Source organism: Notothenia rossii (genome assembly GCF_949606895.1).
Source record: "Notothenia rossii genome assembly, chromosome: 4".
In the NCBI taxonomy this organism is placed as follows: domain Eukaryota; kingdom Metazoa; phylum Chordata; class Actinopteri; order Perciformes; family Nototheniidae; genus Notothenia; species Notothenia rossii.
This window is the reverse complement of record NC_136902.1, coordinates 43,507,869-43,646,677: the sequence shown is the minus strand read 5'-3', so window position 1 is coordinate 43,646,677 and position 138,809 is coordinate 43,507,869. Positions and strand designations below refer to the sequence as shown.

General features: G+C 42.5%; 3 protein-coding genes and 2 long non-coding RNA genes across 8 annotated transcripts; 3 read left to right on the top strand and 2 right to left on the bottom strand.

Moving 5' to 3' along the window:
* The first annotated feature begins 25,251 nt into the window (after nt 1-25,251).
* LOC307036454 lies at nt 25,252-123,314 on the top strand. 2 transcript variants are annotated; one of them, XR_013807357.1, is made up of 5 exons: nt 25,252-25,686; nt 26,422-26,490; nt 26,688-26,753; nt 122,294-122,643; nt 123,176-123,314. It is a non-coding gene; the product is annotated as an uncharacterized lncRNA (long non-coding RNA). The 2 variants fall into 2 exon arrangements; XR_013807358.1 differs by lacking the exons at nt 122,294-122,643; nt 123,176-123,314 and adding an exon at nt 78,087-78,388 and having other exon boundaries at nt 25,257-25,686.
* Nucleotides 35,038-39,536, top strand: LOC307037212 (uncharacterized protein; the record flags this gene model as incomplete). Its single annotated transcript, XM_079677989.1, has 3 exons — nt 35,038-35,119; nt 37,934-38,600; nt 39,197-39,536. The coding sequence occupies 2 exons, from the start codon at nt 35,038-35,040 to the stop codon at nt 38,578-38,580; spliced, it is 729 nt and encodes a 242-aa protein (XP_079534115.1). The 3' UTR covers nt 38,581-38,600; nt 39,197-39,536.
* LOC307036451 (uncharacterized protein) lies at nt 46,478-55,222 on the bottom strand. The gene is made up of 19 exons (XM_079676801.1): nt 54,162-55,222; nt 53,851-53,971; nt 53,396-53,470; nt 52,707-53,096; nt 52,382-52,480; nt 51,917-52,149; nt 51,612-51,760; nt 51,354-51,447; nt 51,149-51,258; nt 50,751-50,876; nt 50,522-50,636; nt 50,346-50,408; nt 49,993-50,047; nt 49,677-49,768; nt 49,320-49,437; nt 49,077-49,178; nt 48,811-48,981; nt 48,488-48,637; nt 46,478-48,124 (listed from the first exon to the last, which is right to left on the bottom strand). Exons 1-19 carry the CDS (start codon nt 54,258-54,260, stop codon nt 47,814-47,816), a joined length of 2,673 nt encoding a protein of 890 aa, XP_079532927.1. The 5' UTR covers nt 54,261-55,222; the 3' UTR covers nt 46,478-47,813.
* Nucleotides 122,827-125,027, bottom strand: LOC307036453. Of its 3 annotated transcripts, none has more exons than XR_013807354.1 (4): nt 125,013-125,027; nt 124,563-124,623; nt 123,906-124,462; nt 123,112-123,726 (listed from the first exon to the last, which is right to left on the bottom strand). It is a non-coding gene; the product is annotated as an uncharacterized lncRNA (long non-coding RNA). The 3 variants fall into 3 exon arrangements; XR_013807355.1 differs by having other exon boundaries at nt 123,113-123,726; nt 123,906-124,480; XR_013807356.1 differs by lacking the exons at nt 124,563-124,623; nt 125,013-125,027 and adding an exon at nt 122,827-122,841 and having other exon boundaries at nt 123,250-123,726; nt 123,906-124,519.
* Nucleotides 125,028-125,930: 903 nt separating this feature from the next.
* On the top strand, nt 125,931-128,284 carry LOC307036452 (uncharacterized protein). Its single transcript, XM_079676802.1, has 2 exons — nt 125,931-126,160; nt 126,864-128,284. The coding sequence occupies exons 1-2, from the start codon at nt 126,048-126,050 to the stop codon at nt 128,104-128,106; spliced, it is 1,356 nt and encodes a 451-aa protein (XP_079532928.1). The 5' UTR covers nt 125,931-126,047; the 3' UTR covers nt 128,107-128,284.
* The last annotated feature ends 10,525 nt before the right edge of the window (nt 128,285-138,809 follow it).

The following is a 138,809-nucleotide window of genomic DNA, read 5'->3' as shown; positions in this document are numbered from 1 at the left end:
AAATATATTTTTCTCCCAGTTTGTCATGGGACTTATTTTTACCCTCTCAAAGAACCGGAATCGAGAACCGAAAATAACTGGAATCGAAAAGCAGAACCGGAATCGTTAAAATCTAAACGATACCCAGCCCTATGTGTGATGCAGTAAAATCTTACGTAAAAACCGTGGGAAAATGTGAAATACAATGGCGAAGAAGAAGATTCCAGTGGCCCCAATTTGTGTCCATTCTGGACAAGTGAAAATGTATTCGGACAAGTAAATTGCCAAACTCACTTGTCCATGGACAAGTACTCTCTAAAAACTTTTTCTCACACTGATACCTGATTTCTAGTGTATATTTGTGTGTGCTCATTGTGTATAAAACGCTCGTACAGCCGATTCATGGTATTGCAGTTTCATACACATTTCCCTCTCATTTTACAGAAAATACGTGCTTTTCATTGGCTGGACACACCTGCTCACTGATTGGGCGGCTAAAGACTCAATCAAGCAGGTTCTCATCCGGGATTGGCCAGTAGTCATCAGGCGAGCAGGTTCTCATCAGGGATTGGTCTTTCAGTTTTCGGTGAATGTCTCACCAAGAAACAGTAGCAGACAGTAGTACATGGCTGAGGAGATGGCTGAGGAGATCGTTGACGGCAATTCGGACTTGTAACCAAAACTGTAAAGTGATATTTGTTATCATGTATTTGAAACAAAACATAAGGATTTAAATGTTTGTTTGGTGGCCAGCTACAACCTGGCATCAAAACTGCAGCTGTTTGTTTATTACTTTGTTTGTCCGGCTCAGTGTACGCCAAGGGGCATGCTCCTGTGTGTGCGTGTGTGTGTGTGTGTGTGTGTGTGTGTGTGTGTGTGTGTGTGTGTGTGTGTGTGTGTGTGTGTGTGTGTGTGTGTGTGTGTGTGTGTGTCTGTGTGTGTGTGTGTGTGTGTGTGTGTGTGTGTGTGTGTGTGTGTTTGTTTGAGAGAGTGTATGTGTGTGTGTGTGTGTGTGTGTGTGTGTGTGTGTGTGTTCGTGTGTGTGTGTGAGAGAGAGAGAGTTTGTGTGTGTGTGTCTGTGTGTGTGTGTGTGTGTGAGAGAGAGAGAGAGAGTGTGTGGGTGTATGTGTGTGTGTGTGTTTGTGTGTGTGTGTGTGTGTGTGTGTGTGTGTGTGTGTGTGTGTGTGTGTGTGTGTGTGTGTGTGTGTGTGTGTGTGTGTGTGTGTGTGTGTGTGTGTGTGTGTGTGTGTATGTGTGTATGGTGACGAGTTATGACGATTTCAAAGACTATGGCTCCGATCAAAAAAAATGACATCAAAAAAACATCAGGGAACCCCAATGAACTGGGAGTTTTGGGCCTAAAATGTGTGTGTGTGAGTGTGTGTGTGTGTGTGTGTGTGTGTGTGTGTGTGTGTGTGTGTGTGTGTGTGTGTGTGTGTGTGTGTGTGTGTGTGTGTGTGTGTGTGTGTGTGTGTGTGTGTGTGTGTGTGTGTGTGTCTGTGTTTGAGAGTGTGTGTGTGTGTGTGTGTGTATGTGTGTGTGTGTGTGTGTGTGTGTGTGTGTGTGTGTGGGTTTGCCTTGCTATTCTTGTGTGGACCAACCCCTGACATACAACCTTACTTGTGAGGACATTTCTTTTTGTGAGGACCTTTTGGCCGGTCCACACAAGCAAATTGCTTGAAAATTTTAGGATGAGCTTATTTGGTTTAATTGAATGCTCTCTGTGAATTTCAGAAATTGTCCTCATAGACATAGAAAACTCAGAAAAGTGTGTGAAAGTGTGTGTCGGGGGCGGTCCTCATAGACATAGAAAACTCAGAAAAGTGTGTGTCGGCCAGCGCTCTTGGGCTCCCCCTACAGGTGGATGGCAGGTGGAATTTTCTGATTGGCTAAGGCAGCTGAATTGTTTGATTGGCTAAGGCAGCTGAATTTTTTGATTGGCTAATTTCAGTCATGTGAGACAATGATAGTGAGGCTGCAGAGGAACAAACTATACACTAGAGACATGCAGTACATTTAAACTAGAACAAAACTGAAAATATATCTTTTAAGAAAAGATTAAGTTTATTTTTTCTACAAATTAAATTATAAGGTATTATTAAAATGAAACAGTGAACAAAAAATTCCAGTGCAACTGTATAATTAGAACTACAATAACAATTACTAATACTAAAAACACTGATATAATTGGTTGAGTAGTTGGAATATAACTAAGTAAAAAATGTCTATATTCGTTTAAATTGAAATAAAATGACCTAAATTCTAAACAATTGATTGGAGAAATTAATTTGCTGAAATAACTTAAAATTCTCTAGTTGCAGTCCTATACAAAACAGTTAAAATGAGCTTTGCCTCATAATCTTTTTTCTGGAACCTGGATACTGATTGCTCCCAATATAACAATATTAGTTTGTTTTTTTAATTGGATTGAAATAAGAATTAGATAATTATTTATCAAATTGAGGTATTTAAAAAAAAAAAAAAAAGTCCCAACCAGGATTAGAACCAGTCATCTATTGTGTCAAAGTCCGCTTCTTTATCCACTGTACTAAGCAGTTATTTTTGCATTTATATACATTTATATTAATATATACATACATATAGGCTTTATTTGTCATGTGCACATAAACTACTAAATACAATGTAGAAATGGAAATTAAATGATTATGTCCCCGACTCCTCCAACAATGCAACATGAATATATATATATATGATTTTAAAAAGAAAGAAAATAGAAGCAATTATAAAATAAAGTGATGCAGTAAGGAAGTCTAGTGTGCAATATAATGCAACAGAAAAAGAGGTAAAATGGTAAAAAGAGGTAAAATGTCAAATAAACGTGATTGAGCTCAGGAGTTAAGCAGTCTTATGGCAAAAAACTGTGCACTGTGTTGTAATACAATGTATTATAGCCAAACATATATACAGAGTGTATAATTGGGATTTTATATGTGGGGGGGGGCTCTGTTTGAAGGTGCGAGGGGGGGGGGGGTTGTCTCATTATTTGACCTTAAGGGCTATACTTTATATGAGGCCCTAAAGCAGGGGTCTCAGACTCCATTTACCTGGGGGCCGCTGCACAGTAAAACCAGATTAGTTAGGAGTACTCAACTTTTGTGGAAACTGATTACTACCAAAGTTTTAAATAAACTAACTTTAAGGAGGGGTAGGTAAGTTTGAGAAACCGGCTCGAGTGCACAAAAATTCCAAAGTACACAACCGAAAAGAATCCGCCCCTTCCTTCAGACTTCCTACAGAGCACCTCCTCCAACACACATGAACGTGCACATGACCTCAGTGAAGACTTGAAAACATCATGGCTCAATCAGATGTAAGGAAACAACACCTAAGATCATGATCATGAATGTGAAACAAATGTATAACAAAGTTATTGTCAGTGCTTATATGTTTGAAGCTAGCATGTTTGTTTTGTGAAAATGTATTACAAATGTTACGTCTGGCTAGCTGGCGGGCGCAGGCTGCGGTAACGTTACATATCAGCTCGGTGTGCTCCATAAGTAGTCGCCATCGTTGAAAAGCAACTCCGATATTGACTCTGGTTAGACTTATCCTAGTTTCCACTTTCATAATTTTCTCCATTACAGTTTTTCTTTTGCAACCGGTAGACGATGTTGAAGCAAACTCTGCCATGGTGAAAGTAGGCTTGTTTGAGACAAGCGAGACCTGCGCAGTTGCGATCAACATATTGCTAGTGCGTTGCATGATGGTTAGTCATTTTGTCCGACTAGCTCTGGAGGCTCGACTGCATGAGACGTTGAAATCTCGCGGGACAAAGACGCCCGCAGACTTGAGAGCGAGGCGCGGCGAGGCGGCGCAGTTCCTCTCCACGGGCTGCGGAAGTTAAATGCTTGATGGGAAACGACTCGCTGGTATCTCGAGCTGAGCGCTCATTGGTTACCACGTGCTGCTGATGAAACTCTCCAATTGGCTCTGCAAAAGTTTGTTGTTGTTTTGTGTCAGTTTTACGTCGCCCCTTCCATTAACATTTTTCATCATTGTTCCACAATGTTTATCATCATGAAATTAATATCTATATATGTTATACTCAGTGGCGAAACTACCAGGGTGGCATGGGGTGGCAGCCGCCACCCCTGAAAAGGGGTCTGCCACCCCACCTGCCACCCCAGTCAAAAAATACCAACTGATGATTTATTGGATAATTATTATTAATATCGTTTTAGGATCAAAACAAATTCAAAACAATCCAAAATCGGTGTCAAACTGCAGAATGTCACATTTGAAAAAGAAACTTGTTGGTGCACACTTTTATTTTCTTTATGTTACAAAAAAGCTGGCTAACTATTAAGGTGGCATAGCAGAGGTTGCTTATTTAAAGGAGTAAAGCATTTCGGTAATGCAAAATATGCATTAGGTAGGTAATTTCATTGATGCAGAGAGAAACCTTTTATTTGAAATATTTTATTTGACTGTAATTTCATTTAATATTTACATAGTAAACACTTTCTACTTTTATATAAAAGGGGGATATTTGTGATTTCATTGCATTTACTATAAGAGTAATGAAAGGTATTTTAAATTTGCTTAATTTAGGTTAAAATAAGGGATACACTACTACACTACAAAACTTAACATACAATCGTATAGATTACCACATAGTTTGTGTGGTCAGTTAAAAGAACTTAGGAAGTGTCCCAGTTAACAATTTAGTTAATTACATTGCTACATTATTTCTATTTTCAGGATTTCCACTTTTTGTCACAGCCCAGTAAATGTGATCTTATATTTCAATATACCACCACAAGTAGTGATATTTTAAACGAAGCTACAGTGCAGTAACATTAGGGCTAATGTATTATGTTAATGGCCTACTTTTTGTGTAAAATAGGCTACAGATCAGAAAAGAGCAGGAGAGAGCGAGCCCGAGGCAGAATCTGCCAATGCAGAGAGCCAGTTCATTGAGATGGAGGTGGAAAAGATCTGCGTAGCTGGTCAGTATGTTTTTGTTGTTGTGTTATGGTCCAGTTGTGTTCACTCCTTACGTTTGAGAAACTCCACTGCCGTTGGTGTGTGAATGGGTAAATGAGAAGCCATTGTAAAGTGATTTGGGTACTGTTAAATGCAAATAAAGTGCTATAAGTGTGACATTGACCATCAGGGTTATTATTATTATTATTATTATTATTATTATTGCTACCTATAGTATCTTATTTTATTTTATTTTTCTCCTACACAACAAAAAAATACCCCAACAGAGACCTTGGAGTGCCTTGATCCAGAGCCAGAGCCTGAGCCAGAGCCAGAAAGTGTCAATGATGACTGTGCAGAGAGACAGTCTGAGACAGAAGTGGAAGATTGTGCAGCTACAGCTGGTCCTCATGGTATGTTTTTTGGTGGGTGGGGGGTTCCATTCAAGTGTTAGCTCCTTACGTTTGAAAAAAAGCTACCACAATTGGTGTGAATGTGTGTGAGAATGGCTTAATGAGAGGCCATTGTAAAGTGTGTTGGGTACCGTTAGTTGCAAATGAAGTCCCATATGTGCAGTCCATTTACCATTTGGATCAAATACATATATCAGCACAGAATTAGTGCCATTTTATCAAAGCCACAGTACAGTAAATGCCATGTATGATTTGAGTCAATGTAGATCAATCAATGTATCAATGAATCAATGTAGTTAATCAATGTATCAATGAATCAATGTAGTTAAATACATCTTGGGGCTTATCAGGGTAGTTATTATAGAGTAACTTTCCCTCCTTATTTTATCTTTTTCCAGACATTTCCAAACACAGAGGGGATGGGCCGACACAACCATCGCTGGAGAGCTTTCCCAAGACGATGCAAGGTTGTGCAAGGAGAAGTTTCCATGCTGACTGGTACAAAATGCATAACTGGGTGGAATACTCACAGTCAAAAGACGCAGCATATTGCTTTGCTTGTAGACACTTTTCTTTACCTAATGCCTCTAGGACTGTGTTTACCTCTATGAATGGTTATTCTAACTGGAAGAAAGCTACATTTAATAAGGACAGTGGATTTTGTTCACATGCTAAATCAGAGAGCCATGTTAATGCTATGTTTGCATGGACAGAGAATAAGAAAATGCTAGACAGAAACTCATCAATGTTAGGAATGATGGAAGAGGAGTCAAGTAAAAAAGTAATCGAAAACCAGAAATATATACGCACACTTGGTGAAGTCCTGTTGTTAACTGCCACTCAAAACATTTCCCAGCGTGGTCACCGGGAATCATCCGAGGCGGACAATAGAGGAAATTTCCTAGAATTGTTGGATCTCCTGAGCAAGCATGATCCGTTTTTAAAAAAACGAATGGAAAATCAAGCAAAAAATGCAAAATACACAAGTAGCCTGATACAAAATGAAATACTGCAGTGTTTAGCAGATATGGTTAAAGAGGAGATTATCAAAGAGGTTAAAGAGAGTGCACAATTTTCTGTTCTTGTTGATGAAACAAAAGATGTAAAGAAAATGGAGCAGATGTCTTTTGTTCTTCGGTACTATTATAATGGTGTAGTTCAGGAGAGTTTTCTAGAGTTTCAAGAGGCAGATAAACTGGATGCTGCCAGTTTAACAGAGAAGATCATTGGCTGTTTAGAGAAGTATGGGCTGGAATATAAAAAAAACCTAGTTGGGCATGGCTATGATGGTGCTTCAACTATGAGTGGGAAGCATGCTGGTGTCCAAGCCAGAATAAGAGAAGTAGCCAAGCATGCATTCTACGTTCATTGCAGTGCCCACTGCTTAAACCTAGTGATGGTAGACAGTGTGAAATCTGTTCCTGATGCAAGAAATTTCTTTTCATTGTTAGAGCGACTGTATATTTTTATGTCAGGATCTTATGTCCATCCTAAATGGTTGGATGTGCAGAGAGAGATGTATGATGGTCAAGTAAGGGAACTCTCACGTCTCAGCGAGACTCGATGGGCCAGCAGACATACAGCTTGTCGCAATGTCATGGATAGGTTGCCTGCTGTAATGCAAGTACTGGAAGATATTTCAGAGGAGGACAATCCGGACAGAGCGGTTGAAGCAAGAGGTCTACTAGTTCAGATCGATCTAAATTTTATTGGATGTCTTGTACTATTTAGAAAGGTACTAAAGGACACACACTTTTTGTCAGAGATGCTTCAGTCAACACAGATTGACCTTTCTAAAGCTGTAGAGTTAATTGCGACCCTCAGACAGACTCTGGAAGACTATCGCAGTGAGACATACTTTGATGAGCTGTGGAATGAGGTACTAGCCACCTGTGAAAAGTCTGACATTTCAACGACTCACACCTTTAAAAGGGTTAGGGAATGTTCCGGTATTTGGACAACATTAACATGGGATCACTCCGGTCAATGTACGTACTTCGTCTCACTGGAATATTAATGGCCAGATTGAATACAAAATCGACCCAAATTCTCCGGTCAATGACAGGAGAGTTTTGAAAGTGACAAAACACTGTTCCACACATTTAAAAACACTTAATCAATGTTTACCCAGGATCCATGCACCTTTCCTGGCTTGTAAAATGTGGTGATGCGCCCTGGAGGTAGCGGGTAGGCTCTGTGCGTGGTGCTGAACCCCAGCCTGTCTATGTGGAATACAAAAACAAACAAAGACAAACACCTTTAAGGTCACCAGGGTCGTGAGGTTCTGGTTCTGGCGGTGTGCATGGAGGGGTTTAGTCCGAGTGAGGAGTGCTCGAGCGTGGGAGGATGTGTAAGGCAGAGGAGGGGAACAAAAGGTGTGTGCAGGAGCAGGGAGAAAAGAGAAAATAAAAAGACTCAAAGTGTTCCACCTTCCAGCAGCAGCAGCAGCAGCAGCGGGCCCGCGGTGCTGAACACCTGCCTGTCTATGTGGAGTACAAAAACAAACAAAGACAAACACCTTTAAGGTCACCAGGGTCGTGAGGTTCTGGTTCTGGCGGTGTGCATGGAGGGGTTTGACCTGGCTCCCCGACACAATGCACATAGTCTGGAGCAGCGGAGCAGCGGCTGGGCCGTGTTCCCCCTTCTGTCCATTTGCCTATCAGTTTGTTAACGAAGTGGACAGAGGCTGTTTTTCGCCCCTAAAAGTGACTTTTAATGGTGTTTTTTGTATTTAAATGATGGGTTTTATCTTTCTCCAGGGTCCCCGACACAATGAAACTAGTCTGGAGATCGCTGGGGTCCCGCAAAATGCTTTAATCACGATTTTGTCCTTTTCCCCATCACTTTGTTAACGAAGTGGACAGAGGCTGTTTTTTGCCCCTAAAAGTGACTTTTAATGGTGTTTTTGGCATTTAAATGATGGGTCTTATCATTATCCAGGGTCCCCGACACAATGAAACTAGTCTGGAGCTCGCTGGGGTCCCGCAAAATGCTTTAATCACGATTTTGTCCTTTTCCCCATCACTTTGTTAACGAAGTGGACAGAGGCTGTTTTTTGCCCCTAAAAGTGACTTTTAATGGTGTTTTTGGCATTTAAATGATGGGTTTTATCTTTCTCCAGGGTCCCCGACACAATGAAACTAGTCTGGAGCTCGCTGGGGTCCCGCAAAATGCTTTAATCACGATTTGGTCCTTTTCCCCATCAGTTTGTTAACGAAGTGGACAGAGGCTGTTTTTTGCCCCTAAAAGTGACTTTTAATGGTGTTTTTGGCATTTAAATGATGGGTTTTATCTTTCTCCAGGGTCCCCGACACAATGAAACTAGTCTGGAGCTCGCTGGGGTCCCGCAAAATGCTTTAATCACGATTTGGTCCTTTTCCCCATCAGTTTGTTAACGAAGTGGACAGAGGCTGTTTTTTGCCCCTAAAAGTGACTTTTAATGGTGTTTTTGGCATTTAAATGATGGGTTTTATCTTTATCCAGGGTCCCCGACACAATGAAACTAGTCTGGAGCTCGCTGGGGTCCCGCAAAATGCTTTAATCACGATTTTGTCCTTTTCCCCATCACTTTGTTAACGAAGTGGACAGAGGCTGTTTTTTGCCCCTAAAAGTGACTTTTAATGGTGTTTTTGGCATTTAAATGATGGGTTTTATCTTTCTCCAGGGTCCCCGACACAATGAAACTAGTCTGGAGCTCGCTGGGGTCCCGCAAATGCTTTAATCAGGCGTTTTAACACTTTTCCCCACGAAAATGATTTTTAATTATTTTTTGGGGGCTATATAAATCAAATTCCGGTTAATGCCGAGCACAATCGTACCTTTTACTATTTTAATGTATTTGCATGATATATCTTTGGGCGATAAAAGCGACATATTTGGATGACTTTGTCAGTTTATGGAGCTTATCCCACAAATCCCGGATGATCCGGGCCAAATTTGGGAGCTCATAGGCAGCCTGCCATAGGCCCCCACCCGTGGAATGAAAAAAAAATGAAAGAAAACGGTCAATTATATGTTAAAATAATCAAAAAATGAACTTTTAAAATTACATGGGAGAGGGGATCTGAAAAATTGGAGAAGGGGAAAAGTGTTCGGCGCTTCGGGACGAAGCGCCGAACACTTTTCCCCTACCCCGTTGCAAGGTACAACGGAGAGGGGAATCCAGACTTCCCCTCCTCCGTTGTAAAAAACCGTTCATGTTTTACAAGCTACCTTCTGCACGAAATCGGAAACCCGGTTTTTGAGAGGACTCAGAAAAAAAACGGCTGTGTAACTTCATGGAGGAATTCATCCGCTGTATGTGCACTTTGGCTCGGATACATTTTGTTGCCTGGAGACCCCCCAGCATGGTTCTTACCAAACTTAAAGTTTTTGAACTGGGCTCTGGAGGAAGGTAAGGGGAGTTGACAGGGGACTCAATCCGCCTCATGAGGCACTATTTTCGGATACATTTCAACACTTTTAGCCCTTTTTGATGGTTCTCCAAAAAATAACTCTGACTTTTTCAGAGTGTGGAGGAAGGTGAGGGGAGTTGACAGGGGACTTTATCCGCCTTATGGGGCACTATTCTCGGATACATTTCAACACTTTTAGCCCTTTTTGATGGTTCTCCAAAAAATAACTCTGACTTTTTCAGAGTGTGGAGGAAGGTAAGGGGAGTTGACAGGGGACTCAATCCGCCTTATGGGGCACTATTCTCGGATACATTTCAACACTTTTAGCCCTTTTTGATGGTTCTCCAAAAAATAACTCTGACTTTTTCAGAGTGTGGAGGAAGGTGAGGGGAGTTGACAGGGGACTTTACCCGCCTTATGGGGCACTATTCTCGGATACATTTCAACACTTTTAGCCCTTTTTGATGGTTCTCCAAAAAATAACTGACTTTTTCAGAGTGTGGAGGAAGGTGAGGGGAGTTGACAGGGGACTTTACCCGCCTTATGGGGCACTATTCTCGGATACATTTCAACACTTTTAGCCCTTTTTGATGGTTCTCCAAAAAATAACTCTGACTTTTTCAGAGTGTGGAGGAAGGTGAGGGGAGTTGACAGGGGACTTTACCCGCCTTATGGGGCACTATTCTCGGATACATTTCAACACTTTTAGCCCTTTTTGATGGTTCTCCAAAAAATAACTCTGACTTTTTCAGAGTGTGGAGGAAGGTGAGGGGAGTTGACAGGGGACTTTACCCGCCTTATGGGGCACTATTCTCGGATACATTTCAACACTTTTAGCCCTTTTTGATGGTTCTCCAAAAAATAACTCTGACTTTTTCAGAGTGTGGAGGAAGGTGAGGGGAGTTGACAGGGGACTTTACCCGCCTTATGGGGCACTATTCTCGGATACATTTCAACACTTTTAGCCCTTTTTGATGGTTCTCCAAAAAATAACTCTGACTTTTTCAGAGTGTGGAGGAAGGTGAGGGGAGTTGACAGGGGACTTTACCCGCCTTATGGGGCACTATTCTCGGATACATTTCAACACTTTTAGCCCTTTTTGATGGTTCTCCAAAAAATAACTCTGACTTTTTCAGAGTGTGGAGGAAGGTGAGGGGAGTTGACAGGGGACTTTACCCGCCTTATGGGGCACTATTCTCGGATACATTTCAACACTTTTAGCCCTTTTTGATGGTTCTCCAAAAAATAACTCTGACTTTTTCAGAGTGTGGAGGAAGGTGAGGGGAGTTGACAGGGGACTTTACCCGCCTTATGGGGCACTATTCTCGGATACATTTCAACACTTTTAGCCCTTTTTGATGGTTCTCCAAAAAATAACTCTGACTTTTTCAGAGTGTGGAGGAAGGTGAGGGGAGTTGACAGGGGACTTTACCCGCCTTATGGGGCACTATTCTCGGATACATTTTTTCATTTTCACCCATTTTTGATGGTTCTCCAAAAAGACAAGTTAGTCTTTTTTCTTCCCCCTTCCTCTTCTGATTTCTCACTGATCGAATGGCAAACGCGACCCGCCATCGGAGGGCCTCCGCCGGCCCGGCCTCGTGCCGGTGCTCTGGCGGTCGGTTCCTCCGAACTGCGGGTTCGACTCTGATGGCCGGGAGGGACGAGGGAAACGTCGGGGGGGTCTGCTGGAGGCTCCGGGCACAGGACCCTACTTCATCAAACTACCTATTTGATCCTGCGTAACAACCACATATATGCTTGTCTGCAAAGACATTGATCGAATGGCAAACGTGACCCGCCATCGGAGGGCCTCTGCCGGCCCGGCCTCGTGCCGGTGCTCTGGCGGTCGGTTCCTCCGAACTGCGGGTTCGACTCTGATGGCCGGGAGGGACGAGGGAAACGTCGGGGGGGTCTGCTGGAGGCTCCTGCTGGAGTCTTGCGTTCACTGGGACCTGGCTCGAAAAACTCGAAACCCTGACTCCAGTGCGGTGTTGCGGCCATGCGCCTCCGGGTACCAGACTCCCCTGCCTCCTCCGTGTTGCGTGGGCTGCGTGGGGGTAACCCTGCGTGTCCGTTACCCTGCGTGTCTCTTACCTCCCAGGCCGACCGATATGAAGCGTTTCCAAGACGAACCGTCTGACTCAGGGGTCCCACCACAGGTTCCGTAGCGGGGTGGAAGTTCCACCTCCCCTCTTTGCCGCGGAATGCAAAACAAACACCTGTTTCTCTCATCCTCCACTGTGGCATAGCGGCCTTAGTCGGCTGTGGCATTCAGCAATTGGCCTTGCTCCGGGCACAGGACCCTACTTCATCAAACTACCTATTTGATCCTGCGTAACAACCACATATATGCTTGTCTGCAAAGACATTGATCGAATGGCAAACGCGACCCGCCATCGGAGGGCCTCCGCCGGCCCGGCCTCGTGCCGGTGCTCTGGCGGTCGGTTCCTCCGAACTGCGGGTTCGACTCTGATGGCCGGGAGGGACGAGGGAAACGTCGGGGGGGTCTGCTGGAGGCTCCGGGCACAGGACCCTACTTCATCAAACTACCTATTTGATCCTGCGTAACAACCACATATATGCTTGTCTGCAAAGACATTGATCGAATGGCAAACGTGACCCGCCATCGGAGGGCCTCCGCCGGCCCGGCCTCGTGCCGGTGCTCTGGCGGTCGGTTCCTCCGAACTGCGGGTTCGACTCTGATGGCCGGGAGGGACGAGGGAAACGTCGGGGGGGTCTGCTGGAGGCTCCTGCTGGAGTCTTGCGTTCACTGGGACCTGGCTCGAAAAACTCGAAACCCTGACTCCAGTGCGGTGTTGCGGCCATGCGCCTCCGGGTACCAGACTCCCCTGCCTCCTCCGTGTTGCGTGGGCTGCGTGGGGGTAACCCTGCGTGTCCGTTACCCTGCGTGTCTCTTACCTCCCAGGCCGACCGATATGAAGCGTTTCCAAGACGAACCGTCTGACTCAGGGGTCCCACCACAGGTTCCGTAGCGGGGTGGAAGTTCCACCTCCCCTCTTTGCCGCGGAATGCAAAACAAACACCTGTTTCTCTCATCCTCCACTGTGGCATAGCGGCCTTAGTCGGCTGCGGCATTCAGCAATTGGCCTTGCTCCGGGCACAGGACCCTACTTCATCAAACTACCTATTTGATCCTGCGTAACAACCACATATATGCTTGTCTGCAAAGACATTGATCGAATGGCAAACGTGACCCGCCATCGGAAGGCCTCCGCCGGCCCGGCTTCGTGCCGGTGCTCTGGCGGTCGGTTCTTCCAAACTGCGGGTTTGACTCTGCTCCTGGGAGCACATATGCTTGTCTGCAAAGAGGGACATGCCTGGTCCCGCCCAGGTGTTCTTCTACGGCTAGTGTCCAGCCAGCTGCGGTATCATCAACTTTGACCCGCCATCGGAGGGCCTCCTCCCCGGGTCCAGCTTCCGGTGCTTGGCGGTCGGTTCCTCCAAACTGTGGGTTTGACTCTGCTCCTGGGAGCACATATGCTTGTCTGCAAAGAGGGACATGCCTGGTCCCGCCCAGGTGTTCTTCTACGGCTAGTGTCCAGCCAGCTGCGGTATCATCAACTTTGACCCGCCATCGGAGGGCCTCCTCCCCGGGTCCAGCTTCCGGTGCTAGGCGGTCGGTTCCTCCAAACTGTGTGATTGACTCTGCTCCTGGGAGCACATATGCTTGTCTGCAAAGAGGGACATGCCTGGTCCCGCCCAGGTGTTCTTCTACGGCTAGTGTCCAGCCAGCTGCGGTATCATCAACTTTGACCCGCCATCGGAGGGCCTCCTCCCCGGGTCCAGCTTCCGGTGCTAGGCGGTCGGTTCCTCCAAACTGTGTGATTGACTCTGCTCCTGGGAGCACATATGCTTGTCTGCAAAGAGGGACATGCCTGGTCCCGCCCAGGTGTTCTTCTACGGCTAGTGTCCAGCCAGCTGCGGTATCATCAACTTTGACCCGCCATCGGAGGGCCTCCTCCCCGGGTCCAGCTTCCGGTGCTTGGCGGTCGGTTCATCCAAACTACGGGTAATCCTGGAGCGGACATAAACAAAGAATGATATTTTACAGGACATGATGGATATGTGTTTTTTCCAGGCTTTTTGGAAATAAACCAAATGTGATTTTGCAGTGCATGATATAGCTCATTTTACCCATGTGATGTTGTGCAGTACATTACTGAGCTCATTTAACGATATTGGTCTACCAGGTGAAGTGGGATGCTGCCATTTCCCAACTGGTCTCCGGAGGAATATAAGGAGAGTTGACAGGGGACTCTGCCCAGTGCTCATGAACCAAATGAGGGGTGTGTTAGAGGGGAAAGGCTCTGGCTGTTTCTGCAGCCTCTGCATCTACCTTCTCTCCCCACCCCGATACCAGCGCGTGCCTGCTGTAAAAGGCAGGTGCACGGGCTCTCACTTCCACTAACTCTGAGCCTGGCTCCCGAGCAGCACGTTCTCCCCGGCAGTCCGCCAGCAGATGAAAAACACCCACCTCTCCGCCTCTTCCGAGGGACGAGGGAACCGCGCGGGGGGGTCTGCTGGAGGTTCCTGCCGGGTGCTCCGTACTGCGTTTCACCGGGACCTGGCTCGAAAAACTCGGAACTCTGACTCCAGTGCGGTGTGGCGGTCTCGCCCTGGCCGTCCACCGTGCGCCTCCGGGTACCTGACTCCCCTGCCTCCTCCGGGGGCAGGTGCGAGGGGTTCAATGCCTCCTCCCCCCGCTGCGGCGAAAGCCGGAGCGGGACGGAGCGCCCGGAGGTACTGTTACCCCCACGTTTTGTACCCAAAACTGTCTTGTGAGTTCGTGGCAGAACCATGAAACAAAAAACAATCAATGTATCGGACCCATCGCCAGTCGCGTTGGTGCGGAGGTGGGACCATTTTAACCAGGTGGTAACCCAAGTCCTCCCCTTGGTCCGTGTTCCCTGCATTGAAGCATCGGACCCATGGTTGCAATCAGCAGTTGGCTAACGCATATAAACGGAGAAACAGAAAACCATTTAAATATAATTCATTGTGTGTGTTTTTGGAAGGATGTTGACCGAATGCCCGGTGTGCAGCCTCCGCTATCTGGCTTTGAATAAGCACCTTAAGCACAAACATGCAGTGCGGAACCTGGATGAAAGAGGCATCATTCTTAAAATGGCCAGTGGTAGAATAAATGTTCGGACCAAACCCTGTCCCATCACAGGGTGTTCGTATGCTGGGAGGAAACTACACCGTCATGTAACTCGTGACCACCCTGAGTTCTCCCGAGATGAGGCACATCAGGTCATGGCAAGGCTGAAGCATAGTGTGGCCCTGCAGTTGCTCCATGACCTCCGAGAGACTAATCCCATCATTGGAATGGCTACATCATTGGATATAGACAATGAGGAGGAATACCCGGTGCACCCTCCACCCTTCTCCCCACATACCGAGTGTGACGAAGAGGACTGCATGCAGGTGAGGCTGGACAATGTGGCATTGAGGGCTCAGAAGGATGCCCTCATTGATGAGGTGAAGACCCTGCGCTCCAGGCTAAAACAGGGTCTAAAACCCAGGAAGCAGAATGCCACTGCTGCTCTGCTTGAGGAAGACGAAGAATGTATACGATTTAAGGGCGTAGCAATCCCAAGTACCCCCGACATGAACTCAGTAGCCTCCGGCAGCAATACCCCTCTCAAGACCCCGGTGAAGACTGTCATGCGGTCCATAGAAGCCTCTGCGAGTGAGACCCCCCTCAAGTCTGTGATGCGGTCCCCAGAAGCCTCCGGAAGCAAGACCCCGGTGAAGACTGTCATGCGGTCCGACAAAGCCTCCGGTAGTGAGACCCCGGTGAACACTGTCATGCGGTCCCCAGAAGCCTCCGGAAGCAAGACCCCGGTGAAGACTGTCATGCGGTCCAACAAAGCCTCCGGTAGAGAGACCCCTCTCAAGTCTGTGATGCGGTCCCCAGAAGCCTCCGGAAGCAAGACCCCAGTGAAGACTGTCATGTGGTCCCCAGAAGCCTCCGGTAGTGAGACCCCAGTGAAGACTGTCATGCGGTCCATAGAAGCCTCTGCGAGTGAGATCCCTCTCAAGTCTGTGATGCGGTCCCCAGAAGCCTCCGGAAGCAAGACCCCGATGCAGACTGTCATGCGGTCCGTAGAAGCCTCCTGTAGTGAGACCCCTGTATGCCAGAAGACCCGTGCGTCTGTCTCCAATAAGCTGAAAGCTAATCTGGCTAAGGACTGGCCCTCTTCCCAAAATCAATGGTGCACTGGGAAGGGACTGCGGAATACCATGCGTGAAATCACGTTGCCTAAAAGCATGGAGACGTACATTCAGACATACAGAGGTCATTGTGAGGGTCTTGCACCGACAGTAAAACGGAAAGAGAATTGTATGTCCAATGTCAGCCGGATAAAGAACTTCATAGTATTCATGGCCCATGGTTTTGACCGGCTGTCAGACTGGCTGTTTCTAAAAGACACAAAGAGGGTCCGTGGCTGGAGCAAGTATATTTCAGAGTCGGGCCGGACAGTCACAACATCGCTGTTGTTCCTGAAGACTGTGAACCATTTCCTGAGGTACTTGTCTGCATCAAAGCTCCGGGGGTGCAGGCTCACCCAGTCTGATATGACCAACATCATCAGAGAGGTGAAAGCCAACATTAACGATTTGAAAAAGTCTGTCACTCTCCACCAGTTTAAGGTGAAGAGGGACAAGCTGGATCGTCTGCCGAGCCAGGCGGAGCTTCTCGCCGCCATGGCGGCCGCTGAGAAGCGCATCCCTGATCTCCTTGACCTGATGGCTAGCAATCCGACCACAATCACCCAGTACCTGCTATATGGCTATCTAACCCTCCATTGGAGCCTCCTGTATGGCCACCGTCCGGGTGTGTATGCAAACATGACCAACACGGAGGTCTTTGAGGCGGACAGAAGGGGCACTGCTGAGGGCTACATCATCCACGTGCAGGATCACAAGACTGCCAAGACATTTGGTGAAGCACAGCTGGTGCTTACAATAAAGGAGTTTAGCTGGGTCATGCGGTGGATGGGGATAAAAGAGGGCTTGTCGGGTCCTCAGAATGAATTCTTCCTTTTCACATCGGGGAAGCAGGCTTCCAAGAACCTGAACGCTCACTTGAAGAGGGCTTGGGCTGATGCTGGGCTAGAAACAGCCGTCACCTTCACCATCTTGCGCACTGCCCTGGCTGACAATATCAAGCATCACCAAGATCCAGAAAGCAGGTCGATTCTGGCTAGGTTTATGTGCCACGACGTAAGCACTGCAGACCGGTTCTACGCGAATACGCCTGGAATAAAGGAGGCATTGAAGATCCGCTCCATGTTCAGGGCGGCGGCAGCAGCTGCAGCAGCATCATCATCAGAAGGAGGTCTACCACCGTCAGCTACCTCCGAAGAGGATTCAGGGGCGGAGAGCAGCGATACCTCTTCTTCAGGACCGATTGGTACTCCTGATGAGGGGAAAGGGGCCGTGGACTCAACCTTTTTTCCCCGGTGCACTGTACAAGTTAGACGGCTAATATGGCCCCCAGGCCCCTGTTAATCATGTTGTTATTATGTTTATTTTGTATACTGTTTTTGTAAAAGTGGTGTGATAATTAAATAAAAAATAAAAAAAAAACATTAGTATAACCTTGAAGGTTCCCAGGGGCAAATACAGTGCCTGTCATTTTGCAGGATATAATTTAACATGTAACCTCTCCTGGAAATGGACATACTCTGTGCATTTCCAGGAGAGGTTCCATGTTAAATTATATCCAACAATATCCTCCAAAGAAGGGGTGGTAGTGTCATGAATAAGGCCGAATATGTATGCCGATGTGCGGACGGTAAAGCACCGCAAAATCCACCCCTTTAGGGTAACCAGGGGCATGAAGTTCTGTAGGGTGTGAACATCTGGGTTTAGTCCGAGTGAGGAGTGCTCGAGCGTGGGAGGATGTGTAAGGCAGAGGAGGGTAACAAAAGGTGTGTGCAGGAGCAGGGAGAAAAGAGAAAATAAAAAGACTCAAAGTGTTCCACCTTCCAGCAGCAGCAGCAGCGGGCCCGCTCTGTCCGTGGTGCTGAACACCTGCCTGTCTATGTGGAGTACAAAAACAAACAAAGACAAACACCTTTAAGGTCACCAGGGGCGTGAGGTTCTGGTTCTGGCGGTGTGCATGGAGGGGTTTAGTCCGAGTGAGGAGTGCTCGAGCGTGGGAGGATGTGTAAGGCAGAGGAGGGGAACAAAAAAAAACGAATACAAATAAGTTAAAGTGTGAACCTCCAGCAGGGCAGGTGCTGCTGCTGCTGCTGCTGCTGCTGCTGCTGCTGCTGCTGTGAAGGAGGACGAATATTGATGTTTGTGTTCGGACGGTAAAGCACCGCAAAATCCACCCCCCCTTAAAGGTGACCAGGGGCATGAGATTCTGCAGGGTGTGAACATCTGGGTTTAGTCCGTGGGGGAGTGCTTAAGTCCGGGGGCCCGGGGTCTCACGGTGCACGAGGTTATGGAAGTGCAGCAGGGCAGGTGCTGCTGCTGCTGCTGCTGCTGCTGCTGCTGCTGCTGCTGCTGCTGCTGCTGCTGCTGCTGCTGCTGCTGCTGCTGCTGCTGTGAAGGAGGACGAATATTGATGCTTGTGTTCGGACGGTAAAGCACCGCAAAATCCACCCCCCCTTAAAGGTGACCAGGGGCATGAGATTCTGCAGGGTGTGAACATCTGGGTTTAGTCCGTGGGGGAGTGCTTAAGTCCGGGGGCCCGGGGTCTCACGGTGCACGAGGTTATGGAAGTGCAGCAGGGCAGGTGCTGCTGCTGCTGCTGCTGCTGCTGCTGCTGCTGCTGCTGCTGCTGCTGCTGCTGCTGCTGTGAAGGAGGACGAATATTGATGCTTGTGTTCGGACGGTAAAGCACCGCAAAATCCACCCCCCCTTAAAGGTGACCAGGGGCATGAGATTCTGCAGGGTGTGAACATCTGGGTTTAGTCCGTGGGGGAGTGCTTAAGTCCGGGGGCCCGGGGTCTCACGGTGCACGAGGTTATGGAAGTGCCACTGTTGCCGGAGGTCCTTAGTCCGTCCTTTGGGGCTCTGTCAGGGGCTACAGAGAGGTGGTTTTCCCGGTCCCTCTCCTGGAGGTATGAAATAACCTGAGCTCCATGTGAGGGAGCCGTGCTGGAGCTGCTTAGTCCGTCCTTTGGTGGTCTTTGAGGGGCTAATGAGAGGTGTTTTCCCCGGTCTATTTGATGGAAGTCTGACACGAGCAGAGTGTGCATGCTTTGAAACTAATCCACCCACACTTAGCATGCTATTTTAGGGTATAAATCGTACCTTGTCACCATGTACTGTGCTCCCTGGGACGACGCGCCCTCCTGTGGGGACACATGAGAACTGCACTCAAATCACTTTGTGCTTTTTAAACAGTTTAACATATTTTTTTCCACATTTAAAAAACGCTTTCTGCCCTGGAAATCATTTCTAATCATTATTACCGTTATGGAGGGGCTGCAGGAACACTTTCCCCGCCTTGCAAACATTTATTCCTGGTTCAAATAATCAATTTGTTCCGCCTGCTTTGCGTCAGCACCTCTGCGGCTGTCGGATTAACACAGATGAATGCACTTTTAACACTCACGCAGCCAGAATTCCTGCTCTTTTCCTGGGTTACAAAGTGAGGTGACGCAGCCTGTCCTCTGAGTCTCCCCGCCTCTCATAGACTTATCTCTGGGTAAAAAAAGCCATGTGCTCCGCCCCCTGGATCTCTGCATGTGTGTGTGTGCCTGTGAGTCTGTGGCTACTGTCCACATGCCCGCATTAGGAGGCACTATTTTCGGATACATTTTCTCATTTTCACCACTTTTCATGTTTTTATTATGTATATTGTTATATTATTATTATTATTATTATTGTATATATGTATACTGTGTATACTGTTTTTGTAAAAATCATGTGATTATTAAATAAATAATAAAACATGAATATAACCTTGAAGTTTCCCAGGGGCAAATACAGTGCCAGGTGTCAGACTATTTAAACAATGTTTACCCAGGATTCCGACACCTTCCCTGGCTTGTAAAATGCGGTGATGCGCCCTGGAGGTATCAGAGTATTTTAAACAACTTTTCCCCGCCTTTCAAACACTTTTTCCTGGCTTATAGCCTGTCATTTTGCAGGATATAATTTAACATGGAACCTCTCCCAGGGGCAAATACAGTGCCAGGTGTCAGACTATTTAAACAATGTTTACCCAGGATTCCGACACCTTCCCTGGCTTGTAAAATGCGGTGATGCGCCCTGGAGGTATCAGAGTATTTTAAACAACTTTTCCCCGCCTTTCAAACACTTTTTCCTGGCTTATAGCCTGTCATTTTGCAGGATATAATTTAACATGGAACCTCTCCCAGGGGCAAATACAGTGCCAGGTGTCAGACTATTTAAACAATGTTTACCCAGGATTCCGACACCTTCCCTGGCTTGTAAAATGCGGTGATGCGCCCTGGAGGTATCAGAGTATTTTAAACAACTTTTCCCCGCCTTTCAAACACTTTTTCCTGGCTTATAGCCTGTCATTTTGCAGGATATAATTTAACATGGAACCTCTCCTGGAAATGGACATACTCTGCGCATTTCCAGGAGAGGTTCCATGTTAAATTATATCCTGCAAAATGACAGGCAACAACTCTCTTCCAGACGTTTAAAAACACTTTCCCGACTATTTTAAACAACTTTTCCCCGCCTTTCAAACACTTTTTCCTGGCTTATAGCCTGTCATTTTGCAGGATATAATTTAACATGGAACCTCTCCTGGAAATGGACATATTCTGTGCATTTCCAGGAGAGGTTACATGTTAAATGATATCCTGCAAAATGACAGGCTACAACTCTCTTCCAGACGTTTAAAAACACTTTCCCCGACCATTTAAACATTATTTATGGCTTGTAAAGTGCGGTGATGAGCCCTGACAGTATCAGACTATTTAAAGGGTTACCAGGAGCATGAGAATATCCTCCACAGAAGGGGTGGTGGTGCCGTGAATAAGGCCGAATATGGATACCGATGTGCCGACGGTAAAGCACCGCAAAATCCACCCCCTTTAGGTTAACCAGGGGCATGGAGTTCTGTAGGGTGTGAACATCTGGGTTTAGTCCGTGGGGGAGTGCTTAAGTCCGGGAGTCCGGGGACTCACGGTGTGCAAGGTTATGGAGGTGCCCATGTCAGGGACACATGCTGGAGGTCTGTGGTCCGTCCTTTGGGGGTCTTGGAGGGGCCACAGAGAGGAGATTTCCCCGGTCTCTGTCCTGGATGAGTGAAATAAACAGAGTCTCCATGTCAGGGACACATGCTGGAGGTCTCTCTCCCGAGAGTGGACGTCCATTGCCTGTAAATTGGTCTAACATTAGGTCTGTCACTTTGGCTAACCGCACCACTGTCTGTCGTCTCCCGCAAGTGGACATCCATTGTCACTTTGGCTAACCGCACCACTGTCTGTCGTCTCCCGCAAGTGGACATCCATTGCCCCTAAATAGGGCTAGAGGGGGCGACTTCAAGGCCGGGGACCTGGTGTGGGTGTATAGTCCAAGAAGAAAGAAGGGCCGGTGCCCTAAGTTGGACTGTCACTGGGTGGGCCCTTGTGAGGTGCTGGAAAAGCTGGGAGAGGTGGTCTATAGGGTCCAGCTGCCGCCTAGAGGGAGACGGGTGGCCCTCCACAGGGACCGGCTGGCCCCATACAGAGGCGATGCACATCCGCGGCCTAGACCCCCAGCATCGTCTAGGAGAAACCAGACAGTCACTTCCCCCGATTCACTGACTGTGTCCCCTGCTGACCCCCCACATTCACCCCCACCCCCAAACTCACCCCCTGTTCCGGGACAGGATGTTCCAAGCCGGCAAGCGCAGCCGCCTGTGTTCACTCCAAGGCGGCCTCAGAGACCAAGAAGAGCCCCGGGCCACCTCAGAGACTTTTTATGCATTCCCTCGGGGCGAGGGACTTAGTAAGGGGGGGGGCAATGTAGCGATCTGCATTTATTGTTCAAGTGTTCTGTTAACTGTTTGTGTCAGGCTTCTGTGAGGAGAGCAGGTAGGGGCGGGGTTGGGGAGCAGAGGGTTTGGTGTGTGTGTGTCTGTGTGGGCGCGTGCAGGTGAGTGAGAGGTTGGCGCGAGAGGAGAGAGAGTGAGAAAGGACGGATGAGAGCCGTTGGTTGTTAATAAACCTGTTTAACTTGAGAACGCTTCACTCGTCATTCCGACACGTCCGGGTGGACGTTACAGTACTACAAATTAATTAAATTACATCTTAAATTATTAATATATACACAACATGTTTTTTTACATATATCCAACCTTCAAATTTATATTTTATCAACATTGCTCTGCACACTTGCTAAAGAACATGTGTGTGGTAATCTCAGTTTATTTGTAGGGCTGCACGAGTATGGCCAAAAGTGTTGCTGTACAGCAGCATGCACTTTGCAGGTGCAGAGGGGGGAGCAGCCCCTCCCCTTGATGGGCCATCAAAAAGCCCGGGAAAGTCTCCAACAGACACCACAATATTCTGCTGCTCAAAAACTCTGATAATCAGGGATAAACTGGAATGATTACAAAAACACACATTCACTGTGTAGGAAAATACAGAAATATGCACACATGTTCTCTATTGTCAAAATACACATGATATTTTATATTAATTTCTCATATTTGTGTCACTGAAAAATGACCATGCCTCACAGTAAGATCATTATTCTGTTACAGACACACCAGATAAGTAGTTAACATCTACTGAAATGCTAAGTATTCCCTTTTATGAGAAATATTAAAACCACCCTCAGTACTTCTTAAGCACTGCAATAGCTCCTATATATACTGCTAGTGTTTAGGAGTTGCACATTCCAGGGGCTTTTGTTAAGGATTAGCCAGATGTTTAGAGGTGCTGCCACCTTTGCCATCAGTTGCAGCAAATGTTTTTGTGCAACTTGTTTTGCCCATTTGGACTAAAGAAGAGCAAGGACAGCCAGTGTTAAATAACAACAGACAGCTGTTATCAATCCTTAGGCTAAACATGTTGTGATATCAGGCAATCACAAGTTAGATCAGAGTGAAAAATACGCCGGTAAAAAACGGTAGATGCAACAGTGTTCTTGATTAGAGAGACCTACTGCGGTGGCTATCGCTATCCAGAAACCCTTTTCGGCACTATGTTTCCAAATCCTACATTTAAACTGAACAATAATATGAATTTATTGGGAATATGTGTGACAGTCAGAGAGTGAATTATTACTTCCAGCAGCAGCTCCCGTTAGTAAACGGTAGGCTAAAACGCTGCTGTGACACGAGCGGCGTACCACTGCTGTTGTCGGCAAATGCTGCTAAAACTGTGGCTAAAAGTTTACTACGTCACTCTGGATAACAGTAATAAGGCATAAACTGTGTGTCAGGTCTGGAGTTGTACATTGTTGATTTTTGTCTTTATTATACACCATGGACTACAAATGATTACGGAATCTTACATGGAACGCGTCACAGCAAAGAGTAGACTTTAGCCTCTGTTAAATATGTTCTTTATTCTCGCGTCCAGGAGAGAAGCTTTAAAATGAGACTAAATGGAGTCTCTGAAAAGATTCAAATGGGATACTTTAATTAAAAAAGGCGCGGTAGTGTTACAGACAGAATATTGTTCCGTCAGACAAACAGCTGTGATCTGGTTCTCCTGAGCAAGAAGACAGCGGATCTCTCCCCCGGCGCTGCTATATATATCCTCTGCTGGCTCCTCCCCGCCAGCCGGCTCACCTCGTCTCCAATGTCCGTTATTGCATTTAAACAGAGGATAGGTTCTTTTCACATTCAATATATGCTTAACACGCCGTTTCTCCTCATATTCTCTTTCATCACTTTTCATTTAACACATTCTAAACGCTGTAATCAATACTCTAAACAATACTTCTCGGCTCGTTTGGTTGCCGGTCATTCCGGATGTTGTCACATGCTACTCTCGTCTGTAAACAATAATGTATTCAAATAAACTGTACTTTCATTTAATATTCAACATGGTAGTATCTCGACATCTATCGTTGTAGTGTTAAATCAGTAGGTTCCGGTTTTCACCACACCAAGTCATTTCGCTCCTCAATTCACCTCTTTAGGAAATCGTATATTAGCCACATGCTACATGCTAACCGGAGATGTAGGATTTTCAGAATAAAAGCTTAACTGCTTGTGCACAAGAATTTCTGGTTTTTCAGTATAAAAGAGCGTTTAAACTGACGGTATGTTTAAGCTACATTATACCATCAAAACATTGATTTTAATTTCTAACACCTCTCAGCGGCTAACTCATAGGGAGTTTTTGCCGCTACAGGTGGTTCTTCAATTTGGCTTCGTAAGTATAGGAGGAACACTAAGTTCAGTCCGTCAGCTCCTAGTAGGCCGCCATTGTTGATGATATGTACAACATACGTAGCGGCTTAAACGTCGACGTCATGAATGTAGCTCCTTAATTGTAATACATGTTTAAAATGATGCCGAAGTAACAACATACTGATACCGGTTCGTAAAAACCACAAATGAATGCTTTGACAAGTCTGCAGACAGACGGCAGGCGAAAAACCTTTTAAAATGCATGTTTTCTGAATGGAAATCGGCTAAGCCAACGTTATATATGCTCCGACCGTCCACACTCACAACAACGGCCTACAGACATAAATAAACCAGCGACTGTATTCGCCATGACACAGACAGTCTGTGGTTTGTACTTGTTTAACTTTTGTCTAGTTTCTGAACAGATACGAGGAGCTGTGAGCTCTGAGGGCTAACAGCTAATGGCTGATCTTGGTTTTGTGGTTCGCATTGAAGATGACGTCACGGCACCGCCTACACTGCGTTACTATAGTTACTGCCCCAGCTACTAAACTGTAATGGAAACGCAGCATAAAGTGAGCCTGGCCTACCAAGGCCTAACTATACCGTACTAAGCCGTGCGAGGCCCTGCAGTGTAAATGCGCCATCATAGGTACCCAACTGCGACGGGCTCCGAGCCAACCAAGCACCAGCACGGAGCCAGAACCGAACTGGTTTTTGGTGTGAAAGGGGCATATGTTCCTCTGACACTTTTCTTATTTTGGATTTATCCATGGTTAACACACTGAGAATAGGATTATCTATCTTCAGGGATATGCACAGAGCCGGAGACCGGTGATACATAATAATAGAGGCCTAATGATAAAACCATTTTTGATTCACTATGTTGAAAATGTTCACTTTGAAAGATTGTTAACTGTCCTAAACGTGATGCTATAGGAATAGCATCACATTGCAATGGGTTTTCATTTTAATATATTTAATATTAATATTGTATAATTCATATTTAAAAATGAAAAGTAGAATCAAATAGTTGTTTTCTTCTACTTTATCAGTTATATGGGTGTACAGTTACATTGTTCAAATAAATGTATTTATATATATATCTATATATAGATATATATATCTATATATTGTGTATATATATATACAGTTACATTGCTCAAATATATGCTCTGCTCTAGTGCAGAGAGAGTTCACAGCTTGTACAGAGTGGGGGAGGGGGAGGTGCTGCAGCTGCAAGTTGCAAGTTTAGTTTGCACCATGCTTTGCACACTTTGCAAACAGTATTATTAATGTTGCATTCATGGGGAATGGGAATTACACTTTCACTGTTTCTAGTTCAACATGAATGTGCAAGACTGCTAGAGTGCCTCGTGTTGGAGTCATTATTTCAAGATTAAACATAGTTTTAAAATGTCTAAATACAGTCAAGATTTTTATTAAGAGCGACTTCCTCCTCGTGTGGCATTTTTGAATAACTTCAAGTTTTACAATGGATATTTGTCGCTCAGTTTTGTACTCTCGTATTGATATTGAACGCATCATCGGACCAGTCTCCCGAAACACGCATGAGGTCAGGAGGACGAGAGAAAACCGGAGAGAGAATTACACAGTTTTACAAATATTTAAGGTAAGACCATTTTCATGTTTTAAGCTAGTCTAAAGAAAAGTGTTTGGTAAATTAAGTGTGGCCGTCTGGTATATTTACTGAATTACGCTGTTTAGCTAACTACATTCAATGACTATGCTAGTTGCTAAGCTAACCTCTGAAACACGGGGCTTATTTCAAGGTAAAGTGTTTGTCCATCTCTCAATAAGTTAAACCAGACGTGTGTAGGTTTCAAGTTACACTGATATGGATGGAGATTTGCCTTAAAAGTATTTCTCTGACCAGATAAATAATGTGTGTAAATGTTTAATGTAAATATAAGAAATGCAACTCTCAAAACTATTTTGCAAGTATAAAACACCTACAAAATGGTTGCTTTTCTGCGAATTTTGATTTCAAAATATGTAATTCACCTTAATCGTGTATATCAGATTAGTTATTATTTTTGAGGGGTGGGGGGTGAATGCAGTCAGCTGTCTGTCTGTTCCGGAGCAAAGCAAACTGCAGACATGACATTCGTGTTCATCACGAATATTACCGGCTAACGGAGAACACCCTTCAGCTCGCCAAGATGAGCAAACTCCTCATGGCAGTTGAACTTGTAACTGATGTCTACAGAGGAAAATCACTCGATTGAATAGATTTAGACTTAGAAAGTAAGTGAAAGAATGAGATTCCTATTAAAACTAAAGCTACGTTTGTGGCAGCATGAGGTGATTAACTTAACAATGTTATTATAATTTGTTTTGTCAACAGTGGCCATTCCTTCAAAAGAAGGAGCTCAACAGGTGGCACAACATAGTGAAAGTGATGTCCAGGTCTCTGGTAAGATAACTTTTTTACCACCTCAAGACTGGATTTTTAACATTATTGTTTAATCTGCGAAGTACTTTCTAAATTCATCTGACATACTGTCTCCAAATACCTGAAAAGAATCATGGTTAAGCCTTTACCTGTTTTGTTGACAGTGGAACTGTCAGATAATGAATCATAGTTCCTGCTGATTTGTTCTTTCCTTGCAGAAGAATCTGATGTTCTGAAATCACTGCAGAAACGCTCAGATGAGCCGAAAAGCCCTAAGACACCAGGTACATTCTTTCTCATTTTTGTTTTCTTCTGCTTTTGTTTAGCAACTGTGCACATCAGTTACATTAAACAAAATAATTGTATTGCGATTATATTTCAAATAGCTCAATTGGCATGGCCAGTATAGTAATGCCAAAACATTTAAAAAATATAACAAGCATCTGTACATATATACATTTATATTTTGAACAAAAGCAGAACAACACGTTTTCTTTTCAAGGAAAACAATCTACTGTTTTGAAAATGAACAAGCACATTTCCTTTACATTATAAAGACTAAAATAAAAGATGGGAGATTTAGGCCCAATCGCAAATCACCCCCTACACACTCCCCCTCCGTTTGCGCGTTCACGCGGAGGGTCCGCCATATTGAGGGCTGTTCCAAAGAAACGAGTGTGGAGCGGTGTGGAGGGGGAGTGGGCTATCAAGCCCTCAAACAGCGAGTCTGCAGCGGTGCTGCCTTGAGACCGGTCTCTATCTGATCGGAGTCACGCTGTGTGTGTCCCTCAGGAAACAAGCTGTTAGCAAGTAGTTCCAGCAAACATCCACTGATAAACTGCGATGTTAACAACCTCATGATAACCTCATATGTTTTAACTTAGGATCATACTGTGTTTAGTCTAGAAACAGGTAAATGTGTGCATTTTATTATAAAGTTGTGTATATTTACAGACTGTCGCAAAAGCTAAGAAGCTTATAAACATCAGGTTTAAAACTAAAATAATTTTACAAAAAAGTAACACAATGAAAGATGTTTGGAGTTTTATTTGAGTTATTAATTTAAACTTTTTGTCAAAGAGATGCTGATTTGAAACCGTTGTACATACAGTTACGGCATTTCCTGTTTCTGCCGGAGAGAGGGGAGGCCGTCCCAAAGCTTGCTGCTGTATTTATACCCTTAACCTAGGGTGACCATATTTTGATTTCCAAAAAAGAGGACATGCTGCCCCCAGCCTCGAGATACTTAATGATACACAACGTTTACTCAAAGATGCCTTATTGTTTTAAAGTATGCCTCCTCTGTGTGGATATACAATTATTATTTATATTATTTTACTGTATATAACACAATAATATCTCTCTATAACCAAAGACACACCAAACCAAGGTTACTCAACAATCAACATGCTTTATTGTACCAAAAATCATCTCTGACAAATCTCAAATGCACAAGAATAACTTAAACATCAATCTGTAACAAAATAATAGCTCTCTTTTCAAGTCTTACTGGACAAAAATAAATAACAAAATATATGAAATAGTAGAAAATAGAAAATCCAGCTTTAACAAATAATCTCTTTGTATCTTGTCAATGTAAACAATAAAACAGTAACCTCCCAAAGATACTAATGTAATTATTTGAAAAGTGCACTATGCAGTTTTGGATTTTACATTTGCATAATTTCCATTAGTGAACATAACCTAACATAACATTTGATTACCTAAATCAAACCAAACACATTTTGAGGCACCATGAACCAAATATAAGCCTACTTTAAATGTTTGTAAACACAATTCCAGGCCCTGTCATTGTAAACAACCACAGTGAAACGACAACTTTTCACATATTTCTAGCTTCAAACTGTTTTCTAGGGTCCCAATTTAAAATTAAAAGTTTAAAGTTTCTCTCCCACAGCTACATAGCTTTCTCTCTCTGCATAGCTGCATACTTCAATCTTCTTCATCCTGCTTTTGTTCTTCATCCTCCTTGTCTGCCCATCGATATTTAGCTGTGGAGCTGATCTTTCCCAGCAGGTTTCGGTTGCTCAACAAATAAGCATGAAAGTCTTTGCAAGACATGTCTTTCAAATTGTATTGCACAAATAGAATCCCCTTCAGTAACTCAACAGACAGCTGGTTCCTCTCCTTGGTCCACTGGCTCTGCGTCAGTGAGAAAACCCTCTCAACATTTGCATTGTGAGAGGAAAGTGCAAAGACAAACTGTGCAATCTTCAGTAGTTCTGAGTAACATGCAATGCTTTTGGCCTTCTCAAAATATTTGGTCCACTTCTGGTGCCCCTGCAGGCCACTGAACTCCTCATCACGGTTGCACCTTTCTGTGAATCTCTTCAGATTGGTGACCTGGTCAAAACACTTGACATAATCAATTACCACCCCCTTCTCTACTAGGAACTTGATGCAGGCCTCCACATCATTCCACTCTGGTGGCTCACTCAGATCCATCCACGTGAATGTGGAGAACTCTTCCATGGGAGTCATCCACTTCTCCAGATACTCCAGACATGTACTGTACAGGCCTTGCACATCAGCACAGAACTGGTCATATTCCTTACCAAGTCCATCACTACGCTTTTGTGCCAGTAGTCCCTTAACTTTAAGGGACATGCAGTTGTTGCTCTTGCGTTCAAGAAGAATGGTGTGGATGCTGTTCATTGTTTTCTTTACCTCCATAGTGGAGTTCTTCTCCTTTTCCATGTCTTGAATGTGGGTGTGGAACGCAGACATGAGTGAGTGCATGTGCCAGAGGTAGATCTCACTGAATTCATTTACAAAAAACTTCTTGATCACTGTGGGTGGTTTTTGCTGAGACAGAAAGAATGTCTTTAAGGCTGGAAACATCTGTATCATCCTCTCAATGCCTGGGAACAATGACAGCCACCTTGTCTTGCTGTGAGAAAGCATCCTTCTGTATTCAATGTCAACAAAATCACAGTACTCCTTCAGGCTCTCAGTGCGCACAGTGTAAATGTGGAAGAACTGGTAGATTTTGAACATGATATTCTCAAGGTCAATATCTATTTTGTCTGCCCCATGATGAACACAATTATTCAATATGTGTGCTGGGCAACCCACACCGATCACAGTGGTCTTCAGCAGCAACCTCTTCAAATTTGCAAACACATTCTTTCCCCCTTCATCACGTCGGATTCCTCCAAAGTTTGTGTTGCAATTGTCGCCAGTAAATGCAATGCATTTTTCAGACAAATTGTTTTTTGCCAATGTTTCAATGAGATATTGTGCAATGGTTTCTGCTGTCTCATTTGGTGTGTCTTTAAACTCGATTAATTTTGTTTGCATGCCACCCCTCTTCCAGTCAAAGTACTGGATTATGATTGGGAATATTTTCACTGCTCCGTGGTTACTCCCGTCTGTAGAAACACCACAGTACTGGATTTCTTTGAGTGCTTCATGTGCGACATCAATCGAGTGGGGCGCTATAACACCATTGACAATGGCTTCGGTTTTAGTGCGCGCACTACTGAATGTTTTAGCAGTGTCAGAGTCTGGAAATGCTTTTTTTAGCAAGGCACTTGTGCAATCCATAGATCTGTAGCTGTTGTGATGTTTCACAGTGTGAAATGCAAACGCACCCTCCGCTGCATTTACAGCATCCTCTGTTTTGCCTGGTCTAACAAAGAAGTCTGTCAACTTTGCCGACAAACTCTCACCTTGCACAGCTTTTCCTATTCTCCTATTTTTTCCATGTGCGCTTTAAGATCGCCTGCACCTTTATTGGACACACACACGTATGTGCAAGCTTTGCACACGGTGCACTCCGCCTCCCATTTGTTCCGACTGGGCCGGTACATTTGGAATTTCTTCTGCAATTCATCTGTAAAAGTACATTTGCGCTTTGGCATTGTGAATGTGAGCGGCGATCCGCTCTGTCCCCTTCCTCTGTTTGTGTGTCAGCGTAGTTGTAGAGCCGCCCACAAAGCTTCAGACTCAGGGATTACGTCACACACGCAACAGAGTACCGTAGTATTCTGTGCAATTCGCCAGTCAATTTAAGTACATGCAAACGATCCGCGAAACCCGGACATTTTCATGAATTTATAAACCCCCCCCGGACGACCCGGACAGGGCGTGAAAAGAGGACATGTCCGGGCAAAAGAGGACGTTTGGTCACCCTACTATAAACCTATTATTTTTGCCATACCATACGCTTAAACTGAGAACGGGGAGCTGTTGCAGCGTCCATAGCAACCACCTTAGCAACCATGAATGTGTACACATTCATGAAGTAATCTTCGTCATAACTAGCAAACTAAACATCATGTACATCTACTGCACAAATAATCAGAAATAACAACTCATATTAATCGCATAAAATGACATCAAAACGCATTTTAATGGCCAAATGAACCTTAAAATAGGCATTTTCCACCGAGAATAACACGAAGGTCGGCCATTGTTGTTGATCACGTGGTCTATGAAGGTCTATGAAAGTCTATGGGACACCTTGCCCGTAGAAGCATGACGTTCAAGGGGTCCGCTGTACGCAATGAAGGTCTATGGGACACTCTGCCCGTAGAAGCCTGACGGTCAAGGGGTACCTTGTCCGTCATAGGGTGACGGGGAGGGGCCCTGACCGTCCGTCAACATGTGACGGGTTGGGAGTGAGAACGTGTTGCGCGCGCGCGCGCACACACACACACACACACACACACACACCTTCTCCTCTGCAGAACACACAGAACAAAGTGCAAACTTTGCAGAACTCTGCAGCTGATCTGATCTCTCTCACGTCCGGTTACACTTCATTCGCGTTTATGTCCATATCGATCAGATCCAGATCTCCTGATTGGCCTTTATAGAGAGCACAGATCAAACTATTAAGAGTGAATATCGGCCGATAATGATCAGTGTCCAATCGATCGGAGCATCGGACATTTTGACCGGCAGGTCTAGAATTTACCGGTTTTTATAAAATGTTACCAGCTAAAAACCGGTAATTACCGGCTAACGGAAACCCTGATAAAGGCATACATAGTGTGGTTAATCCATGTTTACTAGCTATAATATTAATGTTACATCACTATTTTTCACTTCATACTCAGTCAGCCAGAGTGCAGATATCACCATTTGCCTGTTATTCACTTTAATGTTAGAAAACCAGCAAAGTAACATTTCAAATACAACCTGATCTCAACAGAATGCGTGACTCCTCCACGACTCCTTAACACCGCATTGCGTGGTGGAGTCACGGAATCTTATATATTTGCGTGTCGGCACCACGCAAACAACCCCAATGTAAAGTGAATGAGGCTCCTTTGTCGTGGTGCACACACGCATTTCTAAACGTCCTGCAGTGAGCTTTTTATTCTATAAAACGTTTTAAAAACTTTATAGCTTGTAGTAACTCACGGGAGACTTCTTTTATTTTATTTGTATTCATAATCATTTTTATTTTTCGTCAGAATGTATTATGGTGCATTATTTACCAATGTTTGTTCTCAAAAAAAGGTGCATTTTTATTAAAATTGTTATTTTTTAAGGAAGGCCAGAGCTTCAGCTGTGTCAAATAGATTGTTCCCTTTAATTTACGTTATTTAAAAGACAATTACATTCAAATTTGATCATTAATAGTAATAATAATCGTTTTTTTTATAACAACGATAAACCAGAAGAACATGCCGTCGTTACCACGGCAACGTTATGTCGCGCTTGACGGCAGTGACGTGACGTGCCACGTGACGTTGCCCACGATCACGTCACTTTCATTCATTTCATCTCACAAGTGACTACGGTAAGTATCTAAAATCAAGGGGAGTTTATTTCTTTAAAACACGAAATGATATTGCTTTTATTTATTCCACTGTAGCACAGTCTCTATAGCGTTTCATTCCTGGATATTATGTTGAGTTTTGTAGTGTGTTTAGCTTTTACAATAGGCTACGCGCAAGCTAACGGCCACGTTCAGCTAGCCTCCGGCTTTCCGTTCAAAGTTTGTAGCTGGATAACATTTATAGTTTACACAGCTAAATAACATTAGCTGTCCCCGGCACAGTTGGATAGTGGAGGTGCCTGCTCGAAAAATATGTTTAAATGCTTGTATTTGCCCATGTGTTGTAAAGACAGCTTTCAACACAGAGTTGTAATAGTGGAATCGGCAATGGAGTGGAACAAAAATGTGGACCTGGAGTTTTTCCAGAGGATTTGACTGGCCAGTGTGGACATTGGGATTGTTACATTGTAGAATTAAAATATATAGTAGAAGATATAAGATATATAAATTATACTAAACTATTATAGAGTAATGCACCGATTAATTATTATTGCACTCTCTTCATTTTGTGTATTGTTTGTATATTGTGTCTGTATTGTTTGTATGCCATGTCCCTCATAATATAACAATATGGACAGTATGAATTATACTAAATTATTATTGCATAATAGAGTAATGCACAGATGTAACTGTTATTCTAAATAATCCTAATCATGTTTTTATTTTTCCTGTTTTACAGCTTCTTTACAACTCTATATCACCAACACACACATATCCACACACACACACACATATACAACCAACGGCACTTTTAAGAGCCACTCTCACTGTCTCTCTTTCTATCACTCTCTCACTTTCTCTTTCAATAACTCTCTCACCTTCTCTTTTTCAATCACTCTCTCACTTTCTCTTTTAATCACTCACTCTCTCACTCCTATAAATGGCTGGAGGGTCCCAAAGAAGACCTGCCCAAGCTGTAGGCAAAGTATTTACTATGGTAATAAAATCTGCCCAGTATGTAACCATACACAGTCCAAAAATGTGAGACTGAAAAAGAAAATAGACAAATTCCAAAGCCAGCAGCAGCAGTGGTTGTCATCAATGACAAAAAACCGAATCAAGTCCCACGTTATTGATGACGCCGCCATTCTGGTATGTAGTTTACAGAATTATCTCATTCACCAAAAGTGTGAAAAGTATTTGTATTACTTTGTCAGAGGATTATAAATTCACATCCACAGTATTAATTGTATCATTAAAGGTAGGGTATGTGAATTTGAGAAACCAGCTCGAGTGCGCTAGGATTTGAAAATACACAGCCGTAAAAAATCTGCCACTTCCTTACAGAGCTCCTCCTTGAACACACACGAACGCGCACATGACCAATGAGGGCACGAGATAAGTTTGTGCACAGATGGAAGGCTGACAGGCACGTAGTCCGTCCAGTTATACAGCCGGGCCGGCTAAAATAATTAGGGATGCACCGAATATTCGGCCACCGAAAATTATCGGCCGAAAATTGTTAAAAAGACCCTTTCGGCTATAAAATATATCACCGAATGTCCGAGAACAGGGTTACGTTGATCATACTCCGCATATTTGTCCGGGTGTTTTGATTTCAAGTGGTGGAGTAATCCCGAAGTGGTGAAAGTCTTTGCAGTTACACCCCCTCGAGAAATGTCAGCTGAACACGTTTTACAAATCGCAATCCGCGCCTCTCACTCTGATAAATTTGAAATATCTCCAAGCGGCAGACATGTTGGCTGTGAGCCAGCCGCGAGCATGGTCGCGTGCCGTGCTTGTCGCCGCGTTTTGATTACGTCATCACAACAACACGTTAGGTTACCAAACTTATAGGTGCATTTCTTGTTGTTGAAGGCCTGGCAGTCTTTATTTACACTATTTTGTTGTAGGCCTACTGGCCTAGATGTTTATGCAGTTTTAAAGCACCGTGGCTTTGTTCTGAATGCACTTTGTTGTAGTTATCCTACAGAGAAAAGAAAATGCACTTGACTTGGAATTAATGTACTGTGTGCATTCAAAAGTGCTGAATAAATGTTTTATGGACCCATAATAGTGATTATTATTTAAGTTAAGTTTTGCCATAATCATGTCTTTTTCCATAATCAGGTAGCTGAACAACATTGGTAACAAAAAAAAAAAAATATATATATATATATTTCTATTAATCATTTTCGGCCTTTCGGCATTCGGTTTTCGGCCAACTGTTTCCTATTTTCGGTATCGGTTTCGGCCAAGAATTACCCATTCGGTGCACCCCTAAAAATAATTGGTCGTGCTCTTTACAGTACTACGGCTTCCACAGATGAATTTTTTTATATGGATTTTTTGTCAATACACTTCAGATATTCATAGCTATCGGGATGTTAAGAGCATTCCATGGAATATAACAAAAAGTGTATCTCGAGCCGGTTTCTCAAACTTACATACCCTACCTTTAATGAGAATATAATTCATGATTAATGATTTTCAAACAGAATTAACTATTATGTGTAGGAAGTTTAGGAAATGTCTCATAAGTTAAAAATCCCAAATGTATTCAACAAAACATTATGAACAAATCATTGTTTTTATTATGATGCCAGGATATTAGTGTAGATGATTTATTTTGATGCTACTTCAGGGCAAGCTTGCAGATAAATTCAAATGTAAACAACAGTTTTGTGTATTTATCTAATTTATCTCTCTACCTCTCAACAATTACTTTCCCAGCTGGAGAAGTTGCATGCTTGAAGTCCCTGCTGCTGTTGGCGTATCCCCCTACCAAGAGGGTGGCATCTAAAACAAAGGTGTTGATGCCCACGCATGCCCAGCTGACCACATACACCAAGACATTCCTCGAAAATGGGGAGGTCATATACAATCTGATGGTTGCAGGTGAGATTGCATTTATTTAATAACCATCTGCACGAGTCACTCATGCATATATTGACTATCTGTGATACAATGTGTGGTGTTGATTTGTCCTGTTTATTTCAAAGCAACAAAGAGAGTCATTTTAAAGAGCTGGGGTCTCAATAACGGTTATGTATGCACAAAACAGGGCTTGAAAGAGGTGTATGCCATTTCCCATGCAAAAGTTGTAATCTATATATTTTTTTTAATTGACAGAAGATTATGGTGACAGGGGAAATTGTCTATGCAGATGGTGAGGTGGTGGATTGAAGCCAGATTGTATAAATACATGTTATAAGCATCATTATACATATAACCTCTCACATATTTAATTTCAGTTAATATCACACGTTTCTTAAAGATCCTACATTCAAACCATCAGTGTTATTTGTGCATATGCTTGTGAGCCATAACTAATACCATAAGCATCTTTCAATTGTAAAAGAAGTAAGCCAACTCAAATCTCAAATCAAATTCCACTTAATATTTCATCAGCACTGTCTCGCCATCACATTCCCCACCATCGGAGCGCAGAGGAGATGGTTGAAACAGGATAGTACTGACACTCGTGGTCAGTTGTGGAGCGCACCACAGCTGATGAAAAAAATCCAAGATAACATGAAATAGCAGTAAACAATAGCAGAACAGATGCAAGTACCAGACTGTGTCTCCAATGCGTTCTGTGGTGCACAAAGAGCGCACTGAAGACACTCCGGCCCCCACACACGTCTTCTCAAGTGACCTCACCCAGCACATCTTTCCCTCCTACACATAAGATAGCAAAGTCTAGAAATAAAGCCAGTGACAGCTCTCGCACAATCTCACATATGAGCCCTAATTATATTGCAGGCCAAAACTTAAATAAATACATTTTGTTCACTTATCAAACATCCATTTTCCAATGATAACCCAGTGTGGGGGATACCATTGACTTTTGCAAATATTGAAGCGATCAGTTTGATTGCTGTAAACATTTATAAACATTTATAAACATACTCAATCAATTTGAGTCTTTTTACAGTTTAGGTAGATTAGGGTTGCCTTTTTTTGCATGTTTTGCACATTGGCCTAATTTCATATTTTATAATGTATGTGTGTGTATTCCATGTTCCTGTTTTCAAACATTCAATATTCAAAGGTGTTATTGTCATATGCACAGCAACAGCGTAGTTGTTGCCAATGACAATCTTAACTCCCAGGCTCCTCCAACAATGCAGCATACAAACAGTACAAGAGGAAATAAAATAGTGCAAGAAGAAACTAGTCCAACAACATAGGTACAAAACTAACATGCAGGAATAAGTCAAATATATACATCTAAAATAGAATAAGATGAAACAGAAAGTAAAATGAAATACTAATATGGGGAGTAGGGATGTGCATCTCCATCACTGAGGCCGATGCGATGCGCATCTCGATACGTTGCCAACGATACGATACATTAACGATACATTTGAAACACCAAGCGATGCGATACGATACGATTCACCCCTGTTGCGATACAGTTCGATACGATTTGATTCAACATTATGCGATAAGGGGCGATACGATGCGATTCAACACGATGCAAAATAATGATACTTCAATATGGTACGACAGAGGATTTTTGTTTTATTCCTTATATTAAGCAAATCATACATTAACAAAAAAGTGCTTTACATATTTGGTTCTCTCTACTAGCACTGCACATCCCATCATGCTGTTTCTTTTTTACCTTTTTGACCTTAAAAAACTCTCCAGAGTACAATTCTATAACACCTCACAGTTAAACAATGTAAGGATGCATTGCTCATGATTAACAATGTGCAGATAACAACTATCATAGTGCAATGCCCATACAGCTGCCAGCCTGATGTGCTTAACACTCATAGGCCAACTCACCAGTGAGCAGAAAGCAGTGGTTTCTATATGAACAATAAAGAATACAAATAACCTTTCACAAACAGCTCTATCATAACTGCTTACAGTAAGGAAGACATTTAAACTATTATTGGCAGTCACAGGCTGCTGCAAACTAAACACCACTCTCTCTGACAGAACACATCACTGAGTGATTTAACTCATATGTCTAACTTTCAGGTTTCTCTTTTCAGACGCAGCCATGTCGCCTCTTTGTGTGCGTCGCTAAATTCTTCGTACTACTTAAGCGGCACGGCATCGTTTACAATTTGCGAGCAATTTTTCAAGTTGACCGTCTTTCTTGAAAAATCCGAAGTTTTGCCAAACGTTTGATTTGTAGGTATTTTTCGGTACGCTGTATTTCTCTTTCTCTTCGACTTCCATGTGTATTGATAACTGAGACTCTCGGCCTCCATAGTGCGAAGCAAAAATCAAAGATCGTCTCTACTGAGTGCTGACAGGATGAGGGGATATTATATGAATGAATAGTTTTTTTACCGATGCAAAGATGCTACAATCGATGCATCGCGAGTTCAACCCAAACTGTAGCCGATGTGCAGTCTTTCAACCGGTGCATCTTGAACGTTTATGCTGGTGCACCGATGCGAATCGGTGAATCTTAACATCCCTAATGGGGAGGCAGGAATGAAATGGTTGTATAAACAGATGTGGATATGTATAAATATATATGAACAGATAACTAACCAATGCAACATTTTGGTATTATAGATAATAAATAAATAAATATGTTGGCTTTTAAACAGATTTGTACTGCAAACCCTTTGTAGGTTGGACAACACTCAACCCAGATCAAGAAGAGACCCCACACCAACACCACCCCAAGACCCACCCAACCCAACCGATAGCTATATCTTACATTTGGTGCCATGTGATCAGCAACCAGGGGAAACAGCAGACCCACCACCACACCAGGCTCCCATCACCCACCCACCACCACACCAGGCTCCCATCACCCACCCACCATCACACCGGGCTCCCATCACCCACCCACCACCACACCAGGCTCCCATCACCCACCCACCATCACACCAGGCGCCCATTACCCACCCACCATCACACCAGGCTCCCATCACCCACCCACCATCACACCAGGCTCCCATCACCCACCCACCACCACACCAGGCTCCCATCACCCACCCACCATCACACCAGGCTCCCATCACCCACCCACCATCACACCAGGCTCCCATCACCCACCCAGCACCACACCAGGCTCCCATCACCCGCCCACCACCACACCAGGCTCCCATCACCCACCCACCATCACACCAGGCTCCCATCACCCACCCACCACCACACCAGGCTCCCATCATCCACCCACCATCACACCAGGCTCCCATCACCCACCCACCATCACACCAGGCTCCCATCACCCACCCACCACCACACCAGGCTCCCATCACCCACCCACCATCACACCAGGCTCCCATCACCCAGCCACCACCACACCAGGCTCCCATCACCCACCCACCATCACACCAGGAACCATCACACCAAATCCCACCAAAGCGGCAGCCACGTAAAAGAACCATCCAAATGAAAGGTATGTTTAGCTTGTATTCTACTAATTGAGATGCCACATAAGCATCAGTAAGTTAATGTTGCGATTTTTGTAGACGTTCCAAACATTGATTTATTAAAGGCCGGACTCATATTTGCCTTCAAATGTTATGCATGGAAGCTATATTAATGTTTAGCACACATGCACATTTTGGAGTTAAAACAAAGACACAACAGAGTAACCTGTATGTATGTTGTCTGATAAGCTGAAGTCACATTCATTAAAACCTTTCTATACTTTATAATTGAATGAAAAGCTTGCACATCATTGCTTAATGTAAAATAGTGCTACAGAGCGCAAGTCCCAGTGTAATGAATATAAGACTAAAACATATCCACTCAGTAGCAAGCAATGTAAGATGTAATCAGTCCATTAGCAGACACAGCAGCATCCCGAAGGAATGGCAGAGAAGCTAAGATTTTGAATAAAACCATGTGTCGACTCTTAAACTTCTGTGATTTCTCAGTAGGAAACACTAAATGTGCTTATGTCACACAGTGGAAATGTTTGTGCATTCTGAGTTGAGCCCTATACAAAACGTACTTTACCTGTTAATAATGTATTCCATACAATTACAGATTGCTCTCACAACCATCTCGAGGTGTTCCCTGTCCGCAAAATAATAAAGACAAGGAATATAGGATAATGATTACCTTGATGACAGTGTTTGCTGTTGCATAACTTTTCTGAATGTGTATAGCAATTACTTTATCTTACCTTGAAGGAATGCTGTTGTCCAATTCACAATACTAAGCTATTTGTGTAAACATCCTGTAAATCCCTCTAGTCTGTCAGATGTCTGTTTTCATGACTATTTTTTTTTAAATATGCAAACTATTTGAACAATACATATATCATAAGTACTTGTGAAAGTACAACGTTCAAATAACATACAGATGTACAATGTCTTTGTCTGCCTGCCACAGAGGGGGACGGAGCACCTTTACCAGTGGGAGCCCTGCACCATTTGGTATGTTAATTTGCTTTTATACAATTAAATCTATGTGTGCTGTTAACATTTGTGGTAATTGTTGTCACGCCATTATCTTAGGTGGCATTTGTTAAAGAAAAATGCAAAAAGTTCTGCTGTCTGTAGCACCAGCTATACACAAGTTCATTAATCTACAGATAGTGAAAATTAACAACAGTGACAATCAAGTGGTGAAACCGTAAACTACAACAAAGGGTAATATATCAGTACCCTATTATTGGGCAGATCAAATTGTAACGTAACAAACGCATCATGATATCATTTCCCCAAGGGGATCTATAGACTGTTTGTTATCTATCAAATGCTCTGTGATCCCTTATCTTGGAATACAATATGCCTGTTGGAGTAGTTATTATTCATTTGAAATGTTCTCCTGTAAGGCTCTAGGGATGCAATGATTTTACATTTTGATGTTATGATAATAGTCTGAGGAAACATCACATTTGTCAGGGTTTTACAATTATTACACTAAGGATGGATGAATGTGTTCTTATAATTCGAGGTTTTATAGGATTTTTCCACAACATTTTTGGCATTTTCAGCTGCTGTGCCTATTTACCTTTGTTAACACGATTAACCCGTTTTCCATATTTGTCAATGAGCAACAGTTGCTGTAAGGAACCTTAACGTACCATAATGTAGTTGTTTAGAAAGTGAGAACAAAAACACTCAGTGTAGCTGAACTGTTAAAAGTGACATTGGTTAAAGGTGGGGTATGTAAGTTTGAGAAACCGGCTTGAGATACACTTTTTGTTATATTCCATGGAATGCTCTTAATATCCCGATAGCAATGAGTGCTTTGACAAAAAATCCATACAAAAATATCATCTGTGGAAGCCGTAGTACTGTAAAAAGCACGACCAATCATCTAAGCCGGCCCGGCTAAAATAACTGGATGTCAGCCTTCCATCTGTGCACAAACTTATCTCGTGCCCTCATTGGTCATGTGCGTGTTCGTGTGTGTTGGAGGAGGGGCTCTGTAAGGAAGTGGCAGATTTTTTCCTGCTGTGTGTTTTCAAATCCTAGCGCACTCGAGCCGGTTTCTCAAACTTACATGCCCTACCTTTAATCGCTGCATCCATACACTGGAATACCAAATACTTCCTACAACACTGCATTTGTCTTCAAACGTTTATAAAACAGTATAAAAATGTTACAGTAGCCTAATGAAAATCGATTGAATGTGTATTACCGCTCACTAATTCTTCTTCACCCTCCCTTTATTTTATTTTTTTCTCAGTGGTATGTCCTGGCCTCCATCCTGGCAAGTAGCCTGATTCCCACCCCATGCAAATCCCAATGCAATGCAAATAAAAATGATTTGGTGTTTGTATGTAATTAAAGTGCGACAGTTTAACAACTGCAACAGACTTACATTTTTTTTTAACTTGAAGGATCCCTGTATGCATTGTTTTATGGCCACTGGCAATTAATTTCACAGGTGAATTGCATATTGATGTAAAATGATGCTCAGCGCAAGTTCTTTCAGGAAGACTCGGTATATATATATATATATACATTCACTCCGCAGCTGCATATAATCAGCTCATCACAGTCGTTCTCTTTAACATATTACATTTCACCTCATTCTCCAGCAGCCAATCACCGTGCTACAGCCAAACTTTAAAATGGCAGTCAGCTGTTATTTCAGGTGTTCATGCTGCCGCCCGCCTCCACACCATCCACCTCCTCTCATCACATCCAGTGCCAGGAGAGCTAATCCAAAGACCTCATCGCATCCCCTCTTCATCCCATCACCTCATCAAATCCAGATCTTCAGCATCATCACCAGTGTCTAGACCCCGGGGGGTTCCCTATACAGTATGCTCACGGCTGCATTTCCCCCTTTAGATATACCATTTCAGGATCGGGGTCTAATTGCCAAAGACTTAACATTTATCTTATGGCATATGTCAATAAATGTTCTTTAAACAAAATGAAGTCTCTCCTGATTGAAATACACAGAAGCAGCACACAAGGGGTCCTTGAGATGATAGTACATGATTGAAAACATTAATAACAGAATGCTTAATGCAAAAAAAAAAAGAAATAAGTAGCCAATGCTTCAATCCTTTGAGAATACACTGTTTGTAGTCTATTTTAATTTAATAATAGATTACATTTATAAAGCGCTTTTCCTGTTGCTCAAAGCGCTTATAAGCAAGTAAAACAAAATAACAACAAAAGTAGAAAGTGCTAAGCTAGGTGGAATAAAGGCAAGGGGTTATTGATTAGGAGTTGAAGGCAAGAGTGAAAAGGTGAGTTTTGAGTGAATGTGTGTAATCGGATCTATGGGAGTCCGGCTGTTTCCGCACGGACATTTTAGTTAGCCGGACTCCCTGTTTCCTGTGAAATCCGGAAAAGTTTTTTAAAAATAAAAGAATACTTTATTTCGAGTTTGCTTGCTTTTCTCTTTGGAGGTCATGACATAACGGCATTATAATATATATAACATCTGCCGTAGTTCTGTATTTATAGAGCCCTGATGAGAAGGCTTCTGGACAAACAGGAAGAACTGCCCCCAAAACTGAAAACGTGACCTGAATCATAAATATGTCAGCAATTAAACAACATCTTAGATTTCTTTTCACACAATACGTCTCCTTTCAGTATCAACACTAATTCAGCTGACTTTTATATTTGATCCAATTGGTAGATAGGCGATATTTACACCATAGCGGTGCACAGCTGATAGAAAGCAACCCTAGTGGTTGAAGCACGTTATTGAATTTTAATATTTGTATTATTATATATGAATAGGAGAGACAGACAGACAAACTAATAAGTGAAAATGTGTTGGTTTGTTCCAATCAGAGGCACATTTAGCAAATATGGCAGTAGCCATCGATCATCATAAGATAAGATATACTTTATTGATCCCAAGTTGGACATTTTTTCGTTACAGCAGCATGTGTAACAGTTGTAAATACGCAGTGGTGTTTATTTGTAAATCATTTAGTATAATCACACAAATTCTGTGTTTTATATTTAATAATTCTGTGTTCTTTATTTATTGAATGTTCAATACCTGACAGTATAATACATATGTATAATATCAGTTAAAATAAGTGCTTAAACATAGCCTACAGTAGTTAACATGGCAGGAAAGCAATATATCAATACTTTGTCAGGCTCAGATATTAATAGGAGACACAGACAGACAAACTAATGGTCTAAAGGCCTCTTTTGAATAAGAAAAAAACTATCTGCTATACTACTATCATATATCAAAAGATTCAAAGGAACAGTTCAGTGCCCCACAACTTCATTGCAAACAGTTACAACCTTGACTTTACATCAGAAAGAACAAACATTAAAGAAGTGACTCACTGCATCAATTAGGGTTAAACGTGTATTCAGCTAAAACATATACATCGCTGCAGTTATTATCCAGTGGAAAGCCCTTACCTACTGGCCTAGTTGAATGAAAGTGGTTACTTTTTTTACTTTTTTCTGGCAGACAAAGCTATGATAGTAGGAACCTGCGACCCAAGTTTTCCATCTCCGACCTTTTTCATCTCTGACCTTGTTAAACATTCAATAAATGAGGAACAGAGAATTATTAAATATAAAACACAGAATTTGTGTGATTATACTAAATTATTTACAAATAAACACCACCGCATATTTACAACTGTTACACATGCTGATGTAACGAAAAGATGTCCAACTTGGGATCAATAAAGTATATCTTATCTTAAGATGATCGATGGCTACTGCCATATTTGCTAAATGTGCCTCTTAACCTTGACAAGTGCATGTTTCTGTCACGATTCTCATGTTATGTCACGTTTATGGTTTTGTAGGGTTGGGTGTTTTTGCTGTTTTCCATGTCATGTTTTCCTCTGGGTTATTGTCTGGTCCCTCTCCCTGTGTTTTTCCTCTTGTCAATAGTTTCCCTGGTGTGTCTAATTGTCTGATTATGTTCACCTGGGCCCCTGTGTTTTCTCCTCCCTCCTCACCTGTGTCTTGTTGTGTGATTGAGTCTTGTGTGTATTTAAGTTCTGGGTTGTCTGTCTGTCTTGGTGGGTTCGTCTTGTTCCCTGACTAGTTCTGCGGTGAGTGTTCTGTTTTTGTCATTGTACATATATCTCATAGCCTTGAAATAAAGGAAGTTCAGTTTATATCTGCATTTGGGTCCTGCTTGTTTCACAAACCGTGACAGTACGAACCGACCTGAAAAATGGGCCCAGCAGATCCGTTCGAGTCGGAATTATTAAATGTTTCCTTTTTTTGGCTAACTGCTCGGATCAATGGAAGAGAGCACCCGGAGTTCAGCAGCGGGAGGCTGCGTTGTCGGAGGCGCGCCAGATGGCTAGAGAGAAACCAGGTATGGTGAAGTTCTTACCTGGCTGGATTTCAAAGATCCTCCCTGTGTGTGATTCCCGGCCTGTTAGCCCCAGGCATGCTAGCTCCCGGCCTCCCAATTCCCAACCTGGCACAATACGCCTCGGTGGGTTCCGTCTGCAGTAAACCCATGCTTCTGCCCCAGTTCCTGCTCCTGTCCAGGAGTCATATTCTGGAACTCGTCTGGCTTATGGAGGTCCACGGAGTATTCAGGCGGCTGCTAAGAGGAGTCGCCGCAAGGCCAAGCTAGCAGCTCAAGCCCCAAGAGCCATGGTTCCGGCTCCAGAACCGGACCTTACAGCCATGTTTCCGGCTCCAGAACCGGACCTTACAGCCATGTATCCGGCCCCAGAACCGGACCTTACAGCCATGTTCCCGGCTTCAGTGCCGGCTTCAGTAACCATGTTCCCGACTCCGGCCCCTCGTCACCTGCTGACTCATCGGCCGACGCCAGCTCCTCGAGTCCTGTCGGCGTACCGGCCGGCTCCAGCACCTCGTCTCCGGTTGGCTGTCTGTCCGACGCCAGCTCCCCGAGTCCTGTCGGTGTACCGGCCGACTCCAGCACCTCGTCTCGGGTTGGCTGTCCGTCCGACGCCAGCTCCCCGTGTCCTGATGGCTGTCTGTCCGACGCCAGCTCCCCGTGTCCTGATGGCTGTCCGCCCGACGCCAACTCCATGTCTTGTCACGTTGGAGGTCCCGCAGACTACTCTTCTGCCGGGGGTCCTGCCAACCCCATGTCCTGTGCCATTGGAGGTCCCGCAGACTGCTCTTCTGCCGGGGGTCCTGCCAACTCCATGTCTTGTCACGTTGGAGGTCCCGCAGACTACTCTTCTGCCGAGGGTCCTGCCAACTCCATGTCTGGTGCCGTTGGAGGTCCCGCAGACTACTCTTCTGCCGGGGGTCCTGCCAACCCCATGTCCTGTGCCGTTGGAGGTCCCGCAGACTGCTCTTCTGCCGGGGGTCCTGCCAACTCCATGTCTTGTCACGTTGGAGGTCCCGCAGACTTCTCTTCTGCCGAGGTTCCTGCCAACTCCATGTCTGGTCCCGTTGGAGGTCCCGCAGACTACTCTTCTGCCGGGGGTCCTGCCAACCCCATGTCCTGTGACGTTGGAGGTCCCGCAGACTACTCTTCTGCCGGGGGTCCTGCCAACTCCATGTCTGGTCCCGTTGGAGGTCCCGCAGACTACTCTTCTGCCGGGGGTCCTGCCAACTCCATGTCGTGTCCCGTTGGAGGTCCCGCAGACTACTCTTCTGCCGGGGGTCCTGCCAACCCCATGTCCTGAGCCTTTGGAGGTCCCGCAGACTGCTTTTCTGCCGGGGGTCCTGCCAACTCCATGTCTTGCCACGTTGGAGGTCCCGCCGACTCCATGTCCTGTCGCGTTGGGGATTCCGCCGACTGCTCTCCTGCCAGGGGTCCTGCCGGTCCTGTGTCCTCTTCCATGGGGGATCTTGCCGACAACGGCTCCTGACCGGCCTCCGGAGCTGTCTGGTCTTCACCCCTCCTCGGAATCTGCCTTGCCCCCGGGCCGTCCGCCCGAGATTCCCTCCATGGACTCTGCCTTGCCCCCGGGCCGTCCGCCCAAATTCCCCTTTTTGAACTCTGCTTTGCCCCCGGCCGTCCGCCCGAATTCCCCTTTTTTGAACTCTGCCTTGCCCCCGGGCCGTTCGCCCTCCACCCGTTCTCCAGACCCCCTCCACCCACCCTGCTGGATTTTTGTTTTTTTGGGACGTCTGGAATCCGTCCCTTGAGGGGGGGGTTATGTCACGATTCTCATGTTATGTCACGTTTATGGTTTTGTAGGGTTGGGTGTTTTTGCTGTTTTCCATGTCATGTTTTCCTCTGGGTTATTGTCTGGTCCTTTTCCCTGCGTTTGTCCTCTTGTCATTAGTTTTCCTGGTGTGTCTAATTGTCTGATTATGTTCACCTGGGCCCCTGTGTTTTCTCCTCCCTCCTCACCTGTGTCTTGTTGTGTGATTGAGTCTTGTGTGTATTTAAGTTCTGGGTTGTCTGTCTGTCTTGGTGGGTTCGTCTTGTTCCCTGACTAGTTCTGCGGTGAGTGTTCTGTTTTTGTCATTGTACATATCTCATAGCCTTGAAATAAAGGAAGTTCAGTTTATATCTGCATTTGGGTCCTGCTTGTTTCACAAACCGTGACAGTTTCAGGCTTATCAATTAACAACAGGAGGGGTCACAGACATAAGACCAGCTGTTAAATAAAGCTCTTCTGACCTTAGCTGTCATGTGGGTATATATTAATGATGCCCATTATGGACACAAGCAATTTTCACCCATGTATTAATTATATGTTTTACATTTGAGTGTTTCCTATCCCCTAAACCTCCAGGGATGTACACAGTTTAATACTGGCAACTTCTAATTATGGGAAATACGAAAACGTCTTATAAAACTACAATTCCCAGTAGAGACGTGCCATAGAACATGTTGCAAAACACACAATAGCCAGCATGTGTAGTTCTGGGGACGGGGTGGGGGAGTGAGGGGTGGACCCGTCCGAGTCCGGTTTTGGATAGTCTGCCGTGGTTCTATCCCATTTCAAAGTGCTGTTTGACACTCGGCGTAACGGGCGTAACCCTCGGCGCATTCCAACATCCAATCACAGCTTGAGGACTAATCACGGGGGTGGTCAAACATAGCGGAGAGAATACTTACTTCCGGGTGTAAAATTCTCTAAAGCAACTTCTATGAGCTGCTCCGACCCTCGGTCCTGACGGAGTCCAAATGTCCGACATTATACAATCAAACAAATAAATAAACACAAGGATAATTGTGTCTTGTTGAGTAAATAACACTGTGTGGTTTAGGAAATAATACAAAATTAGAAGTACGAGTTGGGAGTGAGAATGTGTTGGTATTTACCCTGCATTATGCACATGTTACTAATAAAGGATTATGTTATTGTATGGACTCTATTTACAATGTATTCACATTAATAGTTCATAATCAACGAATGAAAAAATGCAGTGACAAGAAAACGACCATTGTATAGCATTTGTTTGAGTAATAAGAGGCAGTTAAATATAAAGGCAAGGCAATTTATTTTCATACACGTCAAGTCAAAGCGCTTTAAATAAACGGAAGTACAAAATATAAACACATCTTCACATTACTATGAACTCAGTCGGGCGAAACAAGTGCATAGTTTCATATCGTTCTCATATATAGTGTTTTATAATGTTACATTGCATTTAGCTGACGTTTTTATCCAAAGCGACTTACAATAAGTGCATTCGACCAGGAAGATACAAACTTGAAGAAAGCAGAATCATATAAGTACATCAGGTTTCATAGAGCCAAAACATTTAAAGTGCTACTCAACTGGCTTTAGATAAGCCAGTCCTTTGTTAGTATATAAGTGCTTTGTTAGTACTTTGTTACTAGTTCTTTGTTAGTAATTCTTTGTTAATAATTCTATCGCTCGAAGTGGAGTCTAAAGAGATGAGTTTTCAGTCTGCGCCGGAAGATGTGTAAGCTTTTTGCTGTCCTGATTTCAATGGGGAGCTCATTCCACCGTTTGGAGCCAGGATAGCAAACCCACGTGTTTTTGCTGATGGGGACTTGGGTCCCCCTCGCAGTGCGGGTGCAGCGAGCTGTTTGGCTGATGCAGCGCGGAGTGCACGTGCTGGGGTGTACAGTTTAACCATGTCCTGGATGTAGGAAGGGCCAGATCCATTCACAGCATGGTACGCAAGTACCACTGTCTTGAAGTGGATTCTAGCAGTTACTGGAAGCCAGTGAAGGGAGCGGAGGAGCGGCGTGGTGTGGGAATGTTTTGGAAGGTTGAAGACCAGACGAGCCGCTGCATTCTGTCTTTATTTTGTATGGCTTTAAGTGTGTTTTAAATGTGTTTTGTCATTATTATGGCGTGCACCAGCATGTGGACGTGACACGTCGCTTGTGAAAGAGCTCTCCAGTGCCTCTGTGTTGCTTGGCAGAAACCTTTACAGGTCTTCTTCCTCAGACTCAGGGCTAGTGTAGTCATTGTCATCCGACTCCTCAATGTCCTGCTGTAATTGAAGATCATGGCATTAGCGGCTACACCGCTGTACACATGTACAGCCTGTTTGTGTTGGCTTTTGAGGAAGTGCCACCTCCGACTGAGGACACTTTTGAGCCCATGTGCAGCATCCTCTGTCAGGTCACCGAAATCTGTAGAGGAATAATCACACAGCAAAAGGGCTGAATGTAAACAAACCATGACAATTGCAAATCTCTTTGCATTGTGCAATGCTGCATATGTAAAAATACTACAAAATAGGTAAATCCATCTTAAACTGAAGGATGTTACTATATATTGGGTGCCAAATGGGATATGTTGATTAATGTTTGATAGTGCTTAACAAATAGTCAATAGACAGAAAATAATCAATTATGATCTTGATAATGAATAGTTTCAGTAATTTACTATTTTACTTCGGCCTGACACAGTGACAGATGTGTTCTACTTATGTAAGAAATGCAATGAGTTGAAGAGGTGATGAAAATATTCAAATGTTAAGATCTCAGACATACTGCTGGTTTTGATGCCCTCCAAAGTCTGTCCTCTGAGTGCTTCCACTTCTTGCACTTCCTTCAGAAGGAACATGATGCTCTGCTCCTCCTCCAAACGTCTGACCAGCATTACCTGGTCAAAGACAGACCTCTTCAACCTGAAGGTGTTGCCTTTAGGTTGAGGAAAGGAATGGAGTAGTGGACAAGGAATATTTATTCATATATTATATTATTACAGAATGATTTTCATTTCTGAGACACAAATCTTTGTAGCGATAGCATTGGTTCTTTCATATTTTGGTATAGACTAAAAAAACAACAAGCCAAACTAGCAATTATCCTACCATTCGCATGCCTCTCCCATGGTAGGATGTAGCCCTCTGTCAGACTGCAAGCCAACTCCTCGTCGATCTGTTCTTTCTGCACTCCGGTGTTGTATTGCACAACTTTTTCGCGAAGCTTCTTCTTCAGCTCTCTCATTCTCTTCCTCTTTCTTTGCCTTGCCTGGTTGCTGTCTGCAAAGTGAAACGGACACAAAACTGTGTCATGGTGCCAGAATGTTTTTGTTGTTTTTGAAAGGTAATTTCAATAACTACGTTTGACAACAAACCATGCTGACGATACAGATCTTGCTTCCTGCGCAAAAGAGTGACGGTGATGTTCTCAATATCCACCCTCAGTCCTTCAGTACACCCTGGGGCGTAGACTCTCTCTAAATAGTTGCAAAAAAACAATTGGAGAAGAGATACAATCAGTGACAGTCTCAGTTTCAACATATGGCCAACTTATATTGTGTGTCTAAACTTACAGTAATGAACAGATGTATATATGGAAAACCTGTGGTATGTCTTACCTGTGACTGCCCATTGCCTGACATCAAACACCCACTGCTGTATGGTCTCCTGATCAAGGTTGTGCTCCTTTTTGAAGTCGCTGAAGCTGGCAGCTTCCACCTTTGCCTTCTCTGTGATCTTTACAAAAAAAAGAAAATGTTAGCGAAAAGCACCATGCAACACCATAATGCAAAGAACACCAGTTTTCAGCACAAGACCTTCAGAAGAACAGTTGAAACATTCCATGACACCATCTGACTTGCAAGAGGAAGTCTGGATAAGGGAGAACATAATGTATATAGCCATGAGGTTACATTGCAGACATCCTTCATAAATATGTAATGTCAGATGAGAAGACAATTGTAATTTGCCCTTACTTTGACATATCTGTGGGCTAAAATTTGATGAAGGTTGTCCCTCTTCCTTCTGTTCCAACCCATGGCCTGTTGAGTGAGCACGTTCACTCTTCCTAAAAAAGAAACAAATATATCCACAAACAAAAAAGTAAGTATTCACATCAAAAAGGCAATACTGAGTGAGAAACCTGATAGACATGACTAAACCCAATCGTTGAAAGGTTGTTGAACTGGTAATTACAGTAAAGTAATACACCAATAATGTTTTTAAGGAGGGAACTCTCTGTAAAATACTTATCAGGGCTGCCTTATCACAGTGTGTAGTGTTAATACCAACCTGCTTTTGTCATGTATTTTGTGACCAGAGCTGCCCTGGAGAAAAAGCTGTTCACCTATGATGAAAGTTACAATTAATGTTCGGTAACCATTACATAACAATATTACCTACACATCATAGATCTTGAACTGGATGGTTTAAGAGAAAACTTGTTTACTGACTTCCTACAATATGCATGCATTTAGTGTTGCTGAACATATGAGCTGCCTATCTTTCATTTGAACTCAGACATAAAGGATATGCTTTAAACTAATCAACAGGCTTGTCACTGAGATGACACATACATATTTGTACTGCTTTCTATTAAGACTTCTTGTATCCATACAGTTACAATAATGCCATTAATAACATACCTGCTCTACTTCCTCTCCCACTGTGTTTCGTGCTACGTCCTGACTTCTGCCACCCCATCTCACCTGCATCACAGCGCAAGTATTGTTATGTAGCATTTCTTTAGAAGTGTTTGATATCCAATAAGGCATGCCATGCACAACATTTAAAAATCCTTTGCATTAAAGATGTTATGTACCTCGCATTTTGCTGTATGGACTTTAGCATGCATCACGCTAAGAAATGGCCTCATTTCGGTCAACGGCAGAAGCTCTGGTAATCCCCCGGCTATTTTGTTAAGGTATGGCCAGTACCTAAGAAGCAGGAGCAGCATTTTGTGACAATATCAATTTTCATCTAAAATGACTGCTGAAGCATGGGCCATTTTAAACATTGTTGTGGATGTGCAATATGACAGTGAGGATTACCTGCATGTTACATCCATACAGAAGAAGTCAACATTTGCCTTCTTGGACATCTCTTTTTGGAGAAACATTGGGTACGCGTATATTTCTCCACGGAAGTGGTTCAGTCCTCGTAAGAGAAACCCATGTCTGATTAATCAGAAGAAAATCTAGTTGTTAATAATAAACTGACACAGCAAGGCCTGGCTTAAGCACTCATCTCTGTCATCTAGGTGGCTATAACAACAAATATCACTTGGATGCTACGAATGATGGATACATTCCGCTTCACCATCAAAAGTGTTTAATGCTTCCAATTCTTACAAAGACTTAGACTTTGATTGCTATTAAAACTGAAATAATGAGACCAGACTCAAGAACCAAACACATATACACACACAGACACAATTACAAATACATACCTGCAAACTGCCACTTGAATGCCCTCCTCGTCTATCTGGGCACCAGACTTTTTTGACATCTCTCTGCCAGCGGTGAATTTGGCAGTACCACATACGGCACTGTCATTTCCCTATAAAGTCAGTTTATTACACACAAGTTTTGACATATATAAAAAAGAACACCACAGGTTTAACTGCAACTATCATAATAAGAAAAAAAACGTACACTTTTCATGTTGCCTCTGACAAGGTCAACAAATGTTGCGACTTCCTCGTCCTTGGCCAGGAACAAGCCCTCATAGATTGGCGGCTCCTCAGTCCTGTCCATGATAAGTTAACATACAAGTCAATAATAAAAATCACAAAGCACTTCATAACTATGATTTGTTTTAATGTCTGTTATGGCTACTCAAACACAACCCCAAGGGCTACTATTTGTATTAGCGGTGTGTTCTTTATCATTTTCATTAATACCTATACCTACCCTTTTGACTTGGAAAAGCGGTAATGCTTGTGGTTTCCATCACAGCAGACAGCCAACATGTCTGGAGAACATGCTGGACAAACAAAGTGATGGACCTGGCACATATCCTCTTGTTTGTACTGACAGAAGCAAAACTCGAAGAAGATTCGCTGAAATGTATCAGCACAGATACTACCTGTCTGTATATTGATTTTAAAAAAGTGGATTAGTAATTGTTTTGAAAGCAATGCCAACAATTAATGATATGGTATACAGTAATATGATATTGTTTTTTGTATGTTTCTGTGTGATTCAGGCAGATTTACCCGTCCAGCTTGAACAGATCTGTGCTCCAACATTTTCAGAAATGCCTGCCTGGACATGGCTGGTGCTGTCACCTTCATGTGCTCGAATGAGGTGAACACATCATATTTGTAAAGCGTCTGGCAGCTGGTGCTAGCTGGCCAGTACCGATACAAAAGCAGGTCTTTAACCTCAGGAGTCCATTCTGCAGAGCAGGATGGACAGGATTTCCGAGGCAAGCAGACATTGTATCGTCCTGTGAACAAATGGACAAAGTAAAGGTATTTCGGTAATCAAACTGTGAGTTTGCCTTAAAATTTTGGATTTTATACATAGATGTGCATATATGATATATTAGCTATTTGACATGGCATTTGGGTGTTGTCTGAAAATGACCAGGTGATAAAAATCTTTGCGTTGCGCAAAGTGGTAAAATTCTGCCGTACAATACTACTTGTACAAAAAGAAGGGCTTTCAGAACAACTTACCGTTGATGGTGACCACAGAAATATGCTTCCAAGGAGTAACTGTGACGTCATCAGAGCATTCACAGATTGACCTTGGAGTAGGAACAGGCAGTTGATATACTGCAATATAGAAAATAAGTTAGGAAGGGTGTATTTACAGTTTTTCCTTAATTCTCCAGATTATCAAGATATTCAATAACATTTTGCATAATTTCCACATATCTTGCAGCCCTAGTCAGAACCAATCATACTTTTTTCAATCAGCTATGTACACTTCCCATTCACACTTAATGTTGGGAACTACACTATAATGGGACATTGTAATGTAATGTTAATCTTTACATACTTTGTTCACAAAACTGAGGCTGGCCATTTTCATCCACCACCACAGCAGTTGTAGGGGGAATGGCCTCCAGAAATCCATTGAACACAGCCTCTCTGTCATGGAAGATATTCCTCTTGTGGGCCTCCATGTCACAGGTTGCACAGAGGAACTCCATGTCCAGTGGAACACAGTCCAGGCACCTAATAGCCGCTTTGTCTGCACAGCATCTGTGGCACTTCTGAATGGCTATTCTCTCAGCTGAGAGATTTGCATTAAAAAGCATTGGCCTAGCCGTTTTCATTCTCACATCTGTGAGAAGCTGCCTTTGTGCCCAGGCAGAAACCGTTCCGTCTGTTGCCCCCAGAACCTGGACTGCAGTTAGGGTGTCCCTTAACTCTTGGAGATGTGTTTCTAAAAAATAAAACAGCTGTTAAGATACCCTAAAACTGGTACGATGGATATTAAGGTAGTATACTGAAACACTTTTGAGTTGGAAAAATATATGCGGACTAATAATAGCAACATGCTATGAATCATCATATGCATCCAAAGCAATATTAGCACGTGATACTTATACCAAATATGCATTCACTTGTCATGAAACAGTCAACACTAAATACTTTATTATGATTAATTAGATGAGTATAAAAATGGAAAAATTGGGGACAACTGTAGTGCCAGTCAACTGCTGTTATAATCAATATACTCACCAAGACTACCAAACTCTTGATGTTCTAGCTGAAGGCCTTCCTCATGCACAGGATCGTCTCTTCTGGCTTGTGAAGCTGCAGAGACAGTCATTTTTGCTTAACCATTCAATCAATCTAAAATTACACCAATGAATTGGAATAGGAAAATGCTCTGTAAGGACTGCAGGTAATGAAACTAAGAACATATTACCACAGCATCACAATGAAAATTTACATTTGGTATACTTTTATCCAAATCGAGGTACACATGTTCAAAAATACAACACAAGCAAGGATTATCAGTCACAGGCTCTTAAAATATCTTGATTTAATTTGAAAATGTGTTAAACATTGAAACAGATTTGTCAAGAGGTATCTTTACATTACATAATTTCATACTGTGTACACCAAAATAACTTTGTTATGAATTATCTTTATTCTTAGATTTAGAAATAATGATATAGTAAAGAACAAACCTGATGCGGAGCGTTGAGTTTCCCGTTGTCTCTCACGTCTGCGTGTGACCACTGGATTAGAAAGGGGTCTCTTCCTGCTTTTTCTTTTCTTTTTCGGAGGGATGGCAGGGGTTTCAGTAGCCTATATTTTTTCAGAGGTTGAGATCAACAACAAAGTTGTAATACAACATAAGACAGCAGCACTTATATTTGAGCAATTATTTAACGGTTGCATAAAAAGGTCTAACGGACCCTTTACATTACATCAATAAAAAGCAATAGCAATGATTATATTACAGACTTGGGTATTTGCTTATCATGAAAAGACTCACCCTGGCCTCATGGACAAGAGCCTCGCTAATCAATGCTGCCATGTGCATCCTGGCCTCATTGGGATCCTCAAAGATCCACACTTCACGGTTGAGGGACATGGCATACAAAGAGAGAGTGAGTGATTAAAAGAGAAAGTGAGAGAGAGCGATTGAAAAAAGAAGGTGAGAGAGTGATTGAAAGAGAAAGTGAGAGAGTGATAGAAAGAGAGACAGTGAGAGTGGCTCTTAAAAGTGCCGTTGGTTTTATATGTGTGTGTGTGTGTGGATATGTGTGTGTTGGTGATATAGAGTTGTAAAGAAGCTGTAAAACAGGAAAAATAAAAACATGATTAGGATTATTTAGAATAACAGTAACATCTGTGCATTACTCTATTATGCAATAATAATTTAGTATAATTTATACTGTGCATATTGTTATATTATGAGGGACATGGCATACAAACAATACAGACACAATATACAAACAATACACAAAATGAAGAGAGTGCAATAATAATTAATCGGTGCATTACTCTATAATAATTTAGTATAATGTATTTATCTTATATCTTCTACTATATATTTTAATTCTACAATGTAACAATCCCAATGTCCACACTGGCCAGTCAAATCCTCTGGAAAAACTCCAGGTCCACATTTTTGTTCCACTCCATCGCCGATTCCACTATTACAACTCTGTGTTGAAAGCTGTCTTTACAACACATGGGCAAATACAAGCATTTAAACATATTTTTCGAGCAGGCACCTCCACTATCCAACTGTGCCGGGGACAGCTAATGTAATTTAGCTGTATAAACTATAAATGCTATCCAGCTACAAACTTTGACCGGAAAGCCGGAGGCTAGCTGAACGTGGCCGTTAGCTTGCGCGTAGCCTATTGTAAAAGCTAAACACACTACAAAACTCAACATAATATCCAGGAATGAAACGCTATAGAGACTGTGCTACAGTGGAATAAATAAAAGCAATATCATTTCGTGTTTTAAAGAAATAAACTCCCCTTGATTTTAGATACTTACTGTAGTCACTTGTGAGATGAAATGAATGAAAGTGACGTGATCGTGGGCAACGTCACGTGGCTACGTCACTGCCGTCAAGCGCGACATAACGTTGCCGTGGTAACGACGGCATCTTCTTCTGGTTTATCGTTGTTATAAAAAAAACAATTATTATTACTATTAATGATCAAATATGAATGTAATTGTCTTTTAAATAACGTAAATTAAAGGGAACAATCTATTTGCCGCAGCTGAAGCTCTGGCCTTCCTTAAAAAATAACTAATTTAATAAAAATGCACCGTTTTTTGAGAACAAACATTGGTAAATAATGCAACTTAATACATTCTGACGAAAAATAAAAATGATTATGAATACAAATAAAATAAAAGAAGCCTCCCGTGAGTTACTACAAGCTATAAAGTAGATTTTTAAAACGTTTTATAGAATAAAAAGCTCACTGCAGAACGTTTAGAAATGCGTGTGTGCACCACGACAAAGGAGCCTCATTCACTTTACATTGGGGTTGTTTGCGTTGTGCCGACACGCAAATATAAAAGATTCCGTGACTCCACCACGCAATGCGGTGTTAAGGAGTCGTGGAGGAGTCACGCATTCTGGTGAGATCAGGTTGTTCAAATAAGATTCAAAAACCTGAAACATAATCCATTTCTTCACTGCTGATGCTGGTGATAACATTGTTGTCAGCTGCTGATACTGCAGCTTGTGGGACCTGCTTTGATGACAATAACTTTCTAATATCTATAACAGTGGCGTTTTCTCCTGGAGGCCAAGGGAAGCCAGGCTTCCCCTGTTTATTCGGATTGTAGTTATAATTTTAATAAATAAATAAAAACACTTTGTTTAGTTTCGGAAATTCTTTGTTGTGTGTTGCTGCCGGCCCGTCTCTCCCCCATTCTCATTGAGTATTTTACAAAGAGTGAAACAGCGCCCCTCTAGATGTTATGGTGAAACAGTAGATTGCACTCTCTGTTGCGAGAGGAGGCCAGCCGAAATGTTCTTCCCTTGGTGAAACAAAATGGAGGGATTGACCAATCAGATGAGGCTCACGTCATGCCCCTGCTAACCTGTGATTGGTTAGGGCCATGCCAAGGGAAGCCAGAGGCTGCTGGCTTCCCTTGCCTCACAATCCAATCAAATCGCATCAACTTAGTGGTGCAGTAATGCGTCCCAAAAAGCGGAAGTAAGCTGCGCTCGGTGTCGGTACCAGATGTGTTCGGGGTACCATATGTGTTCGGGGTCCGTCTCCTACCAGTGACGTCACGACGTAATGACGTCAATGACGTCACGCTTTGTGATTGGCTGTATGGTAATTTACCCACGCTGTCTAGAGTATAGAGAACCGCAGTGACGCGTCGTAAAACCCGGAAGTAAGTTAGCATTTTTAGCACTTCCGGTTCCTTCCTCAAAAAGCAATGCATTTTTTCCATAGGTTTTGGAAAATAGCTCGAAATAAGGTCTGTGGTTGACACAAATTTAAGAGATAAATTACGTTTTGTTCTACGACATTAAATACATCAGCAGTGACCCCACTGGGGATTTTTGAAGAGTTTACGTGTCTGAAAAACGATGGTTGTTACCGAGTGGCTGAATAGGACTACAGAAATTGTCGAGGCCGTTTTACGTCATTACGCCGAACACGTAAACACTCCCGCTAAGTTTGTTTTCCCCTGAGTTCTTCTTGAAAGCAAGTACCTGCCTATCTTTAGTATCTGTATATCTATATCTGACCATTAGAATCTGCATTTTTGAAATTGTCGTTTTTAACACCGTAGTTTTACAAATTATAGAATAATTAATTACCAGTGTTTTCCAATTTTACTCGGCAGTTAGTTTCGTTAGCTAACGTTAGCTAAAGCTAGCGCTACTAGTTAGCTACGCAATGGTTTGTTGCTTTGCTCCGGGTTGCAGTCACAGGTCTTCGCATGAAACGTGCTTGTTCTATCGTTTCCCGGCCGATGTTTTCCAAAGGAGAGTCTGGATTCGTGTCATGAGGTAAGCTGACGTTACATTTTTGTCCATGTCAAGGTGAAATGTAAATGATGGGTAGTGACTGAATCGCCGTTTTAGAGATGGCGCTGCTGAAAAGACTGCAACATAAGTAAAGATAATGAATACATCCTATTAAAACCTGCGTGGCTTATATGATAAATCTAATTAGTACAAGCAGCATAACGTGTCACTATGTAACTAAAGATTGTAGTCAGGGAAATCAGTTTGACATATTGAACTAATAACAAATCACCTCTAGCTGGCAGAGAACTCTCTGCTCCATAGCTTCTCTTGGACGTAAAATCACATGTACATTTTCCATTTATATTCAATTTAATATTCCATCCCTCACATACTTTTGTATATATAATAACTTATATTTAGTTTTTCTTGTTATGCTGCTGCAACACAAACATTTCCCAAATTGGGATCAATACAGTAATATCTTATCTTAATTAATTAAGAAATATAACTATTATAATTAGTGTAGCAGCTGACACCTATTTTCAATATGGATTAATCTACCATTTATTTCTTTAGTTCAATTTTCATCTATAAAAATGTCAAAATAGTGAAAATGTTCCCGAGACTGATCGAAGTGCAAGGTTATATCTTTAGATGTTTTGTTTTAGCCTATGTACTGTATGTCTTAATGCTCTTATATGAAACGGTGTGACTTCCATGAAACTAATATTTTATATCTTCCCAACAGACGAGCTGACAGGAAACCTAACAACCACAACATTGCAAAGGCAAGTAAATGTAAATTTAAAAAAAATCACAATTTTTTTATTTCTTCTTCTTTCTTGCAGTGAGGTGAAGCTGACCTTGCACTTGGTGCCAGTAAGGATGTTCCTCACGCAGGCTGAATGTTTCTCCTTCCTTACTGACACAGAAGCCCTTGATTTGCAATGCTTCACTAATTGTCATTTCCCTGGCTCCGTAGGGACACTTTACCTCCAGCACAGCGGAAGACCCTACCAGACCATCTGGAGATGCCCCAATATTCCTGATTGGGAGAGCCACAAACCTGACTCATGGACCTGCATCTGGGTTGCAGTGGTGAATGCCCTGACGCTCTCACATTCACTCATAGTCCCCCACTGTACAGACAAAACACCATCAAGGGCCTGTTGTTGCCCTAGCACCCTGGCAATAAAGGAAGCAGTCACACGCTTTGACCTCAGGACAGCTCCAAAGTTGCTGGCAGTCAACCTTCCTTTCCTGAACAAATGCCAGTTTGGGTTGGTTCGCTGACCAGTGGTAGCCACCTGAATTGCCCTCTGTGGCTCCTCAGACAATGCCATGCTTGCCACAATTGCCTCAGGTCCCTGATGCCCAACAGATTTGATAATTTCAGGAACAGTAAGTGTTTCCAAGCTGCAGTGTCCCTCTTCTGGCTCGGGGGAGAGAAGCCAAGAAATTCCTGAAAACCTGCCCCCGAGTCTGTCCCTCAGCCAGTCGCGATCTTCGGAGGTGGGCTCTCTTGTGAGCGGGTTAAATTAGTTATTGGTTTCAACAGTCACATTAAAACAGTTACTAAATCAGCCTATTATCACCTAAAGAACATATCTAGGATTAAAAGACTAATGTCACAGCAGGATTTGGAAAAACTTGTCCATGCTTTTATCTTCAGTAGACTGGACTACTGCAATGGTGTTTTCACAGGTCTCACTAAAAAATCTATTAGAAAGCTGCAGCTGATTCAGAACACCGCTGCTCGAGTCCTCACTAACACTAAGAAAGAGGATCACATCACTCCTGTTCTGAAGTCTTTACTCTGGTTCCTCACTAACACTAAGAAAGTGGATCACATCACTCCTGTTCTGAAGTCTTTACACTGGCTTCCTGTGTGTCAAAGAATAGATTTCAAAATACTGCTGCTGGTTTATAAAGCACTGAGTGGTTTAGGCCCAAAATACATTTCTGACCTCCTGCTAAATTATGAACCATCCAAGTCTCTCAGGTCTTCAGGGACGGGTCAGCTTTCTGTCCCCAGAGTCAGAACTAAACATGGTAAAAGCAGCGTTCAGTTATTATGCTGCAAATATCTGGAACAAACTCCCAGAAACTTGCAGGTCCGCTAAAACTCTTACTACTTTTAAATCCAGGCTGAGAACTTTTCTTTTTGTCTCTGCTTTTAATTGAACTATTCATATCTTAGACTGCAATGTAACTTTTATCCATGTATTTTTTCTTTTAATGTTTATTTTATGAGCTTTTCTTTTTAATGACTGATTTTAAATGCCATTTTCTTAATGTCTTTCATTTTTTGTAAAGCACTTTGAATTGCCTTGTGTTGAAAAGTGCTATATAAATAAACTTGCCTTGCCTTGCCTAATAAAGATTTCATGTGACACATACAATTGATTTGTTGATGGGAATTAATGTGAATAAATTAACTCTAGGTTAACGGTACTCTTGCTATCACTACTCACCGACACTATAAACCTTGTCCCTCATGCTAGCCCTGACAACACCGGTAAGCACACCTTCATCTAGGCTGCACTGTTACTTGTCCTGACTTGTAGTGGTTCTCTCCTCTGTCTACACTCTTCTTGTCATCTTTTTAAAACGATATCAGACTGGTAATTGACACAGCCATGACTTCTAGTTAAATTCAGTGTGGCTAAAATGAAAAGCTTTGTTAAAATATGCAAGCACGCGAAAGTCTAATTCAGCTTTATTGTCAAAAATTCGACATGTGTTATACATCCAGAAATCTGGAAATATTGTTTCCCACAGTGTGACATGTATACATAAAACAAAACAAAAAGGGCCTAGATAAACGTGGTACACATTAAACAAAACAAAAAGGGCCTAGATGTGCAGGGAGAGGACGCTGGCGCTTGTATGTTCGCCGCTTCTCCTACGCCTCAGAGTTTTTATCTGCTTTTAAGCTATTTTATCTGCTTTTAAGCTATTTTATCTGTTTTTAAGCTATAGTTACATGGCTAAACTTTTAGTCTGTTTTACAAGTGCTTTTATATCTTAAACCTTGTGATCATTGACGGTTTTGGACCCGACGGCTGTCGGGACGCACCTGTTGTACCGCCCAAACTCACCTGCTGTATCGCCCAAACTCGCTGACTATCTCCGGCTGACTTCTTGCCTCTCTCCCGCTACTACTGTGATAGCAGGCGGACTCCCAAGCCTCTGTTTCTTTCCCGGACATGAGGTATACCAACGGGATAGCCTTCTAGCTGTCTCGTTGCTGTTAGCCCTCGCTGCTAAACACCGCTACCAAACTTCTTCGGCGCCCGACCTGTTGCTATGTTGAAGTTTTCCATTCCCCAACTCCTGAGTCTCAACCACTCCAACGCTCCAACCTGCACCTCAGTCATTAAACAACTTGGACTTCTTCGTCGGCACCACTATATCCACCGAAGCCAAAGAAGAAGACAAATTGTATATTCCCAGCACGGAGATGCAGAAATTCCATCCATCCACTCTGTCTGCCGTCGTGTCGCACATCTGACGCGTCATCAGAGCCCGGTTACAGCGGGGTCAAATCGCGCCAGAAACATCGCGAGACCGCTGCATGATTACACGGAGAGCATCGCGAGACCACCACACACGAAGGAGTCTGGAAAACGTGGAGTGGATTACAGCCTACTCCGGCCCCTACAGAGATTCACCACATCTTCTAAAGCTAAAATATAACTTTTGAATACACAATCTCTCAGCAATAAAGCATCCTTCATTCAAGACCACATCACTGATGAGAAATTGGACTTCATGTTCCTCACGGAAACCTGGCATCAGCCAGAGGTTTACTCCACACTCAATGAAGCCTGCCCTCCTGGCTACAGCTACTTGGAGAAAGCCCGCAACACTGGTCGTGGTGGAGGCCTAGCTGTTATCTACCGAAAGGAATTGGAACTGTCACTCCTGCCCCTGCCTGTATTGTCCTCTTTTGAATGCCTTGCATTTAAATGTAAACCCCCCTTCGCTCTGACAATACTTCTGATCTACCGGCCACCCAAACCCAATTCTGCTTTCATTCCAGAGATACAAGACCTTCTCACTACGCTATGCACATCCTCTGCCAATATTATCATACTTGGAGATTTGAATATTCACGTCGACTCCCCCTCCTGCCATTTTGCCATGGAGTTTCTGCTGCTCCTGGACTGTCTCAATCTCACACAGCATGTTGATGTCCCCACACACTCCAAGGGCCATACGCTGGACCTAGTCATCACAAACTCCGCCCCCATCAGCAATCTGCTAGTGTATGACCTGGGGGTGTCTGACCACAAGACCATCTCTTTGGAGCTGTTTTTCCAGTCTCCACTCAGCAAGCCCAAACGCCAAATCCGCTTCAGGAACCTGAGGATCATCAACCCGGACATCATGACCCTGGACCTCCAGCATATTTCCTCCGCCAACTTCTCATCAGTAAATGAGTCAGTGGCATATTACAACCAGTCCCTTAACAGTCTCCTTGATCTACACGCCCCCCTCAAAACCAGGATGGTCACCTTCTCGCGCTCAGCCCCATGGTACACCGGCGAGCTGCGGAGAATGAAGACAGCTGGGCGTGTCCTTGAGCGGCGGCTCAAGGCCTCAGGACTCACTGTTCACCTGTTAACCTATCGTGAACACCAGAAGGCCTACGCACAGTCCCTCAGAGATGCACGATCCCAGTACTACTCCATCATCATCAACAACAGTACTGGAAACTCCAAGCAACTCTTCTCCACAATAAACCACCTCCTCAAACCCCAAAGTCCTCTACACTCCGACTCCAATTAGAAGCAGTGTAGAAACTTCGCCGCCTTCTTCAAAAATAAAGTTGACACCATCCGCTCCATCCTCTCTAGCCCCTCTGCACCTCCAGTTCCAACTGCTGACCCACGGCCTGGGACAACCCAGCCTCTTCGCTGTTTCACGGTCATCTCTCAGCAAGAGGTTGAGGGCATCGTTAGGAGGATGAAGCCCTCCACCTGTGTCCTGGATCCCCTTCCGTCAGCTCTGGTGAAATTGTACATCTGCACCCTGAGCCCCATGATCACTAAGATCGCAAACCTCTCTCTCCAGTCTGGCCATGTCCCCTCTGCCCTAAAAACCGCTGTCATCAAACCTAGTCTTAAAAAACCCTCCCTTGACCCGGGAGTCCTGGCCAACTATAGACCCATTTCCAACCTTCCATTTCTGTCAAAGGTGCTGGAAAAAATAGTTGCTGCTCAGCTCCAGGACCACCTAAACTCCAACAACCTATTTGAGAAGTTCCAGTCTGGTTTCAGCTCAGGCCACAGCACAGAAACTGCCCTGGTCAGGGTCACCAACGACCTGCTGATGACGGCTGATGCTGGCTCTCCCTCTCTCCTCATCCTCCTTGATCTCCCTGCAGCTTTCGACACCGTCGATCACGGCATCCTCCTCCATCGTCTGCACTCCACCATCGGACTCTCTGACTCTCCCCTTGACTGGTTCACATCATACCTCACCGGGAGAACAGAGTACGTCTCCTTGGGTGAGGCAGAGTCGGGTACCCACAACGTCACCTGTGGTGTCCCTCAAGGATCAGTTCTCGGCCCCACCCTTTTCACACTCTATATGCTCCCCCTTGGCTCTATCATCAGCCGACATGGAGTATCATTCCATTGTTACGCTGATGACACCCAATTGTACCTCAGGATCAACCCTACCTCCTCTGCAGCCCTGCATTCACCCACACTCACTACCTGCCTGGAGGAGATACAGGCGTGGATGAAGCTAAACTTCCTGAAACTCAACAGCTCCAAGACCGAAGCCATTATAGTTGGCACCCCACATCAGGTTCGGTCATCCACCATCACGACCATCACCTTCTCCGGCCAGGACATTACCCTCTCCTCAACAGTCACCAACTTGGGTGTGAAAATGGACGCCCATCTGACCTTTGAGGCCCACATTAAACAGAAATGATGCAATAATGCAAAAACTCCTATCACCTCAGGAACATCGCCAAACTCCGCCCCTCACTCACTCTGTTTGACGCGGAAAAGCTAGTCCACGCCTTTGTCTCCTCAAGGCTGGACTATTGCAATGCACTCCTCATCGGGATCCCTAAGAAAAGCATCCAGAGGCTCCAGAACATCCAGAACAGCGCTGCTAGGATCCTGATGAGGGTGCGCAAATATGATCATATCACCCCCATCCTGAAGTCACTACACTGGCTCCCCGTGGAATTGAGGATCGAATTCAAGGTCTCCGTCCTCACACACCAGTGTATCTATGGAACAGCCCCTCCATACCTCAAGGAACTCCTCACCCCCCTTACCTCCGTGCGGACCACCCGCTCCAGCAACTCAAACCTCCTCAAACCCCCGAGGACTAAGCTCCGTACCATGGGAGACCGGGCCTTCTGCTCGGCTGCCCCCAGTCTGTGGAACGCTCTCCCCGACCACATGAGAGCATCACAGACCGTGGAGGTTTTTAAAAAAGGCCTCAAAATCCACCTCTTCAATAGAGCCTTTCCCTAGACCTTTTATTTATTTATTATCACCCTTTTATCTTATTTTATTCTTTTTACTTATTTATTTTTATTTATTGCTTTTTATTCTTTTTACGATGTTAGCACTTCGGGATTTGAATGCAAATATGAAGTGCTTTATAAATTAAAGCCATTATTATTATTATTATTAGATAACCGGGGTATACAGTTTAAAATGTTAATATATTTAAAGTGTTCAAAGTGCAGTTTCAGTGCAAGTCAGTTGAAACGATCTTAAGTTGGCGTGACGTTGAAGTCGTGCGACCCTGCTGCTGTACTGGCTTGTAGTTCGTTTATAGCATAACGTTAGCATTTTGCTTCTGGCGACTAGATTTATGATTCAAAAATGATAAAAGTAGGGTTGACATGTGGAGATTATCCGGCTGAACAAAACGTGATCCCTCTCTTAAATGTGTGTCAACCACAGACCTTATTTCGAGCTATTTTCCAAAATCCTATGGAGAATTTGCATTGGTTTTTGACAAAGGAACCGGAAGAAGTTTACTTCCGGGTTTTACGACGCGTCACTGCGGTTCTCTATAGAGGGGTATTTTGATCATTACATTACATTGCATTTAGCTGATGCTTAAGTGCATTCGACCAACAAGATCAAAACTTGAAGAAATACAATACAAACTTGAAGAAAAACAAAGACGAATGAGGAGAAGAATAAGAGAAATCGAAGGTAAGAAGTATATAACGTAATATGGTAGGTCCATCCATCCATCTTCTCCCGCTTATCCGTGGTCGGGTCGCGGAGGTAGCAGTTCCAGCAGAGAGCCCCAAACTTTCTTTTCCCTGGCCACATCAACCAGCTCTGACTGGGGGATCCCAAGGCGCTCCCAGGCCAGAGAAGAGATATAATCCCTCCATCTGGTTCTAGGTCTACCCCTTGGTCTCTTCCCAGCTGGACGTGCCTGGAACACCTCCCTAGGGAGGCGCCCAGGTGGCATCCTAACTAGGTGCCCGAACCACCTCAACTGGCTCCTTTCGACGCGAAGGAGGAGCGGTTCAACTCCGAGTCCCTCCCGGATGACCGAACTTCTCACCTTATCCCTAAGGGAGACACCAGCCACCCTGCGGAGAAAACCCATCTCGGCCGCTTGTACCCGCGATCTCGTTCTTTCGGTCATGACCCATCCTTCATGACCATAGGTGAGGGTAGGAACGAAAATGGCCCGGTAGACAGAGAGCTTTGCCTTCTGGCTCAGCTCCCTTTTCGTCACAACGGTGCGGTAAAGAGACTGCAGTACCGCTCCCGCTGCTCCGATTCTCCGACCCATCTCACGCTCCATTGTTCCCTCACTCGAGAACAAGACCCCGAGATACTTGAACTCCTTCACTTGGGGTAAGGACTCATTCCCTACTTGGAGTGGACAGTCCATCGGTTTCCTGCTGAGAACCATGGCCTCAGATTTGGAGGTGCTGATCCTCATCCCAGCCGCTTCACACTCGGTTGCGAACCGATCCAGTGAGTGCTGAAGGTCGCAGACCGATGAAGCCATCAGAACCACATCATCTGCAAAAAGCAGTGGTGCAATCCTTAGTCCACCAAACTGCAGACCCCCTCCCCCACGACTACGCCTCGAAATCCGATCCATGTATATTACAAACAGGATTGGTGACAAAGCGCAGCCCTGGCGGAGGCCAACCCTCACCTGAAATGGGTCCGACTTACTGCCGAGGACACGGACACAGCTCTCGCTTTGGGAGTACAGAGATTGGATGGCCCTGAGTAGAGACCCCCTCACCCCATACTCCCGCAGCACCTCCCACAGTGACTCCCTGGGAACCCGGTCATACGCCTTCTCCAAGTCTACAAAACACATGTAGACTGGATAAGCATACTCCCAGGCCCCCTCCAGGATCCTTGCGAGAGTAAAAAGCTGATCCGTCGTTCCACGACCAGGACGGAATCCGCATTGTTCCTCCTCAATCTGAGGTTCGACAATCGGCCTGACCCTCCTTTCGAGTACCTTAGAGTAAACTTTCCCGGGGAGGCTGAGTAGTGTGATGCCTCGGTAATTGGCACACACCCTCTGATCCCCCTTTTTGAAAAGGGGAACCACCACTCCGGTCTGCCACTCCTTCGGTACTGTTTCCGACTTCCACGCAACGTTGATGAGACGTGTCAACCATGACAGTCCCTCAACACCCAGAGCCTTCAGCATTTCTGGGCGGATCTCATCCACCCCCGGGGCTTTGCCACTGTGAAGTTGTTTGACGACCTCAGTGACCTCCCCCCGGGAGATTGGTGTCGATCCCCCTTCATACTCCAGCTCTGCCTCTAACATAGAGGGCGGAGTTGTCGGGTTCAGGAGTTCCTCAAAGTGCTCCTTCCAACGCCCTAACACTCCATCAGTTGAGGTCAACAACGTCCCATCCTTACTGTACACAGCTTGGATGGTTCCCTGCTTCCCCCTCCTGAGGTGTCGGACAGTTTTCCAGAACAACTTTGGTGCCGCCCGAAAGTCTTTTTCCATGTCTTCTCCGAACTTCTCCCACACCCGCTGCTTTGCCTCGGCCACAGCTGAGGCTGCTGCCCTTCGGGCCTGTCGGTACCTTGCAACTGCCTCGGGAGTCCCCCGAGATAACAAATCCCTGAAGGCCTCCTTCTTCAGTCGGACGGCTTCCCTGACCACCGGTGTCCACCAGGAGGTTCGAGGGTTACCGCCCCTTGAGGCACCTAGGACCTTGAGACCACAGCTCCCCGCCGCGGCTTCGGCAATAGAGGCTTTGAACACCGACCACTCTGGTTCAATGTCCCCAACCTCCACAGGAATGCCCGAAAAGCTCCGCCGGAGGTGTGAGTTGAAGGCCTCCTGAACTTGGGCCTCCTCCAGACGTTCCCAGTTCACCCGAACTACACGTTTGGGCTTACCAGGTCTATCCAGAGGCTTCCCCCGCCACTCGACCCAACTCACCACCAGATGGTGATCAGTTGACAACTCCGCCCCTCTCTTTACCCGAGTGTCCAAAACATACGGCCTCAGGTCCGATGATACGATAACCAAATCGATCATGGACCTTCTGCCTAGGGTGCTCTGGTACCACGTACACTTATGAGCATCCTTATGTTCGAACATGGTGTTTGTTATGGCCAATCCATGACTAGCACAGAAGTCCAGTAACAAACCACCACTCCGGTTCAGATCAGGGGGGCCGTTCCTCCCAATCACTCCCCTCCAAGTGTCTCCATCATTGCCCACATGTGCGTTGAAGTCTCCCAGCAAGATTAAAGAGTCCCCTTCAGGAGCCCCATACAGGACTCTTTCCAGGGTCTCCAAGAAGGCCGTATACTCTGAACTGCTGTTGGGTGCATAAGCACACACAACAGTCAGAGTTTTCCCCCCCATAACCCGCAGGCGTAGGGAGGCAACCCTCTCGTCCACTGGGGTAGACTCCAACAACGAAGCACCCAACCGGGGACTTGTGAGTATCCCCACACCCGCCCGGCGCCTCACACCTTGAGCAACTCCGGAGAAGAATAGAGTCCAACCCCTATCCAGAAGTAAGGTTCCAGAGCCGACGCTGTGCGTAGAGGTGAGCCCAACCAGATCCAACTGGTAACGCTCCACCTCCCGCACAAGCTCCGACTCCTTCCCCCCCAGAGAGGTGACGTTCCACGTCCCCAAAGCCAGCTTCTGTCGCCCGGGTCTGGTCCGTCGAGACCCTCTGCCTTCACTGCCACCCTTCTGGCAGCGCACCCGACCCCATCGCTGTTTCCCGTAGGTGGTGGGCCCGCGGGACGGAGAAGCGGAGGTGTTGCCCACGTCGCCTTTTCGGGCTGTGCCCGGCCGGGCTCCGTGGCAAGCCCGGCCACCAGACGCTCGCCGACGAGTCCTCCTTCTGGGCCTGGCTCCAGAAGGGGACCCCGGGCTTCCTCCGGGCCGGGTATCCTCACTTCGTGTGTCGTCTTTCATGAGGTCTTTTGAACCAATCTTAGTCTGGCCCCTTGCCTGAGACCAATTTGCCATGGGAGACCCTACCAGGAACACAAGGTTCCAGACAACACAGCCCCCAGGTTCATCAGGGGGCTATGGTAGGTAATACATGTAATATGTTCAGTGCCTTTGGTACGTTAGTTCAAACAGTAACAACGGACTATTTTTCTTAGCGGATGCATGTCAATTTAAATCAATACATACAACTATTTCACATGTAAAATATTTTCTTAGCCCTAATACTTAATACTACTTATTTCGTTTTGATTGTTATATTTGATTATATTATATATTATCAATAAATTATATATTATATATCAATATGATATACTTTTCTATATAATAGATTATCAAAAAAAGTATTTATTAAGTAAGGGATAATGTGCAGCAATCACAATCAAGTCCACAATCGAATCCATAAAGACAAAGTAAATCTGTTTACAGTTGTTTCATATGGATGTTGAGAGGTATCCATATATCTCTTAATTTTGCTCTCAAAGTGCACCAGATTGATGCATTTAACTTCAATATTTTAAAAAAATCACTCCAAAGGGAGTGCTTGTTCTTCCTTCTGTCCGTCTGTATCTGTGTATTCTCATGTTCCGATTAACCCAGCCAAATCTTTCTTCTTTTGTGTCTATATCGACGCCGGGATCTTGAGTCGAGGCTGATCCTCTTGCTGTGGTCCCGTATCCTGGATCCTCTATCCTGAGTTCTGGATTAAGTCGTGGACTTCGGGTCGTGGCTGAACCTGTCTCTACGGTCCTGCCTGGGTCTCGTCGTGCTGCCTCCCTGAAGGCTCCCACAGGATTGTTGACATCTTAGTGGATTCATCCTCTTATTATAGACACATGCATTTCCTAACATTCGGTCTACCTATGTTGCAAAATGTATTATCTCTTCGATTTACACACGGCATCTATTGCACGTCTGTCCGTCCTGGGAGAGGGATCCCTCCTCTGTTGCTCTCCCTGTGGTTTCTCCCATTTTTCCCTTTTAAACTGTGGGTTTGCTCTGGAAGTTTTTCCTTGTAAAATGTGAGGGTCTAAGGACAGAGGGTGTCGTTTTCTTCTCATACTGATATTCTGAACAAACTGCTGTTGTATTAGCTGTAACATTTCTTTACTGTAGGGTATTTGTACAGCACTTTGGCTCGACCAAAAATTGTTTATAAATGTGCTATATAAATAAAACTTGATTTTATTGATTTTATTTGAAAGGGTGTGCGCCAAGGTTCCATATTAGGACCAATAATTTCACCATATACTGTATGTAAATAATCTCTAATAATTTTTCAAATGCTGCTTTCCATTTGTATGCAGATGATACTGTTATTTATTGTTCATCCTCTTCTATAGAGCAAAGTCTTGATTTCCTCCAGTCTGCCTTTGATGTTATTCCATCCCATTTATCTCAACTCAAGTTAGTATTAAATGCAGACAACTCCAAACTCATGATATTCTCAAATGGCAAAAAGTTAACTTATTTTCTCCCCAACATTTGTGATGTTCAAGGGACTGACATTGACATTGAAAGGGTCACTACATACACATATCTAAGTTTTATTATTGATCAGAACTTATCTTTCAAGTCACACACTGAAAATGTTGTTTTAAAATTAGGTTTCTCCTTTCAGACAAGGAAACATTTGATCTCTGCAACGTTTTTACCAGTATTCAATCAATCAATCAATCAATGTTTATTTATATAGCCCAATATCACAAATGTTACATTTGTCTCAGTGGACTTCACAGTTTGTACAGAATATCAGTATGACAATACGACACCCTCTGTCCTTAGACCCTCACATCGTACAAGGAAAAACTTCCAGAGAAAACCCCACAGTTTAAAGGGAAAAATGGGAGAAACCTCAGGGAGAGCAACAGAGGAGGGATCCCTCTCCCAGGACGGACAGACGTGCAATAGATGCCGTGTGTAAATTGAAAAGATAATACATTTGCAACATAGGTAGTCCAAATGTTTTGAAATGCATGTGTGTATAATAAGAAGATGAATCCACGAGGATATCCATCCAGGACTTATGATCCAGGACCACAGCCACGACTCAAGATCCAGGACTCGCAATCCATGACACAGGACCGCAGGATCATCCATGACTCCGGATCCCGGCGTATATAGACACCAAAAAGAAAGAAATTTGGGGAAGCTGGGTTAATCGGAACATGAGAGTACACAGGTATAGACAGAGAGAAGGAAGAAGTAAGATGTCCCCCGACAAACTAAGCCTATATCAGCAAAACTAGGGGCTGAATCTAATCAGCCCTAACTATAAGCTTTATCAAAAAGGAAAGTCTTAAGCGCACTCTTAAAAACGGATAGGGTGTCTGCCGTCCGAACACAAACTGGAAGCTGATTCCACAAAAGTGGAGCTTGATAAGAAAAGGCTCTGGCTCCCATTGTACTTTTAGAGACTCTAGGAACAACCAACAACCCTGCATTCTTGGAACGCAATGCCCTAGTAGGACAATAGGGTATAATGAGTTCTTTAAGGTAAGATGGCGCCTGCCCATTAAGGGCTTTGTAGGCGAGAAGAAGAATTTTAAATTCTATCCTGTGTTCTATAGGGAGCCAGTGTAAGGCAGCCAGAACAGGAGTAATGTGGTCCCTTTTCCTAACTCTGGTTAGTACACGAGCTGCAGCATTTTGAATCAGCTGAAGCGACTTGACTGACTTCTTGGTACACCCTGATAATAAGGAGTTACAATAATCCAGCCTTGAAGTAACAAATGCATGGACTAGTTTCTCTGCATCGTTTTGAGGCAAGATATGCCTGATTTTTGCAATGTTACGTAGATGGAAGTAGGCGGTCCTTGAAATTGATTTTATGTGGGCGTTAAAGGATAAATCCTGATCAAATATAACACCAAGATTCCTTACAGTCTCACTGGAGGCCAAATTAATGCCATCCATAGTTAATATATCTTTAGATAATTTGTTTCGTAGATTCTTCGGGCCAAGTACAATAACTTCAGTTTTGGTCGTGTTTAACATCAAAAAATTTAAGGTCATCCACGTTTTTAAGTCCTTGAGGCAGTCTTGAATTTTATTTAGATGATTAATTTCATCAGGCTTGATTGATAAATATAGTTGAGTATCATCCGCATAACAATGAAAGTTTACAGAATGATTCCTTATAATATTGCCTAACGGAAGCATATATAGGGTGAACAAAATAGGTCCAAGCACTGAGCCCTGTGGCACTCCATGGCTAACTTTGGTTTGCATGGAAGATTCATCGTTGACACGTACAAACTGAGAGCGTTCAGATAGATAAGACCTAAACCAGCCTAAAGCAGTTCCCTGTATGCCAACTAAGTGCTCTAGTCTTTGCAATAGGATATCATGGTCGATAGTATCAAATGCAGCACTAAGATCGAGTAAGACAAGAATAGAAACAAGTCCCTTGTCAGAGGCTATTAGAATGTCATTTGTGACTTTAACCAGAGCTGTCTCTGTGCTATGTTGTGTTCTAAAGCCAGACTGAAAATCTTCAAATAAATCATAGTTTCTTAAGTAATCACACAGCTGTTTTGCGACTGCTTTCTCAAGAATTTTTGAGAGGAACGGAAGATTAGAAATAGGTCTATAGTTGGCTAAAACCTCTGGATCGAGGTTGTGCTTTTTAAGAAGCGGTTTTATCACTGCTACTTTGAATGATTTTGGAACATAGCCTGATAATAAAGACATATTCATAATATTTAATAAAGAAGTGCTAATTAATGGAAAAACTTCTTTTAACAGCTTAGTTGGAATCGGGTCTAAGATACACGTTGATGGTTTAGAAGAGAGAATCATTGAATTTAATTGTTCAAGGTTTATGGCTGAAAAGCATTCTAGTTTACTATCTAGTGTAATATTATTAGAACTTACGTTTCCGGGAGCTGTTGATAACACTATACTGGTCAAAGGCAAGAGGTCATTGATTTTGTTTCTAAGAGTAACAATTTTATCGTTAAAAAAGCACATAAAATCATTACTACTGAGTGCTATGGGAATAGAAGGCTCAGTCGAGCTGTGGCTCTCTGTCAGCCTGGCTACAGTGCTGAAAAGAAATCTTGCATTATTCTTATTCTCATCTATTAATGAAGAGTAGTATGCTGCTCTCGCTTTACGCAGTGCTTTCTTATATTCATTGAGAGTAATATGCCAAATTAAACGAGATTCTTCAAGTTTAGTGGAACGCCATATCCTTTCAAGTTGTCTCGACTTTTGCTTTATTTTGCGGGTTTCGGCATTATGCCATGGAGCTAATCTATGTTGTTTTATTTTCTTCTTTTTCAAAGGAGCAACAGAGTCTAATTTTATTCGCAGCGCATCTGTAGCACTATCAACAACATGATCAATTTGGGGTGGTGTACATTTTGTATAAGTATTCAGTATTGGATTCTGGTGATCTGCTTTACATGAATGCCTCTGACCAGTGCCTAAAGAGTTTGGATACTGTGTACCATTGTGCATTATTATATATATATATAGTGATTTTGGAATAAATATGCACTTTATGAAAATTATTAGTTGGTTACTGTTAGTAAAAAAACAGTAAGGTTAATACTGGATGTTTGTTACACTTGGATATGTTTTCTGTAACACTTGTAACATAATTATTCTCCAGTTTATGCATTTGAGTGACTTGCAGTTGCAGCTCGACATTCAATTCAAAACCTTTATTTATCCAGGTAAAATCTCATTGAGATCAATGATCTATTTTTCAAGGGAGACCTGCAGCACTAGGTTCCACATGAAGACATAAAAACATAAACAACAGAACAACAAAAGGACATCATACAGCACAAATTACAGGGATTACAATTTACATATCTATCCACATGTACAGGTACCAACAGCATCTGACTGTGGAGCATCCAACCAAGCTTTAAAAACATGTAGTGGTACCAGCTTGGTAATTTTACATTATTTTTGCAGACTGTTCCAAGTTAGTGGAGCTGGACATCTAAAAGCTTTCTTCCCTAAGACAGTCCTAGCACTTGGCACATTTACTAAAACCACAGCATGAGATCTCAGGCAATAAGTACTTTCAATTTGCCGAGAGATCAGGGAGCAGATATAAGATGGTACTTTATCCAACATGGCTTTGTAAATGAAAATGTACCAGTGACTGAGCCTCAGTACAGTAAGTGATGGCAAAACCGCCTTGCTTTACAGTCACAAATCTCAGTGCACTGTGATAGTAAAACCTTATTGTGGTGTAATTATATATCCAAAGCAGTCAGAAGTCAGAAAATCATTGATGTTTAACCACTCAGAAGACAGCCCATCAAAATGAACACATTGGGACCTTTCAGAGAGGTAGTTCATCTTCTACATATAATAACGGACAAAGTAAAGAATGAAGTGTAGGTTATGTTTAAATGTTCGGAATTTGACCGTGTATGATGGTCCTCTTGAGTTGCCGTACAGCCATTGCTCCGTTTTCATGTTTTTTTAACATGTTTTTCACAAACATTTTCACACGCTAGGAGCATAGGAATAATTCAATTCGGTTCGTCATGATCTGTAGATGTGATTTGCCCCCGAGTACCCCTGGGTAAATTACCGTACAGCCAATCACAATGCGTACAATGTGTGACGTCATTGGTAAGAGAAGGCCCCCGAACACATCTGGTACCGACACCGGCCCGTCTCTCCCCCATTCTCATTGAGTATTTTACAAAGAGTGAAACAGCGCCCCTCTAGATGTTATGGTGAAACAGTAGATTGGCCTCCTCTCTGTTGCGAGAGGAGGCCAGCCGAAATTTGCTTGCCTTGGTGAAAAAAAATGGAGGGATTGACCAATCAGATGAGGCTCACGTCATGCCCCTGCCAACCTGTGATTGGTCAGGGCCATGACAAGGGAAGCCAGAGGCGGCTGGCTTCTCTTGCCTCACAATCCAATCAAATCGCATCAACTTAGTGGTGCAGTGACGCGTCCCAAAAAGCGGAAGTAAGCTGCGCTCGGTTTCCCTCGACAAAATAGCAATGGGATTTCTCCACAGGGTTTTGGAAAATATCTCGAAAAAAGGTCAGTGGAAAACGATCCTGTTAGGTAAATGCACGTTTTGTTCAGTCGGATAATATCCACATGTCTACCCTACTTTTATAATTTTCGAATCATAAATCTAATCGATAGAAGATAGATAGCGTCACTGCACCACTCTCACCGCCGTTAGAAAGTAGCAAGCAACTGAAGCAAGTGCAATTATGGAGGGTGGAGATTTGGAGTATTTAATCAAAAATAATTTTACTAAACTTCCGCTGCAGCAGCAACAACAAATACAATCTGATGACAGGCCAATGCCCAAACTGGAGCTGTGTACAGCGAGGAACAAAGGAGCGAACCGGACGTAAAACGTTAAAGGTCTCCTGATTTAGTTTGTGAATGAATGCTTATTAGAGTTTCGGCTGGAGATTGCGTGCGGACCTGTCGGTCAGATAACAGGCGTGTGTAAGTCCTGCATCTGTATGATACAAATGTGTGTAAAATGATACCGGGCGCTGTAATCACTCATCTGGTTACGTTATTACATTGACCACCACACACCAAAAGAAAGGACGTATTATTGGCTTCCCCTAATTTTTTCCTCACGCCACACTACTGCTTTATAGGCTATTAGCTTAAAACTCGTCAGGCAGGCACTAGGAAGGGTCATTTCTTCTTCAGGGCAGGGAAGGCTATGCAGTACGCAGGCTACTATCCCACAGCGGCTGCCTCTCTGGTGGACTCCGGTACTGCACATTACTCTCGAGACGTTTTCAACAACGTTTTTTCTTTTTTTTAAAAATCTTTTTCTTTTTTTTTTAAGTGAAACATCCGGGGCTTTTCAGAAAAGATCCGGGGCTTGAGCCCAAGTAGCCACTCCCTAGCGCCGCTACTGCTCCTTATATCCGTTAGCGCACATAGCTAGCACCAGATGCTAACAACAACAATACACGTAAGGTGTGCCCGTTCTATCCCTATCGCTCGATAGCGCCACACATACACACACCCTCCCGGTCCTCCCAATAGATGAGAGTAACACCTACGTCACTTCCGGGCAAATATTACGGCCCCGCCCACTTTTGGGGGAAAACAACGCTGTCATTTGAATAGCGGTCAATACAAATTCTGAAGTTTTTGCCCATCCGATCCATTTTTTTTTTAAACCGTGGATTTTTGGATCTTCAAAGAGCTCGATTATGATGGCCAGTCAGGCAAACAACCGATCATTGGTAATCGACAATCGGTCTTGATATATGGTTAAATTAAAATCAGTAGGCGAGGCTGTAATTTCTCCAGCTGTTACTCTCATGAGTGAGGCCGAACATAATAGTTTTATCATACCAAAAAGCTGCTGTGTCGTTTATTGCACCTCAAACATTAAAACAAATCCAGAGTTACGTGTTTCTGTACTTCCTCTAAGAAGAAAGGACAGTAACAGAAGATCTCTGTGGCTTCAGGCTCGATTGCCATTCAAATGACAGCCGTTGTTTCCCCCAAAAGTGGGCGGGACCGTAAAGTGAAGTAGATGTTACTCTCATCTATGAAAATTGATAGCCTACTGCTATATTTAACCATATATCGAGCCCGATCGTCTATTTCTAATGGCTTAATGCAATTGTTTGCCTGTCTGGCCATTGGATTCGGGCTCTTTGAAGATCCAAAAATCTCCAGTTTTCTTACATTTCTGATCTGATTGGCAAAAACTTCAGAATTTGTATTGACCGCCGTTCAACTGACAGCACTGTTTTCCCCCAAAAGTGGGCGGAGCCGTTATTTTTGCCCGGAAGTGACGCATTTGTTACTCTCATCTATGGCCAGTCGGTGCCTTCCGGTGAGCGTGGAAGTGTGGTCTGCCGCAAGCGGACGGCAGGAGCGGGGCTGTCAGCATCAGCTTGTAGATGGTATTTTAAACTCGATGCGCTCTGAAACTACGGGGCGGCCGAGGACAAAAAATACACATGCGTTAATCGCGTTAAAATAATCAGTGGCGTTAATTTTTTTTTGCGTTAACGCTTTATTAACGCGTTAACTTGACAGCCCTAATATATATATCAGGGATGCAAACTCATCAGGTATGAAAAAGGTGAAAAAGATCCGAGCCCCCCGACCCCACGGAATATCGGCTTTAAAATGAGGAATAACAGAGGATTTCAGTCAGAACAACTAAAGCAGCAGTGTTAATAATAACAGAAATGCCAAAGAGTCACATCTAATAAAAATATATAAAAGCATTTATTTTAATTGTGTAGTAGTGATGGGAATTCCGGCTCTTCTTGGTGAGCCGGATCATTTGGCTCGGCTCACCAAAAAGAGCCGGCTCTTTCGGCTCCCAAACGGCTCTTCAGTTTACCACATATTATACCTTTTATAATTAAATCAAATGTAGCCCTGTTTTGACTAATGATTTATATGTGTTCACATATATCACTTAAATTATTCAATAAATCCTTTGTACTGAAGTATTCAAAAGTAAAAATTACATGTTTAATATAAATAATTTGCTGTGGCCACATTTTTTCATTGCATTTACAGACCCTTTTAGCTCTCTGATACCACCCAATGAATGCACTGACTTCCTTGTAGAACCACGCTACACAAAGCAGATAGCAACAACACCTATAAAAACTTAAGCATAGACATTTTAAAAAGGGGCTACTGTATCGACATTTTAAAATTATATTTAAAGAAAAGGCCCTGACAAAATAGCAGGGCTCTATTTCAGTAACTATTAACTATAGAAAAAGAGAAAGCAACAGCTGACATCAAATCTTTGCTGAGCCTAGGGATAATCATAAATAAATAACATAGTGAAAATAAATATATTGCAATGCTCAAAACAGCAGCATCCAACCGCCTCTAATCATAAAAAACATAATACAAATAAATGTATTGCAATGCTCAAAGCAGCAGCATCCAAAAGTCTCTAATCCATGTCACTGCATGCATGCACGGAGCAGCTGTAGCGCGGAGATCATCATCATCATTCTGTCTTGTATTACTTAACAAAAAAAAACAACGGCTCGTTCGCGACCGAGACATCACTAGCAGCAGTCAGTTTATAATTTTGGCAGGACTGTTGAGCATTTTAAAAATGTATTTTCATGCCTCTGTTCAAGGCTTAGTCTTTCTATCTGTATAGCCAGTGGTGTAAAGTGTTAAATATGTTCTTTATTCTCGCGTCCAGGAGAGAAGCTTTAAAATGAGACTAAATGGAGTCTCGGCGCGGTAGTGTTACAGACAGAATATTGTTCCGGCAGAAAACAGCTGTGATCTGGCTCTCCTGAGCAAGAAGAGAAGGGCCAATCCCCCGTTCGGTGCCGTTATATATCCTCTAATGGCTCCTCCCCGCCAGCCGGCTCGCCTCGCCTCTAATGTCCGTTGTTGCATTTAAATAGAGGATTGGTACTTTTCACCTTCAACATATGCTTAACACGCCTTTTCTCCTCATATTCTCTTTCATCACTTTTCATGTAACACATTCTAAACGCTGTAATCAATACTCTAAAACAGGGGTCAGCAACCTTTTTTAGGATGAGGGCTACTTTCAAAAAATAAAGCAAGTCGGGGGCTACTTTTACTCCTCTTTTTTTTGTTTTTTGCAGTGCATATATTTTATATTTATATATTATATGCTTACCTTTAACCTTTGTGTGCTGTTTGGGTCTGTGGGACCCGTTTTCAGTGTTTACTAAAAGAAAATGTATGCAATTTAATAATTTTAACCTGCTTTATTTGGGGGTGGACCTCACATCCTCTAGGGGGGGCCTCACATCGTCCAGGGGGATCTGTTAGAAATTAAAATCAATGTTTTGATGGTATAATGTAGCTTAAACATACCGTCAGTTTAAACGCTCTTTTATACTGAAAAACCAGAAATTCTTGTGCACAAGCAGTTAAGCTTTTATTCTGAAAATCCTTCATCTACGGTTAGCATTTAGCATGTGGCTAATATACGATTTCCTAAAGAGGTGAATTGAGTAGCGAAATGATATGGAGTGGTGCAAACCGAAACCTACGGATTTAACACTACAACTATAGATGTCGAGGTACTACCATGCTGAATATTAAATGAAGGTACAGTTTATTTGAATACATTATTGTTCACAGACGAGAGTAGCATGTGACAACATCCGGAAACCAAACCAGCCGTGAAGTATTTTCTGTATGTTTTAGAGTATTGATTACAGCGTTTAGAATGTGTTACATGAAAAGTGATGAAAGAGAATATGAGGAGAAACGGCGTGTTAAGCATATATTGAATGTGAAAAGAACCTATCCTCTGTTTAAATGCAATAACGGACATTGGAGACGAGGTGAGCCGGCTGGCGGGGAGGAGCCAGCAGAGGATATATAACAGCACCGGAGGAGAGATCCAGGCTCTTCTCTTCTTGCTCAGGAGAGCCAGATCACAGCTGTTTTCTGCAGGAACAATATTCTGTCTGTAACACTACCGCGCCTTTTTTAATTAAAGTATCCCATTTGAATCTTTTCAGAGACTCCATTTAGTCTAATTTTAAAGCTTCTCTCCTGGACGCGAGACAGCCTACAGCCTACAGCAGGCTGCTTGCTGGACCCGCTGGCATCCGTTCAACACACAGAGAGCTCAAATCAACTAGGTAAGGAGAAACCTGTTATATCGAATTCTTCAATAGTTAATGTAGGACAATGTTAGTTCTGTGTGTTTGACGGCGGCCAGCGGATCCTGAAAATAGCTGTGCAATTTAAGTTAAAACAAGCCTAAATTGATAAACATTGGTATCCTACCACGTGGCGTTGCTTTGTTACATGCAGGGTGAGTTCAATTTCTTTTTTTCTATTTAACCCTGCATGCTATTTGTTTGTCTGTTATTACATGTCGGCTAGAGGCCAATCACTATATGTGTCTTTTGTTGCGTTTTACGTTTTACGTGAATGGTTTTAGGCCATTAAGCAGTCGGGACTGCTTGAGGCAAAGACACAGCCAATGTTTGAAGCTAAGTTTATTGGAGTGAGTGTTTTGTGTAACAACAGTGTGAGGCTGTTTTAAAAAAGTCATTTTTCAAGGAAAAGGCCTGAGGAGTTTGAAGCTTTCAGTGGTTACTTTATTTCTGTTTTTCAAAAAGACATTGCGTTGTGGATTACGGCAGGAAGTGCGACATTCGTGCGTTAGATAGACGATATTCTTCTGATTGTGTTTGGATAGCGTCCTATTTGTCCCATAAATAGCGTGTTTAAACAGAAGAGATGACCATACTGGCTCTTAAAGTCAAAACATTTACGTACATTGGTAGAGGGCTATGACGTAAGGGTATGAGGCCCATTTATCATTGTAAACTAAATAGAAATGTTATTTTAAACTACAGTGTTGTGTGTTGAATTTACTAGACAAAATATCACCTCACCAATTTCAACTCCAGGTGTTTTCTCAAATCCCTTTGTTCTTCAGGTCAAAGGTTGGAAAACCAGTTGCCATCTTGTCTTGACCTCATGTTCACGGTGAGCCACACGGCAGTCGCCATTTCATGAAATGCTAATTGAAGTACTCTGTTTGCTTTAACACACTGAGGCTAGGCATTCCATCTTCTAAAGAACATCATACTTCTTGTCAGAGTTAGAACTATTGGAAGTACTTCTGCTGGTAAATGTGTATTGGCGGTTTTGTGAATATTCTTCTTTGCAAATGTGTTTTGGCGGTTATGTGCTGTGTTGTTTAACCATAGTGTAATGTTCTTCCTATTTTAAAGATATTTTTGAGGAAACTAAGTTTCTCCTTGTTAAAAACGAGTCAGTTTTGAAACAGCTATTCCCTAGTGGATTAAGCTGGAATTTAAAATAGCGCACTCTGGTGGTAGTACAGAATTATTACCCAAATAGCGGAAACACCATAACATTGTGAATTTGAACCAAATTCATATTTCAAAGTCAAAACCATACACGGTACAACTTTATTTTAACATTTCATATTTTAATTTTGCATATTTTTTATATATTAATTAACTTTATTAATATTTTACCTTAAACTTAAAAAAAAAAAAAATGTATAAAAATAATGAAATCTTGAGCAAAAAAAAAAAAAAAAATGTTAAAGTTCGGACGAACAGCAACGAAGGTGCTAGTCAGAAGATTAGTGCTTCATCTTTGATAAGTTCATAAATAATTAGAGAACATGTCACCAAAACAAACTAAGTTGAGACTAGACGCAGGGCCAGGCTCAACTGCAGATATCAAGGAAAGGGTAAAAATCAGATCCGATGCTTTAACAGTTTCAAGTAAAAGACAGAGGACATGGAACCAAATGGAGAAACTGTTAGAACAGTGGCAAACGAGAGGATTGATTCCAGCAGATGATCAACCTGGACCAACGGAAGCCCATACAAAAGCTGTAGTTGAACATGAGAATGCTGAATATCTACAACAGGAAAACGCATGGATCAAAGCCGGACAACCCTCTTGGTATGGACCTGTAAACATTGCTATGAACAGAGCTGAAAAAAGAAAAGCTATGGTTGCAAGTCTGGTATTCCATCTGGAAAATGCCAGCCAAGGATTGACAAACAGCTTACATGTGGAAGAACTCGGCAGAATAATGGAAAAGGAACTCAACAGAGGAATGGAAGAGAGACGAAAGGCAGTTGAAGCCCATAATGACATTATTGAAGAGAGACGAAAGTCAGTTGAAGCCCATAATGACATTGTTGCAGAAAGACAAAGGGAGGAAGATAAAAACCAACAACTTCTGGCGGAAAGACGACAAGAAGATGTAAGATTCCAGGACATGATGGCAGATAGACAACAGAGAGAACAAGAAGAACGAAGAACCGGTGCATATACCTCCATGCCATTGATTGCGGCTGGAAGAGGAGGATTTCAATACAAATCATGGACTCACAGGGACATGGAAGCATTAGTGTCAAAGCTACCTCCACTCACGAAAGGAGGTCAGAAGTGGGTGAATGATCTGAAGAGATACACAGCCCAGGACCACCTGTGCTTAGGAGACATGAGGGCCCTGCTCGGACGGATTGAAAGACGACTTGAAGTGAGAGCAATAGATTCCGAGGCCAATTGCACAAATGACCCAGATGACACTCCATTCAACTACATCAGGTCAAATTATTGGGCTGCTATTCGTCACATCTACCCAACAACACAGAGTTTACATGCCCTCAACAGCCGGAGAAAAGAACCGGGGGAAGACATGTATGCCTTCCTGAAGAGATGTGAAGGAGTGTGGGAGGACTCCACTGGAGAACGACATGACGTTTCACCGTCTGTCGTAATGCTGTGGAAGAACGCGGTCATTAACGCCCTTCCCCAATCAGTGCAGGCAAGCCTGGGAGATGTGGTGGCATTAGACGCTATACCCATTGAAGAATGGAGACAACATCTCATTTACCATGATATGAAATACCAAGCAACCCAGAGATGTCAAAGACGTACAGGATTTCCAAACATGAACCAAATGCCGCAGACAGCCTGGTATCAACCACAACAATGAGGAAGCTTAGAGGACCAGACCATCAGGTGATGCATCTTCAGCACTAGAGTATTTGGAAATCCAGCTACAGAGAGCCACATATGTCACCACAGGAGGGAGAGGTTGAATGTTATTTAAAAGATAGTGAGTAGAATATTGCATTTACACAGAGCATCCACAGATTAGAAGTAGCAGAGTAGAACATTTAGCAGACTATTTTTGTAATTATGAGAAGGAAAATACATTACGAGTGATGTTGTTCCCCCACACAGAAAACTATTGTGTCCACACAACTAGTGAGGTCAAGAAGACGGGCTTCCACCCAAAATATGCAAGAGGCGGCGATACACCTGACGTGAAGCTGTCCAGACCTGAAAACAGAAACTCGATTCTGCTGTGGTGAAGTCTGGCTACAAAGGGAGGTGTCCGATAGGGTCGCTTGTCTCAAACCAGTGAAGAAGTCAACAAGAACCCAGCTGAACTAGAGAGTGACTGTTAGCGGGAGAACAGTGACGGAGCGACGGAGACTGGCCCAACATTTTCCAGCCAGTACATAGATGGACCCCGTCAGAAGACCGGGGCTGTGTTTAAAGGGGAACTTCATTTATTGTTAGCCAGAAGTGCAGTTTTTAATCAAACAATTATTTGATTTATGGAGTCAGATTACATTTTTCTCATAAACACAATTTTATAATCGGCTGAAGTATCTGTTTTAAGGCATGAGCTGCAGATTAAATAACATAACACTGATTGAGAGCTTGGATGAAGAAGTTGTAGGGTTTTTACAACAGTTTCAAGAATCAGTCTTTATTTATTTATTCTTGAGTAACTTTACTGATTTATAGTGTAGTGCGTAAGGCAATATCTCATTTGAGTGAGGGGTACCAGCCCTTCATACAGGTCACTCTCTGTGAGAATAGTTCATATTTTCCCTCCAGTTTGGAGACAGATTATTTTATCATATGTTAGTTCAGCAGTGTCAACCAATCCTCTAATCCTAGAATTATTGAGACTCATTAGCGACACCAGGGGTATTGTTTTTCGCAGCAACGATGATGCATAATACCATTACAAAAGCCATTATTGAAACAAGTAAACTATTAGAAGTGCTAATTGCTGATTTTTTTAGTGAATATGCATTTATACCATCAGAAAACCATAAATCATACGATATTTTTGTACCCCTTGTGGGTACACGGAGAAGTTATATTTATTTAATGCAACGTTATGGGTTTTACATGTCCTGTTCATAATAGGGTAATCATTGCAATATTAATTGAGCATTTTATGCTCAAAGGAGGGAGTGCCATGATTATACAGATATGTTGATTTCAGTGACGTTGTAGTTAATAAATAATAACATGTAGTCAACAAGAGGTATGCCGAAGCTTGGGCCTTCTCCAAGGAGGGAGTGGTCCAGTTTTAGATATTAGACAAATAGAAGTGGATGAATATGTCAGAACTCTGAGTAATATTATGCAAGTTTTGTCTACACAGCAGGCTAGGAAAACTACAGAGATACCAGACGAGACACCAGAAGAGACTCCTGTTCGGCCAGGTGATTGGGTGAGGGTGAAAGTTCACAAAAGACAGTGGGCTCATCCCCGGTGGACGGAAGCGTGAAAAGTTGTAACGAACTTCAAACGCGCTCCGGTTTAAAGGTAAAGAAAAAGGAGCAAATTGACACCACCTCACACATTGTCACCCTTCACTGGCAACTTCCAGAACATTATTGGGAGTTAGGACTGATTTGGCAGAGCTGGAACAAAACAATAAATAGAAATAAGATAAAGATAGAAACAGCTCAAAAGACAAATTGTCTATAGATTTTTATAGATTGTACATTAATGTGAAAACCTATTTTTTGTTTTGCATCTGTAAAAAGAGTCCAATTTGTTATGTTATTTTTGTACTCATTATTTAAATTCTGTAACGGACACAACCAGGGATAAAATAGAGATGATGAGAACAAAGCCAAACCAATTGTGGGGTCCCCTAGGGATAAGAGTCAGAATAGCATTGTTGATTGTGCTCATTACACTTGGCACCTTTCTGGTTGGAAGGGGAGTACAATATTATGTAAGACATGGATCCATTAGTTCACTCATAGAGAATGCCCACATCACTAACAAGACTCCAGCTGGGTTTCAGAGACTTTCACTTATCCCCAGAGCCAACAGATCAGCTGAGCAACAAGAGGAGGAGTTAGAAATACTCGGTCCCAAACAAGAGTTATAATCAAGATGATTCACCCCCCCTATATGCAGTTCTTGTATCAAATGATGAGATGGGTTTAAGTGATCGGGATATGTAAGTGATGGGGATTTACAGATTAGGGGAATCTCTAAATACACTGGATCCATGTTTTAGTCCGTACCAGAAACACCCCCTGTTAAGCTATGAACAACCGATCGGTGACCTGAGCACAATTATTGAAAATGATTGTTAGACACAGGCTACTAACCCACAAGTACAGCTTTGTACGTACAAACTCTATGAACAAGATTCCCCAGCAGATAGTGGCGACATTGCAGATATGTCCAGTCACAAAAGTTACTACGGTTCTAAATAACAGTGAGATTTAAAGTGATGGAGAAAATATGGAGACGTTCTTTTATAGTGTGTGAAATATGTGGTGCTTGAAACATGTAGGTATTTACATTTATAGAAGAAAATGGTTTCCTGAAAGAGTTAATTGGAATAAACATGTTACAGTGGGTGAAGGCAATGTTTAGGGATATGGTAAAATTATTAGTAGACATGAATTGTGTTTAGATGACATTTAACAACTAAGATGGATAGTAAGATTAGGAAAATAGAGTGGAAAAGGTTGGATTTATTTTACCTCAGTGTGTTAGAATTAACTATAGATAATGCGTCCCGAGAGCTCTCTCTCTCTCTCTCTCCACCTGTCAGAACGCTACGACCCCATCGTCCAAGCAGACAAAAGACCTCACCACGGAAGACTCCTCCTCCTCCATCGAACAGACAGAGAACCAGAGCTGAACCAACAACTCCAACGCTGCATCCAGAACTATCTCCACCTGAGGCACCAAGAACCAAAACCAGGTGACATAAAAAGGCACACTCTCATCGGTCCCCCACAGGACATGAAGTTCCAAGCTGTGCCACAAGATTTGGGCACAAGAGCAGAGTGTGGGACATGAGAGCGGAATACGCCCTCCAAGCAACAAAGTAGAGACTGTAAAGGAGGAGATGAAAAGCAAAGCAGATGGGACACTGAAGAGAGTTACAGCGGAAGGATCCAAGAGCGGATGGACTGAGAAGAAGGTGGACGGAGGAGAGGAAAGAACGGAGGAGTTGGCATGGTCCGGCAGAACGTGAGGGGGTCGTGGCTTGACAACCAGAGGGGGAGAGAAGGAAAACGGGAGTTTGTGAGTTTACACATAAACACACTTATTCACCAACGAGAAATACGTAAAGAAAAAGATGTATTAGCCATGAATTAATCAATTGGTGAATTTATAAAGAAAAAAGAGGAAACTATTAAATAACCCTAAAAACACACTGAGAGTAGAACCTATTATTCAATCTTTTCATCATATGAACAAATTATTCTTTAAGAGTTTTTTATTCATGTGTGAATTTGGGTAAGATTTAATTTGTTACAGTATAGACCTACAGTTTAAAGGGATGGTTTTAGTAACCACTCTATAAAAACAGACACATCTTTATTTGTATGGAAAATGTTAAAGGTAGAGCTAGTACCAAGCCAAAGATAGTATTCCAATCTAGAGTATTGATTTCTCCATTGTAGCATGGTTATTACCTCAGGAGGGAAGATTAAGGTGGAAATAACAGTTGTTTTTCATCCAAGATGTAGAGTTTTAAAATGACACTGGGCAAAGAGCGAAAGCAAAGTTTAATTTTTTTAAAACTAATGTAGTTGGGAGTAATACATGCGGGCCTTGGATCACTCATTGTGATGGTGCATATTTGTTACAACAAACATCGTTTAGGGAGAAGGGGTCGCTCAACCCACCCTGCAGATGTTTTAAATCTTACTTGCAGCTTCAGAGGGAGCGCACGGCACCAGAGTATGAGTTTTAAAAGACAAGCGCCACCAGCTCCTAAAGGTCATCCATTCACCAGATGACCTGACATTTAGAGATGTTATTTAAAGGAGAAACATATCTGCCATTAATGTAAATTCCTGAATTAAACTACAAACCATTAATGAAATGACTTCTGTTTTTAAAATCCTTGTTAAAGGAGGGAGTAATTATCACATGCTCGGGCACCCAAGGTTCCACACACTGTTAAAGGGGTTAGAATAGCTATTTAAGTAGACAAGAATTGAAAATAAATTATTATAATGAGTTATTGATATTCCACTGGTTCTCACACCATTTCAGGGACTTTATCACTGCATTAGAACAGACCACCCAAAGGTACTGAGTAGGAACTTTTAAGTGATGAAACTCTACAACTGTTGTAACTGACCAAAATCTTCTCCCAGAAATGACTGTCTAGAATGCCGTACCCCAGAGTAGAACGTACAACGGCCCCTTCTAGAGAACATATTACTTTCATACCTTAAATGGTATGAAAGGAGGGAGGGTAAATTTCTCAGGAGGAGACAGTTACAAATGCTAGCAGAACAAGACGACCCACCCCGTATACAGATGTGGATGACAATGATGAGTTAGTTTAAATGATATATGGATGTTCGGAGATGAGATTGATCAATGAATGTCCAGCCGATGTGATTCTTTAAATGATGAAATCATGTGAAGAAGTGAGCAAAATTAAAATGGAGTGAATCCATTTCAATTTACTTCATACTATTCCAAGATAGTATATTTTTAATATTTTTATTATTCCAATTAATTTTACACTATTCTAAGATAGTCCATTTTATTTGACTTTATTATTTTATACTATTCTAATATGGTAGATTTCATGTTGTATAAATCATTGCTATTCTAAAATGGTTTGTTTCTTTTCACTTTGTAAAAACAAGTGCCTTAACACTGAGTGTGGTATGAGAACGGTTTCTGTGAAAGGAGGGAGGAAGAAATGTTCTGATACCAAGCCATTGCTGCTATTTTGAAGAATGATATTGAATGCAAACACTAGAAGTTATACACAAGGGACAACTTTTAGGTTTGAACCAGGCAAATAATTTATTTTGTATTTTTGTAAAGTTAAGCCTATTGAACCATTCCATTTAGATTGTATGTTTGTAATATGAGATATGTACTATGCGAAGTTCAGATGAAGAACTCATTGATTTCAGTATTATACACACCTTTTAGGTGTGTAAGGAGGGACTGTTAGAAATTAAAATCAATGTTTTGATGGTATAATGTAGCTTAAACATACCGTCAGTTTAAACGCTCTTTTATACTGAAAAACCAGAAATTCTTGTGCACAAGCAGTTAAGCTTTTATTCTGAAAATCCTTCATCTACGGTTAGCATTTAGCATGTGGCTAATATACGATTTCCTAAAGAGGTGAATTGAGTAGCGAAATGATATGGAGTGGTGCAAACCGAAACCTACTGATTTAACACTACAACTATAGATGTCGAGGTACTACCATGCTGAATATTAAATGAAGGTACAGTTTATTTGAATACATTATTGTTCACAGACGAGAGTAGCATGTGACAACATCCGGAAACCAAACCAGCCGTGAAGTATTTTCTGTATGTTTTAGAGTATTGATTACAGCGTTTAGAATGTGTTACATGAAAAGTGATGAAAGAGAATATGAGGAGAAACGGCGTGTTAAGCATATATTGAATGTGAAAAGAACCTATCCTCTGTTTAAATGCAATAACGGACATTGGAGACGAGGTGAGCCGGCTGGCGGGGAGGAGCCAGTAGAGGATATATAACAGCACCGGAGGAGAGATCCGGTCTCTTCTCTTCTTGCTCAGGAGAGCCAGATCACAGCTGTTTTCTGCACGAACAATATTCTGTCTGTAACACTACCGCGCCTTTTTTAATTAAAGTATCCCATTTGAATCTTTTCAGAGACTCCATTTAGTCTCATTTTAAAGCTTCTCTCCTGGACGCGAGAATAAAGAACATATTTAACAGATCTCACATCTTCTAGGTGGGTCCTCACCTCCGCTAAAAGATTTTTTTTTAAATGTTGAGGTGAAATGCACCAATCTGCTGCACTTTGAGTACAAAATGAATGTATGGATACAGCTCTCAACACTCATATGAAAGGGAGCTGTATACTTTTCAATACTCCAATCATCTTTAGAATATTATCACAACCAATAACAAATCATTTAAACTGGTTTATTCTTATCTTATGTTACCTAATTAGCATTCTTTCTTTTTATTTATGCACATTTTACTAATCACTCCCCTTTTAAACTGTTTTTTGTACTGTCCTATAGTACACACTGGAATGACTTCTTACTTTATCTATATTAAATAGATAAAAGTGTGCTCTTCCTAGCTCTCTCTCTCTCTCTCTCTCTCTCTCTCTCTCTCTCTCTCTCTCCCTAGCTCTCTCGCTCGCTCACAGAGGCTGTGTGCTCCTCCTTGGCGATGACGGGTTGCGTTAAAATAAATAAATAAACATATTTGTAAAGTGGGAGGACACAAACGGGATTTCGAAAAGTGCGGGGGACATGTCCCCCCTGTCCCCAGTGGAGATTGCCTGTGTGTGCGTCAAGTGGAATAAATATATATGCAAGTTACAACACACACAGACTAAAACTCTGCTCCTCATGTGTTGTATAGGCTGGCATGATAGGCTGTTCAATGGGGCTGTTGTGTAGATTCTGCCAGAAGGAAAATCAGCGGGGAGGTGCCACATTGCTTTTCTTCCCGACTACAAAGCTGGTCCCGCAAATCAAGCAAAACGTGATTGGTCGATATTCATTGTGGGGGTGGGGGAGGAGGGGTGTTAGATAGATATAGAGTTGTAGTAAGTAGATAGAGTTCGCTATATGATTTAGGTTTCGTTTATGCATAGAGTAGATTATTTTAATTACATTTCCTTTTTTGTTTTGGATTTGCTTGGCGAGCTATTTTTTAGAAAATGCCCGGCGGGCGATTCACGTTGCCCCTGCGGGCGACTCACGTTGCCCCTGCGGGCGACTGAGTGCCCGCGGGCACCGTGTTGGCTACCCCTGCTTTAAAACATACAGAAAATGCTTCACGGCTGGTTTGGTTTCCGGTCATACCGGATGTTGTCACATGCTACTCTCGTCTGTAAACAATAGTGTATTCAAATAAACTGTACTTTCATTTAATATTCAGCATGGTAGTATCTCGACATCTATAGTTGTAGTGTTAAATCAGTAGGTTTCGGTTTTCACCACACCACGTCATTTCGCTACTCAATTCACCTCTTTAGGAACTCGTATATTAGCCACATGCTAAATGCTAACCGGAGATGAAGGATTTTCAGAATAAAAGCTTAACTGCTTGTGCACAAGAATTTCTGGTTTTTCATTATAAAAGAGCGTTTAAACTGACGGTATGTTTAAGCTACATTATACCATCAAAACATTGATTTTAATTTCTAACAAAAGTAACTAAGTTCATAAACTTAACAAGTACTATACTTGGGTACAATTTTGAGATACTTGTACTTTATTAAAGTATGTCAATGTTTTGCTACTTTGTTCTTCTACTCCTCTACAATTCAGAGGTAAAAGGTGTACTTTACTCCACTACGTGTATTTAATCCCTTTAGTTACTTTACAGATTTGGATGAATGATGTGAAATCTAATCAAGTGTTAAATCAGACTTTAGTTCCACCTGGAGTAAATTCACAAGCTACCCTGCAGTATACAAAGTCATTCAAACTAGCTGCACCTTTACCAGCTTTGAGAACACTTTAATAATCAATCATTATAAAACATATCATATATATTATTCTGAAATGGACCAATCTGCAAAATGACTACTTTTACTGTCGCTACTTTCACTATATTTTGATGATAATACTTTTCTACTTTTACTTGAGGAACATTTTGAATGCAGGAATTTTACTGTAACAGAGTATTCCTACACTCTGGTACTACTTTTACTCTAAGATCTGTGTACTTCTACTTTTACTCAAGTACAAGACCTGAGTACTTGTACTTTTACTCAAGTACAAGATCTGAGTACTTCTACTCAAGTTGGTGAAGGCTGAGCAAGGGCTCGCAATAACTGTTGAAGGGCAAGGCTTTGGTAGCGATATTGGATCACAAAGAAGACGCATGATGAGAAAAAGACTGAGAACAGGTAATAGGCTCTAATTTAGCACCACCATCAGGCCTTTCCATTTCCGTTTTGTTGTCCATTTACACTTTAATACCCGCTTATTTTGTAGTTGGTATGAATATCTTAATTGAAAAAATCTGCTGCTTATGTTATTTCTTTTGTTATAGCATTTTATAAATGATAATATTGGTGTTAATGTTCAATTTATTTTAATTTAAGAGGTCATGTATATTTAAGTTATATTTATTTAGATTTATGAATGTTCCATTGAAAAATGTTATTAAAAAGGCATGTACACCATAAAAGATGACTATTGAGATCTATTGTCAGGAATGTCTTTTATCAAATAGTGAATTCTACTGCAGCAGAATGTTCAACCCTGTCTCCTAAAAATTACGTTCCCACAGAACTAAACTGCATTCTCAATTACGTTTAGCAAGAAACATATTTTCTCCCACGTTACGTTTCTTATGAACGTCTCTTAAATACGTTTATTTTCTACATATCTTTGCCATTTATTATCTTGCTTATAATAAGGATAATAGTCATTTATAAATATCATTTTAGAGCATATATTTGAAATCAGTAGGCAAGGCTGTAATTTCGCTAGCTCTTACTCTCATGAGCGAGGCAGAAAATAATAGTTTTAACATGCCATAAAGCTGCTGTGTCGTTTATTGCACCTCAAAAATTAAAACAAATCCAGAGTTACGTGTTTCTGTACTTCCTCTAAGAAGAAAGGACAGTAACAGAAGATCTCTGTGACGCCAGATGTGGTGTTGTTAATGCGATATGATATCCGGAAAAAATTTCAGTTCAGGATGGCCGAAGACACTACACTACCCACAATCCCCAGCTATCGTTTGGGACTACAGTCCCGTTGACAAACCCCGTGATTAATCTTCAAACTCTGGGATTGGATGTTGGAGTGGCAGTGTGCCAAGGTTACGCCGAGCGTCAAGCTCTTTGAAATGGAATGAAACCACGGCAGACTATTCAAAACTGGACTCGAACTCCCCCCCCAGAACTACATATGCTGGCTATTGTGTTTCGCAACATGTTCTTGCACGTCTCTACTGGGAATTGTATTTTTTAAAAGACGTTTTCGTTTTCCCAAAATTAGAAGTTGACAGTATTAAACTGTGTACAGCCCTGGAGGTTTAGGCGATAGGAAACAAATTGGTGTGTACAAATTTAAAACATGTAATTTCTAAATGGGGGGAAATCGCTTGTTATCCATAATGGGCAGCATTAATATATACTGTACCCACATGACAGCTCATTGTTACTTTATAATTCTACTCCACTACAATTCAGAGGTTAACCTGGTATTGTTACTCCATTACATTTATTTTAGTTACTTTGCAGATTCTGATTAATGATGTGAAATATAAACAACCCTTAAAGTAGACTTTAGTTACACCTGAGTAAAATTCAGGGAATGGTGATTGTCAAGTTCCAACAATCAGGAGATATTTGATAGTTGGTGCTTGAGAAGACTAAACATTTATCTACAGATCTCTATAAAGTATATTAATTACTCTTTATTCTCTACTAATAGTTAATTAAAAACTGTATATCATATCTATTTTGCACATCCCTTTCAAGATTTAAAGAATTTCTAAGGTTTATTGACACATCATAACACAACTACAGTGTAGTTATGCAATGAATGAAAAACTTGGTTCACAGGTTCCTCAACAGTGCATTACAAGACATCTATCAATATGTGTGTATACCTCCACCATTAAACTGTCAAATTCTGCACATTTCTTATACTATCTACATAAGAGTATAATTAATGTGTATAAAATCAGTTAAAATAAGTGCTTCAACATAGTTAACATTGCAGGAAAGCAATATATTAGACATTTAGTACTTTGTCAGGCTTAATATTTATCTGTAGATAAATACCCCCAAAGCTTTTTTCTTATTGGAAAGAAGACCTTAACCTAAAGTATTATTTAATGTGTTAATAAAGGTTTATTAGTTTGTCTGTTTTGCACATCCTCCTTAATATCTTTATACATCCAGCACTAAACTGTTTTATTGTAGAGATCACTTACAGTATCTGCTTGATTTTTTATATTCTATATTTCTAATAACATTATTCAACAAAAATAAAATTATTCAACAAAAATAATTAAATAACGCGCTTTAACCACTAGGCGGTGCACACAAGGTACACACAGCATATTAATAATAACTTTGTATTATTAATGTAGGACACTTATGTATGTATAACATCTTAAGATGTGTAGTTTTATTCATGTTTTTACATAATTATACAGGATATTGCTATACTATTTCTCATGTTTTACTTCTACACATTAATATCTGATTGGTAAAACATCACAGACAGAAAAGTATATCCGTCATTTAACGGTAAGCTATTGAAATTGCGATTCCATAGATGTGTCTCCCATCACCCAAATCCCCTGACTATTCTCTCAACTCAGTATTTACATTCTTATATTCAAAGAGAATCAGTAATATCTTTAAAAACGATAAGTCCTTTTCTATCAGCTGTGCACCGTTATGGTGTAAATATAACCTATCTACCAATTGGATCAAATATAAAAGTCACCCGAATTACTATTGATATTGCAAGGAGACGTATTTTGTGAAAAGAAATGCAAGATGTTGTTTAATTGGTGATATATTTATGATCCACGTCACATATTCAGTTTTGGCGGCAGTTCTTCAAGTTTGTCCAGAAGTCTTCTCATCAGGGCTCTATAAATAAAGAACTACGGCAGATGTGTAATATTTAATGCAGCCGAACCGTGTATTACAATGCCGTCATATGATGACTTCCAAAGAGAAAAGCAAGAACACTAGGAATAAAGTATTTTTTTTTTTTTTTTAAATATTTTCGGATATCATATCGCATTAACATCATATCCCAACATGCATTGCGGCTAAAACATCCAATCAACGAGCTTCAAGCTCAGGATCTTGGATAATCTGTTCAGTGGGTGGTTTGTGGGTTTGTGGTGTGTATCGCTCGAAATGTCCCTTATAGGCCTACGTCTATTTCCGGTGACTTTATTTACGGCTAAAAAGCATGCTAAAAAGCCCAAGATTATAGAATTAAACTAATAAATAAAAACAAGGATAATTGTGTGTTATTATTGAGTAAATAACAGTGTGTTATTTAGAAAATAATAACAAATTAGAAGGAAAAAAAGATTTTCAAAAATACAGATTTCAGTATTTTCAGGCTCTAAGCCCCATTTATTATCCTCACAGACGGCAAAAAAGGCCAGACATTATACGATTTAAAATAAAAACAAATAAATAAAAAGATCAAACACTGGCATTTAACTTACGTTAGAATAAATAGAATGGTTTTGAATAACATATGAGAGTAAAATCTACGTCACTTTACAGCCCCGCCCACTTTTGGGGAAACAAACGCTGTCATTTGAACGGCGATCAAGCCTGAAGCCACAGAGCTCTTCTTTTACTGTCCTTTCTTCTTACAGAAACACTTAACTCTGGATTTGTTTTAATGTTTGAGGTGCAATAAACGACACAGCAGCTTTTTGGCATGTTAAAACTATTATTTTCTGCCTTGCTCATGAGAGTAACAGCTGGCGAAATTACAGCCTCGCCTACTGATTTCAGATGTGTGCTCTAAAATGATATTTATTAAATGAATATTGTCATTATTATAAGTAAGACAATAAATGGCAAAGATATGTAGAAAATAAACGTATTTAAGATACGTTCATAAGAAACTGTTAGAAATTAAAATCAATGTTTTGATGGTATAATGTAGCTTAAACATACCGTCAGTTTAAACGCTCTTTTATACTGAAAAACCAGAAATTCTTGTGCACAAGCAGTTAAGCTTTTATTCTGAAAATCCTTCATCTACGGTTGGCATTTAGCATGTGGCTAATATACGATTTCCTAAAGAGGTGAATTGAGAAGCGAAATGACTTGGTGTGGTGAAAACCGAAACCTACTGATTTAACACTACAACGATAGATGTCGAGGTACTACCATGTTGAATATTAAATGAAAGTACAGTTTATTTGAATACATTATTGTTTACAGACGAGAGTAGCATGTGACAACATCCGGAATGACCGAAAACCAAACGAGCCGAGAAGTATTGTTTAGAGTATTGATTACAGCGTTTAGAATGTGTTAAATGAAAAGTGATGAAAGAGAATATGAGGAGAAATGGCGTGTTAAGCATATATTGAATGTGAAAAGAACCTATCCTCTGTTTAAATGCAATAACGGACATTGGAGACGAGGTGAGCCGGCTGGCGGGGAGGAGCCAGCAGAGGATATATATAGCAGCGCCGGAGGAGAGATCCGCTGTCTTCTTCTTGCTCAGGAGAACCAGATCACAGCTGTTTTCTGCCGGAACAATATTCTGTCTGTAACACTACCGCGCCTTTTTTAATTAAAGTATCCCATTTGAATCTTTTCAGAGACTCCATTTAGTCTCATTTTAAAGCTTCTCTCCTGGACGCGAGAATAAAGAACACATTTAACAAAACGTAACGTGGGAGAAAATATGTTTCTAGAAGATATGTAGAAAATAAACCTATTTGAGATACTTCATAACGAACGTAACGTGGGAGAAAATAAGTTTCTTGCTAAACGTAATTGAGAATGCAGTTTAGTTCTGTGGGAACGTAATTTTTAGGAGACAGGGTTGGAATGTTGCACGTCTGCACAGTGTTATATGTTCACCGCTCAGTGTCAGTAAGTATTGTGCGGTTAGTATTGGACTACAAGATAGAGGCAAGCCTGTACAGGTAGAGTTATTTAAAGCATAAATGAGTGGGTTGGGTTCTGGAGGTGTGGTTACAGCAATTGTGCTTGGTTGGCATGGCCTGTGCCTGGTGGTGGGGCCCAATGTGATATCTTTTCATGGGGCCCAAAATCCCTGGCGGCGCCCCTGCTCAAGTACAATATCTGAGTACTTCTGTTTTACTCAAGTACAATATCTGAGTACTTCGGCTTTTACTCAAGTACAATATCTGAGTACTTCTACTATTAGAAAACGAAGGCTAAAGCTAACATTAGCAGATAGTGACAATGTATGCTAGTTAGCTAGCTCAACGATTCCTTAAATAATATTGCGACAGAAAAATGGTTCTGTTCACATTACGCTCCGCTCCGACAGGGAGCTCTGCTCTGAACACCCGAACGGTAAGGCGATATGGGTCCGTTCTTATTGTGCATCCATGGGTAAAGGTAAAACGCATGTAGTACTGAACACGTAATATGAACGTGCCGGGCGGCACGGAAAATAACTCTCAGAATAACGTTATTAGCACATTTTACAACTTGAGGACTCAATGTTTTTAATAAGGGCTGTACAAACGTTCATACTGGGTAGTTTATTTCGTTTCAAAAGAATAGAGAGCTGCAGTGACGCGTCCTTAAACCCGGAAGTAAACTCCTTCCGGTTCCTTCGTCTAAAACGCAATGCAATTTCTCCATAGGATTTGGGAAAATAGCTCGAAATAAGATCTGTGGTTGACACATATTTAAGAGATGGATCACGTTTTGTTCAGCCGGATAATATCCACATGTCAACCCTACTTTTATAATTTTTGAATAATACATCTAGTCGGCAGAAGCAAAATGCTAACGTTATGCTATAAACGAACTACAAGCCAGTACAGCAGCAGGGTCGCACGACTTCAACGTCACGCCAACTTAAGATCGTTTCAACTGACCTTCGCGCACTTGCATATTTTAACAAAGCTTTTCATTTGAGCCACACTGAATTTCACTAGAAGTCATGGCTGTGTCAATTACCAGTCTGATATCATTTTACAAAAATGACAAGAAGAGTGTAGATAGAGGAGAGAACCACTACAAGTCAGGACACGTAAAACAGTGCAGCCTAGATGAAGGTGTGCTTACCGGTGTTGTCAGAGCTAGCATGAGGGACAAGGTTTATAGAGTGTCGGTGAGTAGTGATAGCGAGAGCATCATTAAGCCAGAGTTAATTTATTCACATTAATTCCCATCAACAAATCCATTTTATGTGTCACATGAAATCTTTATTACAAATATTACACACCAGAAAACACAGAAATATCCATGAAATAAACATACAGTAGGCTATAAACAATTAAAGGGATAATTGGGAAGGCATTACAAATGTAAATATATTTTAAATAATAAAACAATCCCACCACCACAGGTATCTACAGGAGAAGAGGGAATTCTCTCCACAAAATGTGAATGCCCACGTGGAGAATGGAAATGCAGTCATGCGGCTGCATTATCCATCTTTGCCATCCACAATTTCAGCTGCACTGACACCCTCTGTCAGTGGAAGAAACCAAAGGCAGCTAAACGTACACATTCAGTGGAGGAGCTATTTCCTCCAACCAATAACTCATTCAACCCGTTGACAAGAGAGCCCACCTCCGAAGATCGTGACTGGCTGAGGGACAGACTCGGGGGCAAGTTCTCAGGAATTTCTTGGCTTCTCTCCCCCGAGCCAGAAGAGGAACACTACAGCTTGGAAAAACATACTGTTCCTGAAATTATCAAATCTGTTGGGCATCAGGGACCTGAGGCAATTGTGGCAAACATGGCATTGTCTGAGGAGCCACAGAGGGCAATTCAGGTGGCTACCACTGGTCAGCGAACCAACCCAAACTGGCATTTGTTCAGGAAAGGAAGGTTGACTGCCAGCAACTTTGGAGCTGTCCTAAGGTCAAAGCGTGTAACTGCTTCCCTTATTGCCAGGGTGCTAGGGCAACAACAGGCCCTTGATGGTGTTTTGTCTGTACAGTGGGGGACTATGAATGAATGTGAGGGCGTCAGGGCATTCACCACTGCAACCCAGATGCAGGTCCATGAGTCAGGTTTGTGGCTCTCCCAATCAGGAGTGTTGAGGGCATCTCCAGATGGTCTGGTAGGGTCTTCCGCTGTGCTGGAGGTAAAGTGTCCCTACGGAGCCAGGGAAATGACAATTAGTGAAGCATTGCAAATCAAGGGCTTCTGTGTCAGTAAGGAAGGAGAAACATTCAGCCTGCGTGAGGAACATCCTTACTGGCAACAAGTGCAAGGTCAGCTTCACCTCACTGCCAGAGAGACTTGCTACTTTGTGGTCTGGACTACGAAAGACAGTGTCATCATTCCGATAGCCCGATATGACAATTGGCAGCCTAACCTGTTGGCTCTTGAGGACTTTTTCAAGGCCCACATGCTTCCAAAGCTGGCACTGCCGGAATAATCACCTTTGTCACTGTTGTGGTTATTTTCTGAAAAAGACAGAAAAACAAAAAGGCATATTAATTTACTTGTTCTGAGTTCAGAGAGCACTGCTGTTAAAATTAAAAAATATATTTTAGAGAAAACTCAGCTTCAGGATGTTATGGTTCCCCTTTGAAGATCTTTCTTGTAGCTGCTGCGATCCTTGTTTGAGTCGTTCATATGTTTGATGAAAAAGATCATAAATCTATCATTTTCAAATATAGTAATTTTAAGAAATTGTGAATAGTTTTTACATGTAATTTACTCACCTTTGCAATGTTGTGGTTGTTAGAGTGTTAGGTTTCTGACTACAGAGAATAACATATTTACAAAATAATATTTCTTAATAAAAAAAGGCAGTCCATGCAGAAAACTATTGTGGTTTCTTGATTCAAGCCTGCCTCTGAATCCCAAATCACAAACCATTCTTTGGAGTAACGTTTTTGATAGAGAAAGACAGAAAAACAAACATGAGCCTACCCAGAGAGGCCAGACTTTTCGAGGTAAAAAGACAGTTTAAAGATTTATATTTGCAGATATTATCAGCACATCTGAGTCAAATTAATATGTGTATTAAACAGAACCTAAATAAAAGAAATACAATGCACCCAGTTTAAAGACATTGTTTGAGTTTAATGATGAACTCAAAATGTAAAACAAAGTATGAAACATGTTTCTGGATTGATTAAAAAGCAGAATCTAAATAAAATGCACCCAATGAAAAGACAGTTTGAGTGTAATGATGAACTCAAAATGTAAAACAAAGTATAATAATAATACATTTTATTTATATAGCGCTTTTCTACAACTCAAAGACGCTTTACAGTATGAGGGAGGGCAGACAAACAAGGACAGGCAAACAAATAAATATAGTAAAATAAAATAAACAGAAAAGTCAGTCAAGAGGAAGTTGATTGAGAGGGGGGGAGGGGGGCTTACAGATTTGAAAAGATGTGTATGAAACATATGTGTTTACATGTGAAAAGACACTATTTTTCTCCCACCTCTTTTATGAGAGGACGTTGGAAGTTCACTAGTGCGCAACATAACGGCACCAGTTTATCTGCGAAGGGCCTCAGGTGAGATGGAATGAACTTTAGGATCCTAAATTCTTTCAAACGAGCATTTGCTCTCTCGACGTGAATCCTATTTTGTGCGATAAGCTTTGTAGCCTGTGCTTCGCTGTGTGTCAGTTGGCCATGACAGAGGAATGGGGGAATGTTGACAGTGACTCCTTCAGGAAGAATGTTCTGGATTAAGAATCCCTTGTCAGCCAATATCAGATCTCCAGGTTTGAAATGCTGAAGAACACCAGAATCCCGTACTATCTCTTTGTCACTTGTTGATCCTGGGTATAGTTTGCTGCAGTATGTGATCACAGCATTTGGTGCTACCCCGAGCAGTAGTTTGAAGGAGTGCATGCCACGGTAAGCAGAGTAGGTCTCTTTCTGGATATCCATTTGCTTGGGGATAGCAATTTTGATGTCCGTACAATCCACTATCATTCTGCAGTTTTGGATGTGCCGAAATGAAGAAGGCAAGCTGGTTTTATTTTTCTCCCGGCTGGGAACAGTACTCATTATGTCCTTAAAAAGTAATTTGTGGAGAACCTCTATAAATGTTACAATCACATTTCTGACAGTGCTTTCACCACAGTGAAAGAGTGCAGCCAGATGAAGGTGTGTGTAATTATGACGCAGTTTCATGAGGGTCATGAAAACTTGGTCTTCAAGACTCATTGCTTTGGGGAACCAACCTTCTGGGTATGTAATGGAACCCTCAAAACGAGTAACATACTCACACACAGCACTGAATGTGTCTCTATCTGGCAATCCTGTCTCCATCTGAAGAACCTTTTCACTCAGCTGAGAGGCAGAATACTTGTCACAGCAATAACTCTGCTTTGCCTTGGACTCTTCTAGCTGGATCTCTAGCTGCATTATGTGTCTTTGCTGAGATTGAAGTTTTTCTTCTACCGTGGTTGCTTGCTCCTCGGCATTCTCAGATAGTGGTTGAGGATCTTCATTAGCAGCCGCCTGTGTTGATGGACCTGCTTCCTCCTCAGTCATTAGACACGCAGCTTCTTCCTCCATTCCATCAATTATCCCTCTCAGAGAGTAGGAATGCTCTTCTACATTCTGTGCTTCAAATGAAACAGGCCTTTTTCTCTTTTGTAAAAGAAAATGACAGCTGCAGATGCGGGAACAGGCATTGGGCTTCCTGTCAGCTCGTCTGTTGGGAAGATATAAAATATTAGTTTCATGGAAGTCACACCGTCACATATAAGAGCATTAAGACATACAGTACATAGGCTAAAGCAAAACACCTAAATATATAACCTTGCACTTTGAAGTCTCGTGAACATTTTCACTATTTTGACATTTTTATAGATCAAAATTGAACTAAAGAAATAAATGGGAGATTAATCCATACTGAAAATATGTGTCAGCTGCTACACTAATTATAATAGTTATATTTCTTAATTAAGATAATATATTACTTTATTGATCCCAATTTGGGAAATGTTTGTGTTGCAGCAGCATAAAAAGAAAAAGAAAATATAAGTTATTATATATATAAAAGTATGTGAGGGATGGGATATTAAATTGAATATAAATGTAAAATGTACATGTGATTTTACGTCCAAGAGAAGCTATGGAGCAGAGTTCTCTGCCAGCCAGAGGGGATTTGTTATTAGTTCAATATGTCAAACTGATTTCCCTGACTACAATCTTTAGTTACATAGTGAAACGTTATGCTGCTTGTACTAATTAGACTTATCATATAAGCCACACAGGTTTTAATAGGATGTATTCATTATCTTTACTTATGTTGCGGTCTTTTCAGCAGCGCCATCTCTAAAACGGCGATACAGTCACTACCTATCATTTACATTTCACCGTGACATGGACAAAAATGTAACATCAGCTTACCTCATAGCACGAATCCAGACTCTCCTTTGGGAAACATTGGCCGGGAAACGATAGAACGAGCACGTTCCATGCGAAGACCTGTGGCTGCAACCCGGAGCAAAGCAATAAACCATTGCGTAGCTAACTAGTAGCGCTAGCTTTAGCTAACGTTAGCTAACGAAACGAACTGCAGAGTAAAATTGGAAAATGCTGGTAATTAATTGTTCTATAATTTGTAAAACTACGGTGTTAAAAAAGACAATTTCAAAAATACAGATTCTAATGGTCAGATATATATATACAGATACTAAAGATATTGTTAGAAATTAAAATCAATGTTTTGATGGTATAATGTAGCTTAACCATACCTTCAGTTTAAACGCTCTTTTATACTGAAAAACCAGAAATTCTTGTGCACAAGCAGTTAAGCTTTTATTCTGAAAATCCTTCATCTACGGTTAGCATTTAGCATGTGGCTAATATACGATTTCCTAAAGAGGTGAATTGAGTAGCGAAATGATATGGAGTGGTGCAAATCGAAACCTACGGATTTAACACTACAACTATAGATGTCGAGGTACTACCATGTTGAATATTAAATGAAAGTACAGTTTATTTGAATACATTATTGTTTACAGACGAGAGTAGCATGTGACAACATCCGGAATGACCGGAAACCAAACGAGCCGAGAAGTATTGTTTAGAGTATTGATTACAGCGTTTAGAATGTGTTAAATGAAAAGTGAGGAAAGAGAATATGAGGAGAAACTGCGTGTTAAGCATATATTGAATGTGAAAAGAACCTATCCTCTGTTGAAATGCAATAACGGACATTGGAGACGAGGTGAGCCGGCTGGCGGGGAGGAGCCAGCAGAGGATATATAAGAGCGCCGGAGGAGAGATCCGGTCTCTTCGCTTCTTGCTCAGGAGAGCCAGATCACAGCTGTTTTCTGCCGGAACAATATTCTGTCTGTAACACTACCGCGCCTTTTTTAATTAAAGTATCCCATTTGAATCTTTTCAGAGACTCCATTTAGTCTCATTTTAAAGCTTCTCTCCTGGACGCGAGAATAAAGAACATATTTAACAATATGCATGTACTTGCTTTCAAGCAGCACACAGGGGAAAACAAACTTAGCGGGAGTGTTTACGTGTTCGGCGTAATGACGTACAACGGCCTCGACAATTTCTGTAGTCCTATTCAGCCACTCGGTAACAACCATCGTTTTTCAGACACGTAAACTCTTCAAAAATCCCCAGTGGGGTCACTGCTGATGTATTTAATGTCGTAGAACAAAACGTCAATGACCTCTTAAATTTGTGTCAACCACAGACCTTATTTCGAGCTATTTTCCAAAACCCTATGGAAAAAATGCATTGCTTTTTGAGGAAGGAACCGGAAGTGCTAAAAATGCTAACTTACTTCCGGGTTTTACGACGCGTCACTGCGGCTCTCTATTATCCAACGATTTACAGACCACTCTTTCCCAATGTTAGTCAATGGGAAAAAGTGTTTTCGGGCCCAGCAACCTAACGGAAGTGTAGTACCGCCGTTTGGCCACAACAAATATTTTCCTCAGAGTCCGGCGCACTTCCTGGGGGCTTGGTTCTGACCCTAGAGGCTTCTCAATTCTTAAATTTCCCTTCCTCGACTCCCCTCCTCGACTCCTATCCTCGTGACTTACGGCCCGTCTACACTACAGGCATCAAAAAATCTTGAAGCTGGGCGTGTCTGAAGCTTGGCGATTTTTTGCGAGCAACGCGACCAACAACCAATCACATGAATCTCCCCCCCCGACATACAAAGCAATAGCAATGTTAAAACGAAGTAAACTGGATATAAACTCTCCAAACAGGCGAAAAACCTACCAGTTTCACCCACTGTCTCTGCCACCTCCCTCCATGCCTGGTTCCTCCGGTTTGTATCCCGGTAAATTGTTCTGGTCGTAAAGAACCGGGTGACTTGCTACCGTAATATCTCGTTTGGAATATGAGGAAATGAACTAAGGGCTCTCTCTCCCAGCTTACACACGGTTTGATTGGCTAGCGCTTGCACTGGCGGGATTTGCATAAACGGCATTTGATTGGCTGATGCCAAGCATCGAGCCTCAAAAGTTGAACATTGTTCAACTTTTGATGCCGATAGATGCTCGTGATGCTTGCCATGCCATGCTCCCCACAATGCAGTTCGGCGAAGATAAAAAATCTTCTACGTCACCCCATTCAAGTGAATGGGCGAAGCGTTGAAAGCATTTTTCGATGCCTGTAGTGTAGACGGGCCATTAGTCCCGCCCACAGGAGATGCGAGCGGAGGACTGAGGAGGGGAACCGAGGAGAGAGGAGGGGAAACAGCAGGCGGTTAGAGAAATGAGAACTCCTCTCCTCTGAGCGGTCATTTTAAAGAGACGCCCATTAATGATGACAGGAGACACAGCACTCTGTCTGATGGACAGATGTGTTCACGACGACTTATATATATTTACTTTTAATTCATTGAGAGTGCGGTATAATGAGACAATAACAGGCTACAGATGCGGACACACACACACACACATATATTTATATAAATATATACAATTTAAAGTATGAGAGCACTCTCATAATAACGTAACACAATCAGAGACTGGATATATCCCCCCCTCTCTCTGGTCGCTGAAATGGTGAATTGAAATTACGGGCCAAAAGTTGTATTTACAAGTATTAAAAGTAAGCATAGGACACCAAACCAACTGAGACCCGTCTATCCGCTGCATCTACACTAGGCTTGGGCGGTATGACGGTATTACGGTATACCAGGGTATTTCGAAATACCGTCGGTATGATTTTCAATACCGTGACGTCACAGACTGTGCGCCAAATCACAGATGCGTTTCATTCTATTACACTGACACAGAGTTTTGACAGGGATGACATTGGTTGTAATGCACAGCACGCGCCAGCAGAGGGCAGGGGAGGGCAGTCCGTCTTTCCCGCTCTTAGAGCTCAGCACAGAGCTGAGCTGAGCAAGATGGCGGCAGCATTTGCCGGCCCCGAACTCGGACAACTAGTAAAAAATAAAAATGCCTCTGCACCTGTTTGGGACTATTTTGGGTTTACTCGTCGCCAGTGACTTCATCCAGCACAACGAGAGACAGAGGCACTTCTTTGGGAATGTTTAAGACGGGGTGAGTGAGTGTTGACATTTTTTAATCCTATGCAACTGGTTGATGGTTTTGTAGTCAAGGTCGGACGGTTTTAAAAACGAAAGCATTTACGTGCTAAACATTCACGCGAGTAATCCAATGAATCAAATGGAAATAAGGTTTTTAACACATGCACGGAATAATATTGCCAAACTAGTTAGTGAATATAGCAAACTTTATTCAATAAGTCAAGTATTTACTCCCGGAAAATGTTTATGTATGATGATATATTGTTAACTTAGCTCACAATGGAAACAACGTCGGACATCTACAAACGTGTCCTGTATCCGATCTCAAAATGTGCCATTTGCACAATGTGTCATGTATGCAGCCCTTGTTTTGCACTTGCGCGCACGTCGCGGCACTTTACGAGCGTCTACCGGCTCGGGCTGCATTTTGCACCGAACATATAATATACCGTTCGAAACATCTATTTGCCGCCGAACGCCACCTCACTCAAGTCGACCCAAGTCATACCGTCAGTGGCGGCTGGTGGAAAATATTTTGGGTGGGGCTGTTGATATAGTGAGTAAAAAAAATTGTTTTGGGAGAAATGACCCCTTAAATTGGGACTGATACCGTCATATACCGTATACCACGGTATGATGTCAGCAAGGTATGATGGTATGAAAAAAACAATACCGCCCATGCCTAATCTACACACTGTACAAAACACACACACCTACAGCTCCTAAAGCATAATCAGGCCACAGCCGTTGTGTATTTTATTATGTGAAGCACTAAATGGTCTTAGAAAAATATCGACTCTTTGTTTGTAGATATCTACTAAACTAAAGCATACAAATACATAGAGTAATGTAGGCCTGTTATACTGAGTGATATATATTTTACACACTGCTCTGCTTTCTGCACGGACCTCACAGCTGTTCTCACGGCAAACATCGCCTTGCGATGAAAGCAGTTACTAAAATAATATCCAGGGGATGCATGCAGAGCTGTCATTGGCTGAGATAAGTCCGGCCGTGCGTCAATCAATCAATCAATCAATCAATCAATCAATGTTTATTTATATAGCCCAATATCACAAATGTTACATTTGTCTCAGTGGACTTCACAGTTTGTACAGAATATCAGTATGACAATACGACACCCTCTGTCCTTAGACCCTCACATCGTACAAGGAAAAACTTCCAGAGAAAACCCCACAGTTTAAAGGGAAAAATGGGAGAAACCTCAGGGAGAGCAACAGAGGAGGGATCCCTCTCCCAGGACGGACAGACGTGCAATAGATGCCGTGTGTAAATTGAAAAGATAATACATTTGCAACATAGGTAGTCCAAATGTTTTGAAATGCATGTGTGTATAATAAGAAGATGAATCCACGAGGATATCCATCCAGGACTTATGATCCAGGACCGCAGCCACGACTCAAGATCCAGGACTCGCAATCCATGACACAGGACCGCAGGATCATCCATGACTCCGGATCCCGGCGTATATAGACACCAAAAAGAAAGAAATTTGGAGAAGCTGGGTTAATCGGAACATGAGAGTACACAGGTATAGACAGAGAGAAGGAAGAAGTAAGATGTCCCCCGACAAACTAAGCCTATATCAGCAAAACTAGGGGCTGAATCTAATCAGCCCTAACTATAAGCTTTATCAAAAAGGAAGGTCTTAAGCGCACTCTTAAAAACGAATAGGGTGTCTGCCGTCCGAACACAAACTGGAAGCTGATTCCACAAAAGTGGAGCTTGATAAGAAAAGGCTCTGGCTCCCATTGTACTTTTAGAGACTCTAGGAACAACCAACAACCCTGCATTCTTGGAACGCAATGCCCTAGTAGGACAATAGGGTATAATGAGTTCTTTAAGGTAAGATGGCGCCTGCCCATTAAGGGCTTTGTAGGCGAGAAGAAGAATTTTAAATTCTATCCTGTGTTCTATAGGGAGCCAGTGTAAGGCAGCCAGAACAGGAGTAATGTGGTCCCTTTTCCTAACTCTGGTTAGTACACGAGCTGCAGCATTTTGAATCAGCTGAAGCGACTTGACTGACTTCTTGGTACACCCTGATAATAAGGAGTTACAATAATCCAGCCTTGAAGTAACAAATGCATGGACTAGTTTCTCTGCATCGTTTTGAGGCAAGATATGCCTGATTTTTGCAATGTTACGTAGATGGAAGTAGGCGGTCCTTGAAATGGATTTTATGTGGGTGTTAAAGGATAAATCCTGATCAAATATAACACCAAGATTCCTTACAGTCTCACTGGAGGCCAAATTAATGCCATCCATAGTTAATATATCTTTAGATAATTTGTTTCGTAGATTCTTCGGGCCAAGTACAATAACTTCAGTTTTGGTCGTGTTTAACATCAAAAAATTTAAGGTCATCCACGTTTTTAAGTCCTTGAGGCAGTCTTGAATTTTATTTAGATGATTAATTTCATCAGGCTTGATTGATAAATATAGTTGAGTATCATCCGCATAACAATGAAAGTTTACAGAATGATTCCTTATAATATTGCCTAACGGAAGCATATATAGGGTGAACAAAATAGGTCCAAGCACTGAGCCCTGTGGCACTCCATGGCTAACTTTGGTTTGCATGGAAGATTCATCGTTGACACGTACAAACTGAGAGCGTTCAGATAGATAAGACCTAAACCAGCCTAAAGCAGTTCCCTGTATGCCAACTAAGTGCTCTAGTCTTTGCAATAGGATATCATGGTCGATAGTATCAAATGCAGCACTAAGATCGAGCAAGACAAGAATAGAGACAAGTCCCTTGTCAGAGGCTATTAGAATGTCATTTGTGACTTTAACCAGAGCTGTCTCTGTGCTATGTTGTGTTCTAAAGCCAGACTGAAAATCTTCAAATAAATCATAGTTTTTTAAGTAATCACACAGCTGTTTTTTGACTGCTTTCTCAAGAATTTTTGAGAGGAACGGAAGATTAGAAATAGGTCTATAGTTGGCTAAAACCTCTGGATCGAGGTTGTGCTTTTTAAGAAGCGGTTTTATCACTGCTACTTTGAATGATTTTGGAACATAGCCTGATAATAAAGACATATTCATAATATTTAATAAAGAAGTGCTAATTAATGGAAAAACTTCTTTTAACAGCTTAGTTGGAATCGGGTCTAAGATACACGTTGATGGTTTAGAAGAGAGAATCATTGAATTTAATTGTTCAAGGTTTATGGCTGAAAAGCATTCTAGTTTACTATCTAGTGTAATATTATTAGAACTTACGTTTCCGGGAGCTGTTGATAACACTATACTGGTCAAAGGCAAGAGGTCATTGATTTTGTTTCTAAGAGTAACAATTTTATCGTTAAAAAAGCACATAAAATCATTACTACTGAGTGCTATGGGAATAGAAGGCTCAGTCGAGCTGTGGCTCTCTGTCAGCCTGGCTACAGTGCTGAAAAGAAATCTTGCATTATTCTTATTCTCATCTATTAATGAAGAGTAGTATGCTGCTCTCGCTTTACGCAGTGCTTTCTTATATTCATTGAGAGTAATATGCCAAATTAAACGAGATTCTTCAAGTTTAGTGGAACGCCATATCCTTTCAAGTTGTCTCGACTTTTGCTTTATTTTGCGGGTTTCGGCATTATGCCATGGAGCTAATCTATGTTGTTTTATTTTCTTCTTTTTCAAAGGAGCAACAGAGTCTAATTTTATTTGCAGCGCATCTGTAGCACTATCAACAACATGATCAATTTGGGGTGGTGTACATTTTGTATAAGTTTCCTCCCCTACATGCAGACATGCTATCGAGTTAAGTATTGGTGGAATCTCTTCCTTAAATTTGGCTATAGCACTAACAGATAGGTTTCGGCTGCAGGAGCTTTTGGCTAATGCTTTGTAGTCTAGTAACAGTACTTCAAAAGTTACTAAGAAATGGTCGGATAAAGCAGGATTATGCGGTTCGACTAATAGTTGCTCAATTTCAATACCATAAGTCAGAACAAGGTCAAGAGTGTGATTATAGCAGTGGGTTGGTTTATTTACACTCTGACAGAAACCAACAGAATCTAATATAGAGTTAAATGCAACAGTAAGGCTATTTTTATCATCGTCAACATGAATATTAAAGTCACCTACGATAATTACTTTATCTGTTTTAAGTACCAAAGCTGATAAAAACTCAGAGAATTCTGATAAGAATTCTGAATAAGGACCTGGTGCACGGTACACTGTAAAAAATAAGATTGGCTGCAAAGTTTTCCAGGTCGGATGCGTAAGACTGAAAATGAGGCTTTCAAAGGAGGTATAATTTAATTTTTGTTTAGTATTGATAAGTAAACTTGAGTCAAAGATTGCTGCAACTCCACCTCCTCGGCCCGTGCCTCGGGCAATATGAGTATTGATATGGCTGGGTGGAGTGGCCTCATTTATGCTGACATATTCTTCATGTCTCAACCAAGTTTCAGTGAGACAGCATATATCAATATTATAATCTGATATTAAATCATTTACCAGTATTGCTTTAGATGCTAGAGATCTTATGTTTAAGAGACCACATTTAATCTTCCTGTTTTGTTGCACTGTAGTAGTTGTTACATTTACTTTTATTAAGTTATTATGTATGACACCTCTATTAGGTTGTACCTTAAATTGTCCTTGGGCAGACACACACACCGTTAATATTGGGTATTTTATTGGGGTCGGGATTCCTATGGATGACTGCCTAGGAGAGAGCGCAGAGAAGCGTAAGACTGCGACTCTGCCTCCTGGTCTCAACTCCAGTTTGTCATGGATTAAGTCCACAGAGCCCTGAAATGTTTGCCGAAATGAGATTTGCACCTTCCAAAGTAGGATGAATGCCGTCTCTCTTAATCAGACCAGGTTTTCCCCAGAAGGCTGTCCAATTATTCACGAAGCCCACATTGTTTGCTGGGCACCACCAAGACAACCAGCGCTGAAATGATGACATGCGGCTATACATGTCATCATTGATCAGATTGGGGAGGGGACCAGAGAAGATTACGGTGTCCGACATTGTTTTAGCATAACTACACACCGACGCCACATTAAGTTTGGTGCATTCTGATTGGCGTAAACGAACATCATTACCACCGACGTGAATAACAATCCTACTGTATTTACGTTTATTTTTAGCCAGCAGTCTAAGATGCGCTTCAACGTCGCCCGCTCTGGCCCCCGGAATGCATGTGACTGTGGACGCTTCGGTCTCTAAATTCACGTGTCTCATAATAGAGCTACCAATAACCAGAGTTGGCTTCTCAGCGGGTGTCTCGCTGAGTGGGGAATATCTGTTAGATACGTGAACGGGTTGGTGGGGACCTGCGGGTTTCGCGTTATGCCCCTTCTGAACAGTCACCCATTCTCCCTGCTGCTCGGGAGTTGCCGGGGGACGGCTAAGAGGAGCTACCTTTTGCCGGTCCGCACCGGCTAACATGGGCTTTACTGTAGCTGTGTTATTTTCTAAGATGCGGAGCCGGGCTTCTATGGCTATGATTCCCGCCTCCAACCTAACAACTATACTACATTTAACACATGTATCGGTACCAGTAAAGGAGGTAGGGGAGTAACCAAACATGAGACAGTTAGAGCAGGAAATAGCACCCGAGGGTGGGGAAAGAGCCATGGCTAGCTATCAAGCTAAAGTAGCTACCGTTAGCAAACCCGAAAAGAGTGTAGGCAACTGTGGAGTTACAGTCGCTAAGAGAAGGAGAGTTTGTGAGTGCTTAAGCTGTAGTAACGTGTGATTACAACGTCAGGCAGTTGCCGTGATCAAGAGTTTTAAAACGATCGATTAAGTTAAGATAACAAGCTATCAGCAACAGAACAGGCACACGGGATACCCGGAGATGACAACAACAACCGGAAGTTACAACATGCTTACCGCAATAGTGGTCCGTGTAGCGGTCAATAGTGAGAGAGAGAGTGGTCCGTATAGTGGTCAAGCCTCCACCGTTCCCGGAAATGCATCCTTGGAGGAGCCGTGGAGGAGGCATCAGTGTATCCTCGATCATAGCTCCTCCAGAGAGCCTCCTCGATGCTCGATGCTCGGTCCTCGATGTGCATTTAGAGAAAGGAGATGTACTTCAACATGGCGCGCTGAAATTCATTTCCGGGTCACTACCGGAGGACCGAGGAGTCGAGGAGGGGAAATTTAAGAATTGAGAAGCCTCTCCTGTCTCTGCCAGTTCCAACCATGGAGTATGAGTGACGGACGCTCAAAAGCGGCGTTGTGTGTGGTGGGGTGGAGAGTGGGGGGGCCACGGCCACCCTGATTTGTCATTAATAAGGACGGCGATAGTTTTAAGAATATCACTATTCAATATATTCTATGGAGCTTCTAGAGCAGGAGTGTCAAACTCAAGGCCCGTTTGCCAAATCCGGCCCGCGACCTCATTTTATGTGTCCCGCAAGAGCTTACACAGAATACAATATACAACACAATTGTTACTGTAATTGTTGAATATTTGCTTTCAATTATTTGCCCTAGACTTCTGCTTTCAAACATAATTATTCATGAAGTTATTGCCCTATCCGATAATACAATGCAGAGCCAACAATGTAATATAATACACTATTTTATTTATATTATGCATTTATATATATTTATTCTTAAAGTTGCAACCAACCCTTTGAGTGCAACCATAATAGGTTTGACACCCCTGATCTAGAGGATGTTCTGCACAAGGTCCAAATGTCCTGCTAATATTTATAGAAACAAGATGTTACTGGGTTTATGCAATAACATTAACTGGTTAGGCCGTGTGTGTTCTGGCCGAGACATTAGAAATGCTATGTGTGCCTATTTTGCCAGAATTTAGAAACAAGAGGTTAGATCAAAAGAGGTTTCGAGATGAGAGGAGAAAGAAAGTAAGGAGTAGGAGGAGAGAAGTGAGGAGGGGAGGTGAGGTCAGAGGAGGACAGGTCAGGAAAGCAGGAGTGAAAAGATTTGGTTTATTTTGTTCAAGATTGCACTTACAGTATAACTTTGTTATTGTTTTGTTTGTTACTTTTAAATGATGTATAGATATTGGCACATAATATACTGCTTAAGCATAATGTGAAAGATACTGCATGTTCTGTAATGATTCTCCATTGAGCTCATTAATGTGACACTTTCATTACAATAAAAGAAAGTACTTTGAGTTATTGACCTCATTTTTATTTAACATACTGTAAACTCCACACAAATGTACTGTATATAAAATACAATTTTTATTTTGAAGTGCACAAACATTTTGCTCCAAATGTGTCACGGTTTGTGAAACAAGCAGGACCCAAATGCAGATATAAACTGAAACTTCCTTTATTTCAAGGCTATGATATATATAGACAATGACAAACAGAACACTCACCGCAGAACTAGTCAGAGAACAAGACGAACCGACCAAGACAGACAGATAACCCAGAACTTAAATACACACAAGACTCAATCACACAACAAGACACAGGTGAGGAGGGAGGAGAAAACACAGGGGCCCAGGTTAACACAATCAGACAATTAGACACACCAGGGAAACTAATGACAAGAGGAAAACACAGGGAAAAGGACCAGACAATAACCCAAAGGAAAACATGACATGGAAAACAGCAAAAACACCCAAACCTACAAAACTATAAACGTGACACATGAGAATCGTGACATAACCCCCCCCTCAAGGGACGGATTCCAGACGTCCCAAAAAAATCAAAAATCCAGCAGGGTGGGTGGAGGGGGTCTGGAGGACGGGTCTCGGGCGGACGGCCCGGGGGCAAGGCAGAGTTCAAAAAGGGGAATTCGGGCGGACGGCCCAGGGGCAAGGCAGAGTTCAAAAAGGGGAATTCGGGCGGACGGCCAGGGGGCAAGGCAGAGTCCGAGGAGGGGTGAAGACCAGACAGCTCCGGATGCCGGTCAGGAGCCGGTGTCGGCAAGATCCCCCATGGAAGAGGACACAGGACCGGCAGGACCCCCGGCAGGAGAGCAGTCGGCGGAATCCCCAACGCGACGGGACATGGAGTTGGCAGGACCCCCAGCGGAAGAGCAGTCGGCGGGACATCCAACGTGACAAGACATGGAGTTGGCAGGACCCCCGGCAGAAAAGCAGTCTGCGGGACCTCCAACGGAACACGACATGGAGTTGGCAGGCCCCCCGGCAGAAGAGTAGTCTGCGGGACCTCCAACGGCTCAGGACATGGGATTGGCAGGACCCCCGGCAGAAGAGTAGTCTGTGGGACCTCCAACGGCACAGGACATGGGGTTGGCAGGACCCCCGGCAGAAGAGCAGTCTGCGGGACCTCCAACGACACTTGAGTGGGTTGGTTCGCCAACAGAACCCGGGGGGCTGGCGTCGGACGGACAGCCAACAGGAGACGAGGTGCTGGAGTCGGCCGGTACGCCGACAGGACTCGGGGAGCTGGCGTCGGACGGACAGCCAACCGGAGACGAGGTGCTGGAGTCGGCCGGTACGCCGACAGGACTCGGGGAGCTGGCGTCGGACGGACAGCCAACAGGAGACGAGGTGCTGGAGTCGGCCGGAATGCCGACAAGACACGGGGAGCTGGCGTCGGACGGACAGCCATCAGGACATGGCGAGCTGGCGTCGGACGGACAGCCAACCGGAGACGAGGTGCTGGAATCGGCCGGTATGCTGACAGGACATGGGGAGCTGGCGTCGGACGGACAGCCAACAGGAGACGAGGTGCTGGAGTCGGCCGGTACGCCGACAGGACTCGAGGAGCTGGCGTCGGCGGATGAGTCAGCAGGTGACGAGGAGCCGGAGTCGGGACCATGGTTACTGGAGCCGGCACTGAAGCCGGGAACATGGCTGTAAGATCCGGTTCTGGACCCGGAAACATGGCTGTAAGGTCCGGTTCTGGAGACGGCAACATGGCTGTAAGGTCCGGTTCTGGGGCCGGAACCATGGCTCTTGGGGCTTGAGCTGCTAGCTTGGCCTTGCGACTCCTCCTCTTAGCAGCCGCCTGAATACTCCGTGGACCTCCATAAGCCAGACGAGTTCCAGAATATGACTCCTGGACAGGAGCAGGAACTGGGGCAGAAGCACGGGCTGACTGCAGACGGAAACCACCGAGGCGTATGGTGCCAGGTTGGGAATTGGGAGGCCGGGAGCTACCATGCCTGGGGCTAGCAGGCCGGGAATCACACACAGGGAGGATCTTTGAAATCCAGCCAGGTAAGAACTTCACCATACCTGGTTTCTCTCTAGCCATCTGGCGCGCCTCCGACACCACAGCCTCCCGCTGCTGAACTCCGGGTGCTCTCTTCCATCTATCCGAGCAGTTAGCCAAAAAAAAGGAAACATTTAATAATTCCGACTCGAACGGATCTGCTGGGCCCATTTCTTGGTCGGTTCGTACTGTCACGGTTTGTGAAACAAGCAGGACCCAAATGCAGATATAAACTGAAACTTCCTTTATTTCAAGGCTAGGATATATATAGACAATGACAAACAGAACACTCACCGCAGAACTAGTCAGAGAACAAGACGAACCGACCAAGACAGACAGATAACCCAGAACTTAAATACACACAAGACTCAATCACACAACAAGACACAGGTGAGGAGGGAAGAGAAAACACAGGGGCCCAGGTGAACATAATCAGACAATTAGACACACCAGGGAAACTAATGACAAGACAATAACCCAAAGGGAAACATGACATGGAAAACAGCAAAAACACCCAAACCTACAAAACTATAAACGTGACATAACATGAGAATCGTGACAAAATGCAAGAAATATTTGGGGCCAAGTGCAAATATGTCAGACTTTGCTACAGTATAAAAACAACTGCTATACTGCAAAAAATACTACAAACAGGTAGTACAATATGTAGCCAATCTTTGACACAAGATATCAAATATATATTTATACATAAAAAGGCACCACATATTGAGGTAGAACAATGCATAATCATTACATAAGAAATACTTCTCAATTCAACAAAGTAAAAAGGTGCAGTGTTACGATGTGAGGTGCAGGTGAAAGAATGATACGTGGAGAGAGGGTTTTCTTGCAAAAAATAAACAGGCGTTTTATTCCTAGCCTTCATCATTATTCCCCAGAAACACAAACTGCATGTTTGGTGCTGCATTCACCAGCAAGGAACAAACACAAAATGCCCCTTCCCCTCTCTTCCCAACCACATTTATAGGAGACTGCCCGCCTTCCCACTCCAACCTGGCCAATCAGGTCATGGTTCTGAAAGCGGAGTGAAGGGTTAAATACAAAATTAAACACTGTTGTCTACATTTAATAAAACCCTAAAGGCTTAAGTAAATTCATTATAGCATCAACATACATATTATACCTTCAAAAACAACAAGGTCTGCTTAAAACGGATAGTTTTTAATCTAATTGACACTCATAAAATCACACATTTCCTGACCAATCGCATCCAAGACTCCGCCTACTCATACGGCACATATGAGTACTTTGGAGGCGTGCTCCCCCTTTGAGCACTGGGACAAGATGGCCTCCAGGTCTGAACAAAGGAAATGGTGATTACTTGGTGCTTGTGTATTTTACAGACTGACAAATTAATTTAGATGCTTTTTATTAGTTTGTCTATGTAAACTGTTTTTATAACTTTAACTGAAATAAAGACAACTCTGAAAAAACATGTACTACCTTTCTTAACAAACAAATAGTTAAGACCAACATGTTAGTGAGGGAGTGTGTACGCTTCCTCACATTTCACACCTCCTCCCCCTCTGGCGTGCACAGGTCAGGCAAACGAGAAAGATAGTCAGCTATAAGATTGTTCTTACTGGGACAATACTGTATGGTGAACTGGTATGGCTGGAGGGCTAGGCACCAACGTAGAATCCTTGCATTCTGATGCTGTTTAGATTGCATCCACTTCAAAGGTCTGTGGTCTGTCTGCAACACAAACTCTCTTCCAAGAAGGTAATACTTCAATTAATCTATTGCCCACTTTATAGCCAGTCCCTCTTTTTCCACCGTAGAGTACTTTTTTTCCCGGTCAAACAGTTTCTTACTCAAAAACACTATAGGCTTCTCTTCGCCAGGCTCTCCTTGGGCTAGCACTGCTCCTAGTCCAACACCAGAGGCATCAACTTGCACAAGAAATTGTTTTGTGAAGTCCGGGCTCTGCAACACAGGAGCTTGACAGATCTGCCTCTTTAATGCCTGGAAGGCATTTTCACACTCATCATTCCACACAACTTTAGTGGGAGATATTTTTGTTAGATCAGTAAGTGGGGCAGCTAATGTAGCAAAGTGGGGAACAAACCTTCTGTAGAGCTCCTGCGGTCATGTGACTTTTGGTTATCAGCCACCATTTTGGCAGTAAACATGACGACCGGCGCCAGCGTTTTCCTACCGTGCGAGTATACATCTCATTTTAATTCAAGTGAAATTCGGCTTTATAGTACAAAATTAGAAAGATTAAATATAAGCGACCCATATAATGCACCCGGTGTGCTTTTCAAGAGCATAACCTCCTGCTCTGAAGACGATGTACCCGACTTGCGCTACGCGGACATCCACAGCTATCTTGTAAGCTTTCCATCAGTGTACTCAGGAGACTCCCTCAGAGCTTACAAAAGCTTGGAGGCTTACAAATGGTGTCAGTCCGGCTTCGTAAACAACATTCAACTGTGGAGTCTTACATCCAAAAACTTCGGCATCATCACTGCAAGGGTAGGTATTAAATTATTCCAGTTTGATAGGCAGTGTCACGTTAGCATTGTTTGTTTATTAGCTTGTCTAGCTACGGCAGTGTCACGTTAGCATGTTTGTTTATTAGCTTGGATAGCTACTGCAGTGCGTCTGAAACTAGTTTGTATTTTTGAACGTACTCAACCAAAGTGGCTGGCGTTTTTAACCTTTATTTATCTATTTTTGAATTTCATATATAGGTTAATCACTCCCAAAGGCTTAATGAAAGTCAACTAAAGCCATGGGTGGTGGTCAGGAACGACGGTGTTGTGCTGGGAGCCCACTGCAACTGCACGAGGAATATTTTCAACACGGGTTTGTTTACCACTAGCTTGCTACAAGCTAACTGGCTAGGCTGCACCAGAGCCACACTTGTTGAGTTAAAAAGGGACATCACAGAGTCCGTTAGCTATAATAACTGGGTGCTAGATTCTACTTCGGTAAAAATTAAACTGACCAGAAACTTTTTGTAGCATTGTACTGTATTCCTTCACCCACCTGATATGAAGTGATCACTGCATAAGCGAAAGCAAACGGCCGGGGGGTCCCATCTTTCAGTCTTGTTCAGACGGCTCCTGGCTCTTTTAATCGCTGCGATCCACTTTTCCCTCCTCTCCGCGTCTTTTGGAATGCGATAAGATACACCTTTCTTCTTCCCACGCCTATTTGTGCAACCTGGTGCACAGCAGTTATCCACCATCCTCGACAGTCTGCCAGTGCCTGCCAATGAATTTACTGACGCGATTACTGCCAAAATGGCTGCCCCCTTCGTTTCTCGTCACGTGACCAGCATATGTGACATCATCCGCAGGAGCTCTGTACCACCCCACCAGGCCTAAAAAGGACCTCACTTGCTTCTTTGTCTGGGGTCTGGGTATTACCTGTATGGCCTTTACCTTGTCCACTTGTGGTCGTATTTGCCCACGTCCAACCAGGTATCCAAGGTATTTCACCTCCTTTTGAGCCCAGGAACACTGGTTGGCATTCAGGGTTAGCCCGGCTTCCTGTATCTTGCCCAACACAGCTTTAAGATGCTGCAGATGTTCTTCCCAGGATTCACTGTAGATTACCACATCATCTAGGTAGGCTGCTGCAAACCTGGTGCAATCATTAAGAACAATGTCCATTAATCTTTGAAAGGTTGCAGGCGCTCCATGAAGACCAAAGGGTAGTACAGTGTAATGAAACAAACCCATTCCTGGAATCTGAAAAGCTGTATACTCTTTGCAGGCTGGCTCAAGAGGCACTTGCCAGTAACCTTTACAGAGGTCTAAAGCTGTGATGTACTTGGCTTTCCCCAACTTCTCCAGTAGCTTGTCAATACGCGGCATAGGGTATGAATCAAAACAGGAAATGCTGTTCAGCTTCCTCATGTCCGAGCAGAATCGAGGTTCAGTGGTGTTTTTCTTAGGAACAAGCACTATAGGATTTGACCACTCACTTCTAGATGGTTCAATGACTCCCATGTCCAACATCAACTCCACCTCCTTCCTCAGTGGTTCCATCATTCTTTCAGGAATTCTGTAAGGCCTCAGGCGAACAGGTTTAGGGTCCTTCAGTATAATGTTATGCTTTATCACATTAGTGCGTCCAGGTTTTTCTGAGAACAATGCTGGGAAAGATTGTTTAAGCTCACCCAGTTGATGCCCCTGATCCAAACTCAGATGCTCCGGAGGAGCCTGGGGTTTACACTTCTCTCTGTGCGGCACCATGTCAGCCTCCTCTGTTTCCAACGCATCCTCTTCTTCCAGCTGGACATCTTGGATCATCAGAACATGTTCTCCACCTGCCTTCTGGTTTTTCCTGTCATGATATTCTTTTAAAAGGTTTACATGCAACAACTGTTTGCACTTTCTTTTATCAGGACAGAGAATTTCATAGGTCACAGGGCCTGCCTTTCGGGTTACTGTATAAGGGCCTTGCCACTTGGCTAGTAACTTACTTGGCCCTGTAGGGAGCAGTATCAAGACTTTCTGGCCAGCTTTCAGCTCTCTTTCACGAGCACGTTTGTCGTACCACACCTTCTGCTTATGTTGAGCTTCATGCATGTGTTCTTTGACCGTTTCTCTGTAACTGTCAAGTTTGTCTCTCATCTGCAGAATGTAAGAGATGATGCTGTTGGTTGTAGTTGCCACTGCCTCACCAGCCACCCAGTTCTCCTTCAGCACATCCAAAGGGCCTCTGACCTGTCTGCCATATAACACAAAAGGGGAGAAACCAGTTGAAGCCTGTGGCACTTCTCTGTATGCAAACACAAGTAACGGCAACCATTTATCCCAATCTTTGCCAGTATCATCAATACATTTTCTCAACATTTGTTTCAGTGTACCATTAAAACGTTCTACCAGACCATCAGTTTCGGGGTGGTATGGAGTCGTTCTGATCCCTTTAACCCCAAGTTGCGAGTACAGTGACTTCATCAGATGGGACATAAAGTTTGTACCTTGATCTGTTAAGATCTCTTTAGGGATGCCAACTCTAGAGAATAGCTCTACTAAACACAGCACTAAATGTTTGACCTGAATGGAACGCAATGGATAGACATCTGGATATCTGGTGGCTTAGTCACAAATAACCAGGGCAAACCTGTGACCCTTGCTACTTTTTGGCAGAGGACCAATTATATCCATGGCTATTCTTTCATAAGGTACACTCATTATTGGTAATGGTTGTAGAGTGGCTCTGTTTGAAAGTTTGGTAGGAGCTACAACCTGACACTCATGGCACGTTTTACAGTAATCAATTACCTCTTTGTATAATCCTGGCCATTAGAAACGCTGAGCAATGCGGTCATACGTTTTTGCCTGCCCCAGATGCCCAGCCCATGGCACAGTATGACCCACCTGCAGGATTACTTGGCGAAACTCTTTAGGAATGACTAGCCTAGGTTTCTCTATGTCTGCCAAATACAAAAGGTTGTCTTTTATGATGAAGGGATCCCCAATTAGATTTTTCAGCCCCCCTGTGTTTGCATCTTCCTCCCCATCTACTTTGCATGCTTTTGAAAATAGAGGTTTTAGAGATGGGTCATTCTCCTGACTCTCTCTGAAGTTATCTGGGATTTGCCCTTGAGGCTCTATGGGGGGAGTTACAGGGAGAGTAAGCTCAGGGCATTTAGCCTTATTGTGATTTCTGTTTTTCTCTTGACGGCGCTGTCGCCTTGTTTTCTTAAGCTTATCACCCCCTTCACACAAACTATCATCTGCATCTGGTAAAGGTTCTAACCCCTTAGTCATAGAGCGCGTAGCTACATAGGAGTATGCTAGTGAGTTTTGCTGTACCAAGTAGTCTAAGATTGGCAAATCATCTCCAAGGATCACGTCATAAGCTAGGTGCTCTAGCACACCAACAGTTAGCATAAAGGCTTGCCCTTCAACCTCAATGATAACATCTGCAGTTGGGTAATCTTTTTTACAACCATGAACACATGTGATATTTACCCTGCCATCAAAATCAGTTATTGCATTGCTAAGTACGCTGGACTTCACCAAGGTTTGTGAACTACCAGTGTCAGCTAGGGCTTTCACTGCTTGACCATTTACAGTGACCTTTACTACATGTCTATGTGGAACAATTCCACTATCGGTAACATTAGCAGGGTCAACACTTTCTGGACGAGGTACCGAACACATCTCAACCGACTTAGACTTTCTTAATGGACACAATGAAGCCTTGTGACCAGGTTGCTGACAGTAATAACATATAAAGTTCGTTTTTACGTTTGGATATGCAGGTTTCTTACCAACCCCAGTGTCCATGCTCTCAACAGCTGGCCAAGTGTGAGGTTTGCCCTCCCCATACCTTGGCTTCCCAACAGTCACTCTTTTCTTTGAAGGTTCCCTGTGGGCCGCTGCATACCGTTCTGCTAGATCTGCCGCTTCTTCCCCAGTCTGGGGATTGTGCTCCTTGACCCAGGTGCGGACGTCTGGTTGAAGCATACGGAGGTACTGCTCCAAAACAATAGTCTCTCCAATCGCCTCCTTAGTACGGCTGTTCGGTCTCATCCATCTTTTGTAATGCCCCTTAATACGGTTGTAGGTTTCTCTTACAGTCTCTCCCACTGGCAAAATGGTGCTCCGGAACCGCTGTCTGTAAGTCTCTTCAGTCACATTAAACTTCATTAACACTGCTGCTTTAACTGCTTCATATGACTCTGACTGTTCCTCATCCATTCCAGCATAGGCCTCAAGAGCTCTTCCTGTCAACAAGGTTACTACTCTGGCTGCCCACTCAAATGGCGGCCACCCCCATGTTCTGGCCATCCGTTCAAACCGAACAAAAAAACTTTCTGGGTCTTCACCTTCTTTGAAGTCAGGTATCCTCGGCTCACTTACATAGGGCCTTGCTGTCCGGATTGGTGGATCAATATTCTGCAGAGGCTGGACAGGCCAATCGGATAAGGAGACAGGCCTGCTAGTTTGAAGTGGATTGAATTTTCCATGTGGCTCAGCTTTTAGCAGGTGTGTTGAGGTTTCAGCTTGTAGCCTTGGATTATCAGCACGCGTTGCATAGGGATACTGTTGAACAGGGTCATAGTATACTTCTGAGTCCTGCCTTGAGTTTGAAACCATGTCACTTCTTAATTGTTTAATCTGTTCAAAAAGTATTGCCTCAGTCTGCTTAGACCTGTGCACAAACTCTCTAATTTCTTCCACAAAGCTTACTGTAGAGAGTTCCTCACCCCCAGTATGGGCTGTAAACACTTTGGGGCGAACCACCAGCTCTTCCTCATCTTCTTCACTTTCAGCTGCCACGGCTCCCTCAAGTGGCGATTCATCTTCCATTGTCCCTCGTCTTTTTTCTTCCTCCATGTCTGGCAAGGCTGTGGCCCTTGCCTGACGACCTCTTCCACGTCCACCTCTCATTTAGTCACTCTGTCCTCAAAGACTCCTCACAGGCGTTTAAATATCCCACCACTGCCACCAATTGTTACGATGTGAGGTGCAGGTGAAAGAATGATACGTGGAGAGAGGGTTTTCTTGCAAAAAATAAACAGGCGTTTTATTCTTAGCCTTCATCATTATTCCCCAGAAACACAAACTGCATGTCTGTTGCTGCATTCACCAGCAAGGAACAAACACAAAATGCCCCTTCCCCTCTCTTCCCAACCACATTTATAGGAGACTGCCCGCCTTCCCACTCCAACCTGGCCAATCAGGTCATGGTTCTGAAAGCGGAGTGAAGTGTTAAATACAAAATTAAACACTGTTGTCTACATTTAATAAAACCCTAAAGGCTTAAGTAAATTCATTATAGCATCAACATACATATTATACCTTCAAAAACAACAAGGTCTGCTTAAAACGGATAGTTTTTAACCTAATTGACACTCATAAAATCACACATTTCCTGACCAATCGCATCCAAGACTCCGCCTACTCATACGGCACATATAAGGAGTACTTTGGAGGCGTGCTCCCCCTTTGAGCACTGGGACAAGATGGCCTCCAGGTCTGAACAAAGGAAATGGTGATTACTTGGTGCTTGTGTATTTTACAGACTGACAAATTAATTTAGATGCATTTTATTAGTTTGTCTATGTAAACTGTTTTTATAACTTTAACTGAAATAAAGACAACTCTGAAAAAACATGTACTACCTTTCTTAACAAACAAATAGTTAAGACCAACATGTTAGTGAGAGAGTGTGTACGCTTCCTCACATGCAGTCACAGTTTCAGTGCTTAGAGGTAACAGTTCAAACAGGCAGAATATTTCAATAACATATTTATTTTAAGCAGCAGCTTTTCAACTTGGCACAATATTTAGCCACCTAACAATAGTTGCAAACTAGGACGAGTTACGTTTCTACTCAGTTAAAGGATATTTTTGGAACATCATTTCCTTCTTCTACGGTTATAGTCAGAGGTATGATGTGTTGGCAGTCAGGCTCTTGGTTGACAGGTGGAGATGAGTGGGTAGAAGTGGCAGTAGGCATTGCTGATGGAGTAGGTATGGATGGTGGAGAGGGCCTGAAGAATGGGTTATGTATGAAAGGAGGAATGAGCATGGATGAGTTGTGGGGCATCGAATTTGGGGGCATAGCATGTTGTGTGGGCATCGGGGCCATAGCATGTTGTGTGGGCATCAGGGGCATGGAGTATGCTGTGTGACCTTGCATCCAGTTGGGCATATGTGTTTGTGATGTTTGACATGACATGGTACTTATGACATTGCCAATAAGCTGCATGAACATTATGTTGTTCTCCTGACTTTGCTCCTGCAAGGCCTTGAAGTTCTTCAGCTTCCTGTTGTGCCCGTAAAAACGTCTCAACATTTGCTGACTCCTGCCTCTGGTGACTCTGCTCAGCTTCCATCAGTGCATTCACCTCTCTCATTTGCTCAGCCATTGCACTGAGAACTGTACTGTCCTGTCCAGTCTTTGCTTTTTTTTCTTCTGGAATTAGCACCAGGAATAGCCCATCTTTTTCCTGGCTGCTGACTCTGATCCTGGTCTGTGCTCTGCTCAGAGGGCTGTCCACTGTCATTGGGGTCGTCTTCAGCTCCAACTGTTAAGGATTCGTTAGTTGAGGAGTTGAGCATATGGCTGATGTAGGTAATGTTCATAGGATTTCATAATTACACTTCACACACTGTTATAGTCATTATTTCATAAGCACCTTTATAGCCTTCACAATGGCTTGCTTATTAATATGTATTTTTTTATAGTGGGTTTACCAGTCAGCTCATCCCCCAAGTCAAAAGGACAGATAACAATGCCTGTACACCGGCAGCATAAATAACAGTTTACAGTAAACGTACCATTGTTATCAGAGTCCTCGGCATCCGCGGAGTAACTGCGGCTAGTATCCGCCTTAGCAGCCCCGGCATCGGCAGTGGAGCTTAGGCTCCCCTCGTTAGGCGACTTATCCACCTCTTCCTCCGCATAGGACTCGACCACATCTACGGGGCTCACTATGGGTCTTGTGTTCAAGATACTGTCGAGATCCTCATACCAAATAAATGTTTCTTTGATACTTTGGGAGCTGCCGCTCTTCTGCAGCGCGTCGCGCACTTTTATGTATTGTTGTCGTAGTTTCTTCACCTTTATACGACACTGTTCAACACTCCGGTTAAATCCAAGTTGCTTCAGTCTGTCGCTAAAGATTTTGAATACCTCCGCGTTTTTATGAACTTTCTCCAACAGTTGAGAAATGTTCTCCTCTGCCCAGATATCCAGAAGGCATCTGTGTTCCTCATAGCTCCACATTTGTCCCCTGCCGCTAATTTTTCCACCATTTGCAATCCTCTCCTCCACAACAGGAAATGACGCGCAAATACTACGCTTCCTATGTTTTGGTGCGGACGGCGTTCACACCAGCAATGAACCGCTCCAGAGTTCGCAAGCAAGCTTTCCGAGACCACCTATTTTAGCGGACCAGAGTCCGGTTGTTTAGTTCACTTAAGAGGTCTCGGATTGTGTTCACACCGACCCAAATGAACCGCACCAAGCGGCTAAACGCACTAGGGTTCGATTCGACCGGACCAGCGCCGTATAGATAGAAGAGTTACGACAGTGGAAGTCCAAAAACGGTTATGGTCACGTGGTTCATGCAGACGAGGATCGTTCCCCGGAAGTTCATGGCAGGCAATGTGAATGCATTGATAACAGGAGATAGAACTACGATTTTTGGTAATTATTAGTGAATAAAGGTTTTGATTTGCAATATTTATAAAACAAATTGATATGTGTATGTATTTACATCAATATGTTTTAAAAAATAAAATAGAATTTGCTAATATTAAGTGATAATATTAGGATTAGTGTGAACAACTAGTTTACATGTTAGGCTAACAGTGCCTTGGTTAAAGAACCTGTTGCTGTTTATAGCTTTGAATTCTTTAAAACCAATATTATCTTCTTAAACTTGTATGGTGGTCAGGAGCATCACTTTCTAATGTTTATTGATATATTTAGAGGGAGGGGATCTAAAGGAATGCTTCAAAATTCAGATTAGATTAATTTCTACCATTTTCTTAAATTCATGGTAGTTTCAGTAATCCCATGGTAATTGAGGACACAAGTTATCTAAATGACTAATGTCATCTTTATGGCTTTCAGAAAGGACATGAGACCGACAGGTGACTATCAAAGGACTAGCAGCAGCAGCAGCAGCAGCATGATGGTGATGTTAAATGTGTTGTTTTAGGAACATCCATTGCAAATACATGGAATTCAATAAACATTGAATAGCATATCATGCAGTTTGTCTGTGCCCTTTCCTCCGTGTTGTCCTGGTTTGCTGTGCTGCCTCCTAGTCGCCACCATGGTTTGCTGTGCTGCCTGGGGATGCTCAAATCGCTCCGAGAAAGGAGTACGAATGTACGGCTTCCCCACTGACACAGAGCGGAGGAAAAAATGGCTTGCTCAAGTCAGCAGGAGCAATTTCACGACCAACAGCAAAAAAATATGTGAGGATATTATATACAAACACTGCATTTGCACTTTTTCACAAAACGAAAACCACACCATTGGGAAAGCTTAATGTTTTGTTTAATAAAAAAAAAAAAGGGAAAGGCTTGAAAAACACAGAGCTGAGACTCAGGGTGCAGGATGAGGGTCTCAATGCAGGTATTCAGGCTCCATTGAATCCCCCTCTGGTTCTTGTGCTGAAAGAGGGAGTAGCAGACAGGAGAAAGGGTTATACACACCTATATAGCACACCTATTGGATGGGAAATTGCCTTGGGGAGATAAGGTGTGGTCTTTGTTCCCAACTGAAGTTATGGAACTTTATTATTTGTGAGTTTAACAAAGTATGACAAATGGCATCAGTAACAGATGTGATATGAATTTCTATAAAGTTGTCTCACATTCTTGGTCATATTTTATATTAAGTATAAAGTGTTTCCTAATACTGTGTATTCAACCACTATGGAATATGTATGTGGGCAGACAAAACTGAGTTGTTCTGTGTGTGAAGTAACCTCAAGTCACTCCGCAGGCACATTTTGATGCAGACCAGTTTGTCAAGACAAAAAAGGGCAAGACTAGGCTGAGAGCAGAGGCTATACCCACCATCTTTGTGCATCGCCCTGTGGTCAAAAAGAGAAGGGCCCCTGCACCACGATTCACCCCGGGACCTGTATCTACAAAGCCCATAGCTCATGATCACAGCTATAGTGTGAAAGGTGACACAGGTATAATAAGTATGAACTCTTAGTAACAAAAGTCATATTTCTTATTTTTAAGTGGTATAATATTTTAAATGTTCGAAAATCTACAGTGCCATGTCTTCTACTTACATTAGTCTCAAAGATTGAGGGAAGAAGGGATGAGGAGACTGAGAGAAAGGAAAGTGAGGGTGAAGAAAGAGAGGACATGGCTAGTGAGGAGAGACAGGGAGGGTGGACACCACCCACTCAGCCAGCAGCCAGTCAGCATACGAGGGAACCAGCAGCCAGTCAGCATACGAGGGAACCAGCAGCCAGTCAGCATACAAGGGAACCAGCAGCCAGTCAGCATACGAGGGAACCAGCAGCCAGTCAAACAGATCTATTAAAAAAATGTAAGAGAAAATTAAAGAGCCAAGAAGGAATCACCAAAAAAGCAAAGTCTGCACTAAGAAAAATCAGGAAGGAAACTGCAGCTCTCAAGAAAACAATGAAAATTAGGGACAACAAATATAAGAAAACGTTTTAAAAAGACCAACCTAAGGCATTAGGCAGACTCACCACAAAGGGGATGAAATGGAGCAATGAGACAATTAAGAAGGCTTTAAAAATTCGCTTTGCGTGCGGACCAACGGGTTACAAAACTCTGCAGGAATTGCAGATTCCCCTTCCAGGATTAAGGACACTGCAAAGAAGGATGCAATGTGTTAAGTTTGAGCCTGGTGTGTAACAGCTAACATCAATGCCCCTCCACCCGTAACATCAATGCCCCTCCACCTGCCAACATCACTGCCCTCCACCTGCCAGCACCCAGCCAGAGGAGCGCAAACAACAAAAACAAGCAAGGTGTCCCGTCATGTACCTGGAAGTTTGGGTTGGCAAAATGGAGTAAGAGAGGGACTTGAAAAACCTTGGTGGCTCTCTACTCATGTTGTTACAGTTGTCTTGGTTGCAGCTCTCAAGTTTTTTTTTGTTGCCATTTCCACATCTTTAGAAAATATGAAATAAATGAAGTGAAATCAACCTCTTCTCTGGAGAACAAACTTTGATTTCTCTGTCTTGTGAGTTTGCAGTCTTGCAGTTTTGCTCCTCCACCTGTAACATCACTGCCCCTCCACCTGCCATACAGTAGGTTACTAACAAGATTACTTATATAATACAGTGATAGAATACATGTTTAGTATGCTTACTTATATAAAACAGTAGTATTAAACTTACCTTGTGTTTTCACTCTCACTTAAGTCCCTCTCCCTTTGCCATCAATCCAAAATCAGCTGAGCTGCAACATTATACAGACAGGTAATAATCAACATAATCACAAGGACACAATATGGCTCTGCTAAAAACACTCACTCTTACACGCACCAAAGTTATATTTATCTAATATTTAACTCCCTCCACCCCGCATACAATCCCTTTTAGAAGACCCTCTTCTCTAATTCAACAACGTTGGACGAAATGACATTAAGAGAACGGAATTTACAATTAAAAGGCTGTTCAATGTGTGTTGCTAACTTGATCCGGAATCCTAGCTTTATCTGTTATCTGTAAACGTTCCCTAAATCTACTAATTTAGGGATAATCCACTGACATCCTTTAATACACATGTTAATTTGAATCAGATGTACTGATAATATCCGCAATATAAACCTTTAAACTTCTTCTTACCTTTAAAAGTCCGTCACAAACGGTCTATTATGCTGCGACTCTACAGCTCTGCTAGCCTTGGCGCTAACTTCCGGGGAACGATTGAGAGGCTCCACGATCCGCCATTGCTGTAAAAAAGTGGTCCATTGGAGTGAACGGAGATGACGTAACTCTCAGTCTATACGGCGCTGGACCGGACTATACAAGGAAGGTGTGAACGCACCCTAAACATTTAAAAACAAATCTTCCCGGGGGAGCATGCCCCCCGGACCCCCCTAGAGGGTGCATGCATGCGCGAGTCATGGTAAGATCTCTGGATTAAGAGTTTGCTTTTTCGTGGCACGGCATGAAAGAAAGGCGAAATGAATGGGCTGTGATTTTAGTTTTTTTAAGCAGAGGTCAATAATTTGTACGGCCCTCGGAGGATGTTGAAAAAATTGAAATGGCCCTTGAGAGGAAAAAGGTTCCCCACCCCTGCTATAGAAGAACTAGTTATATTTAAAGAACATAGAGAGCCGCAGTGACGCGTCGTAAAACCCGGAAGTAAGTTAGCATTTTTAGCACTTCCGGTTCCTTCCTCAAAAAGCAATGCATTTTTTCCATAGGGTTTTGGAAAATAGCTCGAAATAAGGTCTGTGGTTGACACAAATTTAAGAGGTAATTGACGTTTTGTTCTACGACATTAAATACATCAGCAGTGACCCCACTGGGGATTTTTGAAGAGTTTACGTGTCTGAAAAACGATGGTTGTTACCGAGTGGCTGAATAGGACTACAGAAATTGTCGAGGCCGTTTTACGTCATTACGCCGAACACGTAAACACTCCCGCTAAGTTTGTTTTCCCCTGTGTGCTGCTTGAAAGCAAGTACATGCCTATCTTTAGTATCTGTATATATATATCTGACCATTAGAATCTGTATTTTTGAAATTGTCTTTTTTAACACCGTAGTTTTACAAATTATAGAACAATTAATTACCAGCATTTTTCAATTTTACTCGGCAGTTCGTTTCGTTAGCTAACGTTAGCTAAAGCTAGCGCTACTAGTTAGCTACGCAATGGTTTATTGCTTTGCTCCGGGTTGCAGCCACAGGTCTTCGCATGGAACGTGCTCGTTCTATCGTTTCCCGGCCAATGTTTCCCAAAGGAGAGTCTGGATTCGTGCTATGAGGTAAGCTGATGTTACATTTTTGTCCATGTCACGGTGAAATGTAAATGATGGGTAGTGACTGTATCGCCGTTTTAGAGATGGCGCTGCTGAAAAGACCGCAACATAAGTAAAGATAATGAATAAATCCTATTAAAACCTGTGTGGCTTATATGATAAGTCTAATTAGTACAAGCAGCATAACGTTTCACCATGTAACTAAAGATTGTAGTCAGGGAAATCAGTTTGACATATTGAACTAATAACAAATCACCTCTGGCTGGCAGAGAACTCTCGGCTCCATAGCTTCTCTTGGACGTAAAATCACATGTACATTTTACATTTATATTCAATTTAATATCCAATCCCTCACATACTTTTGTATATATAATAACTTATATTTTCTTTTTCTTTTTATGCTGCTGCAACACAAACATTTCCCAAATTGGGATCAATAAAGTAATATATTATCTTAATTAAGAAATATAACTATTATAATTAGTGTAGCAGCTGACACATATTTTCAGTATGGATTAATCTCCCATTTATTTCTTTAGTTCAATTTTGATCTATAAAAATGTCAAAATAGTGAAAATGTTCACGAGACTTCAAAGTGCAAGGTTATATATTTAGGTGTTTTGCTTTAGCCTATGTACTGTATGTCTTAATGCTCTTATATGTGACGGTGTGACTTCCATGAAACTAATATTTTATATCTTCCCAACAGACGAGCTGACAGGAAGCCCAATGCCTGTTCCCGCATCTGCAGCTGTCATTTTCTTTTACAAAAGAGAAAAAGGCCTGTTTCATTTGAAGCACAGAATGTAGAAGAGCATTCCTACTGTCTGAGAGGGATAATTGATGGAATGGAGGAAGAAGCTGCGTGTCTATTGACTGAGGAGGAAGCAGGTCCATCAACACAGGCGGCTGCTAATGAAGATCCTCAACCACTATCTGAGAATGCCGAGGAGCAAGCAACCACGGTAGAAGAAAAACTTCAATCTCAGCAAAGACACATAATGCAGCTAGAGATCCAGCTAGAAGAGTCCAAGGCAAAGCAGAGTTACTGCCGTGACAAGTATTCTGCCTCTCAGCTGAGTGAAAAGGTTCTTCAGATGGAGACAGGATTGCCAGATAGAGACACATTCAGTGCTGTGTGTGAGTATGTTACTCGTTTTGAGGGTTCCATTACATACCCAGAAGGTTGGTTCCCCAAAGCAATGAGTCTTGAAGACCAAGTTTTCATGACCCTCATGAAACTGCGTCATAATTACACACACCTTCATCTGGCTGCACTCTTTCACTGTGGTGAAAGCACTGTCAGAAATGTGATTGTAACATTTATAGAGGTTCTCCACAAATTACTTTTTAAGGACATAATGAGTACTGTTCCCAGCCGGGAGAAAAATAAAACCAGCTTGCCTTCTTCATTTCGGCACATCCAAAACTGCAGAATGATAGTGGATTGTACGGACATCAAAATTGCTATCCCCAAGCAAATGGATATCCAGAAAGAGACCTACTCTGCTTACCGTGGCATGCACTCCTTCAAACTACTGCTCGGGGTAGCACCAAATGCTGTGATCACATACTGCAGCAAACTATACCCAGGATCAACAAGTGACAAAGAGATAGTACGGGATTCTGGTGTTCTTCAGCATTTCAAACCTGGAGATCTGATATTGGCTGACAAGGGATTCTTAATCCAGAACATTCTTCCTGAAGGAGTCACTGTCAACATTCCCCCATTCCTCTGTCATGGCCAACTGACACACAGCGAAGCACAGGCTACAAAGCTTATCGCACAAAATAGGATTCACGTCGAGAGAGCAAATGCTCGTTTGAAAGAATTTAGGATCCTAAAGTTCATTCCATCTCACCTGAGGCCCTTCGCAGATAAACTGGTGCAGGTATGTTGCGCACTAGTGAACTTCCAACGTCCTCTCATAAAAGAGGTGGGAGAAAAATAGTGTCTTTTCACATGTAAACACATATGTTTCATACACATCTTTTCAAATCTGTAAGCCCCCCTCCCCCCCTCTCGATCAACTTCCTCTTGACTGACTTTTCTGTTTATTTTATTTTACTATATTTATTTGTTTGCCTGTCCTTGTTTATCTGCCCTCCCTCATACTGTAAAGCGTCTTTGAGTTGTAGAAAAGCGCTATATAAATAAAATGTATTATTATTATACTTTGTTTTACATTTTGAGTTCATCATTACACTCAAACTGTCTTTTCATTGGGTGCATTTTATTTAGATTCTGCTTTTTAATCAATCCAGAAACATGTTTCATACTTTTTTTAACATTTTGAGTTCATCATTAAACTCAAACAATGTCTTTAAACTGGGTGCATTGTATTTCTTTTATTTAGGTTCTGTTTAATACACATATTAATTTGACTCAGATGTGCTGATAATATCTGCAAATATAAATCTTTAAACTGTCTTTTTACCTTGAAAAGTCTGGCCTCTCTGGGTAGGCTCATGTTTGTTTTTCTGTCTTTCTCTATCAAAAACGTTACTCCAAAGAATGGTTTGTGATTTGGGATTCAGAGGCAGGCTTGAATCAAGAAACCACAATAGTTTTCTGCATGGACTGCCTTTTTTTATTTAGAAATATTATTTTGTAAATATGTTATTCTCTGTAGTCAGAAACCTAACACTCTAACAACCACAACATTGCAAAGGTAAGTAAATTACATTTAAAAACTATTCACAATTTCTTAAAATTACTATATTTGAAAATGATAGATTTATGATATTTTTCATCGAACATATGAACGACTCAAACAAGGATCGCAGCAGCTACAAGAAAGATCTTCAAAGGGGAACCATAACATCCTGAAGCTGAGTTTTCTCTAAAAGATTTTTTTTTATTTGAACAGCAGTGCTCTCTGAACTCAGAACAAGTCAATTAATATGCCTTTTTGTTTTTCTGTCTTTTTCAGAAAATAACCACAACAGTGACAAAGGTGATTATTCCGGCAGTGCCAGCTTTGGAAGCATGTGGGCCTTGAAAAAGTCCTCAAAAGCCAACAGGTTAGGCTGCCAATTGTCATCTCGGGCTATCGGAATGATGACACTGTCTTTCGTAGTCCAGACCACAAAGTAGCAAGTCTCTCTTGCAGTGAGGTGAAGCTGACCTTGCACTTGGTGCCAGTAAGGATGTTCCTCACGCAGGCTGAATGTTTCTCCTTCCTTACTGACACAGAAGCCCTTGATTTGCAATGCTTCACTAATTGTCATTTCCCTGGCTCCGTAGGGACACTTTACCTCCAGCACAGCGGAAGACCCTACCAGACCATCTGGAGATGCCCCCAACATTCCTGATTGGGAGAGCCACAAACCTGACTCATGGACCTGCATCTGGGTTGCAGTGGTGAATGCCCTGACACCCTCACATTCATTCATAGTCCCCCACTGTACAGACAAAACACCATCAAGGGCCTGTTGTTGCCCTAGCACCCTGGCAATAAGGGAAGCAGTCACACGCTTTGACCTCAGGACAGCTCCAAAGTTGCACGCAGTCAACCTTCCTTTCCTGAACAAATGCCAGTTTGGGTTGGTTTGCTGACCAGTGGTAGCCTCCTGAATTGCCCTCTGTTGCTCTTCAGACAATGCCATGCTTGCCACAATTGCCTCAGGTCCTTGATGCCCAACAGATTTGAGAATTTCAGGAACAGTATGTTTTTCCAAGCTGTGTTTCCTCTTCTGGCTCGGGGGAGAGAAGCCAAGAAATTCCTGAGAACCTGCCCCCGAGTCTGTCCCTCAGCCAGTCACGATCTTCGGAGGTGGGCTCTCTTTTCAGCGGGTTGAATGAGTTATTGTTTGGAGGAAATAGCTCCTCCACTGAATGTGTACGTTTAGCTGCCTTTGGTTTCTTCCACTGACAGGGGGTGTCAGTGCAGCTGAAATTGTGGATGGCAAAGATGGATAATGCAGCCGCATGACTGCATTTCCATTCTCCACGTGGGCATTCACATTTTGTGGAGAGAATTCCCTCTTCTCCTGTAGATACCTGTGGTGGTGGGATTGTTTTATTATTTAAAATATATTTACATTTGTAATGCCTTCCCAATTATCCCTTTAATTGTTTATAGCCTACTGTATGTTTATTTCATAGATATTTCTGTGTTTTCTGGTGTGTAATATTTGTAATAAAGATTTCATGTGACACATAAAATGGATTTGTTGATGGGAATTAATGTGAATAAATTAACTCTAGCTTAATGGTACTCTCGCTATCACTACTCACCGACACTCTACAAACCTTGTCCCTCATGCTAGCTCTGACAACACCGGTAAGCAGCTTGGTGTGAAGAAATCAACTGTGGGAGCAATTATAAGAAAATGGAAGACATACAAGACCACTGATAATCTCCCTCGATCTGGGGCTCCACGCAAGATCTCACCCCGTGGGGTCAAAATGATGACAAGAACGGTGAGCAAAAATCCCAGAACCACACGGGGGGACCTAGTCAATGACCTGCAGAGAGCTGGGACCAAAGTAACAAAGGCTACCATCAGTAACACACTACGCCGCCAGGGACTCAAATCCTGCAGTGCCAGACGTGTCCCCCTGCTTAAGCCAGTACATGTCCAGGCCCGTCTGAAGTTTGCTAGAGAGCAATTAGATGATCCAGAAGAGGATTGGGAGAATGTCATATGGTCAGATGAAACCAAAATAGAACTTTTTGGTAAAAACTCAACTAGACGTGTTTGGAGGAGAAAGAATGCTGAGTTGCATCCAAAGAACACCATACCTACTGTGAAACATGGGGGTGGAAACATCATGCTTTGGGGCTGTTGACTGATCCGTGTAAAGGAAAGAATAAATGGGGCCGTGTATCTTGAGATTTTGAGTGACAAGCTCCTTCCATCAGCAAGGGCATTGAAGATGAAACTTGGCTGGGTCTTTCAGCATGACAATGATCCCAAACACACCGCCCGGGCAACGAAAGAGTGGCTTCGTAAGAAGCATTTCAAGGTCCTGGAGTGGCCTAGCCAGTCTCCAGATCTCAACCCCATAGAAAATCTTTGGAGGGAGTTGAAAGTCTGTGTTGCCCAGCGACAGCCCCAAAACATCACTGCTCTAGAGGAGATCTGCATGGAGAAATGGGCCAAAATACCAGCAACAGTGTGTGAAAACCTTGTGAAGACTTACAGAAAACGTTTGACCTCTGTCGTTGCCAACAAAGGGTATATAACAAAGTATTGAGATATACTTTTATTATTAACCAAATACTTATTTTCCACCATAATTTGAAAACAAATTCTTTAAAAATCAGACAATGTGATTTTCTGGATTTTTTTTTCTCATTTTGTCTCTCATAGTTGAGGTATACCTAGGGTGAAAATTACACTTCAGATACTCAACTTCCTTGACATGCTTCACGTTTTGAGATTTCACAAATATCTGTTACGGTTCGAACACAAAATGTTCACATGTAAGAGGTTTATCTCTCATTCAGAACAATGAAGCCTTTGATCTCTGGACGCCTCGTTAGCTCAAATATAAACACCTGTGTAATGGAACACGATGATGTCATCGCTCCAACTGACATGCTCAGAGCAGCAGACTTCAGATAGCAGTTTGCTAACAGTCCAGCCGTGAAGACATCAACGGGACAGTTTGAGATTTCTTCAAATGCCGTTGCCATGGCAAAACAATGCTCGCCATGAAACACGGCTTTCTCAAAACTTCAGTGAAACTGCTCCAAACGCCCCAAAACTTCACAGGTTTGGTAAGGATGCAGCCATCAACGCATCTAAGCGTATTATGGGGTGTCATCAAATGCCGTTGCCATGGCGACGGACCATTCGCCATGAAACATGATGTTGCTCTAAGTCCAATCAACACGGTCCAATCGTCCCCCAATCTTCACTTGTATATCACCGGTCCATGCCTCAACAGCTCTACGCCAAATCTCAGATCTTACCATATGCCATTTCCATGGAAACGCATCCCTCGCCATAAAACATGATGTCGCTATAACTCCTATGAAAATGTTCAAAAAGTGCCCAAACTTCACATGTGTGTTAACAGTCCAGCCGTGAAGACATATACGGGACAGTTTTGAGATGTCTTCAAATGCCGTTGCCATGGCAACACAATACTCGCCATGAAACACGGCTTTCTCATAACTTCAGTGAAACTGCTCCAAACGCCCCAAAACTTCACAGGTTTGGTAACGATGCAGCCATCAACGCATCTAAGCATATTATGGGGTGTACTCAAATGTTGTTGCCATGGCGACAGATCATTTGCCATCAAGTTAGTTCAGAAGTTTGCAGTTCAAATATTCCGCTGCTTTTCCAAGCCTTTTTACTTTCTTTTCTTCTCTCTTCACACATTCAAGCCCCCAGTGTTCATGTATCGTTTCAATCTAAATTCTTCACATTTCAGCATAGCAGTTTAGCGTGAGCTTTTCAGCATAAAGCATTCCCACTAGCAATTTCTTCAGGAATTGCATTCTCTAGTATTTATATGATCTTCTACAACATTTATTTTTGTACCTTAACTACTTCCACATTTTTCCACCCACAAAATCCGTTCAAACATCAAAACGTTCAGCTCGTTTGGGAATCGATGGCTATTATTTTTCTCAGTCATACATGTCATATTTCCAGAGATATATCCCATAATTCATCAACATTGAAGTCAATGGAGCGACTTCATACTTTCACTCAGAAACCTCATTCCTCCTTTAAAATGTTACACATCTTTCTGACATTATTCATATTATACAACTTTTAAATCCGATTCATGCTTTTAGAGATTTTAAACATTGTTCAGACCTTGGTAAAAAGGCTTTCTTCAGATTTTAACATTAGTGTGTATTGCGCAGTTCGTTAAGGCTTAGAGAGTGTGATGTCACAGGTAGAGTGGAGGAGAGCTTGAAATTCGCCTTCATATATTTTTTTAAAACTGCCATAATTCCCAAACCCTCCACTCATTGGACATCTTTTTTCATGAGAAAGGTAGGAAAACATATCTTAACTTGAACAATTTAAAGAAATTAAGCAAAAAGATTAAACAAAATGCCTCTTGATTGCATTAAGTGACAAAATCTTTCAACATGTCTCCATTAAGGCCCATTGTACATTCAGCCTGATCTTTCCTAACAGCAGCAGCCTTACCTTACCTTTAGTAAATCTGCCAAAAAAGCCACATTATTGACCCGAAAGTACACAAAAAGCAGACTGAGATGCTCGCCAGGGTCCTTGACAAGCTCCACGAGTTGAAATTTCACCGATAGCAGCTACCGTTTTTAAACAAAAACCTCAAATGTAAGAGGTTTATCTCTCATTCAGATCAATGGAAAGGCTCTCCTCTCACTGATTACTGCACATCTCCATGGAAACCTTTGATCTCTGGGCTCACACACAGGTGTTATGATTAGGTTTTATGATTAGGTGCTCAGCACAGAAAAAAAACACTGACAGAAAGACTGGAGCAGACTGTCTCAGCCTATAGTGTCTGACAGGGGCGCCGTAAGGGGGTGAAAGGTTAGGACGATTCTAAGGGCCCGTGACTGACAGGACCCCCAAACATTTTTAGAACATTAAGAACAAATGTTTAAGTAACCTTTCATCAATCATCAACAATTAACATTAATATAACGTTAAATTCATAATATTCTCACTACACTTACGATTCATTTCACTTTTTTTCTGCCAAAAGTTAATTATCCAAAGCCTCTGTACACCCCTCTCTATTTACATGTAATGGTTTGGTCCTGCCTCCAAACGCTGTGCGGCAGCGCACTTTGTGGCAGAGAGTGAGAGCATGTGAGGAGGGATGCTAGTACTTACGTGTGTGCCATGTCCCAACCACTCACAAAGTCAAGCTTTCAAGAAAGAAAAGAAAGGAGAGAAAGACAAGAGAGAGGGACTAAAGGGCGACAGTATGTCACCCAGTTTTTCAAAAGAAAAGGTGGGTGGTCCATGGTGGAAATTAGTCTGTTAGCTAAGCTTAGTCCATTGTAAATAATAATTGTAATGTTTTGCTGACACTGTCAATATCTTCACAGAAAATGCTGAGGTTTTTCATTTCACTGCTCTTTTAGCTCACATTTAATAAATGCAGGTACATTTTTAGCAGCTATTCATACTAAATCAGTGTTCCCTCCCTCTGGTGCCAGGACCAACAGATCCATCTCAGGCTCAGCAGCCCTGTCCCCCCCATAATGCTTTGCAGTCTTGTCATGCTGTCCATTGAAAGCCAGTTGGCTAGAAAGAGCTGGACTTCAAGGACTTTATCCAGGGCCGGCCCTTGGCATAGGCAGTATAGAGAACCGCAGTGAAGCGTCCAAAAACCCAGAAGTAAGTTAGCATTTTTAGCACTTCCGGTTCCTTCGTCAAAAAGCAATGCATTTTTTCCATAAGGTTTTGGAAAATAGCTCGAAATAAGGTCTGTGGTTGACACAAATTTAAGAGATAAATCACGTTTTGTTCTACGACATTAAATACATCAGCAGTGACCCCACTGGTGATTTTTGAATAGTTTACGTGTCTGAAAAACGATGGTTGTTACAGAGTGGCTGAATAGGACTACAGAAATTGTCAAGGCCGTTGTACGTCATTACGCCTAACATGTAAACACTCCCGCTAAATTTGTTTCCCCCTGTGTTCTGCTTGAAAGCAAGTACATGCCTATCTGTAGTATCTGTATATCTATATCTGACCATTAGAATCTGTATTTTTGAAATTGTCGTTTTTAACACCGTAGTTTTACAAATTATAGAATAATTAATTACCAGTGTTTTCCAATTTTACTCGGCAGTTCGTTTCGTTAGCTAACGTTAGCTAAAGCTAGCGCTACTAGTTAGCTACGCAATGGTTTGTTTCTTTGCTCCGGGTTGCAGCCACAGGTCTTCGCATGAAACGTGCTTGTTCTATCGTTTCCCGGCCAATGTTTTCCAAAGAAGAGTCTGGATTCGTGCCATGAGGTAAGCTGACATTACATTTTTGTCCATGTCACGGTGAAATGTAAATGATGGGTAGTGACTGTATCGCCGTTTTAGAGAGGGCGCTGCTGAAAAGACCGCAACATAAGTAAAGATAATGAATAAATCCTATTAAAACCTGTGTGGCTTATATGATAAGTCTAATTAGTACAAGCAGCATAACGTTTCACCATGTAACTTAAGATTGTAGTCAGGGAAATCAGTTTGACATATTGAACTAATAACAAATCACCTCTGGCTGGCAGAGAACTCTCTGCTCCATAGCTTCTCTTGGACGTAAAATCACATGTACATTTTACATTTATATTCAATTTAATATCCCATCCCTCACATACCTTTTTATATATAATAACTTATATTTTGTTTTTCTTTTTATGCTGCTGCAATACAAACATTTCCCAAATTGGGGTCAATACAGTAATATCTTATCTTAATTAGTTAAAAAATATAATTATTATAATTAGTGTAGCAGCTGACACCTATTTTCAATATGGATTAATCTACCATTTATTTATTTAGTTCAATTTTGATCTATAAAAATGTCAAAATAGTGAAAATGTTCACGAGACTTATCAAAGTGCAAGGTTATATCTTTAGATGTTTTGTTTTAGCCTACAGTATGTACTGTATATCTTAATGCTCTTATATGTGACGGGGTGACTTCCATGAAACTAATATTTTATATCTTCCCAACAGACGAGCTGACAGGAAACCTAACACTCTAACAACAACAACATTGCAAAGGCGAGTAAATGTAAATTAAAAACGATTCACAATTTTTCAATTTCTTCTTCTTTCTTGCAGTGAGGTGAAGCTGACCTTGCACTTGGTGCCAGTAAGGATGTTCCTCACGCAGGCTGAATGTTTCTCCTTCCTTACTGACACAGAAGCCCTTGATTTGCAATGCTTCACTAATTGTCATTTCCCTGGCTCCAAAGGGACACTTTACCTCCAGCACAGTGGAAGACCCTGCCAGACCATCTGGAGATGCCCCCAACAATTAGGGGTGCACCGAATGGGAAATTCTTGGCCGAAATCGATACCGAAAATAGGAAACAGTTGGCTGAAAAACGAATGCCGAAAGGCCGAAAATGATTAATAGAAATATATATATATATATATATATATATATATATATATATATATATATATATATATATAATGTATACATTTTTTACCAATGTTGTTCAGCTACCTAATTATGGAAAAAGACATGATTATGGCAAAACTTAACTTAAATAATAATCACTATTATGGGTCTATAAAACATTTATTCAGCACTTTTGAATGCATTCAGTACATTAATTCCAAGTCAAGTGCATTTTCTTTTCTCTAGGATAACTACAACAAAGTGCATTCAGAACAAAGCCAAGGTGCTTTAAAACTGCATAAACATCTAGGCCAGTATGTCTACAACAAAATAGTGTAAATAAAGACTGTAACAGCCAGGCCTTCAACAACAACAAATGCACCTATAAGTTTGGTAACCTAACGTGTTGTTGTGATGACGTAATCAAAACGCGGCGACAAGCACGGCGCGCGACCATGCTCGCGGCTGGCTCACAGCCAACATGTCTGCCGCTTGGAGATATTTCAAAATATCAGAGAAAGAGGCACGGATTGCGATTTGTAAAACGTGTTCAGCTGACATTTCTTGAGCGGGTGTAACTGCAAAGACTTTCACCACTTCGGGATTACTCCACCACTTGAAATCAAAACACGCGGACAAATATGTATGATCAACGTAACCCTGTTCTCTGACATTCGCTGATAGCCGAAAGCCGAAAGGGCCTTTTTAAACATTTTCGGCCGATCATTTTCGGTGGCCGAATATTCGGTGCATCCCTACCAACAATCCTGATTGGGAGAGCCACAAATCTGACTCATGGACCTGCATCTGGGTTGCAGTGGTGAATGCCCTGACGCCCTCCCATTCATTCATAGTCCCCCACTGTACAGACAAAACACCATCAAGGGCCTGTTGTTGCCCTAGCACCCTGGCAATAAGGGAAGCAGTCACACGCTTTGACCTCAGGACAGCTCCAAAGTTGCTGGCAGTCAACCTTCCTTTCCTGAACAAATGCCAGTTTGGGTAGGTTCGCTGACCATTGGTAGCCACCTGAATTGCCCTCTGTTGCTCTTCAGACAATGCCATGCTTGCCACAATTGCCTCAGGTCCCTGATGCCCAACAGATTTGATAATTTCAGGAACAGTAAGTGTTTCCAAGCTGCAGTGTTCCTCTTCTGGCTCGGGGGAGAGAAGCCAAGAAATTCCTGAGAACCTGCCCCCGAGTCTGTCCCTCAGCCAGTAACGATATTCGGAGGTGGGCTCTCTTGTCAGCGGGTTAAATTAGTTATTGGTTGGAGGAAATAGCTCCTCCACTGAATGCATACGTTTAGCTGCCTTTGGCTTCTTCCACTGACAGGGGGTGTCAGTGCAGCTGAAATTGTGGATGGCAAAGATGGCTCATGCAGCCGCATGGCTGCATTTCCATTCTCCACATGGGCATTCACATTTTGTGGAGAGAATTCCCTCTTCTCCTGTAGATAACTGTGGTTGTGGGATTGTTTTATTATTTAAAATATATTTACATTTGTAATGCCTTCCCAATTATCCCTTTAATTATTTATAGCCTCCTGTATGTTTATTTTTACATCAATGACTGGATGTGTCAGAACTTTCTCCAATTACACAAAGATAAAACTGAGGTAATGGTTTTTGGAGGCAAGGCAGAACATTTAAAAGTTAGCGCTGAGCTTCGGTCTGCTATGTTCAAAACAACAGATAAAGCCAGAAATCTAGGTGTAGTCATGGACTCTGACCTGAGTTTCAACAGTCACATTAAAGCAGTTACTAAATCAGCTTACTATCACCTAAAGAACATATCTAGGATTAAAAGACTAATGTCACAGCAGGATTTGGAAAAACTTGTCTTGCTTTTATCTTCAGTAGACTGGACTACTGCAATGGTGTCTTCACAGGTCTCATTAAAAAATATATTAGAAAGCTGCAGCTAACTCAGAACGCCGCTGCTCGAGTCCTCACTAACACAAAGAAAGTGGATCACATCACTCCTGTTCTGAAATCTTTACACTGGCTTCCTCTGTGTCAAAGAATAGATTTCAAAATACTGCTGCTGGTTTATAAAGCACTGAATGGTTTAGGCCCAAAATACATTTCTGACCTCCTGCTAAATTATGAACCATCCAGATCTCTCAGGTCTTCAGGGGCGGGTCAGCTTTCTGTCCCCAGAGTCAGAACTAAACATGGTAAAGCAGCGTTTAGTTATTATGCTCCAAATATCTGGAACAAACTCCCAGAAACCTGCAGGTCCGCTAAAACTCTTACTACTTTTAAATCCAGGCTGAAGACTTTTCTTTTTGTCGCTGCTTTTAATTGAACTATTCATATCTTAGACTGCACTGTAACTTTTATCCATGTATTTTTTCTTTTAATGTTTCTTTTATTAGCTTTTCTTTTTAATGACTGATTTTAAATGCCATTTTCTTAATTTCTTTCATTTTTTGTAAAGCACTTTGAATTGCGTTGTGTTGAAAAGTGCTATATAAATAAACTTGCCTTGCCTTGCCTAATAAAGATTTCATGTGACACATAAAATGGATTTGTTGATGGGAATTAATGTGAATAAATTAACTCTAGGTTAACGGTACTCTTGCTATCACTACTCACCGACACTATA

Excerpts from the sequence above, each read along its gene's own strand:
- LOC307036451 (XM_079676801.1), bottom strand. The coding sequence starts at position 54,260 with ATGTCCCTCAACCGTGAAGTGTGGATCTTTGAGGATCCCAATGAGGCC. Across the intron at positions 50,877-51,148 it reads ATTCAAGTGGCAGTTTGCAG|ACATGGGTTTCTCTTACGAG; the intron begins GTATGTATTTGT and ends CTGATTAATCAG. Across the intron at positions 48,125-48,487 it reads GGAGGGCATCAAAACCAGCA|ATTTCGGTGACCTGACAGAG; the intron begins GTATGTCTGAGA and ends ATTCCTCTACAG.
- LOC307036452 (XM_079676802.1), top strand. The coding sequence starts at position 126,048 with ATGGTTTATTGCTTTGCTCCGGGTTGCAGCCACAGGTCTTCGCATGGA. Across the intron at positions 126,161-126,863 it reads GTCTGGATTCGTGCTATGAG|ACGAGCTGACAGGAAGCCCA; the intron begins GTAAGCTGATGT and ends TCTTCCCAACAG.